The sequence below is a fragment of the Carya illinoinensis genome, chromosome 7 (genome assembly GCF_018687715.1).
Source record: "Carya illinoinensis cultivar Pawnee chromosome 7, C.illinoinensisPawnee_v1, whole genome shotgun sequence".
In the NCBI taxonomy this organism is placed as follows: domain Eukaryota; kingdom Viridiplantae; phylum Streptophyta; class Magnoliopsida; order Fagales; family Juglandaceae; genus Carya; species Carya illinoinensis.
The window spans coordinates 2,136,049-2,276,451 of NC_056758.1; the positions used below are offsets into that span (position 1 = coordinate 2,136,049).

A 140,403-nucleotide genomic window follows, 5' to 3' on the forward strand; every position below is an offset into this window, starting at 1 on the left:
GTGTTAATTTAAATTTTAAGTATGAATGAATCAGTATTGGTACACAGATTAGTACGCGATTGTGCTTGTATAAAACAAAACTCATAAAAGTATTCCCCATTGACCCACCCCGACTTCTATCATTTCGCTCCTCACCTTCTCTTTCCTCTCACTTCTTTTCTCTACTTTTTTTTTTGCCCTATCTCATAGGGTTTTGATGTCTTGGTAGTTTTGTTACTCTCATGAACTCCTGGCCTAAAGTTATGTACGAAGAGATTTTGGCCGTTGTCTTCTTTGGGTTTCTCTTTTTTGTTCTCTTTTGGAGGGTTTTCTGGTGGAAAACGGTGCAGATTCGAGCTCCTGGGGTTTTTTCAGCCGTACCCATGTCTAAGATCTTCGATTTTCAGTGGTAAACTCTCGATTGCTTTAGAAAAACATAAGCGATATACTTTAAATATTCTTGTAAATACCATAGTTAGTAGAGAATTCATCAAAATTAAGCCGTTAACCTCTCTCTCTCTCTCTCTCTCTGTTTTTTTAACAAAAGCGGTGACCCTCTGTTTTAGACCAGACAACTTTGATCCGTAGGATTTTTACAGGTCTTCTGTAGCTGTCAGGCGCTGCATAGCTATGACACTACATTGCTCTTCTGTAGTTGTCAGGCGCCACATCTATGATACTACATTGCTCTTCTGTAGCTGTCAGGCGCCACAGCTATGATACTACATCGCTCCTGTCTCTTGTAGAGAAATGCTTCACGAGAGATGATTCGTCATAATTTTCTCTATAAAAGAATTATTCAGTTCATCTTCTTTCGCATCTCATCTTCTTCACTTTTCTGAAATCAGTCTGCATTCTTACTCTAGAATCTCTTTCTGCTTTCTCATTTTGTAATGGCTCAGCAATCTTCTCATTACCAATATATGAGGTATTCTGCACCTCGTTCACCAGTTGTTTCAGCTTCTTCTGTAGGTGCTATAATGCAATCCAATAATGATCTGACTAATAAGTCAGATGATGAAATTATCTACTAGCTTGTGAGTCTCGGCACCCGATACTCATCAACCATTGTCGCATATTCTCAGCGACTACAATCCAGGACTAGTGGGGTTGACAAACTCTACGAGAATATTTCTATTCTTCAGCTGCTTCTTCTGGAGTCCAACATGAAGATAGAAGCACTAAAGCGAGATAATAGAGAGATTAAAATCTTTGCTTAAATCTTCTTTTCGAGTGACTACTCCTTTAGATAGGAAAGGCATGCAGATTTTTGAAGAGCAAGAGCGTTTAAAGATTGAGGCGAAAAGCCTCAAATTTCTGTAATTTTGCTTCGAGATAATAAAATAATGCTTTACAAATATTCATATTTGTATTTCTATCTTCTGGTAGATCTTCTATGTGTTCTATTTTATTTCTCCTTTAATAATGCACACTTCTTACAAAATCGTAATATGAATCTGAAATACTAATTGTATTTAACAGATGGTATTTCAAATCTAATAATTTCATTCATGTCCCCCTTGAATGTTCTCTAAATCCCAATTGAAGCTTCTCATTTTACAAATTTTTTAGTTACAGTTCACTTGTAAAATCTTTGCTTGTTATTTGGGAAAATTCCAGGGGATCAAGATATCAACAATCATGACAGTGCTGCTGCTCTCCTTCTAAACAGGTTGATTCACATGAATAACCTCAGTTACTTCAGTATACTTAATGAAATGTTCAAATACTTTTTGACTCTGCCTTTTGATTTGTTAGGTTCTATTTCCAATTCTTTGCACCGAGTTAGAGCATGTAGCAGCTCTCAGGATATACTGAAGATAAAAGTTTGTTTGTTTTTAGTTTGCACTTCCCTTATGGTAATAATCTTTAGTGTTCAAAATTAGGAAGACGCTAGAAACCATGCTCCTATGGCCTTCACTGAATGGGGATGAAACTTCATGCCTGATTACTCTTTTTTTTTTTTCCATATTTTTCTACTGGTTACTCTTATCTCTATGCAAGTAATGGCTGTAAGTATTTTCTCCCCTTAGTTTCCAAAGCACAACATGGATGCATTGATTGTCTAGCAATGATGATATGTGCTGAATTCAAAACTCTAGAATCATTTGCCTCCACCTTAGAGAAGATTACGATTCCTGAAAAGAAAGATTGTACCAGTTAGTTTCATATCCTTATTATGAACATAAATATTGATCCATATAAATATGCAATTAATCATGCATATCCAATCAATCTTAACTAAGCTTAACAATATAGTGGTCTTCAAAATATACCAGGAATCACATTTGCTCTATATGTTCTTGGGGCATCAGTGTCTGTCTCTCCAGAATACTGAATGAGATGTATTTATTTCTTCTGTTCTTTATTTGAGAGACTGGAAACCTATTTTACGTGTCTTGCTCTCCAAATATTTTGCACAACCAATGCTCGTTTCCAGCGTTGACGAATGCCGCGAAATTTCTGACCTTATTCTGGCAAAGCCAATTATTTTAGGAACACGGATCAAAGTTTCTTCTTATAATGGTACTTCCTGTTAATATTAACATTGTTGTTAATTGTACATCTTATACTTGTATATTTATTCATTCATGTTTATAATATAGGCCTATCGCTGTCATCAAAACCGACGAGTGTCTTTATTGTTGAATCTCTTCTTTCATCTTCTGTTGCATCACGTACATGGTAAATAACTTATTTAAATACACTATAAATTTAATGTTGTTTTTTTCATTGTAAATCTTTCTTTGTTTCTATTGATGTTTAACTTTATTTACTAATTCAAATTTTTAGGGCAGCACAAAATGATAAATTGCTGGAAGAGATCATTGGAAATAGTTTTGGATCAGCTTCAAGTAGTTCTACTGATCCAATCATAAAAGTATCTGAAATCGCAGAAAAACTGATATCTGCTCCAGCAATGGCGGTATATTTTTCTTTTTTTTTAAAAGCCAAATTTCTTATTTTAAAGAATACAATTCATTTTTTCACTCTTTGGAATCGTTTAATTTTATTCTAAGTTTTTGGGACATAGAGATTGGAGGTTGGTTGGAATGAAATGGAGATGGAGGATGAGAATTTGTGAATTGTGTGTTGTGGCTTCAGAACTGTGCATATGCTTCAATTTGAAATGTTGATTGTTTGTTGGATTTGATTTATGTAATAAGGGTGAATTTCGAATCCTTCTATACGGTATTATTTAGATGTTGATTAGTGCACATAGTTATTTTGTCTTAATGCAGAGGTCCACATATTTGGTTAGAGGCAAATTTAGAATGGTTGATTTTCACCAGTCATTCCACTACGCATCATGCGAGAATTGCAACAAAGCAACTGGTTATGACCTCGGTGAAAACTTCATATGTTATAGTTGCAAGAATGCAGTAAGTGCACGGGCAAGGTAAACATTTTCCTTATATTTTGAAATTAAAAATTTTTATATGGTAGTTAGAACATTTTATTTGCTGATATCAACGAAGGATAATTTATTTATTGCTGTCAAGTGTCGAGTTTACTTAGATGTGTATGATGATACCACATCGATACCCGTTGTTATTTTTGAAATCTATACAATATATTTATATGTTTACAAATTTATATATTTTTAAATTTATACAATATATTTATATGTTTACAAATTTATATATTTTTAAATTTATACATTTAAATACGTTTAAAAATTTTGATATATTATCTTTTTATATGTTTTTTCATTGTTACAGGAACATCTGCCTTATATTGAAAACATTGCAAACAACATTGAAAATAATGAGTGGATCGTAGTCTTGGGCACGCAGATGAATGAATCTGGGAGATTACGTCAAAACAAACTTACTGTATTATCTGTTAATAACGTCCCAGAAACAGCAGAATGAGTTTCCAGACTTTTCTTTTGAAACTTTTGACTATTGTAATATATAAGTACAAGGTACTCGTGTATAGTTGTAGTTATGTTTATTAGAGTGCTGTATTATAACAATGAATATTTTGCAAACAATATATATAATGTTTATTATGAAGAGAAAGAAAATTGTTAAAATATAGATGAAATTCTGCCTATTTATAGCTAAATTAAAAAATTTTTAAATTGTTACACTTAAAAAAAATATCGACTGGGCACACGTGCATCGCACGTGCTGCTTTACTAGTGTATATAAAGTAGGCAATAAAGTAGTCAAAAATGTAAAAAATTAAAAATTAAAAAATATTTATTTCTAAATAATATTTGAGAAGAAAATATCTTAAAATATTATAAAACAGTTGTGTTGTCGAATGAAAGTAAAATCCGTTAAAAATCAGATAGTGCTGAACCGGGTCAGGGTAGCGTGAACCCGTGTCCCAAACAGAAACAGGGCCATCTTTATTCTTATTCTTAGGCCCCGCTTGGTTACACAGATAAGATGAGATGAGATAAGATGTTTTAAATAGTAATAAATAAAATATTGTTATAATATAATTTTTGAATATTAATTTTGTATTGGGATTTAAAAAAGTTAGATTGTTTATTATATTTTGTATTGGGATTTGAAAAAGGGGTAATGATGAATTGAGATGAGATGAGATGAGATTTTTGGTTTTGGCTAAACAAACAAGGCCTTAGAGTTGAGTTTTCATAGCTAGGGTTTTGTCTCGTAGAGTGGTACAAGCCCTTGCTGGCTCCTGCTTTGTTCTACATTCCATTTCCGTAGTTGCACTCACACATTCGCAGAGAGGGGGAGAATGTTGGACATCAATATCTTCCGAGTAGAGAAGGGTGGCAACCCCGATCTCATCCGCGAATCTCAACGACGCCGTTTCGCCAACGTCCAGCTCGTCGACGAGGTCATCGAGCTCGACAAAGAATGGCGAAAACGTACCGTTCCTACCTCCTCCCTCTCTCGCGCCATATTTTGTAAATTTAGTAACGTTTCTTATGGATTTTTTTAACCTTTTGTATTTTAATATTTCGGTACTGATTTTTAGATCAATTCGATCTCGAGAACCTTCGAAAGGATCTTAACAAGATCAACAAGCGAATCGCTCAACTTCGAATTGTGAGTGCTTCATACTTTTCCTTTTCATTTGTTTATGATAATTTTTTCCCGTTTTGGTTGTTTTTGTTTCTGGTTATTGGAAATTAGAGCGTAAAAAAAAAAACCAGTAAAGAGTTACTAAATCATCTTGATGAAAAGCTTGAAACATGTTTTGGTTTATTATCCATACTGTTGGAAATTTGTATTATGCTGTGAATGAATCTTTTTTGTTAACAATTACGAAAAGAAAAGGTAAGTAAGAAAAGTATTTTTGAGATATATACCCTTTGATAATAGTAGTTCGGAGAAAAGATTTCTGTAGAATATGGCTGTCCTGTTCTAAACAGGACCGTTTTGGTGAGGACACATTTTGACATTGGGCAATGGAGTGCCGAAGGATGGGACCCTATGGACACATATTGGTACCACTGCACGTTGAAAGGCATGCCTTTCTGGTATAAACCAAATGATGGATAATATTTCTTGTATCAAAAAAAGAATTTTGAAAATAACAGAAACATTAAGTGATAATACCAATGGTTGTAATCGTATGAGGATGTGCTTTGTGGGATGGACATGGGGTTGGTCGTATTTTTTTTCTTGCTTTATATATAGAAAATGGAAAATTTTCAAGCGGGCATGCATAGGAATACGGCTTATGTATGCTTGCAATCCTATAAAAAAAAAAATGTATGCTTGCAAATAAGCCAATCTATATGGGATTGTAAAAAGAGTAAAGCTATACTAAAGCCGTTACACCACACACCCCGTATGGGCTTGCCAGTGTGGCTTTTATTTTTTATTTTTTAAATGCAAAACGTACGGTCTATGATTCCCCCCAGTCTCTCCCCGAGCTCCTCCCCTCCGTGCATCTCTCTCCCCCCCCCCCCCCCCCCCCCCCCCCCCCCCCCCCCCCCCCAAGTGGTCCTTCTTGCCTTCCCCGTCTGCATTTCAAAGCCCCCTAGTAATCTTCCATTGCTTTCTCGAGAGGCTGAAGATGAATTTAATTCTATTTTTCTCTCTATTGCTTCATAAGAGTGCTAAGCTCTAGATGTGACTGAGATTATGATTGTAATATACCAAAGGAGGTCCCACAGATTTCTATTCTTACGTAATGGAATTTATCGCCTGTGTTTTTTTTTCCTCAGTGCCTATTCAGGAAGAATATCCTAAAATGTCCAAAACAAACAGGCTCCACGCGGGGCCGGGGGGAGGGGACGAAGTTCAGACTGTGCGTTTATATGGGATTGTAAAAAATGTCATCCTCCATCCCATGGGGTTGCTCGTATTGTTTTTTTCTTGCTTTATATACAGAAAATGGAAAATTTTCAAGCAGGCATATATAGGCATATGGTTGATGTATGCTTGCTGTTAACGTCGTGTTTCATACGCCTTTGGGCCGGACTTCTTGGGGGCTCAGGCCTTCTCTTACCTGCACACACAAAATCACTCCCAGTTCTAGCAGCTCTGGAGGTCGCTGGATGGAGCCTCCGATGCTTAAGTCAGTTTTGTCTAGAGGAAAACTCTCGGGAGATGGGGTGTTCATTTTTTAGCTTACCTTTCTATGGTGCTTGAGGGGATACTTATACCTGTCTCAATGGTTGGGAGCTCCATGCCCTACCTCCCTCAGTGGCCCCTGCCAGAGCCCAATTAATGCAGCTTGGCTTGAGGAGGGTGTCAGATCGTGTTGTTCCTTCAAGGTGGCGTGCTGCTTTTTCCCTGGCGACAAGGGTGTTGAGTTCCCTCTGGATCACGGTCCACCCTGCCCGTCGGCTTGACCCGCGTCCTCTTGGGCTGGGATACCCGCTGTTATGTGACCTGGAGCCGGACGGCTTGGACCAGGTGCCATGCCCGCCTGGGTTGGGCTGAACTTCTGGGGGAGAATTTTCCCCCTAAAACTTGCAAATTAGCCAATTTATTTGGGATTGTAAAAAATTTCATCCTCCTGTTGAAGAGTTAAGGAATCCAGAATTTGAAATTTGAATTATATTAAATATGTATGACCATAAGCTGTTGGACTTAATATTTCTTGAATATTAGTAATTTGAGAATTTTTTTTTTCTTGGTTTTTTAAGTAAGTTCTTGGGTTCATTTGGTATGAAACTGAGTTGTGATTTTGTATGCAAAAAAGGCTGGTGAAGACACCACTGAGATGATCAAGGATACGGAGGAAAACAAGAAGTCAGCTGCGGAGGGAGAAGTTAAAGTTCGGGAAGTTTTAAAACAATTGAATTCAAAATTAGAAACCATTGGAAATCTCGTTCATGATTCTGTTCCAATCAGCGATGATGAGGTATATGACTTGGAACATTTTGTTTTATTTCATTTTACCTAGTGCTTATTCTGATATTTGAATTGGTTATTGTGATGTAGGCAAACAATGCGGTTATAAGATCATGGGGTGAGAAACGGTTGGAGCCAAAACTAAAGAATCATGTTGAGCTTGTTGAGCTCCTTGGGATTGCAGATTTAAAGAAAGGTACTATATTGTTGTCATCCAATATTAAGGCAAAATCTTCTGTTCTAAGCTTGAAAGCATTATATCTTTTCGTAGTAACATAATATGGTGTACATAGTGTATAACTCAATTTATGCATGGGTTTGACACCGGTTCTCTTGTACTTATTATTGGTTTTTTTTTTTTTTTTGTTTTATTCTGGCTGACTGACAATTAGTGTTACTGTGTTTCAGTGGTGTCACCTCAAATCTACATCGATTGAGGTCATTATTTTTTTAACACTTCCTTTGGGTGCTTCTTCTGGTTTGACATATTTACACTTTGTGATATGACTATTTAGAAAAAGAAAAAACGATTTTTTTGTACACTTTCTGTTGAAAAGATGTATGGTAAATGTAAAAGCATGTATATCTTGGGTCTGATTTTATTCATCCTAATCTGATCAGCTTTCAGATTTGAATGTCTAGATACTTCTAAGAAAATGTAAAACTGTCATTTACGACATTGGTGGTGGGTAAGTTGTTTTCTATTCAATGAGATTAGAATCTTATAGTGTGCAATAAGTTACCTTGCTAACTCAATTGCAATGTCACTGATCTAATTTGGTCAGCTTCGTGAGTTGGTAACAACTTGTATTTACTTCGTGGAAAAAGTTTTTTTATAAGTTATCTAAGAATTGAATAGAAAATACATAAATCATAGACCAAGTAAACAAAAAGCATATAAGAGGAAAACATAACCAGAAAGTGGAAAAAAGATAATGGCAGAGCTTGACAATTGTAAGTTTGCAGTCTCATACCGTGCGCTTTTGTCCCTTCACTTTTACTGCCTCGATGTATTTCTCCATAGTGTGATAGCTGGCCTTCATAGCGCTCAAACTGTCTTAACAAATTATATAGTCATGCTTGTTATACCTATCGGGGAAATAATTTGATTCCTAATCCCAATATGCTTTAAATTTGTAGGTACTGATGTGGCTGGAGGTAGAGGTTTCTACTTGAAAGGAGATGGAGTGCGTCTTAATCAAGCTCTGATCAACTTTGGTCTTGAATTTTTGGAGAAAAGAGGATATACACCATTGCAGACTCCATTTTTCATGAGAAAAGATATCATGGCAAAGTGTGCTCAATTAGCACAATTTGATGAAGAACTTTACAAGGTAACATTTGTACACTTCTGCAAATGTCTTTAATACAATGGCCCAGAATAATTATTTTAAATGTCTAAGCTTGCTTATTATGCATTTTAAATGTTTTGGTTCTATTTGGATGCAATGTTGTCTATTTTGAGTTTTTACTTGTTATAGTAAATGTGAAAGATCCATAAGTTTGAGAATCTTCACCTTTCATTCGCCATCTTGTCACAGCTGGCTAATTCTTCATAGATAAGAGTGTGTTGGTGGCTGAGGCTTACATCAGAAAAAAGATGAAGGCCTCATTTAAGTTCTTTTCCTGCAACATATCGTCAGGTGTATAAGCTAATTGCTTCAGTTGGCTGATTATAATAGGTAACTGGTGAGGGTGATGACAAATATCTGATTGCTACAGCTGAACAACCACTTTGTGCATATCATTTGGATGATTGGATCCATCCTTCTGAGCTACCCTTAAGGTTGTAATATCTTGTTGAAGCCTTTCATGTGTAGAAAAGCATGGTTGTTGACATTTGTTAAGAATATTCATTTTTTTTTTCTAGATATGCTGGTTATTCGTCCTGCTTTCGTAAAGAGGCTGGTTCACATGGTCGAGATACTCTGGGAATATTCAGAGTTCATCAATTTGAGAAGGTTGAGCAGTTTTGCATTACTGGCCCGGAGAACAATGAATCTTGGGCAATGCATGAGGAAATGATGAAAAACTCCGAGGATTTCTACAAGATGGTATTGTTGTTGTTGTTGTTATTATTATTATTATTATTATTAATGCAATCTACAAGACAGTATTATCTTCATAAATACATGTATGCATTTAATTTTCCATTTCTTTGAAAACTCTTGATTGGCAGACTAGTTTGGTTATTTGCATGTCATTTGACCTTGGAGACCCACGAACAAGTTTTGATGGTCCAATTTCTGTGTTTTTTCTCTGTTTAGAGACTGATGTGTTTGCGTTTCATGTGTGAAATTGCATGTATAAGTGAAGTACTGAAATATTTTTGTGACTTCTGGACTTGTGATATAAGTGAAACAGGTTGAATCCTTTTCTCTCCCCACTTTGTGTAGGAGAACATGGGGTCCTATATAGGAATTCCCCTTATTGACATGATGGTCATTCTCAATTTAGTAGTGCCTTGCTTTTTAAGTCCCGAATCTGATTAATTTCTCTACGTTGCAGCTAAACATTCCCTATCAAGTTGTTGCTATTGTTTCTGGTGCTCTCAATGATGCAGCTTCCAAGAAGTATGATTTGGAAGGATGGTTCCCTGCATCTCAGACTTACAGGGAGCTGGTGTCCTGCTCAAACTGTACAGACTATCAGTCAAGAAGATTAGAAATTCGATTTGGGCAGAAAAAGGTAGATCCTGTAAATTTTTTTATTATGTCTGAACCAAGCCATAGGGTAATCACAAATTTCTGATTGCCGATCAGGGTGCCCCTATCAACAGAAATATTGAGTATATCAGTGAAATAAAGTTAATGGGAACATACAATTGACAAGAAAATAGTTCTAATTGAAGAATAAAAACTTTGAGAAACTTCAATGCTGTAATATACTAATCTTAAGTCAAGTAATTTTAATTCATCTCCTATCATTTATAAGTGAATTTCCCTCTTTAATTTCGTGCTATCGTCCAAAGTTTTATTTTAGCCAACTAGGACAGTACTAATTGCTTTGGAATTTTGGGCTCAAAATGAGGATGGTCCAAAGAATGAGAAAAGATATTTCTCTTGGGTGCTATAGTCTCTAAACTATGTCAAATACAATAAACATCAGGTTCTGGATTGTATGCCTTGTTGATAAATTGTACCTGGGAAAATTATTTTTTCTTTTTTAATTTTTCATCAAATAAATCGTACTTGGGAAAGTGAATTCCAGTCTTAACAAACTTTGATTGTAAGGCTGATAAAAAAAATGGTATGCAAGAGTTATTGAAACCTTGATTGACCCTTTTCCTTTCTGAGATAATGATTCTCTTGCCCATTAATTTTTGTGCTGTTGCAGAGCAATGAGCAAGCAAAGAAATATGTTCACTTATTGAACTCAACACTCACAGCAACAGAGAGAACAATATGCTGTATACTTGAGAACCATCAGAGGGCCGATGGCGTTGAGGTACCAGAAGCCTTGCGGGAATTTATGGGTGGAAAGACCTTCCTACCTTTCAAGAACAAGCCAGCCGACGAAGCCAAAGGGAAGAAAAAGGCCTAATTTATTGTTTAACTAACCTTTGACTGAGACTAAAATTTCAATGTTATTATCCACCCCTACTCTATTTTTCCCAAAAATGAAGCAGCAAAAACAATGGGTGGAAACTGTTATAAAATCATTAAAAAGAGAGTTATAACGTGTTATAAAATTTTCAAAAGGAGAGAGAAAGAGATAGAGTTCAGAGATGTTATGAAACTTATGAATTATTTAAAGGATTCAACGATATATATAGGAGTACAAAGGGGACTATGCATTTGACGACTAGTACTATGCATTTGACGACTAGCTCATTATGCATTATGCATTTGATGGCTAGTTAAATATGGTCATACAATTCAAGATAGTTTATAACACTTCCCTTTTGGATGATCATATTTAAATAATATGTCTCGTTAAAACCTTGTCAAGAAAAAATCTTGTGGGAAAAAAATCAATGGCGAAGGAAAAAGAGTACAGTATTTATGTGTATCATTGAGTGCTTTAGGATTGCCTTATTAAAACCTTGCAAAGGAAAATCTAGTGGGATAAAATCTTAGCAAAGGAAAAAGAGTACAATCAGCACAAGTCTTCAAGACATTACTTCTTCTGAAAAGTGTATGATAACAGGTCTTCAAACCTCCGCATTCTAATGTTCTGTATAATCTTCTTAAATGTTGCAGTTGGTAATGTTTTAGTGAATAAATCTGCCAGATTTTTACTTGACCGTATCTTCTTGATATCAATTTCAACTTTCTTCTCATGAATTGCAGTGATCTTCTTGTGTGTATCTGAAAGATAACTCGCATCTGTACATCCAACTAACTGTAGACTTAATTCATGTTGATAAAATAATCACAACTGGATCTTTCTGCTCATCACTACTCTTCTGGAGTTGTACTCTTCTGGAGTGTTTGTAAATAACACAGTTAGTAGAAAATTCATCAACATTATACCGCTAACCTCATTTTTTAATAAAAACAATGGCCAGCCTTTTAAGATTAGACAAGTATCGCGGATTTTCAACTCCTCTGTAGGTGTCAGGCGTGCTGTCAGGTGCCGCAGAGCTATGAATCTATATTTTGTCTCTTTTTTCTTGCTTCACGAGAGATATTGTATCATAATTTTCTCTATAAAAGAGATATTCAGTTCATCTTCATTCGCATATCATCTTCTTCACTTTTCTGTAATCATACTGCATTTTTACTCTGCAATCGCTTTCTACATTCTTATCCTACAATGGCTCAACGATCTTCTCATGGCCAATATATGAGGTATTCTGCACCTCATTCATCAGCTGTTCCTGCTTCTACCACAGGTGCTATCATGCAATATAATGATCTGACTTATAGGTCAGATAATGAAGTTATCTATGAGCTTGTGAGTCTCGGTACCCGATACTCATCATCCATTGTCGCATTTTCTCAGCGACTGCAATCCAGAACTTGTGGAGTTGACAATCTCCACAAGAATATTGCTATACTTCAGCGACTTCTTCTGGAGTCCAACATGAAGATAGAATCAATAAAGTAAGAGAATAGGAATTTAAAATCCTTGCTGAAATCTTCTTTTCGATTGCCCACCCCTTTAGATATGGATGCCATGCAGATTCTTGAAAAACAAGAGCGTTTGAAGAATGAGGCAAAATGTCTCAAATTTCTGTAATTCTTGCTTCAAGATAATAAAATAATATTTCACAAATATTCATATTTGTGTTTCTATCTTTTGGTAGATGTTTTGTGTGTTCTCTTTTATTTCTTCTTTAATAATGCACACTTTTTATCAAATCCATAATATGAATCTGAAATACTAATTGTATTAAAAGATGGTATTTCATGACTAATAACATCATCCGTCTTCCCCTTGAAACCGCAAAGGTTTCAGATTTATATTTCAAATATGTGCAGTTTTCATGAGCTCTTCTGGAGCCTCAATGACATTTAAATTATATATATAAACTACAATAATAGCTTGTTTCTATTTGCGTTTGGATTGTTTTAGATCATATAAGGATCTTTGAAACTTGATAGAATACATATTTTCAGATGTATTCATATTAGAAGCTTCAGACATTTTCTATCCTTCAGGGATTTTCATATATATATTATGATCCAATAATCCATATAAATATGTAGTTAATCATGCATATCCAAACTCTCGGTAACTTTCAAGCTAATAAAAATCTCAATATGATTTCAACCACTTTAAAATCATATCAATATTGTTTCTTCGAGAAACTAACTTGTGATTTCTATATCACATTTTCATATTAAAAGTTTCAGGCTTTTTATATCATGTATATAAATATCCACTGATATTTAACAAAAATCACCTCTTTAGGTGTTTGGACTTCAAATCCATATTTATCACATTTTACTTAGTGATATCAATTAATCAGGAATTGAGAAACTGACTCGTGATTTATATATCACATTTTTATTTCCTTTCCATAAATACCCACTGACATTCAACAAGCATCACCTCTTTAGGTGTTTGGACTATAAGTCCCGATGCATCATATTTTACTAGTGAATCAATTCTGCAGGAATTTTTTCTTTCAAATTTGGCCAATATTTTACGTCGTATTCTTCGACGATTCTTGATTCACTTTCATCATTACTTCTTGTAATGTCAATTGCCATTTCATATGGAAATACGTTGTCGACAACGATTTTATTTCTATCCATAATTTCTCCATTATTCATGAAATGTAACGAGATCTCGTTATTTTCAGGTACCTGTCCCTCTTCAAGGGAAGAGATTTTCATGAAAAACCTTTTCAGGAGGCACTCTTCAAGAGTTTATATAGGAGAATTTTATACAGAGAATTTGGATGGACTTTATTGCTTGTTTTGTGGGTATGGCCTCTTCAGGAGCACCAAATTATTTGTGCCTTTCTCTTTTGAGATACTTTGTCTTTTGTATCGATAAGTCTCACATGCCTTTATAGATGTCTTTAGACTGTTGAATTTCTTAATTGTCCTACAGGGACTTCAATTCTCTCTAGAATTTTAGCAGATAGAATATGAGACATTTTTATCTTATTGTATCCAAAATTTAATTATCATCCGAACTTCTGATTCACATATGATAATCAAGATAACGTTGAATAATTTCATCTTATTTGCTTCAAGTAAATTTTTCTTTCCACTTCTGATGGTAAGACTTTATAGTAACAGAATCTTCTGGTTCTTTTATGGACGTCCATATGAAAATCATTCGATTTATCGTAATTGATTTTGGATGATCAAGATAACCATGAAAAGATACAAATATTTTGAATCATATCACCTTTTGATGCATCATAATATTTGATTCAATAATTTGTATAATATCATCTCAAAGAGAAAGTTTATTGTTTTTCCAATACGAGCTTCTAGCCCGAAAAGATATTCATTATCACGTCTAATCTCTTAGTTTCTTTGAATGAAACGCATCATTCTTTTCACTTCAGAGAATAGAATGATATAATTTCATTATCATTCACTTCAGGGAATGATGTAGATCTAGTAAGACGTGAATAATGATTCTTATCAAAAGCTCATTATTTTTGCTCAGTCATTGAAAGACCTGATACAAATTTAGAATTTATTGTGAACGTTTGCATTTCATATTGCTACTTCAGGAGCATACTCGATATTGCTATTTCAGGAGCACATTCGAGACGTTCATTCAAATATATATTTTTTCCACAATTTCAATTATGCAACTTAAGGTGCATAAATTATAATGAGCTTTTGGTACAAGTATCACTCATATGAGATACTCAATAAAATTATTGATTTAGGGCGATCCTTCAGGGATGCTCCATTTCCATTCTCAAATAAATCATATCATCAATAATTTATAACAAGTATAAAAAAATAAATAAAACTTTCATTACTACAAAATATTGCAGAATATAAAAATATTTTATAATAAGATAAAAGAAATACATTAATTAAAAAGGAACACTTCCATGATCAACTCTACCACTAGAATCCTTAAAAAAATCAGAAACATCAAGACTTGTAATATCTTCTCCATCTATAGAATCTAAAGCATATGATGGTTCAGCAAAATTTGTTTCAAATTTCTTTATTTTTTCTTTGATAGAAGATTGGTATAAGTCAACTAAGTGCTTATCTGTACGACAGACACGAGCCCAATGTCCAGTCATATCACATCTATGGCATCCATCTTCATCTTTCTTTAAAAATTTGTTTTGAGGACCTTTGTCATTCTCTGAGTTGAACCATTTCTGGTGGTACAGTGTATATCTATTATTGTCCCTTTTAGTGTGGTCACTTCTAGGACCTCCACTTCTATAGTTTTTCCTACCACGTCCACGCCCTCGTTTTCTTTGAAAAGATGCATCATTCGCTTCTGGGAATGATGTAAATCTAGTACCATTCACTTCAGGGAATGATATAGAACCAGTAGGACGTGACTGGTGATTTCTTAACAAAAGCTCATTCTTTTGCTCAGCTAATAGAAGACAAGATATAAGTTCAGAATATTTTTTAAACTTTCGCTCTCGATACTGCTGCTGCAGGAGCATATTCGAGGCATGAAAAGTAGTATATGTCTTCTCTAACAAGTCATCATCAGTGACTTTTTCACCACATAATTTCAATAGCGAGCTAATTTTAAAGAGTGCAGAGTTATACTCACTAACACTCTTGAAGTCTTACAACCTCAGGTGCATCCAATCATGACGAGCTTTTGTTTTTCTGGTGTTCATATCTCTCCTTTAAATCATTCCACAAAATAAGTGGATCTTTCACCGTTAGATACTCAGTTTTTAATTCTTCATGAAGATGGTGCCGAAGGAAAATCATTGCCTTAGCACGGTCCTGTAGGGACCCTTGATTTCCTTCTTTAATTGTATTTCCCAGGTTCATCGCATCCAGATGGATCTCAGCATCAAGGATCCAAGATAAATAATTTTTTCCAGAAATGTCAAGAGCAACGAATTCCAATTTTGTAAGATTTGACATTTTTTACATATATAAATCAGGAACATAAGTATAGAATTTTCATTAAGTAATGTAACATTTCATATTCATTTTGGAAACTACAAAAATATATTGAAAAACTTACTTGAAGTAGAGGACTGCTAGCTTCAAAATCGTCAGAACTTTCGTACTGATAACGTGTTATGAAATCATTGAAAAGAGAGTCATAATGTGTTATAAAACTTTCAAAAGGAGAGAGAAAGAGATAGAGCTCAGAGAGGTTATGAAACTTATGAATTCCTTAAAGGATTTAACGATATATATAGGAGTACAAAGGGGACTATGCTTTTGACGACTAGTACTATGCATTTGACGACTAGCTCACTATGCTAGCATTATGCACTATGCATTTGATGGCTAGCTAAATGTGGTCATACAATTCAAGATAGTTTATAACAGAAATAACATGAAATTAGATTGTTTTGAGGCATTGTTGTTCGGAAATTGGAAGACCAATTTTGTGGTCTTTGTCTAAAAGCTGATTTTGTGATGGGAATAGTTGTTACCTAAATATTATATTGGATCATATCGATTTTTGTACCATTTGAAAGCTTACATTTTGTAGCAAATATGGTTGTATATGTTCCAAAAATTTGCATGAGATCCATTTTCATAGTTTTGGAGATGAGTAATGCTGGCATTAGATAATTGGTGACTATTTATGAATATGCAATTTTCTCCCCTTTTACAGGACCCGAAAATCCATTCAATACGGTCAAGTTGGCCCACAATTCACTTCAATTATGAAACTGGTTGAAAAGAAGAACATGATTTGGAACATTGGATCTAAAATATTGGGCAGAATTTTGTAATGAGAAGTCGATCTTTTAAATCCCTCCTTTCTGAAGCATAATGTTCTTATAAATTCCTTGCCAGAAGTCAATCTAGCTAACTATTGAAAATTAGACTTTTTGAACTAGAGTCCATTAAGATCAGATGTATAGAAAAAGTGTCATATCCTTAATTTTCTTTGTTGTATTTTAGCTGAGGGTCAAAAAAGGATGCCATTTCAAGCATTTGCTCATTTAATTGTCAGTCTTGCATCAATGTATTAGGACAATATAAAGATATTTTTTTTTATGCCAATTATTTGCGTATTTGTCTTAATGCATTGCGTGTAATTCATTGCTTGTTTTTGTCCAAATGCAATCATATTCCTCCCTCGTTTTCCCTGCTGAATGAGCGATTTCCCTGCTTAGGATACCAATCTCCCACCCAATTATGGAGGCGTAGGGCCATTTCAAGAAGCTCTCGATGTGATCTATGGGAATCACATTTTGTTAAATTTCAAGTTAAAAAGGAAGTGATATGAATATAGATAACCTGTGGATTAGCTTAGAAAAGAGGGCAAAAAGTCTTTGTGGTATATGTGTGAACGGTACTACTGAAATTGAGAAAGCTATATATGATATATCTCTGAACAGCACAAAAGGAAGTTCTAACTTCAAGGAGGCAGCCTTAGTTCTGCAATGGCATTTGTAATTTATAACTCAATTCAAAACAATAAACATAGTGATCAAAACTAAGGTGTAGGCGGCAATCTGACGCTGTTATCTTGCACTAACATAACATACATGCATGCATATTTTCGAACCAAAATATAGTCTTTTGATTTCATAACAAACCTTTGTAAACCTACAGTATTATGTGGAAAAGCAAACATCTGTGCTACCATTCAATCTTGTTGTTTTATCATGCAGAAGCTCTGGATCAATCTTCCATGTGATCATGCTCAGCAGTTTGATTGTGTGTATATATATTATATACAGCTAGCTCTGATATTTTCACCTTTTACCTGTTGTGTAAAGGGTCGGGACAAGAGGGTACTTGTCTCTTGCTGGCTGCGAAAAAGCCCTGATCATTTGCCGCATTATTAGAGCTTTTCTTCAAAACTTGAGACTTGTCTGCATTCTCCACCTTCTCTTTTAGATTTCTAGCCCCCAAAACTTCACGGTGTAAAGCTGAAATACTTAAGAAAATAAGTAAGAGGCACCTTACTTGAAGCCTTGACATAAACATGGCTTCTCAAGATCTAGGAGAAGACTGTCTTCTTTCCTTGCTTTGTCCCTTCTAATTTAACTTTCTCTTCGAGCTTAAGACAGAAAAGGATGAAGATCAGTTAGAGAGAGAGAGAGAGAGATGCTGAACTTATGAGTTGTGAGAGAAGTTGTTGGTTTTGGAAGGGGGAGAGGAGTGAGGTGTATTCAAAAGGAAGTGAGAGAGGAAAAAGATTATGGTCAAATCACAAAGCATGGAAAACGAGGGATGGGAAGAAGCTGAAGTTGTAGTGCAAATTGGTTGGTTTTAAAGGGAGAGTGAGGGGTATATATATACGTTCAGAGTGGGTGTGTGAAAGGGAAAAAAATAATAATAATATTTTGGTCAAATTACCAAGCATTAGACAATTAGGTTTTGTTTGCTCATCTCCAAGACTAAGCAGGAATCTACAGAACTTCAGGAAAGTGCATGAAGGTCAATGAAATGTGTTTGAGTTACTCAACAACCCGTCCTCTGATCGATCACTCCGTCTATGCCAGCCAATAATACTCAACTTCCAATACAATGCCAATATATAATCTAAAACAAGTAATGCAGCTAAAATATTGTCTCCAAAAGTGCCTCATTTTCAGGATCTTAGATTTGACTTTTCCTTTAGTTGTTATTGCTTTCTTCATTTCTGTCTTCTACATGAGTCTTAAATGCTAACGTCCATGTTAATGCAGTTCTCTAGGAATGTCTGTACTTCTTATTAATTGTTCTATTTCTAATTTATGTTTTTTGTTTCACAAACTCCGGTGCTTGCCTTTTGAAGTAACAACATAAACCTGTTAAAAGGTTTCTTTAGCTCTGGCTTTGTTGGGGTTTAGGTTTCTTGTATATAATATATTTTTCCCTAGCTTGTTTTTTTAGACTTTGCTTATGGCAGCTGTTACATTGTCACGGTCTCCTTTCTTTACCATGTAATCTTTACTGTTGGGATTTGTCTAACCTAATCTCTCTCTCTCTCTCTACGTGTCTTTGTTACAATCTAACAAAGTCATGTTAGGTTATAAATTTATTTTTGTAGAATCTTTTTATGACTTAAAAGAGTTATGCCCTTGATTTATAAAGAACTTCAAACTGACTAAGAAAAGGAGCGGGTCTAGCGGAAGACTTGATATTCATACCCTTTCTCATGAACGTGACCATATGCCGATCTCCACCTGATCACCAAGATCAAAGTCGTACTAAATTGATAAATAATAATAACTTTTATGAATTAAATTGATAAACATTAATAATGATAGATTTCAGTTTGATGTCCTTAATATCTTGCACGTGAAGATTCAGATTCTTGATCTCGTGGAAGTAAACCTCTTTCCACAAACGTTCCAATATCTTTGATTTTTCTTTTCTTTCAATTTTATAAGAGAGAATGGAATACTTCACAGTGGACAGGAAGTCCAACTCCCTTTAATTTATTAACTCTGTCTCTCTGTCTCGAAGGAAGTCTTCCTTTTAAAAAAAAAAAGGTTCTTAGGAAATGTGTCAATGGCCGATTCCGGACTAAGCAACTGTCCTAAGTACGTATTTAAAAAATAAGTAGGGTGTGAACCGAACTGGTTCTATGTTGGAAATTTGGTGTCGAAAATTATGATCCATTTTATCAAACTATTTTTAATAAAGAGAATTGCTTTAGTTACAAAGATGTTATACAAAAATAAACATACAAATTGACATGATTATATGATATATTAAGTTTAACTTTATAATCTAACTTACAATATCCACGTGAAGTTTTGGATTTACTTTTATTGGATCTCTTTATGAATATGACACTTTTTTTTTTTAAAGAAAATATCAAAATTAGATTATGTTAAGCAAAATGCACGAATTGTGGCCATTGTATATAGACTAGTTGCATTTAATTAGATATCAGTGATATTATCGCTTTAAGATTGGGAGTTTTGACTCTAAAATTACTATATAGGCGGCTAGATTTGGATATAAAGATGATTTCAACTCATCTCATCTTATAATTACCACTTTATCAAATTTTCACACAAAATATAATAAATAATTCAATTTTTTCAAATTTTAAAACGTTAAAAAATAATATTCTAATAATATTTTATTCAACTTTTAACTTTCATTTAAAACCATCTCATCTCACCTCACTATTTAAACTCGCCATTGAACTTGTAATTAGATTAATCGACAGTGTGGATCACCATTGAAATTCAGTCCAAACTGCCCCAAACATGATAATCATCAAATTGTATTGACTTTTGAGGCACCAACTAAAGATTTTTAAGTTCAAATCTTGACTATTCATTACTTTTAAAGCAACCTAATCCGACACTTGGGACTTTCAACAGCCACTAAAAAGGATCTTTAATTGCCTAGTGCCTCCCCTTTTGACAACATGAACTTAAAGTTTTTATTATTGGGCCTTCCTTTCTTCAAATTCACTGTAAACAAAATGGATAAAACTCTCCCATTAATCATAATTTAATGATACATGACAGTAATTATAATTTAAATTCATAATCACAATAGGCACAATCACAATCAGTTTATGCAGAAAAATATTCCCACACAACATTATTTCTCTCAATTAAAATTTGCTCCATAAAGGATTGTCATATCTTTGATGTCTAGTGCATGCCTAGCAATTATTGCTATTTAACTTGAACGAACCATCCACTAACAAAAAGGGGAAAAAAAAAGAGGTTTCTACCTGGGATATTTAACCCACCTCTATAAAGGACATCTGTTCCAACAAAACTGAATAAAAACTCACAGTATTCACATTGTATTTTATGTAAATTCCCATCACTATATTAACCATCAAGCACTTTTTAATCTACCCCTTGTGAGCAATAGATACCTTCTGGTTGCAAGTATAAGAACCCAAGTAGTTGCAGATATTTTCTCCTTGATCATCAAAAGAAGTGCTGAGCTGAGAACAGTCTTCAAGATCTGAGCATCCAATCCCTTGAAATAGCCTGCTATTCCTTCACTTCTCCATATAGCATAGAGAACTCCTGGCACTGTTTTGTGGGATTTTCGCCGATCTTTCTTTGTTCCATCATCGTTTGAGTCCACAGCTTGAATCATGACCTTACACCTGTGTGCAGTTAAATCCAAAAAGGTTATAAATATGAAGGGTTAGCATGTAGCAGCATGAGAGCATGAAAGCAAAGTTTACATTCTTTAGAGAAGTATAAGAGTGATAGAACATTTCGCACCTAATTGCAGGATATGTCAGACATGTTGCAATACTCTTTGAAATTGCACCTAACAAAAAGGCTGAGAAGGCAGAAAGGGATTCTGAGGACAAACCGTTTCCGGCTTCATCCTGTTTTCTCTTCAAGAGTCTCTGTTTCAACTGATCGAAAACCGTATACTGCAATATTATATAATTTAAGTCTAAGTCGGTTTATTCTTCAAACCAAATGTCTGGTCAGGTAACTCAAGAATGGCACTACAACGTGAAGTGAAGGATTTGAGACGATACAAAATATACTTCTAAGCCAGTAGGCCAGGTCAAATACCTGAATTGCAGGGTTTGAGGTCAGCAGAAGAGAGATGCCAAGGCCATCAAATGCATCACTCCAAGTTCCCTCCGTAAGGGTCTTCCAAAGCCCTTTGGATTTACCAAATGCACTTGTCTGCATCCTAGAGGAAGCTGTATCCAGGGGCTACACAGTAATAAACAGATAGCCCAACATTAGCCTTCAATATCAGTACATATTTTAACCAAAGATGGTGGAAGAGGAAAAGGAGTGATATATATGTTAAAGCAATAAAATTATAAGATTCGTCATCCCCCACCAAAAAAAAAAAAAAAAAAAAAAAAAACCTATAATGTCTATCATCTAGCCTCCCCCCCACCCCACCCCCCCTCTCCCCAGTGACCAAGCTAAGTTCATCAAACTACATTCAAATAGCACATAATTAACTGGAAATGTAATACACGGTATGATAGAAGTTGAACTAGTGCTTTCACTTTCTTTTATAGGTAAAACTAATGCTTCCACTTCCTATTAACACGTAATCCCAGGCTGTACATTCCAAAACCAAAGCCCCAGGTTCCGTAATCATCTAGCAGAGAAACTCATTCATGTCTGTCTCATTTCTTTCCTTATTCAAATCATCACACTTTTTTTGCAATCTTTAAAGAAACCAAATGGAGCATTACATGAAAATATAATTCATATATATATACTTCTAAGAGAAATGTTTGGTTCACGTAGACATTTCTAAATATAATTAATTTTGGATCCAATACCATATTCTATTTTCCCAACATCATATTTGAAATATTCTGCAAACATGGATACTAACGTTACTTATAAAAAGAAAATTACAAATATAGTTGTCCAGAACAGTAGTTTTGGGACCTATTAGATTTTAGTTTTTACTTTGTGTAACAAGGGATGATTCTATAGCATAATGAAGGAGGTGTGGCCTTTCAATGGCTTACCTGTGTCACAATGGCAGTGCAAGCTCCAGCAGCAGCAGCTAGAACTAAGTTTGCTTTTGTTCCTATTCTTTTGGCACCGCTTCTTTCCAAATATAGCCTTTTGAAGTAGCTGTAGCCATAAAAGTAGACAAACTGCGCAATGAAGGATTGCAGGTTTTTTGTACCCAGGCCCTGGTATAGTGAAAGAACCTGATGGGTAGAAACTGCTTCTCTTAAGACATCGAATAGGTTCCTACAAAAACCATAAAAAGTGAAATCAAATAAACTATCACAGCCAAATCAAAGAGCTGACCTCTAACTTACGAATTCTGTGCTTACTCAGCTTTAAGCTACATTTTACCTAGGATGCTGAAACCATTGAATAATCCAGATTCAAAAAGAGTAATTGGGGACCACGCAACAGCCAATGTGTAGATGCATTGCTACGAGAAATTAGAATATATGAGGAGCATATTCCATGCCCATCTCCTATTCTACAAAGGATACAAAATTCTATAGGCTCTTCTAAGGAAAGAAGCATTAAAACTTTGTTTAGGTTGCCGTTACTAATATAACTGTATTCCGGCCAGTAGAAATTAAACAGTTTGGTAAGCAAAAGACAATTCAAAAAGCAACCTCTGTACAGCTAAATTATAGAAAGCAATGTTATATGCACTTGGGACAAGTGATTTATAACTATTTCATCAATGAAATTATTGTTTACCGATCCAAAGACAAAAAAGTGACTTATATAACTATTTATGTGTGTACATGAAGATACATGGTATAAAAAAAAATCTATAATCATTGGTGCCAAACAACTCTCCTACTAAATGAAAAGTTTTTGTACTATAGACATTCGACCTAACGCTAAACTTTTCCATCATAAAGCTCCCGACATGATATTATTAGAATGGCTAGATGGAAGAACCATGCAGTGTGCACCATGGATAATTCTAAAAACAAGACAAGATGATATCACGCTTGAAAATAACAAATTAAGAAAACTTCAGGATTACATTTACACAGTTTTAAAGGAGAAACCAGCGCCCACCAGATGTAATCGTAAAGCCAACCAGACAACATGATATCACTCTTGAAAATGAACAACTACGAAACAGCTTCAGAACTACATCGACATGGTTGTCTTTTAAGAGTGCCATATTTACGTAGTCTTTATGCTAAATGCTATCACATACCCATAAACAAACAATATAAAAATAAAAACAAAAACAAAAACAAAAAAGAGATAATTGGATTATGAGTTGCCTGACAACCGATAGACACAAAATATGAAACTTTTCATTGACGAAAGTAATAGACGACCAAACCAAAAAAAAAAAAAAGAAAGAAAGAAAGAAAAGAAAACTCAACAATTAAAGGTACCTTAAAGTCTAGACTGCCTTCTTATAAAAAAAAAAATGTCTAGACTGCCAATTGCATCATAAAATTCTTTCCTTTTTTTTTTTTTTTTTTTTTTCCCGAACAACTGCGCATTAATATAACTTCAAATTCGCTTAAATATAATTAATCCCAATCCAGCTTATTTGATCTGGGAGACCTTTTAAATCTTCATATATAACGTTGAGCTTTTCATTTGCCAACTAATCAAGAAAGGATGAATCTTTTTTTTAAGAACACCATAAGAGCTCAAATGTCTCTATACGACCGAATTACATTAAAACTTCCATAAAGAGGCTATATAAAACCAGTACAGTCATAAAACAAAAATAAGCTAATATCAGACTTTACCAGATAGATAAACACTGACCATGATGAAATAAAGAAAAATACAGGCCCAGATCATGAAACGACAAATTATGATGAAAGATTGGAAGAAAAAAATGATCATTTGAGAAAACGAAAAGATGGGTAACCTGTATTTTTGCTGGCCATGGGCTCGAACATCGGCTTGGTACTTCGTCTTACAAGTATCAAGCGGGTACAAGATGGTGGTGCTCAAGAGGGATCCTATGGCCCCTGAAGTTGCCTCCGACACAGATTCCAGATCAAGACCCATCTCCAATTTTCAGTATTCCTCAAAAACTCGAGAACAGGAATACACACAACTGTACATATATATATAGAGAGAGAGAGAGAGAGAGAGAGAGAGAGAGAGAGAGAGAGAGAGATAAACCAGTTAGGTGAAACCGCGGAAGAGAGAGAAGGCGATGGAAAGTAGAAACGTCCACGACGGTAGCTGGAAAAGGAAATGCAATTGTATGTGAATGTGTTGTGATGGAAACTTGGAAAGTGACGCCAAGACCAACGAAATGGCTTTTTCTTGGAATTGAAAAACGTGATTGGTCTCTCACCGTCCTCAAATTTATTTTCTTCTCTTTTTTTCTTAATTAATAACAATTTTTAAGTGAATTATTTGCAACTTTCTTTTGAGGAATTTACCTCTTTTATACTTTTTGTTCTTCCATTACTTGAATATTACACTATTTCATTAAATGGATTATGGTAAAAGTAGGAGTTTCTTTTAAAAAAATTAAAATTACGTCTTGCATTATAAAATTATGGCATGAAGACACTGACTAGATAGGTGAGAAAGAATGGTTAGTTGAATATTTTTTTTTAAAGTTTACATACAGAAAGATTTTATAAATATAATTTCATAAATTGATATAATTTTATGTAATTTGTTCGATTTATTTTTTAATAAAATTAGTTTTATAATCTGACATGCTACATTAAATCATGTCAGTTTGTGAATTTACTTTTTTATAATTCTTTTATAATTAAAATATTTCTTTTTTATTTTTTATAAAAATAAGACAATCCAAATAGATACATTAATTTCAGACTGTAAAAAAAAATAATCATTTATATATTTAAATTGGAGTTAAGTGATAATTTTATTGTACTTTAATCACCATTAGTAGGTTTTAATTTATAGGTGAAAAAATCATAATAATTACCTTGATATCATATAATATAATATGAAGTGTAAGTTTATTAATCTTTACACATTTGTTACCATCTATATTTAAAGTTAAAGGTACAACTTAACCTCACTGATTTCTTACCATGTATTATGTTATGGTCTTATTATTTTTAAATCATGGCTTTTTAACCCTAACAAACCATCCAATTCCGCAATAAATTATTATAAACAAGAAAAATAAAAACAAACAATATATACGCCAGTTGATCGATTCAACGATTTAACGATCATTTATTATTTTGAAGATAACTATCTTAATTGTCGCTTTTAACATAATTCATATAGTAGATTAAGATACGACATTCGGGATCGTAATGAACTATCATATCCTATAATCTGATTAACGGAAATATTCTATAGTTCGTTATTTTGATAAGATTGTTAAATAATATACCTTATATATAATATAAAATGCTTAAATTATAGTTATTATCGCAATAGTGGCAAAATTTTGATAATTTAAATCCAAATTTATTTTTTAAGGATTTTAAAATACTCATTGTCATTATAATTGTCATAAGTATAATGAATAAAATCAATAAAAAAAAGTCCCTAGTTTTGTTAATTTGTTGATATTGTGATATCAAATATATATATATATATATATTTAATTTATCATTAGACTCTTCCCTAAATCCCAGCCGTCCGATCACAAATTCAAACAGAGAGTGTTTTTCTCTTTTTGAAAACAAATTTAAAAGATATATATTGTTTCGGTCTGAAGGTTGAAGCTTCCTCTCCCACTTGAGGATTTGCCAAAGCCTCTCTCTTTAGCCGCCAAACACCTCTCTCTCTTCTTGCTAGGGTATTCCGGTTCTCTTCTTCGAGCTCTCCATTATAACTCACAAGGTATTGTTAATCTTCAACCCATTTTTCCAGGTTTATTAGCATCCGTGCCTTCATTTCCATCACAGTCTTCAATTTCCTTTGAACACAAGTTTTATTTTTTTTCATCATCTTCTCTACCCAGTTCTTGTCCTCGAAGGCTTAGTAATTAGGATATTTGTATTTATGCCATTGCTTTTGCGCGAGCTCCTATGATTGGCTTTTGTCTTTTTGGTGGGGTGGGGGGTTTGCATTCTTTGAAGATTTTTCAATGGCGAAAGCTTCAGCCGGGAAAACAAACCCGTACGGCAGGACTGGGGTTCGTATCGTGGTTGCAGGGGACCGAGGCAGCGGTAAATCGAGTTTGATTGTAACGGTTGCAGCCGAGAACTTTCCGGCGAACGTGCCGCCGGTGTTGCCTCCGACGAGGCTGCCTGAGGACTTCTTCCCTGACCGCGTGCCCATCACAATTATCGACACTTCGTCTCGGTATCATTTCTACTCTTCAATTTTTTATTTTTAAAGCTCTGTTTGGTTGGTGAGGAACTTCAGGAAATTAGACGAAAGCGAAGGTGTTATTTTGATGTTGGATTAGAATATTGCATTATATCATTGGACGAGATTCAGTTTATTTACTTAACCCAGACAAAGGTATTCAGTTTATTCTTGCTTTATTCATAGTCTCCGTATGGTTGATGAGGATGTGTATTGCTGTAGGGCTGATGAGGAAGAGTATGAAAAGAAAAGAGACTGGGATTCTAAATTGGGGTTAAGCTTTGGTTATTTAATGCTCGTGAAAATTGTCAGAACTGCACGAATTTGTGGTTCAGTCATACTGCGTCATTTGCAAAGCAAATATTATGTGTTCTCTCTTAGAATAGGAAAAATACTTTGTTTAATTTCTATTTTCAGTAGCGTGCGATTCAGTTGACAATGTGCAAATGCGTGTTTTTTTATCAGTAAAGAAGAATTTTATTAATGAGAAAAGTAGGCATAGCCCATGTTCACAGGGCAACGTGGAAATGTGTTAAAAGGGTAAAATATTATCGGTATTTTTCCTAATTTTATTTTTATACACCAAGAAAACAAGAATAGGGTCTAATACAACTTTTTGGGATAGTTTGGTTTAAAATTTAGAGTAGTGAAGACGCCTTTGAGGCCTTGCGTAAAGTTGATTTCTCATGGCCCTACTACTGTCTTGCATCGTTTTCTGGAACCAGGCAGCATTAAAATACTGGAGTTACAGGTTTAGGTTGACTGTTATGTCTTTTTTCTCAAGAGCAGTGTGGTTGCTGACCGTTATGTCTTTTTGTTCCTATATTTGAAATAAGAAAAGTAACGCCTCTATTTGACTTACTTTAGTGCAATTAGCTTCTTTCAAACCGGAAATTGCACAATTTTCAGTTTCTTGCCTTCTGGATGACGAGAAAAAGTTTCTATTAGTTTTTCTTTTTTAATGTGGGAAGCACACAAATATTTCTAGTTTGATATTGAATAATTGATTTTTCTGTTTTTCTCAATCAGTGTGGAGGATGATGGTAAAGTTGCTGAAGAATTGAAGCGGGCTGATGCAGTTGTGTTTACTTATGCATGTGATGAGCCTACTACTCTTGATCGATTGAGTACTTTCTGGCTGCCAAAACTTCGTAAATTAGAGGTCTCTATCCTTTGTTTTCATTTTCCTTCTCCAAATGTTGCTTTATTGAAAATATTTGGTGGAAGATACCTTTTTCAATGAAAGGAATACTCTGGTTGGAAACTCCAGCCGGACTGTATAATCATTGTATTAAATTTGGCATCTTGGGTTTCTTTCTTTTTTGGGATTTTGGAAATTGTTTCCATAAAAATATGTGGAGAATCCTCTTGAGTGCAAACAATTTATTGCGGCCATTGGATTGCGGGAACTTCTCCTTGAATTAACCAAGGTGCACTTGCAGGAAACTCATTGCTGAGAGCCTGTGCACCCCCGGGATTAGTCGGGACTAAGTTCTTGGACACCTGGTGCCAATAAAAAAATGTGGAGCCACCTTGATTTTAACTATTATTCTCTCATTTGGACATCTGAAATTCGATGAACAGGTGAAAGTCCCTGTTATAGTGGTGGGTTGTAAGCTGGACTTGAGAGATGAGAGCCAGCAGGTGAGCCTGGAACAAGTGATGTCACCAATAATGCAACAATTTCGGGAGATTGAAACTTGTATTGAATGTTCGGCAGTTAAACAAATTCAGGTATTACGCATTGATGGTCCTCTATGTATGCTTTTTAATTGATTGTATTATGTTTGGTGTTGCATTGCTTTGTGTTTCATGAACATGAAATATTTCGTGTGTTACTGATGGGCTCCTATAGTACCATATATTTGTTTTATTGTTTTTAATTTTTTTATTATTGTTAAATGCACAGAAGCATAGTCACATTCTGCTTGTATTTCATGCTTATCTCCTGGTTGTTTTAGGTATTGAGGAAGAGATGTTAAGAGATGATAAATGTTTTTGCTCACAAGGACACTGGTTTGTTTTGGGAAGGAAAATTTCCTGTTGAAACATCAGTCTTTTATTCTTTAGTCAGTAAACAAGAATTTATTGATGATATGGATAGGCAAAGCCCAAGTATACTGGACATGATAAAGAGCGGCACCTAAGCATGAGTGTCCAGTGATACAAGGAAATCATGGATATTCAACACATTAAAATCTATTACAATTGACCAATGAAATAAGTATTAACAAAAAGAGTTCTAAGCTTTTCCATTGGCCGCTCGCGATCCTTGAAGATTCTTTCTTTCTTGTGTTCTTGACAGAAAAATAAAGATTGAACTGGATTGATTTACTTAAAGCGTGGGTATTGATGATATAATGATATTTTTGAACTAGTCTAGTTAGTATAGTAAATCACAACCAAATTAATGAAATCTGGTTTGAGATCAGAGTGGAAGGAATTTTTATTGATTGAGTTTAATTTTAATAAACGTAGCAATATATATTTGCTGATATTCTGCAAAATTGCACTTGCCCTCAGGAATAATGTCCTGGCTTGGTCATGTTTGGTTCTGAATGCATGATATGCAGAAGTTGCACTGTCTACAATTATGCCTGTCATCTATTTGCCCATTTGGGTTGACTAGTTTTGTGGTGGATTCTGTATGGTAATAGATTGGTTTAATTAAAATTTTGTTTGTGCATCAAGAATTCTGTTCAAGCTAGTGACTACTTGGATTTGATTTCAATTTGCTTAATCTTACATTTAGGGCCCGTTTGGGAAGATAACTGTTATCAGATATTCTGTGACTATTTCACTACTATTCTTAAAACATTTCACTATTATTCACAAACTACTAATCATAGATATTCTGAGATATTCTTAGTATCCAAACGGTTACTCTTTCTGAAGCCATTTTTGGGATTCATGCATCATCATTCTAATCGCTTGAGTTTAATTCGATTTGCAGATCCCTGAGGTTTTCTACTATGCACAAAAAGCTGTGCTTCATCCAACAGGTCCACTATTTGACCAGGAAACGCAGACTTTGAAGCCCCGATGTGTGCGGGCCTTGAAGCGGATATTTATTCTTTGTGACCATGATAAGGATGGTGCCCTTAGTGATGCAGAGTTGAATGATTTTCAGGTTTCTTTTTCCCCCTTGTTTGTGACTCTTGTCGCATTTGAAGTTTTATTTGTATTTGTTTTATGTGTACTTAGAATTTGGGAATGATCTTGTAAGACTTTCAAAGGGGTTTCTCATCGATCATAGTTAATGGTATCTTTCGCTTAAGATTAATGAGAGGTCTAAGATTACTTGTAAACAGGTAAAATGTTTCAATGCTCCATTACAACCCTCTGAAATAGTAGGTGTTAAGAGGGTTGTGGCAGAAAAACTGGCTGAAGGAGTCAATGAACGTGGGCTTACTTTGACCGGGTTCCTTTTTCTTCATGCTCTATTCATAGAAAAAGGCCGACTTGAGACAACATGGACTGTCCTCAGAAAATTTGGTTACAATAATGATATCAGACTTTCCGAAGATCTAATCCCTTCATCTTTCAAGAGAGCCCCTGATCAGGTAATATCTTGTGGAGGCAAATTACAGTTTTTACAATAGCCACGGTTTTACTTGAAATGTTACAATGATTTTATATGTGCTTAGTTGATATACATATATGTACATATATTTTTCTGGAATTGAAGGGAACCTGGTTTGGTTTTTAATGATCCATTGCCAAGAATCAGTTTCTTGTTTTGTGACTTTTTATGATGATCATGCCTACTTAGCTCAAAGTTGAGCGTGAATAAAATTAGAAGTCATTTTATTAGCATGACATCTACAGTTCTGATTTCTTATAAGATTTTATATAATTGTATATGAACCATATTTTTCCCCCACCATGCCAAAAAGCCCCAAAACGGAACTGTTGATTACTCTTTGTGGCGCTTTGAAGCATACAATGTTTGTTTAAAATGCTTATTGCTGGTTTTCATTTGTGTAGAGTGTGGAGCTGACCAATGAAGCCATTGAGTATCTGAGAGGAATCTTTGAATTGTTCGACAGCGATCATGTATGTCTCTTTCTCTGCTCTAGAGTACTTGATTTCCCAAGTTTGTTGTAAATTATTATTTTTTTTGGCAGGAATCTTTTAATTGTATTACAACAAACTTGTGGTAAATAAGATAATTTACAAGTTTGTTGTAAATTATCTTATCACATAATTGTGTGTTGCCCAGATGACTAACACAAGAGGGGGGGTGAATTGAGTTGTATTAAAAAAATAATAATTATAAATCAAATATATAATATAAAATATAAACAAAATATGAAATAACAATAAATATAAAGAGCAAGGGTAAGAGAGAAGCAAATTTAGTATGTTAACGAGGTTCGGCCCCACTGCCTACGTCCTCGCCTCAAGTTACCCCTTGAGGATTCCCAAATTCACTATTCAATCTCTTTCAGGTGGAGATAGAAACCTATTACACTTTTGAACAATACCGCTACAAAGGATCCGTGTAGAACACTCTCTACACTTGCAATCACCTTACACGTGGTGATTCAACTATTCCCCGTGTAAAATACTTTCTACACGCACAAGGGTTATACACACCCTTTTTCTGATACAAAAGCTGATAGTGGGTAGGTTATTAGAAAACACTCCTCAATGAGTGAAATAAGAACAATACAGCGCAAACTATATCTCTCAAAATGAACAAGGATTAATGCTCAATGCTTAGAGAAGAGAGAATGAAAGTTTTGAATGAATGTTGTATGCTCTTGGTGTTGTGAATGTGAAGCTCTCAAATGATTTATTTATAGGCATATGAGATTTCATATTCAAATTTAAAAAGATTCACATGTCAAAGACAAAATCATTCACTTTTTTAAAAAATTCAAATAAAAGGTTCTTCTTTTTCAATTGTCAAAGACAACATCATTCACTTTTTTAAAAAAATCAAACCTAATCTTTTACTTTTGGCATATGACAAAATGAGCATATTTTCATTTTCAAAAAATTCAAACCTAATCTTTTACTTTTTGCATATGACAAAATGAGCACACTTTACTTTTCAAAATTTTCAAACAAAATCATCTACCTTTTGTATAAGTCTAAAAAAGTATCAATCACTTTTGTAAATATTCAAATAAAACATGCACATGTGAAAGATGACAATCAATCATCTTTAATATTTTCAAAGTTCAACCCTTTAATCAAGGCATGCACATGCAAAAGATGACAATCAATCATCTTTCAAAATTTTCAAATTTAATTTTCAAAAATATTCATGCACATGTGGAAAATGTATTTTAATACTTTATGATAAAATATTAATTTTGAGTATTAATCCTAATTTCGAATTTTAAGAGATTTACAACATTACTCTATGATTTTAATGTGAACTTGTTTCCTTCTTACTCATGCTTGGTTCTTTGATGTGCTTGATTCCATTGTGTGAACAACTTGAACTTGAAACTCCTTTATTCTTTGAATTCATTTGTTATCATCAAAATCCATGTGTAGATTTATAATCACATGAAACTTGAAACCTTGGGTTCAACATTGTGCAATCAGTATTTACTTTGATAGCCTCCAATTTATTCAAGTAGCTAATTGTCTTATACCAACTTAAAATCATGAATGCTATTTTTTTTCCCTATCAGGATGGGGTCCTGCGACCTCGTGAAATTGAAGATATATTTTCTACTGCTGCTGAGAGGTAGTTTTTTCCCTGTTATGTTCATAATTGTTAAGGGGCTTGCTTTACTTTGATATTAATATATTCCATGACCATGAAGCATCGTGTGCACCTTCATGTGAAGTTAACCAATCTGCATGGCTATCTGTTTTGAATTATGTTTGTTAAGTGGTTCAACATGACAATCCTCGTAGTCTTGCTATCAATGCATGGTCTTAATGGCTTCACAATGTTTACAACTATCAATTAGGTGTCTTGTAGATGTGCTAAATGCATTATTTAATTTCATGTACAGATAGAAATTGTGCCCATCTTTTTATTGGACACTTTAAATTGCAATTATTTTCTTGTTTCTTGAATTTTGCTTATATTGATTTAGTAATGTTTAATGTTCCCAGAATGTCAGATATATATTTTTTGTTTTATTTTTATTTTTGTTTAACCTTTGCATGTTTTATTTTCATTTGCTTGTAAATCTAATTAGGCAAAATCGTCTTGCCTATAGTTCCATCAATTGAGAAATTTTTCATCTCATAAACGAGCAATTACAAATTGGGAAATTGACTTTGATTGTAATTGTAGAACTTTTACTTTGATCTTTATTATTTTCTTTCATTCTCTTCTGGTTGCTTCTCTTCTTTTTAACCATAATCTGGGGACTGCTCAGTCTTTCTGCGAGGTTTCTAGAATTCTAACTTGAACATATGTACACATATTGTCTGCATCCCCACCCTCACCCCCTGTCATGGGTCCCATTCAAACCTCCTTTTTTTTTTTTTTTTTTTAAATAAATATTTAAGGAGTTTTTTGGTAAAAAATTGATTGATTCAAGTCATGTCAAGGAAAGGCTCCAAGTGTTTGATTTATTTCTTTCTCAGTAACCATATTGGTTAGCATCTGAAGGGTTTGAATGTTTGGCATATTTCTTTTGCCAGTTCTTGGGATAGAGCCCCTTATGTGGATGCTGCCAAGAGAAATGCACTTGGTGGGTTATCACTTGATGGTTTTTTGTCTGAGGTATGTCTTCCAGTCTATTGTTAATTTTTCATTTTCTTTTTGTTATTTTATAGTGGGGGTTGGGTGGATATGTTACATAATTTATTTTTTGGGTAATTAATGTTGCGCGAGTTTACAAGCCAACTACTGATTTAATATGACCTCAATGTTGCCATTTTGGCCGCTTATTGAAATGTGAAGTTTAGATTTATGCAATACAGATTTTCAGTGGTAATGTATGCACTTAGATTTCAATTAACAATAGCAATTCCTTTATTCTTTGTTAACATGTAAATTTCTGTGACATGTGGTTGCAGTGGGCTCTTATGACTCTTATAGACCCAGCTTGGTGCATGGAGAATCTGATATACATTGGTTATCCTGGTGATCCTTTGTCTGCTTTCCGTGTGACCAGAAAAAGGCGTGTGGATCGCAAGAAGCAACAGACAGACAGAAATGTTTTCCAGTGTTTTGTTTTTGGGCCCAAGAAGGCTGGAAAGTCTGCATTATTGAACTCTTTTCTTGGAAGGTCTTGAATAATCCGATAATCCTTTTAAATCCAATACTTCCCATTGGTTTAATTTGTGATAAAGTAATCTTACACTTTTTATTGATGAATTCTAAGTGCAGGAGTTTTTCTGATAATTATGCTTCAACCATCGATGAGCAGTATGCCGTGAATGTTGTTGATCAACCTGGGGTGAGTCACATTATGCACCACTGGCATAAGTATTGAACACGTGCATTGGTCAGTCCTTTGATGGGTTGAGAAGGTGGAGTTAACTTTCTTAGCTCCACCCATGCTCTAAGGCCCGTCCACTATTAAAAAAATAAAAAATAAATAAAAAAGGGCCTATTTGAGCAAGTAACTTTTTTGTGTAAAAGAATTGGTGCTGTCACCAAGGCTCTTCTTGCTGTGTTTCACGTATCAAGTTTGTATGTTTTAAAAAACAAAATTTAAAATGTAATTACACTAATTTGGTTGCCAAATCATGTTGAGCTGCGTGTAGATTTTGCATAAGCTTTTTAAAAAGCAGTTGGTAGCAAGAGTGAGAATTGCTTGGGCATTGATTGATGTACAATAGATGCCTGAATTAATTTCACAAGGAAACTTAATTTGTTTTTCTCTATTTCGGTGAAAGTTGTTTTGTGTTTTGGTTTTTATTTTTTATTTTTTTGGTTGGGGGGGGGGGGTTGTTATTGACCACAATTACTGAATTTCTAGTTTAGTTTATCTGTAAGTTTTTTTTTTATGAGAATTTATTGATGATTTCAAAGGCACTACGCAAGTACAAAAGGAGGATACAAAAAATTCCCCTAATCATAAATAGCTAAATACTAGTGTTTTTAAATGTCTTATGTTTATTATCTTGTTTAAATCAAAATACTGTTAGTTGGTATTTTTTCTATTGATCTTGTTCATATTGCATGGTTCCATCCCTTTGTCTGAGCATTTGTTTTTTTCCCCAGGGAACAACAAAGACCCTTGTGTTGAGAGAGATACCTGAAGATGGAGTTTCCAAACTACTATCTGATAAAGAATCTTTGGCTTCTTGTGACATAGCAGTGTTTGTTCATGACAGGTAAATCTTTGGTTTGATAACTTCTTCTTCTTTCTTTTTTTTTTTTCTTTTTTTTCTTTTTTTCTTTCCTTCTATTTCCTGAATTTCTTGGGAAATTTCCCTTATTGATGATGCTGCACATTTGCACATGGGGTAGGTTTAACCGATGGCATTTTAACTTGTCTGCATGATAGGCAAAGCATGCGTATGGTTTTTGACTATCTTTTCTTTTCTTTTTCTCTTTCTTACCTGAGGAGTTTTGACTATCTAGTATCTACTTTGCTAGCTACTAACTCTATTTAAAGGTGAACTTACTCTTGTTCTAGAATACTATATTTTTTTAATACATTCATTCTATATTTTACTAACAATTTGAATACTATATTATTTGACTTGGTATGACTTGTTGTGTGGAGATGAGGTTCTCAAGGTAGTTTATCGAAGAATTTTGGTGGCTGACCTTTTTACTTCTATTTGATGACACTTGTGGGATGTTGAGTTTATCTGTGAGACACCCATTGGGAGGTGGGAATTCTTTGTTTTTTTTTTTTATCAGTTCTATTCCATGTCTTTGAGTTGAGGCCCTTAAACAAGTGGAGTTTGAAGTAAGATCATTTTACGAAATTTTATATCCTCCTGGTAGTTTACCCTTTCTTTGGAAACATATATTGCAAAACAAGGCTCCCTTGAGAATGTTTTTTTTTTGGATTGACTATTCTTGGAAAAATTTTCACCTTCTACACTCTTAAGGAAGAGGGACATGACAGCGATTGATTGGTGCTGGTTGTATAAGAGGAGTGGAGAAACAATTGATCATCACTTGCTTCTCTGTGAGGTAGCCAATGCTTTATGGATATTTTTGGTGGATCTCTTGGCATGTTGGATCGGTAAGTTTGCTGGCCCTCGTAGGGAAACTTTATGGATAATGATCTCATGCATATGGAGAGAAAGAAATGATTGGGTTTTTGAGGATTGTGATAAGACAATGGCAGAAGTCAAGGATCTCTCCTTAGAACCCTATACCATCGAATGATTTTCCTGGGTACATGGTAGTTCCTTTTTTTTTTTTTCACTAATCGAGTTTAACTTATTTATAACAGAATATTTATGATCCATTTTACAGTTTTCACTTGCATTTGGTAGTTTCTGAGGATTGTTGCATTTTACTTCTATAGTTCTAATGCATTCTCATGGGAGAGAGCAACTGAGTTGCTGGTAGAAGTTGCTAGTCATGGTGAGGATACTGGCTTTGAAGTGCCCTGTCTCATTGTTGCAGCTAAAGATGATCAGGAGTCATTTCCTATGGCCATACAAGAATCTACCAGGGTATTTCTATTTCCTGCTACTACCATATCCTGCATATCTTAGCATGCAAGTTATCGGCTAAATTTTTTTTAGTGAGTTTAGTTGTTGCCTTGCTCTGAACACTGGTTTCTGTCTTTGGCGTATTGTGTTACAGAACTTATTCATGCAGTTTCTTTTTTCCTCGGTGATAATAATTGAAAATTTTTTAGAAGTATTCTTTAAGTCGATTAGTGGTATTGGTTGCAACTTGTAACTTGAAATGAAATAATGAATGGACAACTTTTTTTCTATTTTTAAACAGAAGTGTTTCAAAGTTACATGAAAATACAATTAGAATACACGAGCACCTAAAGTCAGGGGTCTAAATATGATAGAAATGATAAAACGAAAATGACACTCTACCAAGTCCAACCAGTGAACAGATGCTTTATCAATTCGACATTCCAAAATTGGTTTCCTGGTCAGAGATGTTAGAAGTTTGGTGAAGTTTCAAAACTTAGACAAGGTGGTCTGAATCCGACATTTTGAACCATTTATCCATGTTAATTAAAACTGGTTAAACGAAGCTCATGATTCTATTTGATTAGTAACAGTTTCAAGTTGTAATTTGAGGTAGACAACTTTTTCCCTTTTTCAGGCATTCTATAGGTTTGGTTGAACAATGTCCAACAATGTAGATATATTCATGTGCTTTTTTTCATAATTAGGAAGACATGCACTTTTGGCTTGTTATTCTGTTGCTAATCTTTTGCTTCAGGTTCAGTAATAGTAACTGACGATGTTGGTGATGATAGAATAGGATTGACATCAATTGGCCTTTAATTGTTCACATGACCGCTATTCTTTTAATTGTATAGTCTATAGATATACTATGAACAATACTATTTTTTCATATTTCGATCCCAACTTATCTAACATGTTTTTATATAAATATGCTCATCTAGGTTAGTCAGGACATGGGAATCGAGGCCCCTATTCCCATCAGTATGAAGTTGGGTGAAACCAATAATGTTTTCCGTAGGATTGTGAGTACTGCAGAACGCCCTCATTTGAGCATTCCTGAAACTGAAGCTGGGAGAAGCCGCAAACAGTACCATCGGCTCATAAACCGTTCACTTATGTTCTTTTCAGGTGCGTCGATGTTTGGAATTTGTGAATTTTGATTTTCTGATGTCTCAGGTCATCAACTTTGATCTCTTATTGAACTTCACAGGGTTTATAAAAGACTAAAGTTTGTGTTATCTCTGAAGTCACTCGTTTTTCTATACTGATAAAATTTGCTTTGTCCTTGAATCTGGTGGCCTCTTCCTCTTTTCTAGTGGATGATCATTTATCTGTGCCTTTGACAGTTGGAGCTGCGGTGGCCATTGTTGGGCTTGCATCTTACCGTGTCTATGCTGCAAGGAAGAATTCTAGCAACTGAGGGTTGAAAGTTTGAACATCAAACAGTTTAGTTTAGCTCATCCTTATTGATCTACATAAAGTTGGTTGTGCTACAATTTTTCGTCTTGAAACCCCTACCTTGTTGGGTTTCTTGATACAGTTGCATTTCTTGATACAGTATTTTATATTTATTCTGTTTTAGGGTTTTCGGGCTGTGAATCTTGCCCCCTCAATTATGGTATTCCTTATAGCATCTTTTTTTCTCCTCCTCCTTTGGGAGGCTTGCCAAAGTAGAATACTGAAAAATAATAGGGAATTTTACAAATATGAAAATTTTGCTAAGTTTGTTCAATTTGTATATGAAACTTCCTAAACCAATTTGGCTGAGGATTTCAATTTTTCGGCTTCAGTGTTCTGTTAATGCTAATCGCAATATGGTCAAAATTTATATAAAATAGAGATATATAATGTGCCTTTAGTTCTCTTCTTCTTGGTTCTCAGTTAAATCTTTATTTTATGGCTGGTCCAAAACAGAAAGACTTGGTAGGATTAAGGCTCTGTTTGGATGCTAAAAGTATGTCAGATCATGGTCTGTGATAATAGTGAAGTAATTTGTGAATGATAGTGAATAGTAGTGAAGTGATATGAGAATATTTGAGATGCGAGATGATACTTGATGATACTTCTATTCTGGTACTAGCTGGTGCATATTTAGGGTACGAGTTTTATTCAATTTTTCTTATGGGAAAGGCAAATGATGGGTTTGCTTCATGGTTTGCATTTAGCTCATGAACTTCGTATTAGATCTATTGAAATTGAGAAGGACTCGATGACTGTTGTTCAATGGGTGCAACGAAACCAATGTGGGATCTGGTACCTTGAGGATTTTTAGGAAGAAATTAAAAATGAGAATCTTTCCACTAGATACTCTTAAGAAATGTGATTATCGAAAACCAATGGGAGAGTGACACATAAGAGATACACGACCAAATATTCAAACTGCATCGCAGTGCATCACTTTCGGTTTTTTACACAATAAGAAATCTCTCTCTCTCTCTCTCTCTCTCTCTCTCTCTCTCTCTCTCTCTCTATATTGAGAATCCAACCGGCAAAAATCTCCCTGCTTCACCTCTCTCTCTCTATGTCGAACACCAATCCATCACCCTGCGTCACCTCTCTCTCTACGTCGACCCAACCGAAGGCCTTCTTTCTCTACTTCACCTCTTTCTCTGCTTCAAACCAATTTTTCTCCAAACCAGAAACTTACTTTTTTGTGCTTCGAACCCAACTGAGTTTTTCTGTGCTTTGAACCCATTTTTCTCTCCCATAAAATCAAAACCCATGAAACTCATAAAGGGAAAATAATGAAAAAATAATACGCACCAATGGAAAACCGAAAATGGGGGCTTGAAAATAATCTTTGATGTTGTTGATTTGTGATGCTTGCGTGCAGTATGAGAGAGAGAGTGGTCTTCAGTTCCAGAATACACCAACTGAGAGGGGTTTTCGGTGTGAGAGAGAGAGAGAGAGATAGGGGTGGGGGGCGCTGGACAAAAATGAGTAAATATTCCCTTGCAACACAGTCTATTTGGTTATTGAAGAGTCTCATACGTGTCATGAGTTGACTGGTTTCCATTTATCTCAAATTAACGGAGTCTCCTGCCCGAAGTGTTTCTCATTAAAAATACTTGTAGGCGCTTTTTCATATCATGGATCAACCACTCTTTTAGGAAGAGTAATGCGGTGGCGGATGGTTTAGCCAAAATGGGTTTGAAGGAATCTCAAAGACTTGGTTCATATGGCAGGAATTACCACAGGCAGTGAAGGGATGGATCAAGCTGGACAACATTGGGGCGCCTTATTTGAGACTTGGTTAATATTGAGTAGTCATTTGATTCTTTGTTTATTGGTTTTTGTAATGTTGGTGATCCATTATTGCTTCTAAGGTATTTCTCCGTTATAAGTGAAGTATTTTTGAATAGACGATGGGGTGCTGTCCTCTTTCTCTAACAAAAAAAAAAAGGAAGAAGAAGAAGAAATTTTTGGATCTAATATTCATCGAGTAGCAGCACTAGTCGAGTAGTGGTTTTGAATCTTCGAGGACATTGAAAACAAAAATGTAAAATGAAACATGTTCTTATCCTAAGCATAGGCATCAATTTATTCATTTTTGTTTCGGTGTCAATTATTTGATCTTCTTTATTTTTTCGAAATGCTTTATCACCTCATGTAGGAGCCAAATTTCTTGCTAATTTCTTCCTACATCAGCAAGGATATGTGTGTGTACACGCACACATACACAATACAGAAATATTTATAAAGATATGCCCTTTGGCAAACAGAACCTGCAAATCAGGGCGCACATTTGGTCTTATCCATAAATGTTAGGCCAGACTTCATTTCATCTTGGGGCGGTCAATTCGGTAGTCTCCAAGGCCTTCCTTTTGGAGCTGCAAAGAGTATTTCCGAAAGTCTTCTGTAGTTACATGGAGTCTGAAATCTATAGTGAACAAGAACTTCATCTCCAACCTGTTCATTTCTGCTGTGCTCACTCCTCCCACTTTGGCAAAGTAGGCATTGTCAAAACAGCTGCAATTCATTCATTCAACATTTCAGTATGGATAATACATAAAAGAAACTAAATCAGATCAGGAATGCAACCATGACCCTAGAAACTGAAAATTAGTGGGAACAAAATTGGGGGGGGGGGGGAGAGGGAACAATATAGAGAGTAGCTAAAATCATGGCTACAGGAGTTCTTACTCATGATCCATGAACTTTGCAGCAACCATGATTGTTGTGATCAGAAGCCGGTGAGCATTGAGGGTTGTAAGATAAGCGCCGGTGCGTTGAGTGAATCTTTCGAGGTATATGTAGGCAACAACAAAGCAAGAAGGGCTGCAGCTACTGTACTTGAAAATGCGTTCAATATACTGTCGAATGCTTAAGTTTGGTGCCCTCAAACTATGGAAGATGGTTACTGTATCCTTCTTTGCCTTCTTTGATACCTTCAATGATTTCTCGTTTTCATTAATGATTCTCTGCAGAATAGAAGAAAGAACTAAAATAACTCGGGGAATTCCTGAAGGACCCTTTTCATATTCATCCACCTCTAGTCCTAGAGATGCGTAAATCTCTTCATCTGATTGATCAACAGCCTTGCTTTTAAAGGCCATTGTTCCTTATAATTATCTAACTTGAACTGTACTCTATATATGTATATATATACACGATCTGATCATTGAGAATTTTCGGGAGAGAATGATATTGATCAGCTCGATTATAACTGTATTGTCGAAGGAGGGATAATATAATATTCTTGACAAATGTTTGCAACAAACCTAAGGTAGCTTTGGCAAAATGATTCTTATCTTGGAGGTCATAAAGTCAGTAGTAGTAGACACAAAAGAAATATATATATATATATATATATATACATGATGATTTAAGAGTTAAAAGAATTAATTCTATTCGTGTTAGGCCAATTGGACAGGACAACATTATTCGAGGTTTCAAGTTTTGATCTAGATCAGCATCAAATATGGCATGTACTTAGGTATATATGCAGCACAACAGGATATCTTCTATATATAAAAAGTGTGTATGAAACGGAAAATCTTGTTTTAACGGTTTTTCTTATTTTTCCGTTAAAGTTAACACCGTTTGTTTTAACGGTTTGGCACATAAAATGAAGACATAAATGTTGAGAGAGATAGCATTCAATGTTGTTATATGATTTATTAATTTCAATAATTATAATACTTAATAGTTTATATAATAATAAGTAATTAAAAATTAGTTATTATATTTTTCTCTTTCTCCTTAACATATACACGTGTATTAGGTGCATAAGACGTGAATCCCTAAGTATAATATACGTATATTATACGTTTCATTAACTCAGATTATTGAGTATTCCAAATTTTAAAATCTCATATAATATATAATACAAGTGTGTTTAATCAAAATGTTTTTTTTTTCCATGGTAGTAGGACGTAGCTTCCGCTAAGTCATATTTCATACGTGAGCTTGCTATGATAGGCACGTGACAAAGGCCGTGATCCTTGAACTAATCAAGAAATAGTAAATTCGGCCAACAATTTCAAAATATATTTTATAATTTATATATATGCTATATATAGAAAATATTATACCACAAATTTTATAAAAAGATTATGTTTTAACTTTATGTTGTCCCTGATCGACTCAACCAACAGCAAAATAAGAATTTCAATATTGTCTCTATTAATTGTCTACAGGATGACATAAATTGATGAATTATAATACAAACATCAAACGACACATATTTTGAACTACCGTTTGTGTTAGACTTTTATTAAATTTTTCGTATACATCTTTATTAAAATTATAGATGTTATAAACATGTATTGGATTATATGATATTTTGAACTAATTTTTTTATTTTCTCCAATATGCCTTAAATTATTAAGTGACATCAATAATTTTTATAAAATATATATTATTTTTTACAAATAATCATTTCATAAAATTAGACAAACGTGCTTTGCACGTTACTCCCACCTAGTATATATATATATATATTATATTTGTAGATTCTGATCATCAGTGATCAATGATATCGATCAGCACAACAATAAAGAAATCATAACTTAACCATACAGTCGTGGAATGCACAAGTACTGTATAGTTATTTTGAAAAAAAGTAAGGTTCATTATTAAAAAATTAATTTTTTCATGTAAGTCGTCTCGTCTTTATTTACTTTTTTTTAAAGTGATCACGCAATACTTAGACACTCAAAAATGCAACTATCATTTCTCAACCAATATGTGCAAATGAAGAAAGACAACTTCTAATTCTTAAACCAGCTCTAATTAATTTATTTTTGGATGCGTTTTATTTATTGATTTAATTATTTACTTTCATATCATCAAACAATAAACAATATGGATTGAATTATTACCTGGTGGCTGGCATGCATGCACTTATTCGACCCTGCACAGAGAAGTGAAGGATTTGAGGGCCAATTAATTGGAGGGAAAGAGTCATTAACCAATATATATACACAACATTACTCACAGTGAGAAATGATACTTGTAGTTACAGAGTGAACAAATATCGTACACTCATTTTAAAAAGAAGCGAATAAATATGGGATAAATATGAAAAAATTAATTTTTTAATAATAGACCACACTCTTTGTTAAAAGGAGTGTGCAATATGTGCATAACCCATGACTGTATATAACATTACTTTTATTTAAAATTTCTATACCACACACTATCTACATAACTTGCATGCTCGCCTAGCTAGCTAAATTAAATACTATACATGCCGTAATAATTTAAACCTTGTTGGATAAAAGAAATAGTTAATGCTACTTAAAATTTTTTGTTTTAGGCATCGGTTTGTTTGTATAGATGAGATGAGATGAGATAAAGTTGAATAAAATAGTGTAATTAGAATATGATTTTTGTTTTGATATTTGAAAAGTTGAATTATTTTTTATATTTTGTTTAAGAATTTGAAAATTTTATAATAATTAAAAGTGATGAGAAGATTTATGAAAACGATATGGTATTTATCATGTTGGACCTCATGACAATGGGCATGCGGAGCCGCATGCAGCATCATGCCTGGGAACCATATGCTCTCTCTCTCTCTCTCTCTCTCTCTCTCTCTCTCTCTCTCTCTCTCTCTCTCTCTCTCTCTCTATATCTTTATATATATAAAGAGGCTATGAAACGGAAATTGTTGTTTTAACAGAAGTTATAAACGGAAGTTTGTATTTTTAACAGAAATGGTAACACAGTTAAATTTAATTATGAACGTCGGTCCGTATTCAGTGAAAGAAAAAGTTGTCCATTAATTATGTACATCCGTTTATTAATGAAATCGTCGATCTCCATCTCCAATTACAAAAACCAAAACTTCCTCATCCCGTGAATAGCATGACCAATCTGTGGGCGTGTTGTGTGGACATTTCCAGAGAGAAACTAGCTGACGATGGAGGTATGTGGGGTCTTGCTTCCTTTGACCATGCTCTGTTTTGAGCAGCGAAAACAGAGGACATTTGTTTCTACGTGCAGATGGTTGCCGTGCGTGGAGCTGGACAGTGGCTATCACATGATGGCTGAGTAGAGGGGTGTTACGGTGGTGCACTGGTGTAGTGACGCTACGGGACAACAGAGGGTTGGACTATGGCCGAGTTGTGGCTTCAGTTTTAAGTGGAAGGAGGACTCACGGTGTGGAGGTTGGCTTCACGGCAACTAGGACTTCCGACCACTTTGGGTGGTTCTTGAATTTCGTTCTCCTCCACTGAGGTTATTGTGTAGTGAACCCAAGCTAAGAAGGTGATGTGGCTTGGAGTGGCATTGCCGGGCTTGAAGGAATTCACGTGCAGTAGGCGAGGGAGCCTCGGATTCGAAGGCTTTGACTGAGGAATCGGAGGAGATTGCCTTTCAAGTACTCCCTCAAACTTTTGATCTGTTGGGCCATAGGACTAATTACTTGCTAGCTGTTTGCTAAGTGACACGACGATGAGAAAGCAAAACTCAGTTCCCATGAAAAGATAAAGACAAATCAGAATAGGCCGAACGGGTTAACATCTATTTGCTTGAGTGTCCTTAAAAGTATATTTTTAATATACCAGTGGCCGTTGCAGGTGAGAGATGATGATAACGTACGTGAAAAATTAACATATATACTTACATAGTAACTTTACGCAAATTAATTAAAAAGAGGACATAGAAATAATTCTACATAATTTACGTATGAGCTTTGATTGGTCGGATTGCTTGGGATTTAAGTTCAAATTCTAACTGCTATTCTCAATATATTAAAGTTAAATCATCTAATATTCTTCTCGCGGTGGAAGTTTTCAAATAAAAGAAAAAAATGAAAGAGGAAAATATATATATATATATATATATATCATGTTTTGATCATGTATAACCTATAACTGGAATCTGATTTTTTGGTTTGTTTTTTGCAGGAAATCTGCACTTTTTAGTATGGAATATGCACTTTTTGATTTGGAGTTGATGGTGCTTTCAAGTTTGTATGTCTTTCATATTTATTTTTTTTGATTTGGATTTGTATATTTTTTTTATTGATTCTGTTTTTTGGATTTGTATATATATATTTTTAATATATTTAGCTGAGTTTGTATATTGTTGGGTTTTCCTTTCAGATTTTTTTAAAAAAATAGATAGTTTTAATTCTTTTTTATTTTTAAATGTTTATGATTGTCATTTTTATTTATTTTGGTTTTCCTTTTAATTTATTTTAAGCTGCCCATGTTTTAAATTTACATGTAATGTCATATTTTGTTTGAGTATATAATAAAAAAAATAAAGTCTATTTCATCACTACTTTGTTATCACTTTTTCAGTAAGAAATGTTATTTTTATCTACAACATACATAAAAGATACTCGACATAGAAAATAACTCTTATTCTCAAAAGTAAAAATCTCAATAAACTAATTGTGTTGCATAATAAAACTAATATTGATTAACAGTATTTTAATTTTTTGCATATTAATTTTTTACATCTTTATTAATCATGTGATGTTATTAAATATTTATTATGCAGGAGCATTTACCATATATTAAGAATATTGCAGCATAAGATTCACAAAAATATTAGATAATTTAACTTATTGCAAACCCAGACAAGTTCAACCAACAATATAAAAACTTCAACGTAGTCTCGATTGTTCCCCTATAACATGGCCCAGAGCTATAATGATGATAAACAAAAACACATTTTGAACTGATATTTTTATTAAACTTGAATTAAGTTTGTCCTAAACTTTATGTTGAATTCTGAACTAATGTTTTTATATTTTGATATGTGTAATGTTTTTATATTTTGATATGTGCAAACATGTAATTACTATACTCTACTTAACTATTGTTATAAAAAAAAAATGGTAGAATTAAGATTTTCTTTCTTATATGTTAAAATTTTTATCAGGATTGATTTTTTATGAAAAATATTTTTTTTCTCTAAAATAACCAATTAACCCAACTAGACAAACGTGCATTGCACGTTGCTCCTCTACTAGTATATATATATACATGACATCATCATCAAGAAATATTAATGCCAAACAGAAAAAAATTTAAAAAATTACCTTATATAGTTGACTAATTTGTATATAATATTAAAGTTCTTTTCATGTAACGTACGTAAGTACATTTATATGCCTAATTAAGTTCTTAATTTCCATATTAATCCAACGTACGTCTGATCATCCATCTCATACGTTATTTTCAAATAATTAATGGTTGAAGATCATCATCTTTCGGCCACTAGCTTTTTAGTGATATTATATAGTCTCTTTAATTTATTTTATATATATATATATATATATATATATATATATATAAATATATATAGTGTCAAATATGATCATATATAAATTATTAAATTTGAAATAACGACAAGGATAAATGAAATATATATAGAAATATTCGATGCATGCAATCGTAAGTCATATATATATATATATATATATAAATTATTCGAATTAATATTGATTATTCCTCATCTTATATGTATGAAACAAGAGGTGTCATTTTCGATCGTAATGTCGTTCTAATAATACCCGTATTTAATATTTATGTTAATAATTTCATTCTTCTGATCGTGCCGAAGAATATTCCGTGAAAATTCTACACACACGGAGGGAATTAATTATTATATATCTATACTTATAATATTATCACGCACCATATATGAGAGCGCTGATCGAGCATATAACGTGCAGCCATGTACACCTTCTATTAACATGCATGATCATGTACACCAAGCCACACAGAGAGAGAGAGAGAGAGAGAGAGAGAGAGAGAGAGAGAGAGAGAGAGAGAGAGAGAGAGAGAGAGAGAGAGAGAGAGAGAGAGAGAGAGATGACAGAATCAACGTGCAGCCATGCAAACCTTCTATTAAACCCTTGAATTCGAGAACTATAAATTCAAAGCTCCCCACTAACAAAATACCCAGACACAACTCAAGACGTCGGGAGCTGATCAATCAATGGCTTCCAAACCCTTCTCTTCTTCTAAATTACCAAAACCTTTCCTCTTGATCTATCTCCTCTTTCTCTGCCTTGCCATCTTGTTCCTCGTGCCATCTTCCAGGCCCAAGCCAAACCCATCCACCAGTCACCGGCTGCTTCAAAACAAGCTGGTCCAAGCTGTCCCCGTCAATGGGTTCGATGATCATATTGTTGCAGAAGAAACTAAATTCAAGGTGGGTTTGGTTAATGTAGATCGTCATGATCATAGGATAGAGACTGCATATGAACTGCTAGGGTTGAAAGAGTGACAGACGGAGGCTGTCCACGTAGGTTTCGATCGTGTGGCTGAGAACTTGAAGTGGGAGGACTTCTTCCCTGAGTGGATTGATGAAAACGAGAAGTGGGGTCCACCGAAGTGCCCGGAGATACCGATGCCTAGGCTGGAGGACTACGACGAGCTCGACGTGGTTATAGCTAGGGTTCCTTGTGGGATGGTCAAGGAGATCAAGATAGCTGGGATTAGGGATGTGTTTAGGTTGCAAGTTAATTTGATTGTGGCTAATCTGGTGGTGGGGAGTGGCCGTTGTGGCCGGTGGGGGAGGCATGATGTTAATCGGACGGTGCAGGTGATGTTTATAGGAACTTGAAGGCCAAGTTGGAGGGAAAGAGTCATTCACCAATATATATATATATACGACATTACTCTCGGTAAGAAATGATACTTATAGTTACATGCGCCACTTATTTTAAATAGAAGTACATAAATATATGATATGTATGAAAAAATTAATTTTTTAATAATAAATTCTATTTTTTTTAAAAATGAGTATATAATACTTGCACAATCTATAACTATATTTAACATTACTTTTATTTAAAATTTCTATACCACGCACTATCTACATAAATTGCATGCTCGCCTAGCTAGCTAAATTAAATACTATATATGCCGTAATAATTTACACCTTGTTAATTGGATAAAAGAAATAGTTAATGCTACTTAAAATTTTTTGTTTTAGGCTTCGGTTTGTTTATACAAATAAGATGAGATGAGATAAATTTGAATAAAATATTGTAATTAGAATATAATTTTTATTTTAAGATTTGAAAAGTTGAATTATTTTTTTTTATATTTTATTTAAGAATTTGAAATTTTTATAATAATTAAAAGTGACCAGATGATTTATGAAAACGAACCATATGATATTTATCATGTTGGACCTCATGACAATGGGCATGCGGGGCCGCATGCATCATGCCTGGGAACCATATACTCTCTCTCTCTCTCTCTCTCTCTCTCTCTCTCTCTCTCTCTCTCTCTCTCTCCCTCTATATATATATATATGCATGACATCATCATCAAGAAATATTAATGCCAAACAGAAAAAATTAAAAAATTACCTTATATAATTGACTAATTTTGTATATAATATTAAAGTTCTTTTCATGTAACGTACGTAACTACATTTATGTGCCTAATTAAGTTCTTAATTTCCATATTAATCCAACGTACGACGTCTGATCATCCATCTCATACGTTATTTTCAAATAATTAATGGTTGAAGATCATCTTTCCGCTAGCTTTTTAGTGATATTATATAGTCTCTTTAATTTATTTTATATATAAATATATATATATATATATTGTGTTAAATATGATCATATATAAATTATTAAATTTGAAACGGCGCTTAGGATAAATAAAATATATATAGAAATATTCGATGCATGCAATCGTACGTCATATATATATATATATAAATTATTCGAATTAATTTAATTAATATTGATTATTACTAATCTTATATGTATGAAACAAGAGGTGTGTTTTTCGATCGTCGTGTCATTCTAATAATACCCGTATTTAATATTTATATTAATAATTTCATTCTTCTGATCGTGCCAAACAATACTCCCTTGAATATTCTACACGGAGGGAATTAATTATTATATATCTATACTTAGAATACAATCACGCACCATATATGAAGCGCTTGAGCATAACATGCATCAAGTACACCAAACCAGAGAGAGAGAGAGAGAGAGAGAGAGAGAGAGAGAGAGAGAGAGATGACAGAATAACGTGCAGCCATGCAAAACTTCTATTCAACCCTTGAATTCGAGTACTATAAATTCAAAGCTCCCCACTAACAAAATACCCAGACACAACTCAAGACGTCGGGAGCTGATCAATCAATGGCTTCCAAACCCTTCTCGTCTTCTAAATTACCAAAACCTTTCCTCTTGATCTATTTCCTCTTTCTCTGCCTTGCCATCTTGTTCCTCGTGCTATCTTCCAGGCCCAAGCCAAACCCATCCACCAGTCACGGGCTGCTTCAAAACAAGCTGGTCCAAGCTGTCCCTGTCAATGGGTTCGATGATCATATTGTTGCAGAAGAAACTAAATTCAAGGTGGGTTTGGTTAATGTAGATCGTCATGATGATAGGATAGCGACTGCATATGAACTGCTAGGGTTGAAAGAGTCACAGACGGAGGCTGTCAACGTAGGTTTCGATCGTGTGGCTGAGAACTTGAAATGGGAGGACTTCTTCCCTGAGTGGATTGATGAAGACGAGAAGTGGGTTCCACCGAAGTGCCCGGAGATACCGATGCCTAGGCTGGAGGACTACGACGAGCTCGACGTGGTTATAGCTAGGGTTCCTTGTGTGATGGTCAAGAAGATCAAGAAAGCTGGGATTAGGGATGTGTTTAGGTTGCAAGTTAATTTGGTTGTGGCTAATCTGGTGGTGGGGAGTGGCCGTCGTGGCCGGTGGGGGAGGCATGATGTTGATCGGACGGTGCAGGTGATGTTTATAGGAACTTGTGGGCCAATGGTGGAGATTTTCAGATGTGATGATGTTGTGAGGCAGGTAGGGGATTATTGGGTGTATAAGCCTGAGATGAGGAGGCTGAAGCAGAAGGTACTCATGCCGTTTGGGTCATGCGAGCTTGCTTCTGCTCCTTCCATGACACAGACAGGTGCGTTTTAGTTCATTCATGAGACTTTTCTTTGTCCAAATTGATCTACTATTATTATTGGTTTGAACTTAGTTAGAGAAGAATTTTCCTTTTTTTTTTTTTTTGGGGTTCCTTTTAATATTCTTAAATATTTCTGGTTGGTATTCGGTAGAGGCCAGATTTGATAGTTTATTTACGAACTCTGACAAACTTAACATGCCATTATCTGGATGTTTATCAAATAAGTGATATTAGATACAGTCTTAATATATAATATGTGTGAAAGAAAAGAGAACTACCAGCTAATTATAGAACTGAATGAATATATTCTAAGTATTTTAATGAATTGATTGAATAAAGGAGATTTTAATGAATGAAGGATATATAATTGGATAGACTCGTTCATGACATGCATAATGTTTCAAACTTCAAAGGATAGACCAATTATATGAATGCACGTTGGGAAAGAGTTTTGGGTGGAGGAAAATTCAGGGTTGGTGGCTGGTTTTAGTCACCATAAATATTTCTAGCATTATTTCAACATGTTGAAATGAAATTGAGCATGTACGTGTTGATTTTTGAAAACTTCTTTAATACAAGTTCTAAATCGATCGATCGAAAAAGAGACGTGCAAGTTATGCTTTTAAATGTCTCATATATATATATATATATATATCTTAATAATTAGCACACCACAAACTCTAAAATTCAATCATCATGATGAATACCAAGAATGCGTCAAGACATTAATTTCATATATTCAAAACCATATATAAAAATATCTATTTTACATTTAAGCTTATTTTTGAATGACTGATAAATTTTTATGAGAAGTGCTATAGTCGCATAAAGATGTTCAGATCTTACAAAAGTAAATCTATAAATTAACATGATTTCATATAATACGTTAAATCTATTTTATAATCTAATGTACGACATCTAATTTGTTAGTTTATTTTTATAAAATATCTAATTTGTTGCTAAAACACTTCTTATTATTGAAGTAAGGCCCCCAATTATAATGAAAATGAATTGAGAAGGTGACAAATTAACTCATGTAATGCTTTTGATTTTTAGGTAAAGATGGAGGGATGAGGCACTCTATTAATTCACAGTACTCAACACAATGGGAATTACACGACTCCAACGCGTACCACCAAAGGGAGGCCTATGTGACGATCCTCCATTCTTCAGAAGCATATGTTTGTGGTGCAATTGCCTTAGCCCAAAGTATCATTCAGAGCAACTCCACCAAAGACCTCGTCCTCCTCGCCGACAACTCCATCTCCTCCAACTCGATTAGAGGCCTCAGAGCTGCCGGATGGAAGATCAAACGCATTCAACGCATCCGCAGCCCTTTTGCCGAAAAGGATTCTTACAATGAGTGGAACTACAGCAAGCTTCGAGTGTGGCAACTCATTGAGTACAACAAAGTTATATTCATCGATGCTGATCTCTTAGTCCTAAAGAACATAGACAAATTTTTTGCACACCCGCAACTATCCGCTGCGCCGAACGACAAGGTGATATTCAACTCCGGGGTGGCCGTAATCGAACCGTCGATGTGCATGTTCGAGGACTTGATGCAGAAAAGATTCAAGTTGGGTTCCTATAATGGTGGAGATCAAGGGTTTCTGAATGAAGTTTTTACGTGGTGGCACCGGTTGCCGAAAAAGCTGAATCATCTCAAAATTTATGGAGGGAAGAAGGCCGGAGACGAAGATGATCATGATCAGCATGAGGTGCCAAAGGGTGTTTATGCAGTGCATTATTTGGGGTTGAAGCCATGGATGTGTTACAAGGACTATGACTGTAACTGGGACATGTTGGATCATCATCCATTTGCGAGTGACTCGGCTCACCGGCAGTGGTGGAAGGTGTACGAGGCCATGCCGAAGAGGCTGCAACCTTACTGCGGGCTCACGGCGAAGATGGATGCAAGAATAAGGAAGTGGAGAGGGAGAGCCAGGGAAGCTGGATTCCCTGATGGGCATTGGAGAATCAAGGTTAAGGATCGGAGACGATTCCATTATGTGCAATAAGCAAGCAGGGGATGACCCATAATGATGTTGGTGATCACCCATAAATGTGGTGCCCGGCTGCTAGCTAATTCTCGTTTTGGTAAAGGAATTTATAAACCTTTTTTCACAACTATTTTATAAATTTATTTTAAATTGGAAATAATCATGTATATGTTTATGAGCGATGAAATGAGTTGTAAAATAATCGTAAATAAATTGTAAATGTATGATTATCGTACTTTGGTAAGGTTGTTATTTGTATTTTATTTTTATTTTTTATATAATTTTTTTTCTAGACAACTTTAGACAACTTGTGGAGTTAGTAGTGATTGCAAGTGTCGTAATTTTTTTATAATTATATAAAATGTAATATTAAGATTTTGAGTAATGTTATATATAATTGTAGAGTGTGCAAATGAGGTGCAATTGTTTTAAAAAAGAGTGAAATTTACTATTAAAAAATTAATTAATTTTTTATATAAGTTTCGTATTTATTTGCCAAGAGCACGTGGCTTAGATGACATGAGACTCAACCTCTATAAGAGAGGTCCTGGATTCGATTGCAAGTGTGGTAATTTTTTTGTAATTATATAAAATGTAATATTAAGATTTTGAGTAATGCTATATATAGTTGTAGAATACGCAAACGACGTACAATCGTTTTAAAAAAGAGTGAGATTCACTATTAAAAAATTAATTAATTTTTTATATAAGTCTCGTATTTATTTGCCAAGAGCATGTGGCTTAGATGATATGAGACTCAGCCTCTATAAGAGAGGTCCTGGATTCGATTGCAAGTGTGGTAATTTTTTTGTAATTATATAAAATGTAATATTAAGATTTTGAGTAATGCTATATATAGTTGTAGCAAACGACATACAATCGTTTTAAAAAAGAGTGAGATTCACTATTAAAAAATTAATTAATTTTTTATATAAGTCTCGTATTTATTTGTTAAGAGCATGTGGCTTAGATGACATGAAGCCTCTATAAGAAAGGTCCTAGATTCGATCCCCCTTTCCAAATCCTCCAATATTAAAAAAAAAAAAGTCTCGTATTTATTTATTTTTTAAAAAATAATTACACAGCACTTGCATATTCATAACTGTAAATATCATTTCTCTAATATTTTATTATCTACAAGTCAAGCGTCCCGAGTTTTAAAAAACATGACATTATTTATTTTCTGTTCAAATATTATTCCATTGGAATAAAAATTATAATTTGTGATTGAAGTTGCATGCTTGTAAATTATTTTTAATTGTAGAGAGAGAAGAAAAGATTATTCCATTCATTACTATATTTCATATATTTTTTTTTTCTTTTTACATTTTTTTGAAAAATAAACTCCTCTACCTTTTTCCCTCCTCTGCTTCTTTCTTCCTTCTCGCTTTCTCACTCTTCCCCACTGACTGAAACCACAGGAATCCAAGAATCTCTCCCTCTCTCTTCCCCTCTCAAATGCAAGACATATTTGGATCAGTCCGCCGATCACTGGTATTCCGGATAGCCCCACCGGAAAATGATGAATCCCCGTCACCGTCGCCATCACCGTTTGCTCCAACCACCCTTGTCGACAAGATCAATTCTTGCATTCGCAAATCCAGAGTCTTTTCCAAACCCTCTCCGCCACCGCCACCGATCCGATGGCGAAAGGGCGAGTTGATCGGCTGCGGCGCGTTCGGTCACGTCTATATGGGCATGAATCTTGATTCTGGAGAGCTACTAGCAGTGAAGCAGGTCATCTTTCTTTTTCTCTTTTGTGTTTTTGGGATGTTAATTTTCTTCAAAGAGTGTGATTCATGGTTTCTTTGTCGATATTGGATTTTGCCTCATTTTTGTTTTGGTGGGTGGTTTTGGGTTTTTTCCCAGTTATTTTATCTGGCTTTTGGTTGATTTTAGATTTGGGAGTTCGATTCTGAGTTCTATTTCTTCGTGGCTCTGTATTGGTTTATAATTAATTTTCAGTTTTGGAGCCTGGTTGGGTTTTCTTCTAGTTTGTCGACATGGGTTTTGGTCTATTTTAATTTTAGATTTCGATTTCGAGTTTTTTTCATCTTCGATTTTAATGGATTTTATCAATTTGGCTTTTCCCCATGTCGATTCTAATCTTTGGTTAATTTTGCTTTGAATTTAGGAGTATAAAATGGTTATTGGTGGTGTTTCTGGGTTTTAAATACTTTTGGGTTTAGGATCCTGATATAGCTGTGGTGTTTGTTCTTTTCCAGGTTCTGATTCCAGCAAATAGTACTTCAAAGGAGAAAGCCCAGGTTTGGATTTTAAGAATTCTATGTTTATCTTGCTGAATATAATATCGAGTGCTTAGATTATGACTATGATATCAATTTTGTCGTGCTTGTGACTTATTTCTTTTTGCCCTTTGTTTCAAATAAAACAGTTTTTGAAACTTTATGCCTCATATTTTTTTCTTCCAAAATATGAGAGTTCAATCAACTAAGGAGTTGTTGACTTTATATTGCATAACCCTTTTGTTTTCAAAATTTGAATTGAAGATAAGAGTTCAGCATAGGATTATTTTCTTTTATCCTTATAAATGTTAGTGATGCTATGTACCTCTTAACTCTTTTAATATCTGAGAGAAGCAGAAAAATATAGGAGTGAAAATATGAGATACAAATTACATCTGAAAATAAAATATTGACATTGAGTAATACCTTATGTCGTCTTCTGTGATATATATATAGATATTCATCGATTGAGAAACCTTCATTTTTCTTGGTCCAGCATGTTGAGAAGTATAGATTTCTCATTTCTTTAATAGGTAAAAGTTGGACTATTTCTCAATTTGTGCATGTCATCCTTGCATAGGGCCCATGCTAATCTTCTCTATATCGTTCAAATTTTATTGGAGTCCCCAAAGGGACCAGATTTCTCATTTCTAGTTTCTTTTTATCAATTAAATATTTCAGCAGCCAAATGGAGTTCGAGATATAAGGTCTTTTATGTTGTGAATATGTTGAAACTTGTGATGAGTGATCTTCTTATTTGGTTATCCAATATTGATTTATGAATACCAGTTTTAATGTTACGAATAGGCCCACATCAGGGAGCTTGAGGAAGAAGTGAAGCTTCTCAAAAATCTCTCTCATCAAAACATTGTTGTGAGTATGATATGTTGTTATTCATTAAATATATGATGCCTGTCACTCTCTGACACTGTACTTGTTCATTAGAGATATTTGGGTACGGTGAGGGAGGAAGAGACTTTGAATATTCTGTTGGAATTTGTGCCTGGTGGTTCTATCTCTTCGCTTCTGGGGAAATTTGGGCCTTTCCCTGAGGCTGTAAGTTCTTTCTGACTCAGATTATACAATTAGGTGTTTAAAATGCAAACCTTAGGGTCAAATTTGTGAGCAGGTTATAAGAACATACACAAAGCAGTTGTTATTAGGACTGGAGTATTTGCACAAAAATGGAATCATGCACAGGGACATTAAGGTGCCTTTCTTACCCTGCTAGGGAAATATGTGTTAAAAAGCATCCATTTTCCTCAACTCATTATTTCCTTTATTCCAGGGTGCAAATATTCTTGTAGATAATAAAGGATGCATTAAACTTGCAGATTTTGGTGCATCCAAACAGGTTGTTGAGCTGGTACTAATGCTGTCTTTCCTTTCACTCTCCATTTAGATATACTCTTGTTATTTGTGGAAACACTCATACTTTGTATATACCATCTAAGCGAGAGATGTACCCTAGTGTAGGCTACTGTATCAGGTGCCAAGTCTATGAAGGGTACACCATATTGGATGGCTCCTGAAGTCATTCTCCAGACTGGGCATAGCTTGTAAGGACAACTGGAACCTTCTTGATGTCTAAATGATTAGCAGCATGCTACTTTATTTTCAATATGCTTAGGAAAATGGTGTTTCCTGAAGTTGGTCATGAGAACTTTTATTGCTAAATTACACATGCACCCGGTGTGTCTTGAACCTGCGATTACATCCTTCACCCTGTTAGAACAGGTGAGGAGGTACCATTTTAGCTAAAGCTCATTTGCTGGTCATGTGAATATGATCATGGCAGCCTTCTTTGTTTTGTTTTTTCATTGTCATTTTTAGTTTTTAGCATGAGGGTTTATTGATGTAGAATAATGCATGAGCGTTACGAGGAAAGGTCCCCCAAGAAAGAAATTTTTTGGATATACCGTGATAAAACTTGTGCCTTCTTGAAAACCCCTTGAGTTTAAAGGCATTGATTTACCTGAATACTCCTAAGTCAATGACTTTTGTTAAAGTGTCTGCATTTAGAATGGCATATCTAAGAGCATACATGAAAGAGCACCCGAAGTGCTATATTGGGAAGACTTGTTTAACACCAAGTGTATCATTATCACTTCAAATATAACCTTTTATTGACACTACAACTATATTCCCACATAAGAATACTTTTATTATAAGTAATTTAATAATCTCACCACAAGAGAGCTATGAGGGTGCTTCTCAAGTACACAGGAGGTACACCTAAACAACAAAGGAGAAAAGAGCAAGAAGGTCCTGCTAGAAATAGTACACAAGAACTTATAAAAAAAAGAAATAGTACACAAGAAGTCCGTTTTTATTAACGGTTTATCTATCTCTCACTTTTTTCTTTTTCACGCAAAGGAGATTGCAAAAGTTTTACATGATTCATAAAGAGTGGTATAGCAAGGTTAGTAAATGTTCTGTATATTGTCTCCCGTAGACTTGATAAACCAATGTTTCGGAAAACCACTTTACTGGTTTAACTGTAAGTGGAACTGAAAGTTCATTGTGTAATGCACGCTAATCAGGGGAGTTGAGGTTGTTGAGTTAGCCTCCCATTCCAAAGAGTTGTTTTATTTGAGTAGTATCCTGTTAGCTTATGCATGCACACTGCCCTGATTTTTGGTCATGCTTACTGCATCTGTAATTCTGTTTTCACTTTAGATGGTCCAATTTATGGGTATTATATTGGGTATTATATTCTTTATTATGGATGTTTTACTGATATTGTATGAGAACACTCTCTAGCACTGCTGATATATGGAGTGTTGGATGCACTGTAATTGAGATGGCCACCGGAAAGCCTCCTTGGAGCCAACAGTACCAAGAGGTATCCATTCTGTTTGATTGTATAATTTTTGCTAGGTGTTCTCCCATACATGTAGTAACAACATGTTTGTTCAGGTTGCTGCTCTCTTCTATCATATAGGAACTGCCAAGTCTAATCCACCAACCCCTGAACATCTCTCTGTTGAAGCGAAAGACTTCCTACTTAAATGTTTGCAAAAGTATGTAATTTTGATTGTGTTCAACTTCCTCTTTCGCTCAAATAGTTTTGGTCTGAATCAGGGTTTCCTAAATCTGTGTTGTACTCGAACACTTTCTTTTACGTAGTCAAAGTAATTGAGAGGGATAGAATTACGATTGCTGTTTGGATTCAGAAACCATCTCATTTCATCATTACAACTTTTTCAAATTCCGACACAAAATATAATAACAATTCAACTTTTTCAAATCCCAATTCAACCTTTTCAAATCCCAAAATAATAATAATATTTTAACAATATTTTATTCAGCATTTAACTTTCATCTAAAACTATCTCATCTCATCTCACTATCCAAACAACCCTTCTTCTTTTTCTTAATAAATATCTTTGATGTCAATGGCAGGGAACCAAATTTTAGGCCTTCTGCATCTGAGTTGCTGCAGGTAATTTTCACTTTTATCATTTCTTGGTAATTAATTGCCAAACTGTAGGCTGCAGTATCTCTTGCAAAATTTCCGTTTTACTGCAAACTTGTGCTTCTGGTGATTGCCAAAATTTTGACCATTGAATGGTTATATATCACTGAGGTTTATACTTTGTTATGCAGCATCCTTTTATAACTGGAAAACAAGTTGAATCTCTTCCTCTTCTTTGTACTTCTGTCGTGGTTAGTACTGCTCAACGATAACATGTTATTTATACTCACCTATCAAATAAATATGTTATCCATGCATTTTTTTGAACAATTTTCTTAATAACCCTTTTTGCCACCATCAGGAAGGCTCTGAAACCCCTTTGCTGTCATGTGCCACAAATTTTGAAGCCTCGTACGTTTTGAAATTTAGTTTTTTCCTGAATTTAAAAGTTTGGATAGCACCTTTTATTGGGCTTATTATCTCTGTAACACAACAGCATTAACTTTGTTGCCAGTAAAATGCCAGCCTGCCCTGGTCGAACAGATCTTTGTAATTTGGATGGTCTGCACTGCAGAGCTGAATATCCTGAGAGGTCCCAAGAAAATAAACGTATTTGGGAAATGAACAACAGTGATGACGACATGTGTCAGATTGACAAAGATGATTTTATAGTGGCAGAAGTCCAGCCCAGTTCTTCTTTGATGGCTGTGAACTTTAAGGTAACTGCTTTTATGTCTTTATTGTTGGACTTTGTTAAGAGCACTTCAGAAATTAGGAATTATTTGTTTACATTTATCTGGTTGTCATTAGAGTTTCAACCCCATATGTGAGCCATCTGATGAATGGGGGTGCAAATTGGATGGAAGGCCAGAATCTGAAAAGAGAGGTACAAGTTTTGACACTGATGAACGAGTTCCTGAGCCTGCTGGCCACCCTGGAGTTTCTGGTGATGGGGACAAAGATTTTTCCTTTCCTTGTGGACATTCACTTTCCGTGGATGACGATGAACTTACTGAGTCAAAAATTAGAGCCTTTTTGGATGAGAAGGTACTGTTATTAGTTAAAGGTAAAAAACAGCTGTCACGTTTTTATTTTGTACTGAATTGTTGGGTGTTGAACTGGAAATCAATTATTAGGCTCTTGAACTGAAGATTCTCCAAACGCCACTGTATGAAGAGTTTAATAACAGTTTGTTAGCTTGCTCTCCAAGTTTTGTGGAGACAACACGTGGTGAGACTACCCCAAAGTACTTGAAATTGCCCCCAAAAAGCAGGTCACCAAGTCAAGGCTCAACTGGTGCTCCATCTCCACCAGTTGATGCTCTTAACACAGGAAGCCCAGGAAATAATAGCAGGTGTGTGTCAAATATTGGCAATAAAAGTGATTGCAGTTCACAGGACGTCCCATCACCTCCGCTTAGTGATTGGAAAGGGCGTTTAGCTGATGCTCAGCAAGAGCCAAGTAGCCCAAGGTTTGTTCACCAGTTAGTGGTTTCTTTAGATTGCCTCAGTATGATTCTCAGTTTTGGCCTAATCTGATATTCTATATTGTGTGCTACTCACAGTATGAGCTTTTCGGAGATACAGAGGAAGTGGAAAGAAGAGCTTGACCAGGAGCTTGAGAGAAAACGAGGTAACTATTTCTTACCTTGGCTTGTATAGTTTCAAATGTGAGTTAAATATTGTTCCTATAGCAGCCAATCTTTTTGTGGACTCGTGATTCTTTGATTTACTGTAATTTTTTAGTAACCTTATTTTCTTCACTAGTACTCGGTGTACCATCTTCACTTTCTGAGACACCATTGCCGAGTTTTATTTTATTTTATTTTTTAGTATTTAAATAGAACCTTTGGGGTAACGTCTTGACCACCGATGAGTTTTGTTGTATCTTTTTTTTTTTTTTGGCTGAATGACTCCAAAAGTCATGGGATTTTTGGCCTGGTGTTGTGTTTCAATAGATGCACCCTAGTCTGGCTGAAGTTAACCTTTTGGATAAATCCATGTGCACAATGCATAACATTTCTTTTACATAATTAATGCGTGATTGCAAAACTTTGCAGAGATTATACGCCAAGCGGGTGTGGGAGGGAAAACATCGTCACCAAAGGATCGAGCTTTAAATCGGCCGAGAGAGCGGACAAGGTTTGCATCTCCAGGAAAATAAGTTTGTATCATTGTTTGTGTTAACTTTCTCATCAGGAGTTCAACACAAGACCTGCAGTTTTGAGGCTGAGTGGTAAACTAATACTTGGTGTTGCCAGTTTGCAAGCTTTTATGAACACAGCAATGATGCATCTCTCATACTATTCAATTACTCTTCATACTATGAACGCGTCCTTGCAGTATCGGTGGCCAGCCTAGTGTCTGTTATTGTTATATGTAAAGAGCATTGTTGAAGGTGAGGTTTGGGGGATAAATTTTGTCCTTTGCATTGTTGGTTGGTTGCTGTGGGGATGAGAGAATGGATTCTCTTTTCTGAAGTTCGTCTCAAGTGAATAGAAATTGTAATTGTAATGTAGAATCTTCAAGTTTATACACAGAATACCTTATATAAAAGCATTGAACAATGTTATTCTTTGTTTTAGACTTCATCATCCTAAGCACGTTGGTTGTTGATGTGTCACATTTAGTATTGTTTCATAAGTCAACTACTTTAATAAGTCACTTAAATTTTGACACATTTGTGTGATTGGTGATGATAAAATCCAAGCTAAAAAGAACAATATTCCTTGTACTACTTTCTTTTGTGATAACGCATGCTCGGCTATGACAAGTGAAATAGGTTGTCCCTAACGTTTCTTAAAAACAATGCAATTCTTGGCATAGGTGACATTTTCTTTTGAATGGCTGGGAACTGCGGGTACAAGTTTGTAAACTGCTTGAAAAATGTTTTCACTGTTCATATCACAGAAGAGTTCGACCAATTTGTCTTCTTAGTTTTTTCTTTTTTCTCCACTTTTAACAAATATAATGACTATTTTATTAAAAAAAAAAAAACTACTTTCAAGTTGAGAATGAGAGAGAATCCACGACTTACTGAGATCTTGGTAACTCTTTTTGCGAACTTGTACAAGAACATCAAACTGGACTGGACAAACTCACACCACACGAAGGAGGAAAAAGAATACTGGAACTATGGACAGCAAGAAGTGTATCAGTATCACAAACCAAACACCTCAAAAGAAATCAATAGCTTTCAAACAAGTTCCCCCCTTATATACCACTTGAGTTCAGAATCGCATTGATGACAAAGTTGGACGGTTTCTCAATCCACTTGTTAGCCCATCACTCTTCTGTACAACTTTTTGGCTCCTCAGCGGAGACACCAATCTGGCCGCCAGTCTTGAAGGAGAGAAAGACCGACGCAATTTGGAAGCAGTTGACATCTTTGGTGATCTCTGGCTCAAGCTTTTATGCCTTGTGGGAGAAAGAGACACCACTGTCGGATTCTTGATCTTGACTTGAAACTTTGAAGAAGCCGATGGAGGGGACTTGATTAAGAACTTATGTGGTGTCTGTTTGTTTCTTGATATAATGGGAGACCTTGTCTTGCAAAACTTCTGTTGCTGTGCAGAAGCTGTAGATAGGAATAAAGGGTTGGGGAATAGAACAGTCTTTTTAACCCATGGCCTATTCTTGGGGGATACCCTATTTGCTAAGTAATGGTTATTTTCTTTTCCCAGTTCTCTAACCTTTGGAGGTGAAACCTTAAAGTTGATTCGGGATCGAGCCCTTTGAAGTGATGGTGAATCAGACTCCAACCGAATCAATTGCAGTTTGTTCTGCTTCTCCCTCTTTCTTCTAGTTCTTAATTCTGTGTTTTCGAGTTGTGGCTTCTGGTTTCTCCGATGACTTACTGGAGTTTTTGGATCGTCATGGGTGGTTCTCTTGGTTTTGTTAGCAACTACTGCTGCTATTTCTCTAGCAAATTGACTTGCTTGTAGAATCTCTCCTACTGTTTCTCCTACAAGCATTGCTGGCAATGACATTCTCTGCCACTCACCTGTTAAGAAAACATTAAGTTTTTCAAATCGAATTAGTCCTCGCCTGTTGTAAAAGACAAAGGGACTCCACAAGTTACAATTTTGGGAAAATCCGTGAAAAAAAAAAGAAAACTAACTGTTACGCAGAGAGAGAGAGAGACCTCCTGAATGAGCTGGAAACTTCCCCGCCGGAGATTTCTTAGAAGCAGCGTTCTTGATCCTTAAATCATAGAAAAAAAAAGAAACACAGAAGATTCATTTGTGTATTGCGTAAGAAAATAGTGAGAACAACAAAGAAAGCCGAAAGTCATCATATAAACAAACAAAACCGACGCAGCTCCGAGTGTACCTTACAGACTCTTGCTTGCATCTGAGACTAGTCCTCAGATAAACTCTGGTACTTCGAGGGCTGAGACTCACTCCTGAGATCACCTTTGTCCCACCTGCCACCGTGTACTGTAGCTCCTGCAATCTAACCATACACCTCTCTACCTTCACAAATCAATCAAAACACAGAAACCCGTCAGTTTGAAGATGATTGGAAGATGAGAAAATGAAGGAAATATAACTTTCAAACTTATATAGTTTAATGGAGATGAACTTTCCATTGATCCGAATCCCAGCGATTACTAAATTTGATAACCAAGATTGAATTTTCTGCTCTTTCCCCCAGGTTCTTCAAGGAACCAAGAAACCACAACGATTTTGTTTTATGATTTATCAGAGAGCACGGTGGAATACCTTCTTTACAGTTTCTCTGAGTAGAACCGGATTGAGAGGGGCTGCCATTTTCTTCTGTTTTGGTGGGGTTCTAGCAACCATTTTGTAGTACTGAAGAAAACCCGAAGTGGGTCTCAAAGATCTCTCTCTCTGTCTCTCTAAATACCCATACCCAGAGATTGGAAATCAATTACTTTCAGTTACACACGCACTCTTTCTCTCTCTTCTCATAAACTCCTTTTCTTTTTCTCTCAGTTTGTTTCCCGGTGAAGGGGGGGGAGGGGGGCATTGAACAAGAACTTTGGGTAACGGATCTATTTTGTTCCAACGGTCGACTGTATCATGGATGATGGGAAAACGTATGCCCAACAACGGCTACTAGTTTTAAACTCCGACATTACTTTTTTTTTTTTTGTCTCTTTTTAATTTTATTTTGTAGGGATATAAGATTTTGACAAACAAGGCTACTTTTATTTTAAATTTCTTCTTCATCTTCTGAGTTACGTGTGAGTGGTAACTGTGAACTTTTTCATGGCTTGTTAATGGCTTGGTGTCGCAAATTTTAAAGAACTTTTTCATCATGTTCTGCCGCCTATATCGCTCTTTTCTCCTAGTGTGTAAGTTATATCTGTGCCACAATTTTCTTTCAACTGAGAAACTCCTGCAGAATTTTGATTAGGTACACAAACACTTAACACGCTAATAGAGAAATAGGAGATACATGAAGTTTTTAAAAAAATGCTTGGAATCTCATTGAGACCGTGAATGATAAAGTAAGCAAGAAGCATACATCCCAAAAGAAAATGAAAAAAGATTATGGGAAAGGGAAAGGGCTCATGATTTCAGGGTGTTTTCAGTATGTAATGTGTGGAGGATTACATTGAATATCGGTGGAGGATTGAGAAGGCAACAAAGAGGGCTTCCTGTTATTCTTCAACTGAGAAACTCCTGCAGAATTTTGATTAGGTACACAAACACTTAACACGCTAATAGAGAAATAGGAGATACATGAAGTTTTTAAAAAAATGCTTGGAATCTCATTGAGACCGTGAATGATAAAGTAAGCAAGAAGCATACATCCCAAAAGAAAATGAAAAAAGATTATGGGAAAGGGAAAGGGCTCATGATTTCAGGGTGTTTTCAGTATGTAATGTGTGGAGGATTACATTGAATATCGGTGGAGGATTGAGAAGGCAACAAAGAGGGCTTCCTGTTATTCTTCAAGCTTCTCAACTTGAGCGGACTCCACACTAATGCCTTCCGTTGTAGTGCAACAACTGTTGCATGTCTCAATTTGGATGAACCGGCCTGTGTTGGGGGACTTCCCATGAACTTGCTGCTGCTCCTCATGGCGGTTGGTGTTGTCTCTGCTGCCCTACTCCTCGACTCTGGCAATGGAGAAAACAACCTTGAATACCTTGCCTTCCGTGGGTCCCTCACAAATGACTGCCGGCCCATTCCGCTACCATTTTTGAATCGCGAGGTGGAGGTGTGGAGTGGCGTTGACATCTGAGAGCTGGGTTCTGGGCGGAGGGTGGCAATGGAGACTCGTCTCCTAGGCTGAAGAACCTGAGTTGCTGTTGTTGTTGATGAAAGAGGAGGAGGTGGTCTCACAGCAACAGAGAACCGTCTCGGTTTCATAAGGCCTTTAGCGTTCGTTGCTGCCATTGTTGTTGTGGTAATGTTTTCTTTGCCAACTCCTGACGCTGGGATGATAGAAGTGGTTTTGCTGGTCTTTTTAGGCGGTATGGGAGATGGCGGCGGCAGGAAATTGGTAATTCTTCGAAGTGGCAACCTCAGCTTTGAAGGCCCTAAGGGTGGCTTTTTCTGTGTTATAGACTTCTGTGCTGCTTGTTTTAAAGATGGCAATGCTGAGGGCTGAGAAGAAGCGGCAGAAAAAGCTCTAGCTTCCTGCTTTAGTCTGGTTTTCCTCTCCTCTGCCAGTTGGTTCTCAAGGTCTCGAACCTATTGAAAACTCAGTGTTAAACCAGTCAAGAATCAATAGGAAGCATTGTCTTGTGCTTTAGTAAAATCAGAGGTTACAACATTGATACCTTCTCTTGAAGATTCCTGCAGATATGTTCTCTAGCAGAAAGCCTCAACTGCAAAGACTGCAAGTTATCCTGCAATTTCTTTGTCTCCTTCTCATCGTGCTTGAGCTTTTCTGCCTGTTGGTTGAAAATCTTAGTTGCACAAATTGAAACCACAATAGAAAATCTTAGTTTCAAAACGTGACTTACTAATTCATACCATTTGCTTGTACTTGAAGAGCTCGTTAAAGTCCACCTGTTTGCGAGCAGGTCCACTCTCAATTCCTCGGACTCGACTGGCAAAATTCAGGGAACAAAGAGTTTCTCCCAGATCAGCTACATCAGGGCTGATCTGGACAAACATCAAGGTCTTGCAATCTCCCCCTACAATTCAAGCTTTAGTTGGCATGGGGTTGAAATAGAAAGAACGTAGAAATGAAGTCGCAATTAACTAATATGCTATGACAACTGACAAAATACCTAGAGAGCTCTGCAGAATATGAGTAAGCTTGGAGTTCCTATTTTGAACAAAAATACGAGATATCATAAGTACATAAAAGATTGATAAATGTGCGCATGTGTGTGTGTGGAGAGAGAGAGAGAGAGAGAGAGAGAGAGAGAGAGAGACCTGTAAGGAATGTGAGCCGTTTTAGATGCAAGGGCAGAAATAACATCACCAAGCGCCGAGAGCGATTTGTTAATGAACTGAGATTCCTTCAATCTTTCACCTTCAACTTCAGTTTTCCCCACACGCTCACTACCAGCCAAGTCTACCAGCCAAAGATGACTTTTTGTGCAGTGTCCATTTATTAAATTTTCCCCTTTAACCGTCACTCTTAACAAGCTACAGTAAAGACAGTTTTGGCATTACCACACTATACAATACAAGGAGTTGAAGGTCCATAGCAGTAGCCGAATCCATAGTTGCCTTATTAAGAACTAGGAAATCTCATAATATATACCATTGTATAGCACAGATTTTCCCTCTTTTTTTTTGTTTTAAATTGTTTGGAAACAGGAAATGAAGTAACAATGAGTACACGACTCACCAATGAGAACGACTGCTGAGCTCATTAGCATTGGTGGAGCCAACCGATCTAACTCGGCTTCCAGACTTCAGCAGCTCCCAAACATCCTCAGTCCCATAAACACGAGCTTCAACTAGTCCTGGGACTTCTTGTGTTCCCTCTGCTGCTTGCTTTATCTCCAACCTTAATCCATGTACGGAAAATAATTAACACCATGCAACTTTTGAATTATTTCTTGCATTAATTTCTGAGAAACAATATAAACAGGGGCCTTAGGGGGTTTTACTTAAAGGAAGCTTATTCTGCACTAAAAGCGAATAGAAACATATTATATACTAGGTAGATCGCTAGGAAAATATGGCTGCGCCAATTAAGCGTTGGACGTAACTCTCACATCCATTCTTCCGTTCCAATTGCTTGAAGCATGGTAATCGTCTCCCAATTTCTAATCCATAATTTTTTCATCTAGCACTGAAATATATTATTTGGTAGCACCAGAGCTTATAAAAATCAAATTGGCAGTGTGATTCGAATGAACATTGCAAGGCATAGTCAGTAACAAATAAAGCTGAGAGGAACTCACTTCTTTGCTGGTTGATTGGAGTTTTCAACCAGTAGGTCCCGTATCTTCTCATTGTAAACTTCTAACATGCTCACAAACAATCCATATCTAATAATTCCACCTCTCTCTTCAGAAATCCGAAACAACTCCTCTAGAGTTCTGTAGTTAACTCCTCTATTTTCAGGTGTTCCCTCCATCGTAAATGTCTTCCCAGTTCCGGTTTGTCCGTAGGCAAATATGCAGACATTATACCCATCCAACACCGAAGTTGCGATAGGCTTTGTTTGAGCAAAAACAGCTTCTGCATATTGTAAAAACCCAAAATTAAATACTCTAAACCATTAAAATCAATCAACAGATCTTCCAGTAACACTATCTGCCTAGCTTTCGCAGGTACCTTGGTTGTCTTCAGGCCTAAAGATATGGTCAAACTTAAATTGTTTTTTTGAAGAATCAGAGCAAACGACCTGAAGCTCATTATCTTGAGTTGAGTCAAATTCAACAACAGGAGCACACCCATTTGTAATTTCAGTTTGGTTTAAAGGTCTACATCTGCAAAAGACCCTGATATTGCCCTTAAGCTCAATTACTTCATTGTAGAGCCTCTTGCGTTCAGATGACTCTTCAACATACTTTTTCTTTAAAAGTTCATATTCAGTACCTAATATACCACCAAAAATAGCAGGATAGCCAGTCACAATTGGATCGAGAAAAAGGAATGGGACAAAGATTTCAAGAATCAGTATTGGAGGCTCACTGAGAAGCCCAAGAGTGTTGAGAACTTCAGGGCCAGGGAATGAATCTGTAGTAAGCTTCACTTGATCAGATAGGACACTGTACTCTTTCTTCAGTTCCTGAAACGTGAAGAACAGAAGCCATTGATAAAGCAACCAACGCAAATCCTTAATACAAAAATAACGGCTCAAGTTTGGTAGCGAATAAAACTTACCCCCACTTTGCTGCTCAAATCAATTATTTTCTTCAATATGGGAAGGGTCTGCCCCTGATCTGGAGAAGTTTCTTGCATTCCATTTGACAAGCTATTCTCATCCGTAAAATTTGAACTTCTCTCAACTTTTTCTAACGCAAAATTGCAAAACCCACATAAGTATACCAATTGCTACAACTAATTGGTCAAAAGATACTAAAAATGATTTAAAGAAATTCAATTAATCCCCACTCAACTTTCATCTAGCACAATAAATTGGAGAAATTCTAAATTTCTGGGACATATAACATATAATATAAAATTTTGTTTCCCATTCTTTCAGCATCTGTACAGACGAGTTAAATGTCAAAGCAGGCTTTTGGAATTTGAAACCCCAATTTAAGCACTATCAAATAATAGAAAAGGAGAGAGAGAGAGAGAGAGAGAGAGAGAGAGAGAGAGAGAGAGAGAGAGAGAGAGAGAGAGAGAGAGAGAGAGAGAGAGAGAGAGAGAGAGAGAGAGAGAGAGAGATAAACCTTTATCTATGCCTGATTCGCTAGTTTCAGTCTCTGTAATTTGGCTGGTTTCAGCCTCTTGAGTATGCTCTGAAGAAAATAAAATCTAAACACGTTAATTCTACATTTTCTTGGATTTTCTTGCTGATTAAGCCATTTTCTTGAATAAAAAAATCTGAATCAGATTACGAGAAAAACCCTAACCTTTTTCATAGGTTGGAGTTTCTTGGGTTTGATCTGAATTGAAGTGGATCTTGAAGTTAACATATTATTGAAAAAATAAAAAAATAAAAAAATAACCAGAGAAGAACGAACCTGAGCGAGAAGTTGAATCCTCTAGGGGGGTTTTAACTGAAACCAAAATTAGATAAACCTCAAATAAAAAATATTGAATTTCAATAGAATAAACAACCCGCCGCCCCCGCGCCGGGGGGGGGGGGGGGCGGTGGCGGAGAGAAGAGGGAGGGAGAGAGAGAGGAGGTATTAATAAAATGACGAAAGAATCAAAGAAGGCAGACACTTGTTTCGCACAACGCATCTGCAGGGGCTTTATTTAAAAATCAACAATTATCTCAGTTCCTTTCCTTCGCTAATTTCAAGGAGAAGACAAACGAAAGTGAAAGAAGTAGGATAATTGAACCTGAAGCAGATGACAACGAAGGCTTCAAATCACAACTAGAAGCCAAGAAATTACAGCTTTCGGAAGGAGTTTCCACGGTTCGATCTGAGTAGAAAACACCGATTTTTGGGAAATAAAAAAATTGGATCAAGAAAAAAGATATGAAGTAATAAACCACACTAACAAAGTACACATACACGTTTATATGTATATACACGAGAGAGAGAGAGAGAGAGAGAGAGAGAGAGAGAGTACCATCCATGGCTTAGAAATCAGGGCAAAATTTAATTTTGAAGAGAGAGACTGGATAAGAGCGACGATCTGCGAGAGCTAGAGAGAGCGAGGAATACAGAGGTGGCGTTTTAAGCGCTTGACGAAGACGGAAGGTTACGATTGAATTCAAGTTTGAATTGTGAGGAGCGTGGGCCGTTGGATTGAAATCTAGAGGAGCTATTTCTAACGGCTATAAAACTTTCTGGAGCGTTACCATGATTGATATTTGATCGTTTGGAGAGAGTGGGCAACCCGAGTAGTCAACCAGAGCCCCGACCCGCTCAAATGGTCCATCTCATCGTTTACCTTGGTTGCACTATTACTATATATCAATCTAAGGAAAATAATAGTGCATCCCATAAATTTGTTCTCTCATTTTGATCGTTTATAAATTTTTATTTTTTTAATTTTTTAATTTTTATTTAATAGTTAAGAAAGTAAATATTAGCGTAATGGTGTATTATTTTATTTTTTAAAAATATTTAAAGATGCTTAAAAAATATGAAAAAGGAAAAAAAAATTTAAAAAGTCGCATTTAGCCTATGGGGCATGTGACCGCTGGGCGGCAAACTAGCATTACCCATCAATCTAAAGCTTACTTTTTTCTTTTTAGAAAAGATCATATCTAAAGGTTACCAATGTCATATAATACATTATTATCTCTATATGTGTCACTTTATATCACCATTAAAACATCTCTTTTTTTCTTAAGAAAACCAAAAAATCTTAGATATCATAAACATGAGTAATTTGCAAAAAAAATTTTATGCAACCACTAGGTAGTCGTCAGGTCATTCAAATGAAACAGTGTGTTTCATTTTAACATTGTAGCAAGAGGGGAAATGAAAATTGCTATACAGCGGGAGGGATTTCATCTTTAATTAAATGGTGTGTTTCATTTAAAGTCAAAATACACCATTTCATTTCTTCTCCTCTTTGCCACTTTCTTCTTCTGTGCGTCTCCTGTCTTCCTTCTTCTTCGAAGCATTTTCCTTCCCTAAGTCATGCATCCCCTTCTCCTTAATCCATATACCATCGACTTCCCTTCTCCTTTCCAACATATGCGACCTCGATTAATCTTAACCCTAAGATCTATCTTAATCTCACACATCAAAATGAAACCCTAACCCTAAGACTTGAGCGATTTCCATTGCTAAAAAATTACTCATTATTCATTTCTATAACCTTAGTTTTTTTGTAGATGATGGTCAATGCATGCATACAGCCTTTGGGCTAAAAGGCAAGACAACCCGTGATGCAAGGACCTTGAAAATTTTTTGTTTAGTATGTTTATAGATTTTATTTATAGGTTTTTATGTATGCCTGTAGATTTGGACAAATTTTAATATTTGTGGCCTATTTAGATCAAGTGTTCTGCGTACTATTGGAATTGGTTTTTGCAATTGCATAATAGATTATTCCCTATTGGATGTTTCTATTATGTAATCTCTAAGGTTGTTTGTGGGTTGGAGCTTACCAATTCTTTCCTTGTAATTTTGTTTGGTTCGGTGTTTTTGTTTTGTACTCTATCAATTACTTGCTTATAAAGCTAGGTCCTCTAAAGTTGTTTTTGGGTGGGAGGTTCATCAGTTCTTTGGTTGCTGAGAAATTTGATAAATAATTTTAAGCCCAAATCCAAAACACCCCGCGGTAACATATAAGTTGATAGTTTAGTGGATGCGTGCTTTTGTTTGCTTGTTTAAATATATGCTTTGTAAATTTAGAAATAAACACAACCTTAATTGTCTTCTTTCTTGAACCCACTTTTTTTTGTGTGGTTTCATGTGTGTGGGCCCGTCGCTGTGGAGGGGGAGGGGGGTGTGGGATCTATGAAATTTGGTGTGGCCTTTTTACTTTCTTCAACAACTCTTGAGCTTGAAGCAAAGGTTGTAGTGTTGAGTGCAATCAAATGGCTAATTGCATATTAAAATGGATATGTAATATTTGGTTGTAATGAAGAGCACAAAAAGAATCAAATAATCAAATATCTTCATTGAAAATAAAGCACAATGACACACTTGCCGTCGAATGCATCACCTAACTACTCCATAAACATAGGGTTCTTATCTGGACAATGAACAATAGGTGATAAAGAAGACCTAGGCTGTGATTGAATGTGTACCAGATTTGTAGTAGTGACCATCATTGTAGGGCTAGGGCTAGGTCCACCGTTGAATGGTTGGTTTTGTTGCAATTTAGAAAAAGAAACATTAAGAGATCTCATAACTGGTCGCAAAATTAAGACACAAATATATGCAAATTTACGTCGCACCAGATTATCTGTTGAATATAGGTTTGCATTTAAACGAGGTAGAAAATGTGATAACCATGCATGTAGTCTGGGAAGTTTGAATAAACAAGTCTTGATATGTCATAATGCCAAAAAATAATAATAACATACACAATGGTGTTGTACTTAAAAAAAATGACAAACTCGACATGCATATATATTGAATATTTGTAACAACATTGTCATACCTCAATTGATGGATTTAAGACATGAGGTGTTAGGGGACATACGTGTTATTTCCTTTCTCATTCTACGCGATCCCAATAACAACTAGATCACAATGGAGTACATCACATACTGCCAACAATTAATGTTATTATGATATAATAATCAATAGTTTTATTATATAAAACTATTCTGTTTGCACTGAAGATAAACACTCTGTTTTATAACCAAACAAAAACGTAGTAATCATAATAACCACAGTTTGATGTTAATCAAAACCCTAGAAACAACAGTATACCAATAGATGACCAGATTTCTAATATACACCACGATATTAAACAGTGTGATATACAGATCAACAGAATGATGAATATTTATCAAGAATATCGCAAGAAAGCCACAAGAATCAGATATGAACAATAAAGAACAATAAAGAATATGAAAGCAAGGAAAGAACACACCAATATATGTGATTTGACCCTAATGGTTTACGTCCACGACAGGAATGGGCCTCAGAGCTTTTTATTGATGAACAATACTTCACAGAGAAGCCTCAGTACACTTAGAGTCACAAATCCCTCACAGAAACCACAAGAAATCACTCTGATTTCTTCTCTCTACAAGGAAACCCTCGAAACCCTAATTCCCCTCTCTGTTCTCTCTCTCATACGCTCTGCCTCTCAAACAGCTGATATGTACAGAATGAAGCAATTAGGGTTTACACCGTATAGCTTATATATATATATATATAAATATATATGTTACAAGAGATGCCAACACGTGTAACCAATCCAGCGGCTCAACTCATAAACCTCCTGAAGTAAGCACGGGCTTCTCACGTGATTTAATCAGCTCAGTATTAATCAACTTCAACGATCCAGATTTAGCCATTTGTTCATCATCCTTTAATCAACCGCTTCAAGAGAGCATATTAGTAGATTAAATAAAAAACGTAACAGATAAATGTATTGACATACATATTACAACTATCACATATTACAACAATTAAATCTTCTTCTTCTCTTTCTTCTAACTTGAACGAGGACCAAGAAAATGAGATATTTTTCTAGTTTTTCTTTAATTCAAAGCATAACAATGAGATTTTTTATAATATGATATTTCTTTCCTATATATTCTAGACCTTAAAGTTTGGGCAGAAACTTTAGGGATCCAAATCCTTGGCCAACAATGGGTTTGGGACCTCGCATTTCTCTCTTCTTTTTTTTTTTTTTTTCACAGTTGAAATGCTCTATGGAAATGGTTTTGAGTGTTTTTCTTCTCAGGGCTTCTTCCTTTCCGTCGAAATGCTTTGCAGTCTAAATGGGTTTGGGTGTTTTTCTTCTCAGATGATCGAAATGCTTTCAGTTGAAATGCTTTTGATCAAAATGCAAAAAACTTTCAGTTGAAATACCACCTTTACTTCTCAAATGTCTTCTTCTTGAGTTTCAGTCCAATGGCTTCTCAAATTTTTTTTTTTTTAAATCTTTGTCAGATGCTCATGTATTTCCACATCAATCAGTTGCACAGGCCAGTTATATGTAGCATAATTGAGTAATTTTATTTGTTAGCTGTAATGGTGTATTATGTAATATGTAGTATGTAGAATTTTCCTATAGGCAAGGTCACATAAACACGAGTAATTTTATATAATATGCTCTTATTTCATCCTCATTCCACTTTATAATGTTGCACTTTCTATCAATCTTGGATCATCGATTAAGTATTTTAAAAAATAATTCAAAAGTTAATGACCAATGCCACTTCATCTATAATGAAATAAAATGGTATAATAGTGCAATACATCGAATTTTCTTATCAACACAATATAATAAAAGTAAGATGAAAATATAACATATAATAATTTCATTATGCTTAAATATATTATATTAGTAATGACACTCATAAAACCCATGTAATATGAATGAAAATATATGGTTATCATGATAAAACTTAAAAATCCAACCCTAATCGCATAATCAGGCTTGCATGTTAAGAATATTTCACAAGTAGGATTTTATGAAATATCTTACTTGATATTGATTATAGAGGAGTGCTACAAGTATAAATGGATTACACAAAAATAATTATATAAATTAACATAGTTTAATGTAATTTTTCAGATCTGGTTTACGATAAAAATAATTTTATAATTTGACAAACCATATCAAGCTTTTTCAATTTATGAAATTATTTTTGTGTATTTCAATATGTAGATAGAATATTTCTCTTGGTTCTGTTATAAAATAGAACTGCTACAAATATAAAGAGATTACACAAAAATAAATCGAGAAACTAATATGACTTTACGTGATCTGTTAAATTTACTTTATAATAAAAATAACTTTACAATTTGACATATTACATTAAGTTATATAAATTTATAAATTTATGTATAAATCTCTTCGTTAAAGAATTTCTTATTATAAAATCCTACTTGATATTTCACAAGCGGGGTATTATATGTGTATATATATATATATTATATTGTTTCTATTATAAAATAGGATACTGATGATTATGCGTACCTTTTGTTGACGTGGCAGATAGTCATTGGACATCATACACTTGGGTTAGAATCATGGAATCTGTCGGCAATGGCGATGAACGATTAATGAAAAAACAGCTACCAAATTTGATAAAACCGGTGGGATAACTCTATGGCCTGGGCCTTGGAGTAGCTCTAGCAACTTCATGGCTTCTTCATATTCAAGTTGCTGCTTCTTGAATTCATGCTCCTCTGCATCAGTACTCAACCCATCCTCAGCCACACGCTTTTCCTTATCTTTTTCTCACTCGATCTTTAATGGCCACAATGGAGTTTCACTGAACAGAGCTGGCTCTAGCTCAAGTATACGTGCCAAGTTTGATAAGTTCCAAGGTGAGGATAGTCCTAATACCATCACACCTTCTACTTTACCAGCACAGCCAGAAATTATTCAAGAAGATGTAGAAGAGGAAGATGATGACAGGTTCTGTTTCGTATAAACACGAGTTACCTCGCTTATCTGGGTTCACTTGTTTAGTTTATCTGGGAATTTCCATTCTGGGTTTCAAGTTGCTAAATATCAGAATATGTGGAGGATATATGATGGATGGCTATAGTGAAATTGAAGGGAATTTGGTGATATCCATTGATGAGAATCAATTTGGGGTCTTTGGACGGATTGAGTCATTTTGTTGTTGTTTTTAATGCGTTTGAATCTTTTGATTATGTAAATCTTGCCAAATATCTCATTCTATGTGTATAATTTGCACTATGCCTTTGAGTTGAAAAAAATAGTAACTTATGTAATGTGTTTGGGAGTTTGAAGGGATTAGGAAGGAGAACGGCGACCTTAAGACGGAATGGAATAGAGTTTTAAGTGCTTTTGGGAGATTATGTTAAAGAGCAAATGAAAAAGAAATAAACTTGCACCTATGCCCCTTATAATTTAGTTCTGATTCGATTGAAAAGTAAAATGGACACAATTCCATCTTAAGGAGTGGTACTTAACAGGTTAAGCATCTTGATCTTCTAGCTCAAGTGCCTTATGATAAGCCTTCTTATATAAAAAAAGTGCCTTATGATAAGTCTAACAAGCTTGTATAGTAGCCTAGGATTTTGTCTAGTCTTATAATAATTTTATGGGTTTAGCTACTGACTGATTACGTGATAATTAAAAATTTTGGTATTTTGCATTTAGGAAGCATGCTAGTAATATCGATATGTATAGGCCTTGAACTCGAAACATAGCAAAAGACGCAAACTTCTAGTTCATCTCATAACAATTGTTTTTTGGTTGAGTTGATAAACTGTCATTTAGATTACTTGTTTCTTAGCCTTGAATCTGATAAGTGAAAGGAAAGCCACTTGTGATTTATTTATCTTTCAGCTGCTTGCCTTCTGACTTGGAGGGGGCCGTCCGGCAATCAAGTCAAGCAACTGCCTCGTTTTTGTCTTCTGGAGGAATGAGAGCAATAGTACGTGCAAAAAGAAAAATGTAATCTTATTGATTGAAAATGGAAGCTCCTCATTTTTTTGGTTTTTTTCTCCTTTGTTCTATTAGTTTGAAGCTGAAATGAATCTAATAAAGGAAACAAAAGAAGTTTTTGAATTTTTCAAAGCAATCCTATCCCAGGAAAATTTGATGTTTTTTCTTTTCTATTGAAAGCAAAGCAAAGTATCGGAAAGAAAAGGTATAATATCCAAAACTGAAAAAAAAAAAAGAAAAATTAAAATAAGAGGTATTAGTGTAATAAAGTCCTCAAAAGGTAAATAAAATAAAAGAGGTATATTAGGTAATGAGCTATTCTATATTTTAATTTTCTTAGCAAATTATGCTGAGTTCTACTACTGCCTTATCAATATTTCAGCCTATTAAACCTTTTGCAGTATAATACTTGCAACAATTGAGCTCAAACCTGTCTCGGGATGGTTTAAAGAGTTGTATATTTTGAAATAGAAGATACTATTAAAATTTTGGGCAGTTTGTGTGTGTGTGTGTGTTTGTGCGTGTGGAGAGTATTTCATGGTGAGATGCCACCTCTAATGTTCAGTTCTGTAAATCGACTTCACTACTTCAGTCGGTTCTCTGCTCTTTTCTACTGTTTAAAGTCATGCTATCTTTTTACAGGTTGAGCTCCTAATTCCCCAGTTGCAGTTTCTAGATGATGAAGGTGCACAAGCTGAGCTCTGGGAACTGTCAAGAACTTTCTTGGATACACTAATCAAAGAAACAGGATCTCAGGTTATTTGGACATATTTCTTGAAGTTACAGAAGTAAAGTGTTTGGGATTGACTTAACTATACAGTCTGAGAGAATGAATTAACATGTGAAGGAGGTTCTCTATTAATGTTACCTAACCTTTGCTTTGAAGTTGGCAATTTTAGCCCACATCCATTACAAAGTAAAACAGTTACCAATCCTTGAGCAATCAGTCTTAAGGAATTGATGACAATTCGAACTACTGTATCTTATAGTGGTTAATGATGTATGCTTTTTTCCCTTTTTATGATAAGTAAATCTAGGGTTACTATTTAGCATACATCATCTCCGTTGCTAAGTTCTGTAATTTGAATTTTTAGAGAGTTAAAGCCATATTTCCTGATGCTGGTGCCGCTGCACTTCTAAAGTACCGATGGAAAGATGCTGCTTTTGGATTTTCTAGGTAATGTTCACCATGTTGATGGACGTCCTATAAGCATGTACTTTGTTAGCTTGGCTAACCATCCTTTCTCATATGAATCTGGCACTTTTTTCATTTTTTTTTCTGCATATTTATTTTCTGGTACGGGGTCATTGTCTTATGAAGCTCTACCGCATAAACTTGAATAATAGTTAATTGAACTTAATTAGCCATATATGTGATATTTAAAATTTTGTCTTATTTCATACAGCTTAAGTGACAGGAAGCCTGTAGAGAGTGAAGACGAGATCGTGGTTATGGTTGTTCCTGATTATCAGATGTTGGGATATGTAGAGAGAATTGCATCTGATCTCTCAAATGAACCGGTACCATTCTGATCTCCTCAGTCCTTTATTAGAAGCGATGGTCTCTATATGCACATTTCTGTTTATTATCATGATTCTCATGATCAGAAGTCTAGACACTATTGTGATGATGACTCACATTTACTTCTTAATGTATACCAAATGATAGAATTTCTTTATAAGGTACATTGCATGCATTCATGCATTATATCCTATTTTAACAACCCCACGGTAAGTTTGGAAAAGTTTCTTTTTTCAGTAAATTCTAACATGAAACTAATATTTATCTTCTCGCTGCATCATTGTCTATTGGTAATATCAAGTTAACATTTGCTTACACATATGCGCATAGAAAACACATTTTTGTATCATGGCTGCTGAACAACTGACTGACTAAAATACCTATCTATGTGTATTAGTTGCTGTCTGATGATGTATGTCAAATAAAGTTGGATTGTTTATATTCAAGCTGTAGAAATTACAGTTTGCTAAATATTTTGTTTTGACTCTTTCATAACATTCTGGTGACATTGGAGCTTGGATACCACTCCCCTTGGCTAAGTTGTTGATGGTTTCCAGTGGTCAAACTGACATATGTCAGCCATTGTGACAACTCTTTGAACTGACCAAAACATCCAGACTCCTGAACTGCAATGACACGGGTAGCTGTCAACCTCATACCCTGTCACTAGGTCGGGTCATTGGCGTGAAATATTGCCCACTTCACCACCATATATGCCATGTGCTAGTTGGGTTGGGAGTGGTTGCTTTTTAAACACCCATCACCTGACAGCCAACTCTATTCCCATTGGAAATCCGTTTTTCTTTCCCAGCCCCATCTGACCAACACCAAAAAGTGACTGTTTTTAGTTGGATTGGTTCGTTTGGGTCAAAAGGGTAGGCATTTTGTCCGCCCTTGCAGATATTCTGTCAAGGTTTCCATTTGTTTTGTACTATGGCCTAGGGTGTATCTAACCTAAAATTCTTTCATTACTTTTTTAGTTCTTTTGATATAGGAGTGTTAATGCGTATGCTCTATAATAGAGGGCTTGGTTTAGAACTATTGTCCTCACTGCATCTCATATATTGGCAGCCGAGGCCTCTCATAATGTGGAACCCGCGTCTAATCAGTGAGGATGTAGGAGTTGGGGTTAATGTTCGAAGGTTAAGGCGGTATTTTCTACGGTATGCTTATTATCATTCTCTCTACATTTTGAACTAGCCTGTTTCTTGTTATTTTAAGCTCATTCAATTGGTTAGCCTTTCCACTTGCTCTAGTTCATTAGGAAAAAAAGTACTTTTATATTATCAAGCTGAACTCAAATCACCTTAATTTTGCACTCTGTACCTTAGTTAAATGATTGGCTATCGTATCTCATATCATACTCAATAACTGCGTTAAGAATATGATCATGCCATGTAAAACCTTCCTCACTGATTGTATTGTCTTGGCTCACCATTGACCCTTTTAAACTTCCTTCAGTTAATTGTATTTAACTAACATGTCAGATTTTTTAGACCACCAGTAACATCTTCTGAACTCTTCTCGTTCATGTGTATAATATTATACATGTTTAGGATCATTACAAACAACCAACTCTTATGTTTTTATTTTTGCAGCACTTTTTCAACAGTTTACTCAATGAGACCTCTGCCATCTGGTGCCGTGTTTAGGTGTTATCCAGGGTAAGGTCCAGTTTGCATCTTACCGAGTTCCTAACCTCTCATGGGCACCTGTTGTCTAGTTTTATATCTATAACCAAATGCATCATTATCCATGTATTGATGATATCTGTGTTGTGATCACATGCATGATACCGTTAACATGGGCTAGGGCTTGTGCTAGGTGAAACAATCAGGGGCCCTTTTAAGATTTTCATTTTTGGTTCTCATGTCAATCATTGCTTCTGATAGTCTACCTCTGAATCTGTTTTCTGATCTTTCACAAGATCGTGGAAGGTGTTCTATGATGATAAGGATAGACCAAACAGATACCTCCTTGCCAAAGAACTCATTAGCCGTCCTGATGCGGAGGATCTTGAGGTAAGTTGCTGGTAACTTTTTATAATGTCTCCTCGGAAGAGGTGTGATGTGTTATGCAAAGAAATCTGAATTTACACTAAAAATGTATTGTGATGGATTCATAAATGTTAGAAATCTTTTATACATATATTTATTTATTAGAAATCGTTAAATCTTGCATGTTAAGCCTGACCACACCCACAAACAGAAACAAAATGTCAGCTGTAAGAACTAGACGAATTGAAAAGTTATGTGCTGTTATTTGCAGATAATATTTGGAAATGTAGCGGAGGGATCAGAGCAGGGTCCATCTCTGTTTAACAGAGCAGCCAGCGTCTTCTCTTCACTAAATCGGTTTATGAAGGCGATTTCAAAATAATCCTTTTATTTTTATCTGTTCCCAAAAATGTTGAAGATCAATCTATTTCTATCCTGCATCATTTCTTTGTAAATTTTGTAGCTTGAACCCGACTATATAACGCATACTACATATAGTTGCATTACACAATCTGAGCAAGTACCTGTTCTTCTCATTGTAATACCAGGAAATGGTGCAACGAGATGCACCAAAATATAGCATACTTGGTGTCTTCTCTCTCTCTCTCTCTCTCTCTCCGTTACTTTCCATCTCTAAGCCTAAGGTGACAAGGTCCTATGTTTGAATTAAAATATTACTTCTATTCATTTTCCTCGACATTGGTTGAAGTCTCCAATGAGTAATGGCAGATATGTGGGCGGCTCGGGACTATTTTTCTGTAGTTATTGGGCTTTGCGGCAATCGAACCACTGCACATGGTCTCAGAAAATAATTTATCAGAAGGTTTTGCTTCATGCCTTTTAGGCATAATGTAAGAGATTCGACAATTCTCCTGGCTTCCACACAGTCAAAAGCACGAGAACCACGCTTCACTGAAAGCAGGGAATGCGGAGAAGCATAGGATCTTGCTCGTCTGCTTTTCATAGGATCTTTCTTCTCCATGGCCCGGATGCATATGTGGAAAGAACCTCACGCATTAGGGTCGTTAAGGTTTTCCGCTACAGATTGGCTAGAGCTTGAGCATTGTTATCTTTTATCAAGAGAAAGGAGGCAGATTGGTAAGAAAGGCAGACCAAATACGGGAGGGGACCAAAATGCTCATCAGCAAGTAAAGAACTGTTTCTTGGAGCATAAACGTGAGCCTCCGAGTCACAAAAAAACAGAAACTTACAATATTTACAAACATTTCCTTCAAAAATATGGTGTTACGACTTCATTACACAAAAAAAATATATATATTTTGTCCCTTGGCTTTTCCTATGTACATGCAGTTGACAAGAAGGCTCCTAATAACATCTGTAAGCAGTATCGGTTTCCCTTTTCTTCAATAAGCAGAGTGCTGTTTGGTGAATTTGGCAATAAAAATCAAAGCCACATACAAACCAGCAGTCCAAATGTCAAAACCAATCAACATGTTTGGTTGAAGTTTTGGGTTGCTTCTTTGGCTTTTGGTATCGATTGTTCTCAAACTTGGCTCTAGCCATAAGAGAATAAAGCAATTCTGCCTCGGCTGATGTATCATAAGGCTTGTTCAAGATACTGCAATACCAAAATAAACCAGAAAGAGAACACTAGTGAACAACCATAAGATATAGCCCAAATTGTAAGCTTGTATATTTGCGAGTGAGATGTGACAAAATCAAGGCTATTTATAATACCAATCCGTGTGTAAATATTCTAAGCTTTTGGCAGAAAAAGAGATGGAGCATGAGAATGCAATTAAAACACTAATCAAGCTGAATTAAGAACACAAGCCTGCTCCATTTCTTTCACAGTTGTGGATACAGGGTAGTAGTTCTATTAGTTCTCTGGATCAATTTTAGCATCTACGACTATGAACAATGATTTCCGGGGAGTTATGAGATATACCTGTCCAGTAGCTCCTCTAAGATAATTCTCTGCGAAGGTGTAACGTAATAAATACAACTTCTTGGGCACTGACCCACCGCCATCTGAACTTGGTAATCGTCACCATGTCCTAATCAAATGCACAGAGGTTTTAAAGTTGAAATAATAAAGAATATCATTGGGCTGATTTTCAGTTCATAGTAGTTATAGTGTGTTAAAACCACCAAACTAAACTGTTGAGTGGTAATTGTGAATTTGTTCTCATTCTCCTGTCCCCTTCTTTTAAAATATCCTTAACCCCGTCAAATAAAAATGACTATACTACTATAATAAAAACAACTTGCCTGCACCCCATCTTACTTTCATCTGTTCTTTCTACACACAACGTACAAGCAAATTAACCAACCTTGCGAAGATACCCTAGCAGTTCCAGTGGAAGCATACGTGAAGGCATGAGGGGCCCCTTTTACACAAGAATATGGACAGCCTGCTGATGATTTAGAAATAGCAACAGTGAGAGAAAGACCAAAGTATCACACTTTGACTAAAATCATTTGCTTGACCTCTTGCCAAGATGCTGAGAAGTAATTTTCACAAATATAGCTGTACCAAGGCAAATCAACTTTGATGCCGTAATTATCTAATTGCATAAGGTTTTAGTATAATAAGATGATTGTACAAGAATTTCTAGAGTTTTTCAAGATGACATACTATCACAAAAGTAAGAAACAGAAAAAAGAGAGTCAAATATCTCTAAAACTTGAGATTTTCAACCATTAGTGCAGAGTATCAATGGAACTCAGCATGAACAGGTTTTCCACACAGGGATTAGTCCATGACAACGAGACGATTTCCCAAGAGCACTTCATATATATGATGTAACCAAGAGTACTTTTTTTTATGGGAATCTACGTGCATGCAACAGGGGAAGAATAGACCCAGCAATTGTAACATCCAATATAATGAATGCATCAGTACCTTTGCCAAGACAGAGAACCTCATTAACAAAGAGATCAAATGCTTCACATTCTGGATTTTCAAAGGGATCCAAACATTCCCTACAAATGCAACTTCAATGGTGAGAGTGATAGAAGTTGTACAACGAAAGAAACAGACAACAGATAAAACAAATAAATCAAATCATTTAGATCTCAGGGAAAAGATTATGATTCATGGAAAGTCAAGCAAAAGATGTGGGAAATGTTTGTTTCATATTTATTATATGTACATCCTGTTAGAAAAACACCATTAACATGCACCAGTAAGTACTTCACACAATGTAGCCAGATACACCATCAAGAGAGCAGGACGTTAATTACTACTGTCATTTTCATAAAGTTGGCAATTTCACTTGGTGCCGGCGTACACGACCAAACAACTAACGGTCCAAATCAACAATTGGAAGCGTAATTTCAATGTGAGTGATAGGGAAAAAAAAACTTAAAAAAAAAAAAACCGAAATTACAAGCACGCCCTCCTATAAAATTCTTGACAGACAAATAGGAAAGGCTTACCTCTCGATGATCTCTGATCGACTGTAGTTTGATAACATCTGCACATATTATCTAACAACAGTTACTAGTTGTAATTATTAGAAGTCTAGAACTAAAAAACAACTCGTTTCTGCATATAGCTATAATGTTTTTTAAGCTTGATTATATAAATCAGCATATTTAGACAACGATACCGGATGTATTAAAAAATAGGCAACAAGAATCCGTAAGAGACGCAAAATGAAACAAAACAAAAACTTAAGATTAGTGACATGAATAACAACCTCCAGATTAATTCTACATAATGTGAGAATTTCCCTACACTGTAAATTCAACACTTAGCATCAAACCCATATTTGCCTTTCCCTTTGTAGCCGCATGTAAATATTTATAAATAGCAGTACCTCATATGCCTGGATGACTCGGCGAATCATTGTATCAGAATCTGGCCCATCTCTATTCACGTCAGGATGGAATTGCTTCACCTTTGTTTAAATCATAGGAAAGAAATTAGGTCTACAACCACCAAACAATAACTAATTATGAATTGTGGAAATCAAATACACTTTATTTGTGTTTTTACATATCCATGGCCTTGTCTATAATTACAATTCCAGTTCTGTATCTTTTCCAATACCCACCCAATAAATACTCCACCAAGCTGAGCCTAAATCACCTCCCAGTTCTTAATCAGCCCCTCAAAAAATAGTTCTTTATTAGCCGCCAAATCCACACCCCGCGGCAAAAAAAAAAAAAACCATAATGCAAAACTCAAATTTCTCGTATTTTCCTCCATTATCTTCGCAACTAAAAAAAAAAAAAAAACAGAGCATACGCTGATTCGAATAGGGTAAATATATGTACTTTAGCTCGGAAAGCGGCTTTGAGCTCGGCGGCAGTACAGTCAGGCTCAACGCCGAGGACGACGTAAGCCGAAGTACTGGAAAGAGGAGCGTCTACTCCGATTCTCTCTCTGCAATTTGTATAATTCAGACTTGAAAGAGAAGAGGAAAGCAATTCTGGGTTTCTGAAATTGGAGGGAAAATGGTGACCGTTGGGAAATGTTACGGCTTTTCGAAACGGAAGAATTGAAGTGGTCGAGCTGCAGAGAAGCAAACATTCCATCTCTGTGTCTCTGTCTCTCTCTCGGGGGCAAGCAAGCAGGGCTCTGTAGACTAGTTCACATTAAAGTGCCAGTGGTTCAAACTGCAACCGTCTAGACGATGAGGTGAGTTGAGTCTTATAAATGGTAGTCACTTGAGATGCTAGGATGACTTTTATGAATTCTATTTAATATGAATTTAAATATATTTATAAAAAATTAAAAAAATTATGAATTATATGGGTAGAGGATGTCGAGTTGAAAAAAATTATCGAGATAAATTACCTTTCTTCGAAAGAAGAAATCAATTAGACGTTTTTAACTTCTTTCTTTTTTTTAAATTTTTTTTTCAAATTCTAAAGTTTAAAGTAAGAAAAAAAATAGACATAAAATAAGTTATAATATTAATAACGGCATAAGATCGGGATTTTAAGGAAAGCATTAATGCTTAATAAATGTTGTAGAAGTTGATTTATATGTCTATCCTTCTTATTTTAGATCTTATATGTAATTCAGATAAGAATTCAAGGTATCTTAATTCTATTTGCTCTTCTTTCAATAGAAAGAAGAATACATAAGGGAAAAAGAAACTATGGAAGCAATTGTAACGGCTTAAAGGGTTGACTGCCGTTATCCTCGGTACCAAGATTTCCAATACTTCTGCGCTTTCATGCTTAATTTCAGCAACTCCATCCATGCTTCCTCCAAACACACTATTCTTTATGACCTCTCAAGGGCATTGGCTTGCTTCCTCCTGTCATAAATCCCGAGGCACTCTGTTCTCTTTCTTTGTATCGTGAACTTTTGCTCTGTTTTACAACTCTGGTCATCAAAAGCCTCGGTCCAGACAGTATTTATAGCTTTATTTTACAAACATCAAAGATGAAATGATTACAACTCTCTGAAACTCTTTAAGGCCATGTGAGTGACCGTCTTCCTTACGTAAGGCTGAAAACCATTTCTATATCTGATTTGAGGGAATGCTTCCTTCTCTAAGATTGGAAACGCCACACTGAGCAGTATGCATGTGCCTGGAAAGTGGATATGTGTGTGCTTGTGAACTTGCCTAGGTGCACGGGGACGGAGCGATAGAAAAGAAATTGCATGTAATACGCAGCAGGATCGTGAACTTCTTATTAACTTCTATCAGGTGTGATGTAACTTAATCATTTCTGAGACTTAAAAGATCATGATCTACACGTTTCCTGCTAATTTCTTCCCTCTCATTTTCCTACCAAGTATGCTAAGTGGGCAAAAGCACTTAAACTATGAACCAGCTACCAATTCAAAAATTCAATGAAAAATGTTTAGTCTACACAGAATCTTACACAAAAAAAGTCTACATGCTTACATGGTTTAATCTAATTCATTAGAGTATAAAACAATTTTTATTGTAAAGTAGATCTGATGTATTACATTTCATGTCAGTGTGTAAATTTCTTTGTGTAAGATTTGTATGTAGACCCAACACTTCTCAAAATCAATTATATATGAGAGAGAGAGAGAGATTATCAGTATAAGGACTGAATACTAGGAAGTGTACATTGGAGTGTATAACAGATTAGGCCAATGCTTATCACTCATCCTGATCCATGTAAAAGAGAATGAACCTCTTATCTGGAACATATCCTTCGTCTGTCAAGTGTCTAAACAACTCTGCCAAAAGCCCGTATATGTTCTCAACTTGAGGATGCATTCTGCCCCCGACAACAAAGCTGTGGATTTTATTTTCAATCTCGATCCAACTTATACCTGTTTCTTTTGCAACCCCCATATCCTTCATTCTCTTAATAGTCCTGGCTCTCTCCTTCCACCTGCCTTCAGAAGAATATATATTGGCCAATAAAATGTATGGTGCTGAGCTTTCAGGTGCGGCCAAAAGCAACTGATCAGCAGCATATTTTCCCATCTCTGAATCTCCTTGAATGCTACAAGCACCAAGTAATGCTTGCCAAATATCTAAACCAGGATTCTCAGGTAATCCCTCGATAAACTTTCTAGCTTCATTCAGAAGTCCTGCTCGACCCAACATGTCAACAACACAAGCATAGTGTTCTGATCTTGGACTCAACCCATGATCTTTAGCCATGGATTCCAACAACTGCATGCCCCTTTGAACTAAGCCAACATGGCTGCAAGCATGGAGCAGAGACAGAAATGTCACGTCTGTTGGCTGTATGCCTTCCAACGTCATACGTTCATACATTTGTAGGGCTTTGGAGCAATCCCCATGACGGGCAAAAGCTGCGATTAAGGAGTTCCATGAGACAGAGTTCCTTTTAGGCATTTGAGTGAAGACCTTAACCGAATCCTCCAGATCTCCGCACTTAGAATACATGTTTATAAGCCCATTACTGACAAAAATATTACAACAGAAGTTCTTTTTGATAGCTAAAGAGTGAATTTGCGTACCAAATCCTAATGAAGTATCAACTCCAAATGCCCCAAGAACAGCTGAAACCATGTCAGGGTCAACCTCAATTCCTGCCTTCACAATTTTAGTGAAAATTTGTATAGCCTCTTCCTCAAATCCATTTTGGGCAAAACCCACAAGGATAACAGTCAAGGCAACCTCATCAAATTCTGTTGTAGACTCAAATATCTTCCATGCATCTTTTACATTACCACACTTTGAATACATGTCCATTAGAGCACTCTCAATGCAAAACTCTGATTGAATTCCCAATTTCCAAAGGAGCCCGTGAATTTGAAGCCCTTCCTTTAGGGCCTGCAAACCTGAACATGCCATAAGGGAGCTCAAGTATGTCAAAGAATTCAGATCAACTGTACCACAACGCATCTGTACGAAAAGATTCAAACTGTCTTCATGGAAACCATTCTGTGCAAGGCCAGAGATTACAGCCGTCCAAGTAATAACATTCCTTTCAAGCATTTCATCAAAAACCTGCCTTCCGGAGCTAAAACAGCCACATTTATAATATGCCGTTATCAAAGCATTCCCCACTGCAATTTCCTGCAAGTAGCCACTTGAAATTACTAGACCATGCATCATTTTACTTGCATAACAAAACTCAGGTCCATCACAAGCTGATAAAATTGTAGTCAAAGTAGCTTTATCAAATTGATAAAAACCAGATTCGCACATTCTTTTGAATAACCCAAACCCAGCATCAAACTCCCCATTTCTTAAAAACCCAGAAATAATAGTATTCCACGAAACGGTATCTTTCATAGGCATATAACTAAACAGTTTAACTGCATTTGACAATTCTCCGGATTTCGAGTACATAGACAGGAGGGAATTCCAAACAACTAGGGCGCTCCGGATATTAACCCGGTTCTCGTGGTCGAAAAATTCAAAGTTCTTGATGATCGAGGCATGGATGGAAGAACCCAAATGCAGGAGACATTCTTTTCCACAAATGTATAAGAGTAGGCTTATGTCTGAGTGGTTGAGGACAAATATTGAGATTTCTGAAACTGGGTTCTGGTGGGTTTGAGTTCTGAAGGGAGAGAGATAACGCGAAGCCCAAGCGGGACAGTGGGATCTGAGTTTGTGGAAGATCCATTTGGATTTCATCCATGAAACTGCTTCAGTAACACCTGCTGTTTTTGTCTATGAGAAGGTTGCTTCTCTTAGTTCGGTCTCAGTGTAGTGCACGTGCGCGGGAAAGAGAGAGGGCGGTGTCTCCGGTGAAAAGTGATGAAAAGTAATAACAAAATATTAAATATTAGTAAATAGTAATAAAAAAATAAAAAAATAATAATAAAAATAAAATATTAAATAACAATATAACGATGAGATGAATCTACCCAAACGTGGCTAAACTAGGGATACTGCATGCTGGGTTCTGATGTTCTGTTCGGCCTAGTAATCCATTAACGGTAATAATCATATAATAATAGTAATAATAATAATAATAATAATAATAATAATATATTTGGGGTAGATTTTGATGGAAAAGGACTCGAAATGGATAGTATTCTTTGTGCTTGTTCGTTTAAACAACACAACTCCAACCAATTCATCGATCGAACACAAATGTTTGGGTGAATGAAATTGCTTGATTTTTGTTTGTAATTAGTTGAGTTGTGAATCTTGCATGGCTAATCCACAAATATACCTTAATTGTTTTGTTTTTTTGGTTTTGGTTTTGTTTTAATCAGGCTTACATTCACCTTCATGTTTCGTTTAACCAAATATCTTCAAGTCGTGTATGAATTGAGGTTGCACCAAAGCCTTCCATCATGTTAGATGTGGCTAATACTCATCAACAGGATACACGGTTCTAGTTGGGAAAACACTCGGCCTCATTGTTTCTCTCTTTCGTGTGTGTCATTCCCTTAATCATACCCTTGATCAAAATCCCACCATGTCTACTGGATTTCCACAGCCGCAAGGATCCTCCTCACTTTGTAATTAATCACTGTTAAGTAGACTAGCTGTTTATGTGTTCTTTTGTAATTTGTATTAAGACCTTGGTTATCAATAAAGTTTATTTCTCTTGAGAAAAACAAAAAATCATTCCCTTAATCAAGATTGGTAGAATTAACAAAGAAATTATAAAACAAAACTCACAAGAGACAGATTATATAAATAAAGTTCATCTCTGCAAGTTGTTTACAATTGGAGTTGAGATCATAACATTATATATATAAGGCTTATGGAGGTATTCCTCAACGAGGTAACTGTGGAAGAAAGATTTGAAGCTCTCTCTCCCAGTTGATTTACGCTTTATTCCAGGTATTACTGCTGGAACTTTTAGTAACAAATGTCTCTCACAGCAAACAATCAAGCGTGTAACTGTGGGTAGTTGGTGATTACAATCTACCCATGGGGTTGATGCTTCCACAACATAGCAATCAACAAGAAATCATTATTCTTTACCCAAGCTCAAAGGATGGTATGCTGATTATGGTAGTTCCAGCCACGAAGTGTGACTCGAGGGGTGATACCTGGAGGGACCTCAAAAGTGATCTTGATTGGCATAGCCTCACCGGGTACCAACGAGAAATAGTTGTCTGAGTAATGAACAGGAAGAATTCTTGTGTCATCACCTTTCTTGGGATCCTTCTTCACAGCATGAACAGAAAAATGAAGGAAGAATGCAACTCCTACATCAGTCCCATTCACTTCAGCAACCCTCAAGCCATTGTTTTCCTTTGCCAAACATCTGTAAATCCTCTGTAAAAAGCTGATCTCATGCTTTTCATCAGCACCACTGTGTATAGGTTCCACTGAGGCCATATCAAAATCACCATTGCCTTGCCTAGCCATGAACTTGTTCAAATAGGTTAAAGTTCTACAGTCAGCTTTCTTTGATGTGTTTTGAACATGCATTTCAATTTCATAAGTGGAGCCCTCGATGAAAACCTTAGATGTAATCTTGAGGGGTATTTTTTTACTTTTGTATAGCTCCAGCAGCTTGTAATCTCCACCAGACAGATGCAGCCAGTAAAAGTTTCTAGATAAAATGCCATAGTCTGACATGTGGTAGAGTTTGAGAAGAAGGAAGTAGACTGGCTTTGGGTTTTTAGACTTTGGATACTTCATTTCAACAATGGGCAATGTTTTTTTGGGTGGAGCGGAGAGTTTTTCAAAAACTTTGTAGTATGGACATGTACCGTCAAGATCCCAGACTGACACTTCAATAGCCATGTTAGATAGTTCTTCTGATGTAGTATTGACAACCTGCTCATGTATGGATGAGAAAAAAACTTGAAATTATACACCATCTTTTGATGAGGTAGAAAGAATGTATTCCCGCAATATCCATTTTCCCCTTAACATCTCATCTGCTGAAAGAAAATGTTGATTTTTATCAACTGAGCTAGAGAGTTCTTTTTTCTTTCTGGCTAATATATCATCTATGGAAACAGCTCATCAGATACTAAATATGCCTTTCATTTTTCTTAAAATAAAAAGGAAAAACAAATTATCTGCCTTGCATTTTAAATTCAATCCGGTCCAGACACAAAAATCATAAATTTTTATGAATGTAGAGGATACCTCTATAAAATACGAAGCCAGATTCAGCTGAACATGGACTGGTTCTGCAGCAGCGCGACAGCCATAGAAACCTGCTGTTTGGTCAAGAAGATGATCATAAAACTGGCCTCTAAGACCAGTCCATGGATTCTGTGTCTTCCAAATCAGGACGCCAGTGAATTTACTCCACATATGAGAAGTCCAGCCCTCCAGCAGTGCTCTATACTGAATGTAGTTTGCCAGTTGAGCCTGAGATGATGATTTCAACTTTGGTCACTACAAGAACAGAGATAAGAGAATCCAGGAAGTCAACTGTAATAGTCAGAGAAAGATTTCGATTTACCTTCAAACAAAAATCATCAAGATCCTCTGGGGTACCATAGAGTTGAATCTGATCAGGAACATCTGGCTTTGAATAAGGTATATATTTATGGTATTCCCATATAGGGTTTGGAACCTCTTCTGTATACCCTCCAGAAACCTTCCTAAACAGCGGAATCTTCCAGCCTTCTGGAGGCATTGTTGCTCTGATGGTATCTGCCACAGGCATCCCAACAGAACCAACCTCCGGATTGAATCCGTATTTGTAAAAATCATTTTTGAAGAAGTTTTCAGGATTTTGGATTTCATAAGGGCCATCCGTGAAGTCCCCCTTTCCATTTGCAAACCCATCCCACATAGATCCTTGGATGTAGGCACGCGTGCCATCAAGATATTGGCTAGGATCCTTGAACGCTGGTAATAGATCTTCAGATGGTTTGCTCATTTCATTGGGATTTTCGAAATCGGGATGGAGTCTTAGATCCTTTTTCAAAGCTGCATTGATGTCATCTGGTGGAACTTGTTCATTTCCACCTACCCAGAGAGCAAGACTAGGATGGTTCCTTAGCAGCTTGACAGTGTCTCTTGCACATAGCAAGAATAGATCATGATCGAGAGGACCGTTTGGATTTGATATAGGCTTACCCCGTCCATCAACGTCTCCTGTAATCCAAAACTCTTGCCACACCTACAAAAATCAGATCAGCTATATGGATCAAGTTATACTATCAGTAATTTAATAGCGTATGAACTTAAAATATCAAATCCAAAGTAGCACATTGAATCCAGAGTTGGCAAAGCTCTACATTAGCTTCAGCCCAAAGCAAAGCAGATTTTACTCTTCCTTTTTTTTTTTTTTTTTTTTTTTTTTCCCACTTTATGAGTATGCAGAATTCCCTCTGGTTTCAAAGTTCCATTTACTAAATAAGCAAGACTACCTACGAATCCCACCGCAAAACGCCAACAGCGGAAATTATCAAATAGCTTTTCTTAGAAAAAGGATGCTAAGATAGGTTAATACTGACATTATAAAAATGCATCTGCACTCAACAAAGCAATTATCGTAAGTAATTCAGTTGGCCACAAAAATCCATAATTACCATTTAGCACACTATCTAGAGACCATGTACCCTGTTTAAATCATTGGTAGTAGCAATAAGAGATAAAATACAAAATGAGTGCATACACTAAGGCTAACTCCAATTGGCTAGAAGACAAAACAAAATATGGTTTGGTTACGCAAACAAAGACCACTGACCTCACTTATAATGAGCTTCTAAAGTTGGAGAGCATTACAAGATCAAGAGGGTAGCTAGAAACATATCAGGCAGAGATAATCCATGTAGCTGGCACGAGAATTTAGAAATATAATTACTGATGAATTATAGCAATGAAAACAACGAATTTGCTCGCAAGCCTGTGGTTGTTCATGCATTTAATTCTTCGAAAGCGTTTGTAATGCAATTTTTTTTTTTTTTTTTTTAAATCAGTAAACAAAATTCTATTGATCATAAGAATAGGCAAAAGCCCAGGTATATGGGGCATACATTTGTTATGCAGTTCAAAACAAGCTTTTCAACAACTGCAAATGGCAAGAACTTTTATAGACAATTTAGATAAACAAAAGACCAAAACCCCAGTGGTTTTGAAAAGCATTACCAAAAATCAACAATGCCAACTTTTTTTATGGTAACTCCCATGGTCATGCCATGCAGTGAGAGAGGCAGAACTTACCAGAAGACCATAAATATCACAATAATGATAAAATTCGGGCCTCTCGGCCAATCCGCCACCCCAACAACGAATCATGTTTAGATTCATATCAGCATGAAACTTGATGTCTGTTTTGTACCGCTTCTTTGAAAGACGTAGTAACCCATCTGACAATATCCAATTACCACCACGGATAAAAATAGGCTGCCCATTGACCTTGAACAACCTTTAGAGAAAAAAGTGTATAGAATACAGCTCATAGTATCAAAATCGAGGCACTCCTGATGCAGGGACCAAGAAAGCTAGGACATTAATAAAATGTATGGGAAACAATACCTTCCACCAGTGGCACTATCAACATGGCTCTCAATTTTCCGGAATCCAAACAGATGGCTCCACGCATCAGACTCTCCGTATCCCTTTACATCAACAGTAATTTGAACATTGTACAGGTATTGCTTTCCCATACCATTTGGCCACCATAAGTTGGGCTTGTAGAAAAAAAGCTGTGAATTCATACAATTAGCACTTTAACAGGAGTAATGAAAGCCATAAACTAGGGTACGAGACCCATAGGAGTCCATAGTAACCGGATGCTCCAAATGCTTGGTTCATCCCAAATTACAAATATCCAGATTCAACTTAGGAGAGTTCAAGGCATTGATTAGTAAGAACGGCTACTTACCTTCCCTTCCTAGGGCCCAATATGTAAAGTTTTACTTCTCTCTCTTACTTTGTTTTTTTTTTTTTTTTAACATTCAGAGGTATCTTACCCTTTCATCTCCCTTTATGTACAATATCAATGTAATGAACTAAGAAGGAAGTTCATTACCTAAGTGATCAATATTGCATTAAGATAATAAGAAATTGACATAGAAATCTAAGTAACTTTACCAAATAAGTAGAAGATATGGAGGTCAAAAACAGTCTATACAGATACCAGCAAGGATAATTGCAAAAACCAAAGAAAATCATATTTTAGGGCATGACATCTAGGGAAAAGATAAACCTGATATCAAGAATTAGAATAGAAAAGGAGGGTTAGAGTCCACAGAGATAGAAATGTGAGGAAGATTCTCATAGCATGAAAAGAGTTAGGATGCATGAAAATAAAGACTTCTGTGATGAGTACATTAATGGTTTTCAAAGATGCTAGAATAAATAAAGAAATCTTCTTCCCCTCAATTAGGAAGACGGCACTAGCTCATATGGCCTAGTTCCATAAATCAACTCCAAGCCTATCTAAACTCCAATCCTGCCTGATCTCAGAACTCCTCCATTACAATACCTGCAGCACGGTCAATCCAATGGTGCATGGACTTCAAATTTTGCTTAAGGTACTAAAAATAAAAGAAGTTTGCCCTGACTGGTCAGTAACTTTCGTGGAAAGAAGAGCAACTTAAATATTGATAACCAAAGGGGATAAGAGTTCCCTCTCTAATTTGCCTACCTACTTCCTTTCCTTGTTTACCCTTCCCACTAGAACAGCCAATCGAATAGAGAAGTTACAGCAAGACTTTTCATGAAGCAAGCTAGTTGAAGAGTTCAAATTTCCTGGTAAATTGAGCCAAGGTGCTATCCGATTTCTGAGTCTTTGGAGTTCAAAACTTGCTTTGGTTCAATTGTGCCCTTCTAGGAAAGTGGCTTTGGCATTACCAACAGGACAGGGAGCCTTATGAAAAATTATCGTAAATTCTAAACTCAGTTGAGCTTGGTGTGGGACTGGGCTGTGTTTAGTGAGGTATATAGGCCTCATAGGGTGGATTCATGGAAAAAAACAACAGAAGAGGATGGGGTTTTTTCAAGACATCTTAGACTTGACAGGAAGTTCACTGTTCAATCTTTCTACAAAATACATATGCTTAAAGACAGTAACCCGATCCTTTGAAGGGTATTTGATGAACCAAGGCACCTCTAGCTTCTTTTTTTTTTTTTTTTTTTTTTTTTTTTTTTTTTTTTTTTCTCTCTTTGGACAATATCCTCAAGGAAATCCTCACCATTGATTACCTAAGGAAAATTCATATCAGTGAAATATGTTTTTTTATAGGTATCATATCAGTGAAATATCAATGTTGTATGTGCAGAAAGAGTGAGGAATCTCAAAACCACCTCTTATTCCATTGAGAGATTGTCAGTGACTTGTGGAATGAATTTTGTAGTTAAGTTGGGTTGGTTACTTATCAAAAACAAAAAAAAAACAAGTTAAGTTGGGCTGGTTTGGGCTTATGCCTAGAAGAATATTATAATTTTTTGCCAATTTTTTTTATAAGCACTTTTTTGCCAAATAAAGAGGGTTATATGAAAAAAGCCTACAAATTCCAGCAGTGTGGACAATAATTCCTATCTGCTTACCTTAGTGTATTTGGAGGAAAATGAATAATAGTGATTTTGAGGATCATGAGCAGACAATGGAGCTTAAAACCCTCCATTTTAATACCTTATTCCTTTTGGCAGCATGTACAGTTACTCGGCCAAATTTCATGAGTTTATTGTATCTTCTTTTTTTTTTTTTAAATAAAAAAAAAATCCTGCTTAGTTGTTCCTCTTGTACACCCCCCTGTGTGTACTCAGAACAACATCATTTGAGTTCATTAATAAAATTTTGGATTACTATGGCCTAAATGTACACGAGTTTCTAATGACTTCTATAGCCACTTAGATAGGTCTTGCCTCTTGTATACCTTCTTGTGTACTTGGGCTATGCCTTTTATTATTAATACTACCGTTTACTTATCAAAAAAAAATAAAATTTTGGATTACTTACTAAAAAAATCTTAAATATTAAATGCTTTAAAAAAAGCAGACTGAAAGAAGACTATTTTCGCCAAGACTAATAAAAATGCGTAGTCTCACTTATAAAAAAAAAAAAAAAAAAAAAACAGAATGCACGGTCTCACTGACCTGAGGAAAAGTATACTGCACTCGTGATCCAGCAGGGATTGATACATGTTGAGTCACAAGATGCTCTACCAAACAAATATTTCCCTCTAGTTCTATTGTCACTTGGATATTCAAAGAACACTGAGCCACCCAGCCACTTTTATTTTCCAACTCAGTTGTAGCATGCAAATATACCCGCTTGTAATTGTCAAAAAACGATGAAACCAAGTGGGGGTCAACTACTTTCACTGGCTGCACCAATTAGTAACGTATCAGCATCTGAAACTTAATCTGAATAGAAGAATCAGGGAATAATTCTGATGCAGGAATTGCATGGCCAAGAATAAATGTTATTAGAAACTAAATTAAAGAGAACAGAATATACAACACAATCTTTATAAGCATGCATATCTACAGCTCTCGACGGCACTGCTTTAGATTGCACCAGTTCATTGATTAGCTTGTGACGATGAAATCCTAATGCCACTAACATGATGGCTAATCACATAACTAATTGTTACAAAAGTTGAGCATTTGCAATACAACTCACCCCGGTTATAGAAATAGATACCTCATCCCATATGCCAGTGTTCCTATCCCTATAATAGCACCAAGGTTAACTTTATTAGTAACATAAATACTTGCTGTGATGATCTATAAATATAGAGTTGCATTCAATTGAAAAGTGAACAAACCAATGCTGATAATAGGATCACAAAAGGCATGATGCAACAGAAAATGTACATGGATCTTCCTTTATCACCAGATGATGCACATACACTTTCCAGCATTTTGTATTCCTTTTAAAGTCCTATTTATACTTAATAAATCATCTTCAGCAAGCATTCCATGCCTACCATTAATGTCTAATAATGTTATCCAATAATCCCTGCAATCACCTCTCATAATCCAACGAGGGACTTGAGGAAAAAATATCATCAGGTTAAAAGATAACAATCATAATAGCCACTTCCATGATCAAAAGTTACAACATAATCACCTTATAGGAGCAATCCAATCCCATCCCTCAACATACTGTGTGGCAACATCTTTTCCAATCTACCATAAAAACAAATTAATGTTAGACTACATGTTCTGCAAGCATCGCAGATTCTCTGCTCCATTCCATTTGCATGAGATCCCAAAATACTAATTTAATTCTGATATATCTGTGCTCCAGACATAAGGATATAAGTAAATTGAATAGGTTGTTGATTTAGCTATAAACCTCATGATCACCACCTTGCCCCCCCTTAGGTGGAATTCTCCCAGGATGATCGGGAGGGTGAACAAGAACAGCAAGCAAGTTTTGGCCATCAGGATGCAGAATATCAGTAACATCAAGAGAATGCCTCCGAAACATCCCTTTTGGCAAGACTCTTTCATGCCCATTTAAATATACTTCAGCAGAATAATTGATTCCACGAAAATTTAGATCCAGGTGCTGATTTCCTGACTGCAAAAGGCCAAGCAATTAGACACATATATATACTGGGGAAAGATGATCAGATTTGAGATTAAGGAGCACAAAATTTTAGGAATGCCAGGTTCTAGACGAGTTTGATGAATTCCAACTCAATTTGAAATGTAGAAATCAAATAGCAGTTCCAAAGAAAAATAAATTTGACCGAATGGCAGTGGCCAACTATCCAAGTACCGACCTAGTTTTAGAAAATAATGTAGCCAAAACATTAGCAAGAAAATGCATGGTTAAGTTAAATCTGTAGGGAATGGAAACCAAAAGTAAGTTTTAACCTCAAAGATTATATTGCAAGTAGATGAATTGCATACCAGCTTACTCTGAAAAGTTGTAAAAAACCAGAATGTGTAGCTCTCTCTTCCAGAATCAGCAATATCTATAATTGTCTCGTTTTGAAGGCCGTAGAAAGGATCAGGAACAACTTTGTTCTTCACCAAGGTTGCCAAAACGCTGTCATCCAAATCAGTGTCAGCCATGGCCCCTTGAAAAATGCAACCATGTTGCCTTTTTTTTTCCCTTCTATAAGTCTCCCTAAAGCTTTAATATAACAATTGGTATATACAGATGCAGCACTTCTTTCCCAGTTTTGCTTTCTAGGAATCATAATGTATGCTAAATTCTACCGGTATGAACACAAATAAGCATTAAACCACCATGGAGCCTTATTAAGATATGAACTCAAAACAAATGCTAAGATATAACTAGGACAACTCTATATACTCATCAATACCTCAAAGGCAATAAGCTTATAAAGTGGGGAAAAATATTGTTAGGAAAAAAAAAGATTCCTACAGAAAGTCCATCTATACATATTTCGAGTAATAATAAAAAATTAAGTTGATGTTCACAGCTTCACATTTCCAAATTTCAACGCATTTTGGTTCCTACACAATGCAAAACATTCAGAAGTTCCCACAATACATTTTGGTTCCTAAACAATCCTGGACATTTTTTATAAGACCAATAAGTCGAGCCAGTCCAACTGACTTGCTTTTTGGCTTCAATTGGCAAGTTTTACACTATAGAGTGTGCTTTCACCGAAATATATAAAATATCAGAACCTTTTTTTCATTTTTATCCCATTCGTATTATGGTTATTATATTTTCTTCCTTTAACCAATTACAACCACCAGTTGGATCGATGCTATTTAAATTGATCTCAAATAAAGTAAATCAGAACCCAAAAAAATAATAAATTAAAGTCAAATAAAAAAAACTAACACCTAAATCGATGTGCCTGTTTATCCAATGGATTGCACATTTTCCAGTTAAGTTTCTAGCTAGAGCAGTCTCACAATTAAACAAGCAGCGAATCGAGGAAGAGAGCAAAATGTGAGATTAGAGGCGTTTACGTTCCCGGGACGACGGCGTCCATCCAAGGGGAGGTGGGTCCGGAGGGAGGATGAGTGGTGGTGAGCTGGGTTCCACTAAGTTGAACATCCGTGGACCTCGCAGCAAGCCAACCGGAGTCAAGCCGAGTCTTCCCTATCTCTGCCATTGCTAAGAACCCTAGACCGAGTTGAACTCCCTCTCAGAACTGAGAGCTAAGGTCGGTCAGCCCTTCGCAGATGTCGGTGACAGAGAAAGGGATAGAGTGTAGGGGTATATTTGGTAGGAAAAGTCTATATGCAACCGGCTTATATCCCCGTTGCGGCCCCGGGGCCTACGTGGCATTAAATGATAAACGACGCCGTTTTATTGCTGCTAAAATCCCTCTCTTTTCCCTCATTCAATTTTCCTCTTCCCCGCATCCCTCTGCTTTCTCTTATCTCTATCTTCTCTCATCCCTCTATTCTCCACGTAACCCTAAGCCCAGATCTAGATTTCCTCTTCCCCTGCATCCCTTTGTTTTCTCTCATCTCTATCTTCTCCCATCCCTCTCTTCTCCACGACCCCGTGAACCCACACGAACCCATGAACTGGCAAACCGTTCTTAGTTTAGCTTTTTATGGGGGATCCACTGCAAGAAAAGAACACTGCTGGTAATGACAGAGTGCTTAGCTTCTTATAACTTTTTTGTTTTTTTTTTTTTTTTGTGAAAGATCATGCTTGTAGTCTGATCAATTTTTTATTCTTGAAAAGAATGCTGCTTGAAATTGTTGTAATGAAGTTTTTTTTATTTGTCTCTATGTCTTAGGTAGGATGTTTCACTGTTATTTTTTTTATGAAATCTGAGATTTAAAACTTTTATTCCTTCGTGCTAGTTTTTGCTGTCGTCTTTAAGGACTTATCTCAACTTGAATGGATACTTCTTATGCAAACCAGGGGTCATTGACGCAAGAATTCTTCATCACAAGTTTACTGTGTTGGGCCATATTTGTTGCTCTTCCCAACATTTTTTGCTTTTCCAGTTGCCAAGTCTTTCCTTTTGAGCATGTAGTTAAATAACCTAAATCATACCTTTTCCCTAATTTGATGTAAGTCATCTATATCATGCTGCCTCTTGTAAGTTTGTCTGTATTCCACATGGTTGATGTGGCAGTTCACTTTCCACTAGCTCTAGGATGCTTGGCATGACCAGGTTTAGTTTGTTTGAAATGTTGTTGGTTAAGTACTAAAACAGTCCTTGGGTCTTACATGTTTATTTTTTTCACTCTTTGATTCAATTTTATTAAATTGCTCCTTGGGTTTGTCCATTTTCTCAAATTATGACCTCCATCATATTATTTTTTTCATTTTGTTTCATTCAAAAAATGAACAAAACAGAATTTGTTGTTACAAGTGAACTTGTTGTTAGTAGTTTGGTTAGAGTAACTAATGCCCCTTGGTGCATATCATTAACTAAGGGTTTTGAAGCTTCAAACTTAAGTTTTAGAGGCAGTCTTTCGCTTTCATCTTATATTATGCTGATCTGCATTTATATCTTTTTTAATATGCACAAACTAGTACTAGAAGAAATTACCTTAGCCTAACATGCATATGTTTGCAGAGACTCTGCCAGATGTGACACCTTTAAGGACCACAGAAGAAAAGGAAGAAAGTAAGTTAACCGAGTTTCAAAGTGAGATACTTCAACTAGCAGCTGTTCTTAATGGCGACCACTTCTTGAGTAGTTTCCCAGATGAAATGAGCAGCAAAATGAATGTGAAAGAAGCACATGAGTATGTGGAGGGTGTTGTTGCAAGGTTTAAAAGAGCTAGCAAAGAAGCCATCATGTTAGGGGTGGATGAATCTACCATTGTAGATATGAGATCATCTCTCACCAACAGATCCTCCATTCATAATTAATAAATAAAAAAAATCCTCTAAAGTCATCTTCCCTTTTTACTCAATTATATATGTTAGTGTCCTTTCTTTGGTTATAAATATATCTCAGAAAGTGACCACCATTTTTTTTGGTTTTTGTCAGAAGTGGAATAAATTCCGCCTTGAAAAATCAAGGGGAAGTAGTACTTTCTATTGTGATTTTGGCTATAATCGTTGTCTCATTTGCTTCAAGTGGTTATAGATGCTATCAAAACCCCCTGTAAAGGAAATTGATTGCTAATCTAAAGAGATTAGCCAATCACAGCCCTGGAAAATGATGATAATAAAACAGATTCATCAACTCTTGCGTGTATTTAGTTAATATAGACATCCACATTAAAAAAATAAATTGAAAATAAAAATAGATGTAGCAATTTCTGTTGGAATGTTTATGGTGCCAAAAACTGGATGGGACTTGAATGCAAGGGGAAGGAATGCAGAGGGGTTCTAAGTTTCTAACAAGCTAAAGCAAGTTAAAAGCTGAAATACTCAAACTTTTTATGCATAATGATTAAGCCATGGGATTTTTGCATGGAATGAAAGGCACGGTAAAATTACCCAGGATTCTGCAGTGCATCACAGGCACGGTAAAGTATAAAGTCAGCTGTGAAATATTGCATTTTTCAACAATTGCTTCCTGATGATATGCATATGAAATTAGTAATGCCTGATTCACTTCCTGAGCTGAAACAAACAAGTCACTTCCAAAGGCACAAAATTATGATGTCATGTCATTAGCTTGCAGATGAAAATCCATTAAATCCACAAATCCACCAAAAATCCATTAAATCCACAAATAAATTCCTTAAATCCATAAAAAAATCTCTGGATTACATACAAGCAACATAAATAACATTAAATTCCAAAAAAATACATTAAAGTCTTAAAAAATACATTAAAAGTAGACAAAAACCCATTCAAGCCACAAAAATCATTCATGCAGTTGTGATCCATCCATCCCATTCTTGTGGATTTGGTCTATGCTCATTAATTTCTTCAACTGCAGAGGATGTACATGGCACTTCAATTGGAGTTTCCGTGTTATGTGGAAATGGGTAACCAGCATTTGGCATAAATCCCGGTGACCACGCAGGCACTTCTCCATAGTAAGGGTGCATGTAATTTGGGCTTTCTGGACAGGTTGATGGTATGTCCTACATCATATTGGATAAAGTTATTGAATAATTTTGGAAATATATATCAACTCAACACATCTTAATGTTAATGATAAATTAAACTATAGAACATACCGCGGATAGGGGATTTGAGTTACATGGTGTTAATGTAGATGCGTGTTCTTTCCCATTTCCCATGCTGAGAGGGAGCCAAATGCAAATACTGGATCTAAAGAGTAAAAATGCAAATAAGGGAGCAAAGAAATACAGCAGATATAGATATTCCTTCAAATAAATATAGGAGTATTATAACCACAATAATAAATTAGAAGCAATGTGAGAAGCAATGTTGATTGATAATTTTTAATTAACTCGTAAAATTTCTCAAATTTGAACAGTACATAGGTTTAATGCAAATTTTCATTCAAGTTAATTTTTTTGAGTGTTGAATTTTTGGAATCTAATATCTACCCCATCCCATAAATTCCTAATCACCATTTACAACTTACAAATGTGCTTTAAGTAACTTTTAGGCTGCAATCAGTTGGAGTGTCACTTCCAAGCAAAACAGGATATTTAGAAATGCCACACGAAATGAAATGTTTTAATGAACCAAGCTCTCTAATTTTGGGTTTGCCTTCAGATATTATGTAAAACCAAATAAATCATTTCAAGCAACCCTATTCTTTTATAAAAATTTGATTTTAATGCCCAAGGGTGTGTACCCTGCATACATAAAATTGTATGTGAAATTATCAATCCCTATCAACTTTGGTCCAAACAATCATGGAGTTCAAAGCTGCAGTTTGCAGACACTCAACATGAGACAAATAAATTCAACAAATGTTAGTCCAGATCTAGAATGTAAAAAGCACTCTTGTTGATATTTTAGACATTGACAAACTTGGGTTAGTTGGTAATATATTTGATGTGAACATGAGCCCCCGTGGTGCACTAGATGCAGAAAGAGATCCATAAACAGAAAGTACTTCAATATGCAAAGGATTTTCGAAAGGGTCAGTACGTACGGGGCTCAGTAGCACTTCTCTACTAGCAAGACATACGGTACACCAAAATTACCATATCTAAAAGACAAAGACCTTACAAAGGAGTTCTATTGCACAAATGTCTCGGAGCGCCAAAGTTTCAAAGTGCAGACAGTGAGGTACCTCGTGAAGAACAAGGACATAACATATGGACAAAGTAATTTTGTGCAAGCTAACACATAAATATATCAAAAATTCCTGTTCAGGCACGAAAATGGAAACCCAAACAAAAATAATTAGCAGATCTAGCTACTGGATCTAAGGATAATATACCTTATCGCTCTCTCCCCTGCAACAACGACTCCACCCAATAGCTCTCTCACCCACGACGACGACTGTGACTCAAAGATGTGGACTGTCCCACGACGGCGTGTTACGGACAAGGAGAAGAACAAACTCGGCAGTGGTTTAGGCACAAAAATGAAACCCACGCGAAATTCAAAATGGAAACCCATTTCATTTTAATTCCCGCTTCGTCCGTTGTTTTTTTTTTTTTTTTTTTTTTTTTTTTTTTTTTTTTTTAATATATAAATAAGTTAACTGACGTGGCAGTAACCACGTCAGCCGAGGACGCACCGGGGGCGCAACCCCGGTGGTATATAGAAGAACTGTATTTGGTATCATGTTCTTCGAAGATGGGGTCCACTTCCAGCTCCCGCTTACTTATACGTGTTATCTGTCTGTGTGTTTTTGTCGTCGGCGCTTTCTATGCTGGTCAACTGCCTTGCCTTCACCGACACGAAAAGTGTTTTAACTTTTTATCGTATTTATCTACCCTCTTTCTATCGTTTTAATTTTTTTTAAAATTTTTTATATAAAATATAACAAAAAAAATTTAACTTTTTAAAATTACAATTCATTTTACTATTTAAATTGGAGTAATACTATATACAATCATAAAATATACAAATATTACACAATCGCTTTAAAAAAAAGTAGAGTCTACGATTAAAAAGTTAATTTTTTTCATGTAGATTCCGTATTAATTCATTTTCTTTAAAAAAACTGGACGACGTTTGTACAATCACGATTGCAAATATCATTTCTCTTTAAACTGTACCTAAATCTATCTTCTTTTTTAATTAAAATAAACTTAAACATTGACATAATTTTATATAATACTTCATACAATCACTTTTGTATACTCTTTGAACACTCTACTAATATCATTGGTTAAAATAATTTTATCTTAAAAAAATAATACAGTCAATCATATTAGTTAAATGTATAATAAATACGTAAAAATAACTATATATAGAAATTGTTATTTATATAATAAGTTAAATTTATTTTATAATAAAAATAATTTTATAACCTAACCTATAATATATTAATTAAAAAAATATCGTTTTCTTTACTGTTTTACAACATGATATAAGAAAACATCATAACAATTGTTCAGATTTTAGCATAAAACTAAGTTAAATAATCAATAATCCAAATTAATAATAAAGTTTGGTTAGATTCAATTGTAAAATGCTTTGAGAAGATACAAATTTTAAAGATCGAAATAGGATTCTTATCCTGATCCTAAACCTGATACCATAAAAAAAGAATGATAATAATTACAAGGATCCCGTAACTAAATAAATAAAAATGAAGAATATTCGATTTCTAATAAGAGGATAGCGAATAAAATTGTGTAAAAATGAATTCTAATTTTATATAATTTAAATTTATTTTTAATGCAGTGACATTGAACCATTTGCTTGATTGTAAGATTACGAAAAATTCTATTCATCATTCCACACATCACATATCATAATTTTTTATTTTTTTCTTTTACCAAATAAAATTGAATTATTTTAAGAAGAATAAAACTAAAAACTTGTTTTTTAAGAAAATGTGTGGTTTATGGTATGTAAAGATGATGAGTTGCAATGCTCTAAAATAATTGTCAACCAAAATTCAAACCTATTAGTATCATTTTTTTTATCTATCGTTTGTTTTCAGACATGAGATGAGTTGAATAAAATATTATTAGAAATATATTATTTTTGTATTGAGATTAGAAAAAGTTGAATTGTTTATTTTATTTTATATGAGAATTTAAAAAAAAATTGTAATAATAAAGATGAGATGAGATGAAAATTTTGTGAAAGTAAACAAAATCTTTTAACTATCACGACATTAAAATACAAAGGCTACCTCTTTCACTTCTGTTGTAGTCTTTCGAATATAAAGTTTAAACCTTACAATTAGTTTTATAACTCTATATGAAATCGATAGTATTTTTGTAATATTAAAATTTATTTTTAATGGAATGACATGATTTCATTAGTTGTTTGAAGATTAGTTGTAAAAGTTAAAAGAGTTGTAAGTGTATCATTACTCAAATTTAAAATTAAAAGTAGCGAAAAAGGGTAAAGATAAATAAATAAATAAATAATCAACCCAACAACTCATATGTGGAGACAGTGTTTTTTATATTTTTTTGAAAAAATCTAATTTATTCCTATGAAATCACAACAATGTGTCGCCTCCATGCCACCTCTAATGCCATGGAGGTGACACATATATTAACTATGAAATATATATATATTTATATCAATAAGTGTGACTAAAGATGACTTGTTTTAGGATGAATAATCATATTTCTCTTGATTGAAATAAAATGAAACATGGGATCAATGTTTAAATTAAGGACCTCTAGTACTCTAGTTAATAACTTAATATCACGTTATAAGATCACAACTCTCAAAATAACCTAAACAATGTATTTATTATCACCATTGAAGATTTTTATAAATATTAATTTGAAGTGATTCCTTTTAATAAATGTGAAGATCCATCCTAATTAATAAGGCATCGCGGATCCTTTGAAAGAAAAAAAAAAAAAAAACATTTGAGAGAGATTTTACATATATATATCGAGAGAGATTGCTTTTATTTTTTTCAATATTTTTGCAAAATTAATTGCGTATAAATACGATCTTGTTGCATAAATTGCATGAATGAAACATTATTTTATAAATTTAGAGATAAAATGATTTCAAAATATGAGAATTGAACACAAAAAATGGTATCATATCAATTTGAGAAATTATAGTTACAGTCATGAGTGTCAAGTGTCGTGCAATCACTTTTAAAAAAGTGAATAAATATAGAATCTATATGAAAAGAAATTAATTTTTTTATAACATACTCTACTCTTTTTTTAAAACGACTGTAAGGCACTTGCATATTCTACAACTATATATAACATTACTCGTTTATATTCGGAATTGTTTGCAGCCTGAAACTTAATCCTAGCTCATCCAATGATGTCACTTCATCCGTTCATACGCTAAACATTCCTAAATTTAAACGTTTATATTTTTTGAGACTTTATATTAATGTTTGAAACAATTTGTTTTTTATTTTAAATTCATCTTCTTTCTTCTATATTCAACTTTATAAGAATTATTTTATTTTTAAAGAATTATTAGTTTTCACTTGCAAATAGAATTATTCTTTTAAGTGTTTTCGAAGTTTTTGTTTTTAAGTAATAATTTCCCTTTTTTTAATTAATCTTCTATTTTGAAAATATTTAATATTATATTTTAATTTTGTTGTTGACATGGTATTTTGATGTTGCCACGTGGCAACTGCCTTGTCAAGTTTTAATCAGAATTGAACAATAATCATAAGAAAAATTTTACTCATCATCTTTATACAGTACACACTATATATATCACACTTATTTTTATTTTTTTAATTCTTTTCTCTTATCAAATGTGTGATATATTGATTACGAGTAGAAAAATTAATTAGTTTAAGAAGAATAAAATAAAAAAAAATTAAAAAATAAATAAATAAAAATAAGTGTGGTGTGCCGGGACGATGAGTAGCAAAACTCTAATAATAAATTCTTGACAACTCAAGTAGTAAAGTAAACAACAAAATAAATAAATAAATAAATTAAGATATCGGAAATTTTTATTTTCCAACCAACTGAAAACCTAAGAAGAGATTTTGTACGTAACCGAAGGACGAAGCAAACGTCTATTTCTCTTTTTTTGTGTCACTATGTTTCTTTTTATCTGATTGCATGTCTCTTCTGTTCATATAAAATTAACACAACTTAAATCCAATAACATTTCATTTTCATTTGGAAAAAGGAAAAATTAATCTCTAAATAATTACATAACAAGGAAACTAGCTTATAAGAACATAATTTCTATTAAAAAAGAAAGTCGATACAAAAATCTTAAAAACTGAAATTACACTTTGGCAAACTCATAAGCCTAAGTACTTTTTAAAATAATAGGACCAAAGCAAGGGATGTTGGTCATGTGGATACCTGAAGTAACATTAAGGAATTCAAACTTGGAGAATTTAGGAACTTCCCGAGAATGCAATCTGGATGAGCAGGATAAATGCAGTCTGCACAATAGTAGTACCAACGCTTCGAATCTCGTTCTTCTTCACAAATATCACAGTAATATTCACCGGATTCATCTTCTGGACTATAACAGAGTGTGAAGGGATGTTCATGTTGTTCGTACTTTATCGTTTGCGGTAGTGTTAAACATTCGAAGTCCAAAGTGAATTCGCAATCAGCACAACAGAATTTGAATCCTTTGTCCGAATCACAACAACTGCACTTTTTAGCATCCGATGATCTAGAAAGAATAAGTTGATGTTCGTGACTAGCATGTGTAATGGTGTCTGGGATTAAACTACATTGGACATCAATGCCAAACTCGCATTTTTTACAATTATAAGTGAAGCCACTACAAAGACGAAAACAGGTTTTACATATAAACAAACCTATAGTAGCTGTTTTTGGGTAGAGGATGAGAGGGTGTTGGTGAAGTGGGTGTCGAATTTTTCTTGGTAATTCAACACAAGCTTTGTGAAGAAAGAATCCACACTGAGCACAAGTATAAAATGGAGGAAAGATAGACCGCATACATGCATTACAGTTTTTGTTGATCCCAAGCCTGTCAGTGAGCTTTAAGTCATGCTCATGACTGAAATGTTTGATTTCTTCTGCTATTTCACTTCCCACTACTCCCACTTTATTCTTTTTGACAACAAATGCTAACGAGTCCATGGGTTCATCAAGCCCAAGATCTTCACGTTCCATAATACCTGATGATGACTCAATAGATTCTTCATATATAGACTTTGGAACAAATGTTTCATCTCTATCTTCCTTGCTTGTAGCACAGTGAAGATGGGCAACAAAATCACAACTCGAGCAATAATAGACCCCATGGTCCAAGTCATCTTTGCTAACACATAGCTTGCAAACTTTACGGCCGGATCGATTAGTAGAAAGAGAGTAGGTGAGGTCGAGAGGGTGGTTGTGACGTATAACTTTGACAATGGAAGGTAAAAAAGCACAATCTAGGTGGGAAATAAAAAAACAAGTGGCACAAAAGTAAAACCTGCCCCCACCTTCCTTCCCACAAGCATCACAAATGAAAGAGGTAGATTTCGGAACCAGAGTTAATGGATGGTTGTGAATTTCAGCTTCTATAATAAGCTGTGGTCGAATCAATGGTAAGGAAATACAATGTAGGTGAACTAAGAATGAACATTGGGCACAAAAATAAAACATGCCCTTCCCTTCCTTCCCGCAATCATCACAAATGAATGAGGTCGTCAACTTGTGTGCAAGGGTCAATGGGTGGTCGTGAAGGTGAGTGTTTTGGGTGAGTGGTAGAGAAATACATTTAACACAAAGATTAAGCTCACAATCAGGACAATTGTATTTGGAGGTGATTTTTTTTTCTCTGCAACCATCACATTCATTCGGCGGTATTTGAAGCAGGATAAGATGTAGAGGATGTTTGGGGTGAGAAGGGTGCTGCAACTCTTGGGGTAATTCGGCACATGATTTATGCATGTATGAAACGCACTCTTCGCAACCGTAACCGGGACCAAATGCTGTTTCGTCGCACAATAGACACCATTCTCCACCCAATTCATTGATGAACAACCAGGGATCATCATGTGTTCGACAGGAATATTGAAGCTCCATGGCTCCCTAGATCTGTAATTTAACAAGTGATCATGACTAGAGAACCATATGCATGATGTACAAGATGTGGGTATATTATTATCTGCATGATCATGTTTTCGACATATATATAAGCTGGTATATGTATAGCCTACATGATCTATTTCACAGGAAAAAAAAAAAAAAAAATCATATACAAATACGATATAAAGGGGCGATTAATTAAACTCACCTCAATGAAGAAGAAATTTTTTTTTCTGATTTCGGCTTCAAAAGTAAACAACGCTAGCTTCCAAGTTTAATTTGCCCCAGATTTGCTTGGGAGAAGGCTAGGTAATATGGGCACGAGACTCACCTAGCTAGCTGTTACTATGCTATATGAAAGGAAAGAGCAAGACTGTGAGAGGTATATCATGTATGGACGAGTTGATCATGATGGAGAGAGTTGAGAGGCTGTGGGGTTCACTTTCAACAATTATTCTACACGTCTTGTCCTTTTATCTACCTATTAGATCAAGAATTTGCTTTTTATGAATTTTTTTTGGACGTGGTTTTTTATGATTTATACTTTTTTTTCCTTTTGAATTGATTCCCTCACCTACGTCTGAAAATATGGTTTTGATTCTTATCAAAACCAATAGGAAGTTGAAAAAATACCTAATAATTTTCCTGCTCATGAGGTCTTGTTTATTTACACAGATGAGATGAGATGAATGTTGAATAAAATATTATTAAATATAATTTTATGATATTATTTTTATTTTGAGATTTCAAAAAATTGAATTCTTTATTATATTTTATGTGAGAGTTTAGAAAAATTATAATGATTAAATGAGATAAGATGAGATGAGATAATTTATATGACCAAACGAGGAGGTTATGTAGTACTGTTATTGCAATTGAGGATACTAAACTCACAAAAATATTTTACTGAAGTAGTAAACTAACCAAAACTGGCTTGACTTGGTATGGTATTCAGATGGTAAAATTTTTTATATTATAAAATAGATATAATGCATCACGTTAGAACGCATCAGTTTATAAATTCATTATTATAAAATTCTTTTATAGATTAAGCAATTCTCAATACAATTTATTTGAAGAGTCCTCCTCCATTGCTTTTTTCTATGTTTTTAACTTGCCGGTCCAAAAGCGATTCCAAAAGGAAAAACGATTCCAAAGTCCAACTTGCTGATAGAGCTTAAAGCCTGAAACGAAACCCATTGACCCAAATTAACGGTGATTGAATTGCTAGAAAGGAATATTGTTTCTTCTAAGAATGAACTTTTCTTAGTGTCTTTAAACCTTTTTCTTTTTCTTTTGTTCTTCTTTTTCTTTTTTCTTTTTTTGGGTGGGGAGAAAGTGGTTGGGATTTAAATCGTCATAAATAAAAGATGAGAATTCTACTATCTGGGCCTGGTGGAAAATGTTCAAGAAATTTCTGCTGTACAGACTTATAACATGTGAAATCTTCAGTCCTGATATATAATATATATATGATATATATATATATATATATATATTATATATGGGTCAATTAATTAAAAGTCATCAAAACTTTCAGGATGATATACAGTAAGTTTGAGTAGGCCTTCGTCTTCTAAATCAAAGTAAGCAAGGGGATGTTGGTGAATAACAGATGTGCAAGTTATATTAAACCTGAGAATCTCTTGAGAATGCCTTCGAGATGAGCAAGGTACGTACAATCTGCATAATAGCATAATCAACACTTCGAGTTTAATTCGTTCTTCTTCACAAATATTACAGTAGTAATATTCACCCAAATTATCTTCTGGAGAATATTAAAGTGTGAATGAATGTTCATGTTGTTCATACCGTACTATATGTGGTAGTGTTAAAACACTTGAAGTCTATTGCAAATCCACAATCAGCACATCAAAATTGAAAGTTTTCATTTGAATCATAATTATTACATTTTTTGCCTTCTGGTGATGTAGAAAGAATAAGTTGGTATTGTTAGAAAACGAAAAACAAACCTGTACGTTGGTGCTTTTGCAAAATGGTGACAATCCCATTAGGATGTTTGTCCCATGGATTGGCGATTAATGGATGAATAGCAAGCATCCAAATTTTGCACAAATGGTTTCTATTTATAGACCATAAGGCACTCGTTGGTCAAAGGCCGGTACTGCAACTATTGATAAGGGATACAATCGTTGGTAAGGTACGTACTGCACGACCTTTTGACTCAATCAAATAATTATCTCTTGACATTTCCTCATAGGAACTATCACCATGAAAGGGTGTAAATCCAAATGGTACACTGCTTGGTGTGCGATCACAACCCTCAAATCTACATATTTAAAAATTTTATTTCTAACTTTCCAAGATGCAAAATTACTTATAATCATTTTTCTTGTCAAGATTTTGTAAATATTTCTCGATAAATAAACATGTTTGACTAGTTGACTTGAACTAGCAAGACATTCAACTAAATAAAAGATAATAGATTTGGTGTAAATATTTTGAATACAGTACTCGCCATTTTCTATCAATAATGTAATTTCCCATATGATAATTTTTGGATATAATTTTCAACATTTTAATTACCATGGTACCGAATGATTAAAAGATTGTAAAGGATAATAAATAATTTGTCAGTTAGTCGAAACTAAATTAAATTAGAATAGATAAAAATGATAAATAATTCTTTTCTTTATAGACTCAAAGGTACGTTACACCTCTTTGGATCATTCGACCTTCACATCAATACGTCTCAATGCTTTTCAACCTTCCAACCATTTTTCTTCTTGTTCTCAATGCCGTTTCCTTTTTCTTTTCTGCCCTCGCAGCTCGTCTCTTTGTGTATAAAATCAGGTATCTCTTTTATCTTTTTGCGTGCCACATTTTTTTTTTTCCAAGAGCCAAAATCAATGAAAGCCACTTGTAATTTTGGACGTGGGCCTTAGGCAATCACCTATCCCTTGTGTCGCCATGATTGCATGTTTCTCAAAACTTTACTCATATAACTTGAAAAAGTTAAGATAATAAAGAGATTTTACATGATAAAATTTATAAATTTATGTAGTTAGTTATAATATGTTAATTTTATTTTATGATATCTCGTTGTGAACCAGACATTTATCGACTTTGAAAATTCTTTGATTTTATGAAATTCTTGGGGTGATCATAAACTTAGCTTATATATACACCATGTAGCCCAACTTGAGCTTGAGTGAGTATTCTCGGTGAAGGAAGGATTCGAAATCCACAATCATGAGCGCATGGGCTATGAGGACAAGGGGACCATATGCCAAAGATGCCATTGCCTGCCTTATTCAAATTGCCTACCAAAGGAGAAGTCTTCTTTTGACATATCAAATCACCATTGAATTAATTTTAGTGACTAAATAACGTGTGTTGGGTGCCATCAAATGATCTCAAGTACTTTTGTGGCATTATTTATGGTGAGAGGAGGATAAGATATATATATATATATATATACCTCCGAAATTAAAGAGCTAGGCTAGCTTTCGCTTTTTAGGAGCTACTTATACATATTTCAAATTCTACCTACCAATAATTGATTTATAATATGTTATAAATTTATTTGTATGACCATTTAGCCATCAATTAAGACTAATTTTTAACAATTAATTAAGACCATTGAGCCATCAATTAAGACCTATCTTTAGCTATCAATTAAGACTTAAGCTATACCTACTCATTTGTACTCCTATATATATGGATATCATTCACTTGTATTTAATCAAGTTTTGCATTGAAGAACAACTATTTTCTCTTGCAATATTCTCTTTCTCTTGTAATATTATTTTTCTTTTAGTTTCATAACACGTTATCAGTACGAAGGTTCTGACGATTTTGAAGCTAGTAGTCTTCTATTTCAAAAAATGTCAAATCTTACAAAATTGAAATTCGTTGCTCTTGACATTTCTGGAAAAAATTATTTATCTTGGATCTGTGATGCTGAGATCCATCTAGGTGCGATTGGAGCGGAGAATCTGGTGGGCCTGCAAGAGCCAGTAGACGGCACTGTTGGTTCTTCGTACTTACGCTTGTTGGTGGCAGTGTCACTACCGGACAAGTACTGCACTTCGTCTGCCATTGTAAGCGAGAGAGAGATGAGAGAAACCCTAAGCCAAGGAGAGATAGCAGTAGATTGTAGGATGTGTAGCTGTAAGCTTGCGGGCACGCGCTCGAGACAATTAGACTATCCATATCCTTCCCTACCGACAAGAACATCTCACTTCTTTGACGCCTAGTTGTTCTGAGAAAGAAATGGCGGACTAGGCTCCCGTAGTGATCGGCGTCGTACTATTTGTGTTGCTCACGCCTGGGCTTCTCTTTCAGCTACCGGGACACAACCGACAGCTGGAGTTCGGTAGCTTGAAGATCAATGACAAGGCCATAGCTATCCATACTTTTATCTTCTTTGCTATCTACGATGTCCTCATCTTGGTCTTTGACGCCAACAACGGCACCATCAACAACAGCTTGAATATCATCATTAAGAGGAAGATAGCCATGGTTGATGGTGATCTACAGAAACCCATGATTTTTCTTCCTCTCTTTTGGGATTAGAGTTGAATGGGTATTAGGATTTTTCGTTGTAATCAAAGGTTTTGGGTGGACTTCGTTTTCGACTTCGTCGCCGCGGTAGCCAATTTTTAAAGAGAGAAATGGGAGCTATATGTGGGCCTATTCAACCATCAAGTGCACCGTTCAGATATTTTATGGTTTTAATTGATGTATCAAGTCGATGGTCACATGTTTGCCTACTTTCTACTAGAAATATTGCATTTGCTAAACTTCTTGCCCAAATAATTAAACTACGAGCACAATTCATTGACTATCCAATTAAAACTATTCGATTGGATAATGCAGGTGAATTTACATCTCAATCTCTTGATAAATATTGCATGTCAATAGGAATAGATGTTGAATATCCAGTTGCCCATACACACACTCAAAATGGTTTAGCTGAATCATTAATTAAAATGATTCAGCTAATCGCTAGACCTTTACTTATGAAATCAAAACTTCCTATTTCTGCCTGGGGACGTGCTATACTTTATGCAGCATCGTTGATTCAAGTTAGGCCATTAGCATATCACAAATATTCTCCATTACAGCTTGCATTTGGTCAACAACCAAATATTTCTCATCTTTGTATTTTTGGATGTACGGTATATGTTCCAATTGTATCTCCACAACGTATAAAGAAGGGTCCTCAACGTAGACTTGGGATATATGTTGGGTTTGATTCTCCATTTATTATTAGATACCTTGAACCTCTTACAAGCGATATGTTTAAGGCAAGTTTTAAAGATTGCCATTTTAACGAATCCATTTTTCTTACATTGGGTAATGAGAAGTCGGTGCCTGAAGCACTACAGGAAATTACTTAGAAAAATAAAGCCCTTTCCCAATTTGATCCTTGTACAAATGAGTGTAAACTAGAGATTCAAAAGATTATTCATTTGCAAAGTATTGCAAATCAATTACTGGATGTATTTACTAACACTAAAGGTGTGGTAAAATCATATATTCCTGCTGTTAATGTTCCAGCAAGGAATGCAGTCCCTGGAGGACAAGTTGCCAAAATAGCAATAGGTGAGTCTAAGATACGCTTGAAGCGTGGACGGCCTATTGGTGCAAATGACAAAATTCCTCGGAAAAGAAAAATACAAAATGAATTTGGTACTCCTGAAGAGTCCATACCCATAACACAGGCAATAAGAATAATTGATGCTCCTGAAGAGACTAAATCTCCTGAAAAAGAACCTCCTGAAGAGGTATTTGATGAAATGTCTTCCCTTGAAGAGAGACAGGTACCTTAAAATAATGAGATCTCGATACATTTCATGAGTAATGAAGAAATTTTAGATAGAAATAAAATTGTTGTCGACAACATATTTACATATAAAATGGCCCTTGACATTACTAGAAGTAATGAAGAAATTGAGTCAAGAACTGTCGAAGAATGTCGACGTAGAAATGACTGGCCAAAATGGAAATAAGCTATTGAAGCTGAATTAAATTCGCTAGCAAAGTTAGAGGTCTTTGGACTAATTGTACAAACACCAAAGGGTGTAATGCCTATTGGATATAAATGAGTATTTATACGTAAGCATAATAAGAGCAATGAAATTGTGCGATATAAAACACGACTTGTTGCACAAGGTTTCCTGCAGAAACCAGTGATTGATTATAAGGAAACATACTCTCCTGTTATGGATGCAATCTAATTCAGATTTTTGATTAGTTTAGTAGTTACAAAAAGATTGGATATGCAGTTGATAGATGTGGTCACTGCATATTTATATGGATCATTGGATCATGACATATATATGAAAATCCCTGAAGGATATAAAATGTCTGAAACTTCTAATCTGAGTACATCCAGAAATATGTATTCTATTAAACTTAAAAAATCTTTATATGGGTTAAAGCAATCTGGATGCATGTGGTATAAACGCCTCAGCGAATATCTATTGAAAGAAGGATTTGAGAATAATCCAATATATCCATGTGTTTTTATTAAGAAATCAGACTCCGGATTTGTTATTATTGCGGTTTATGTTGATGATCTAAATCTTGTTGAAACTCCTGAAGTGATTAGAAGAACCGCTACATATTTAAAGAATGAATTTGAAATGAAAGACCTGGCAAAACACAATTTTGTCTCGGCCTGCAGCTCAAGCATTTGCAAAATAGAATTCTCATTCATCAGTCAAATTATACAGAGAAAGTCTTGAAGTACTTTTACATGGACAAATCTCATCCCCTAAGTACTTCAATGGTTGTTCAATCACTTGATGTGCAGAAAGATCCATTTCATCCTTGTGAAGACGATGAAGAAATTCTAGGTCTTGAAATACCTTATCTCAGTGCAATTGGAGCCCTGATATATCTTGCAAATTGCACTCAGCCTGATATTGCATTTTCAGTTAATTTACTTGCAAGATATAGTTCCGCACCAACTCGAAGACATTGGAATGACATTAAACATGTCATTCGATACCTCTGAGGTACGGTTGATATGAGATTATTTTATCAATATGGATCAAGTTCACAATTAGTTGGATATGCAGATGCAGGTTATCTTTCAGATCCACACAGAGGTAGATCGCAAACTGGATATGTATTTACCTATGAAAATTTTGCTATATCATGGAGATCTTTCAAGCAAACTCTATCTGCTACCTCTTCAAATCACTCAGAGATCATTACAATTCATGAGGCAAGTCGAGAATGTATTTGGCTAAGATCAGTGATTCAACATATTCAAGAAAAGGGTGGTCTTCCAGTGATTAATGTTAGTCCAACAATTTTATACGAAAATAATACTGCTTGTATTACTCAAATTAGAGGAGGATATATCAAAGGTGATAGAATCAAACATATTTCACCTAAATTCTTTTATACCCATAAACTTCAGGAGAAAGGTGAAGCAATCCGGAGTTTCAACAAAAAATCTTTATATGGGTTAAAGCAATCCGGAAACTGAAGGATATAAAATGCCTGAAACTTCTAATCTGAGTACATCCAGAAAAATGTATTCTATTAAACTTAAAAAATCTTTATATGGGTTAAAGCAATCCGGATGCATGTAGTATAAACGCCTCAGCAAATATCTATTGAAAGAAGGATTTGAGAATAATCCAATATGTCCATGTGTTTTTATTAAGAAATCAGACTCCAGATTTGTTATTATTGCGGTTTATGTTGATGATCTAAATCTTGTTGAAACTCTTGAAGTAATTAGAAGAACCGCTACATATTTAAAGAATGAATTTGAAATGAAAGACCTTGGCAAAACACAATTTTGTCTTGGCCTGCAGCTCAAGCATTTGAAAAATAGAATTCTCATTCATCAGTCAAATTATACAGAGAAAGTCTTGAAGCACTTTTACATGGACAAAGCTCATCCCCTGAGTACTTCAATGGTTGTTCAATCACTTGATGTGCAGAAAGATCCATTTCATCCTTGTGAAGACGATGAAGAAATTCTTGGTCCTGAAATACCTTATCTCAGTGCAATTGGAGCCCTGATATATCTTGTAAATTGCACTCAGTCTGATATTGCATTTTCAGTTAATTTACTTGTAAGATATAGTTCCGCACCAACTCGAAGACATTGGAATGACATTAAACATGTCATTCGATACCTCTGAGGTACGGTTGATATGAGATTATTTTATAAATATGAATCAAGTCCACAATTAGTTGGATATGCAGATGCAGGTTATCTTTCAGATCCATATAGAGGTAGATCGCAAACTGGATATGTATTTACCTATGAAAATTTTGCTATATCATGGAGATCTTTCAAGCAAATACTATCTGCTACCTTTTCAAATCACTCAGAAATCATTACAATTCATGAGGCAAGTCGAGAATGTATTTGGCTAAGATCAGTGATTCAACATATTCAAGAAAAGGGTGGTCTTCCAGTGATTACTGATAGTCCAACAATTTTATAGGAAAATAATGCTGCTTGTATTACTCAAATTAGAGGAGGATATATCAAAGGTGATAGAACCAAACATATTTCACCTAAATTCTTTTATACCCATAAACTTCAGGAGAAAGGTGAAGCAATACGAAGTTTCAACAAAAAATCTTTTTATGGGTTAAAGCAATCCGGAAACTGAAGGATATAAAATACCTGAAACTTCTAATCTGAGTACATCCAGAAATATGTATTCTATTAAACTTAAAAAATCTTTATATGGGTTAAAGCAATAGGGATGCATGTGATATAAACGCCTCAGCAAATATCTATTGAAAGAAGGATTTGAGAATAATTCAATATGTCCATGTGTTTTTATTAAGAAATCAGACTCCGGATTTGTTATTATTGCGGTTTATGTTGATGATCTAAATCTTGTTGAAACTCTTGAAGTGATCAGAAGAACCGTTACATATTTAAAGAATGAAATTGAAATGAAAGACCTTGGCAAAACACAATTTTGTCTCGGCCTGCAGCTCAAGCATTTGAAAAATAGAATTCTCATTCATCAGTCAAATTATACAGAGAAAGTCTTGAAGCACTTTTACATGGACAAAGCTCATCCCCTGAGTACTTCAATTGTTGTTCAATCACTTGATGTGCAGAAAGATCCATTTCATCCTTGTGAAGACGATGAAAAAATTCTTGGTCCTAAAATACCTTATCTTAGTGCAATTGAAGCCCTGATATATCTTGCAAATTGCAGTCAGTCTGATATTGCATTTTCAGTCAATTTACTTGCAAGATATAGTTCCGCACCAACTCGAAGACATTGGAATGACATTAAACATGTCATTCGATACCTCTGATGTGACGCCCCCAAATTCCGTTTGGGATCGGACAGACATTTGAAGCGTCGAGACATGCAACATAAGGTTACCTGCCCCCGTTCATGACATATAAGATGCAATAATCCTAACATGCATCTAACATTATGCAATATTCGCAGCGGATAATTTTTTTCTTTAGCAATACTATGCACCAAACTGAAAATATCTTAATACTTAAAACATACTTCATACATAAAGATCCATTGAGTAACTAAGATCACAACACTATTCCAAAATAGTTATGATCCAAAAGTTTTGGAGATGCAACTCCATCGTACAAGTAGTAATTTAACTACTATATTAACATTAACGACGCACCGTCGTTCAGTCGACTGTGTCTAGTTGGTCAGCTCCTGATCCTCCTTCAGGTCCTGTAACAAGATCTACCATTCGGGGGGAATGGTAGTTGGGACTACCACAGTGAGATTTGATTACAAATCTCAGCAAGTTAACAAAAAACTTCCATACAGACTAATGATGCATGTATGACAGTAAAAGCATAAATGCATAATCAAATTTATAAGTAATTAAAGTATAACTTAGCGTACAACATAGCATAATTGACATAGCTTAAATTGAATCATGAACTGAACTTGACTTGACATGAACTTGATCTGAAACTTGACTTAGCATGAACTTGCTCTGAAACTTGAATTAACATGAAAAATACATACTCCACAGTTGTTGTGGCCCCATGTATTCTACGTGTAAATACATACTCCACAGTTGTTGTGGCCCCATGTATTCTACACAAACTTGACTTAACATTAAAAATACATACTCCACAGTTGTTGTGGCCCCATGTATTCTATACATCACTATGCAGTTAAATACATACTCCACAGTTGTTGTGGCCCCATGTATTCTACATAAACTGAATATATTCAAGATGAAACGTGACTAGAATATGAAAGGACTGAAACCCTGACGTAACATAACGTGACTTGAACATAATTTGAAATACATAACCAACTTGAGATAGTAACATTTCGTAACATGGCATAACATATAACAAACAACATATTTAGCATGACATATTTGTATGTATAGTAATACATGACAGAATATATTGTGTAACAGATAAAAATTGATGACAGAATAAATTCTGTATAATAGACAATTACATGATAACTTGGCATGGCATGACATATATGATAACATACATACATACACTGTAATTCTTTTACTTAGCACACATACACAGTAGACTGCTAGTAAGTTAAAAGCTAACTTACCTCGATCTCCGCGTTTCTTATAAAACTTCAAGTGCGATCACGAGGAACTGTAATTAGTGATTCTAAAAGTTAGAACTAAATCACTAATAATTTAAAATATGAAAAATACTAACTTAAAGAGTAAAATTTTTGGTTTACTCTCTACATGTGGGAAAATGACCGTTTTACCCATAACTTAAAGATTTTGCATACTATCTCCAAAAGTTTCCAAAATTTACATTCCTCATGTAAATTTTGTCCTAAACTTAAATATCAATTCAGAAAAATTTAAAACAAAACACAACTATGAATAACACACTATGGTCGAAACATCCATAGGCCATTTCCCTTTATTTTTGTTGCAATTCCTTCCAACTTCAAAACTCATGCTTAAACCAAAATTTTGCAACAAACATCTTCCAATCCTAAGTTCAAAACCATACTTAAAACATCCATTTAGAAAAAGCTAATAATCAACACCAAACTTTTTTTGTAAAAAAGATCCAAGCACTTGAATCACAAGTTTTGACCTTAAATCAAAACATCTCCAAAAATTTCAAAAATCAAATCTTACTTCTAACATATTCATAATATCATCCTAACATCAACCATGCTTTAAATCATCAAACTAAAGTCACCAAAATCACAAAATAACATTTGGAGTTTTTGGTTTTACACTTAGTCCAAAAACAGGAACTTTTTCCTCAACTAGTTTTGATAAATCTCTTGATCTATGACTTATAAATATATGATCTTCAAACCAAACCATTACATGGTTTAAAAAGATGTCCTAAAACATATACAAGCTTCTAATTCAAGATCACATGGTTAGAAATTAACCAAAACATAAATTTAGCCAAGAATATCCACACTTTGGCTTATCTGAATATCTCTTTGCATAAAATTTTATATCTTTGAAACTAACATCAAATATCTTCAAAATAATAATATAACATGTATATAAGATGTTTAGGATCCTCCAATAAAATTATCAAAGTCATTAGAATAGGTTTAGACCACCAAAGAGTTAAACTTTCTCAAAACAGAAACTGTTTTTCCTCTTCTAGTTTCTAAGTTTCTAAATCTAAGAAAATATTTCATCAAAACCTTTAATCATGCAAAAATCCTCAACCAATAGTCATATATACATGTTAACAATACTCCATAAAAATTTCGGACCAATATCTATCCATTAGCTTGGTCAAAAACTCCAAACTATAACATACTCTCCAGATTCACGCCCAGAATGACCTTTCTATGGTTAAAAATACTTTTGACTGACCAAATGACCATGTAATGATACAAAAAATACATCTACGGAAACTAGACTCAAATAGGAACAACTTATATGAAGGAGACTTTATGATAAAACACTTACAAAAGCTTCGAAATGGGTGTGCAAAAGAACTCCTAAAAGCTGTCCGAGAGAGAGTGTTTGGTATTCTTTCAATGGAAAGCATAAATGAAGATAATTTCGTGGGGAGGGATGGCTGGAGATATCTGTGGATAAGATATGGAAGAGATGAGGCTGGAGTGAGAGTTAAGTGTAGGACTCTCTTACCCGAAGTGAGAGTTAAGTGTAGAACTCTCTTACCGGAGTGAGAGTGGAGTGTAGGACTCTCTTACCTAATAATATCTACAAAAATCAACTCAAGATATTTTTACCCAATAATATCCACGAAATTAGTTCAAAATATTTTCTAAATGTGGAGTAGACTTGGAAGAGTAAGGTGGTTAAAATCTTTCCATGTGTATTTTAAATCTATGTTCTTAAGATATTTTCCAAATGTGTATTTTGCTTAGGTGTCATGATCTCACACCTTGATTTCCTTCACAATTCCATCTAATGGTTTCTCTTTGTGCTAAGTATCTAATACTATTCATTATGTGTGGTTAAGATCTTGCCAAGTATCCAAATAAAATTTCGCTAACCTAATTTGGACATTTCACACTGTGATTTTGAAAACACTGCATTTAGTACATTTACTGAGATTACTATTCACTCCAAAAATAAACGTAATAAACTTAGTACTAAAAAATCCTAAATATTCAATTAAGCCTAGTGGTGTAGACTATAATGTATTCTGACACTTCTAACTATCTCAAATAATTAAAATCGCATTTCTGGCACTATAGTGAGTGATAACACTAACTATGTTGACAGGCTAAAACCTATGCGATTAGTCGATTTGTGTAAACTTACGGAATTTTCACGAGGTTCTTAAGGTCAAAAGAAATTCCACAATTGAATTTCTAGCAGGCTGTTACAATCTCCCCTCCTAAAAAAAAGATTTCGTCCTCGAAATCGAAGTAAGTAAGAAATAGCAATTTAATGAGGAGATGTTGCTTACCAACCTACTGTCTATCCCGTTTATATTTGCCTTTTAGATTATGTCATTCCTTAACTCTCTTACTTTAATCAACAATTAGATTATACTTCTTTGCACAAGGTTGGCCAAGTCGTAGCGACATACTCTCCAAACCTAAAACTTTAAGTAAATAATCTTCCGAAACTCTTCTTTAGAAAAGCATAGGTGATATACTTTAAATGTTCTTGTAAATACCATAGTTAGTAGAGAATTCATCAAAATTAAGCCGTTAACCTCTCTCTCTCTCTCTCTCTCTCTCTTTTTAACAAAATCGGTGGCACTCTGTTTTAGACCAGACAACTCTGATCCGCATGATTTTTATAGGTCTTCTGTAGTTGTCAGGCGCCGCATAGCTATGACACTACTTTGTTCTTGTCTCTTGTACAGAAATGCTTCACGAGAGATGATTCATCATAATTTTCTCTATAAAAGAATTATTCAGTTCATCTTCTTTCGCATCTCATCTTCTACACTTTTCTGAAATTAGTCTGCATTCTTACTCTGCAATCTCTTTCTGCTTTCTCATTTTGCAATGGCTCAGCAATCTTCTCATTACCAATACATGAGGTATTCTACACCTCGTTCACCAGTTGTTTCTGCTTCTTCCGTAGGTGCTATTATGCAATCAAATAATGATCTGATTAATAAGTCAAAAAATGAACTTATCTATGAGCTTATGAGTCTCGGTACTCGATACTCATCAGCCATTGTCGTATATTCTCAGCGACTGCAATCCAGGACTGGTGGGGTTGACCAACTCCACGAGAAAATTTCTATCCTTCAGAGGCTTCTTATGGAATCCAACATGAAGATAGAAGCAGTAAAGCGAGAGAACAGAGATTTAAAATCTTTGCTTAACTCTTCTTTTCGAGTGGCTACTCCTTTAGATAGGAGAGGCATGCAGATTTTTGAAGAGCAATAACGTTTAAAGATTGAGGCAAAGAGCCTCAAATTTCTGTAATTTTGCTTTATGATAATAAAATAATACTTCACAAATATTTATGGGTTAAAGCAATCGAGATGCATGTGGTATAAACGCCTCAGCAAATATCTATTGAAAGAAGGATTTGAGAATAATTCAATATGTCCATGTGTTTTTATTAAGAAATCAGACTCCGGATTTGTTATTATTGCGATTTATGTTGATGATCTAAATCTTGTTGAAACTCCTGAAGTGATCAGAAGAACCGCAACATATTTAAAGAATGAATTTGAAATGAAAGACCTTAGCAAAACACAATTTTGTCTCGGCTTGCAGCTCAAGCATTCGAAAAATAGAATTCTCATTCATCAGTCAAATTATACAGAGAAAGTTTTGAAGCACTTTTACATGGACAAAGCTCATCCCCTGAGTACTTCAATGGTTGTTCAATCACTTGATGTGCAGAAAGATCCATTTCATCCTTGTAAAGACGATGAAGAAATTCTTGGTCCTGAAATACCTTATCTCAGTGCAATTGGAGCCCTGATATATCTTGCAAATTGCATTCAGCCTGATATTGCATTTTCAGTTAATTTACTTGCAAGATATAGTTCCGCACCAACTCGAAGACATTGGAATGACATTAAACATGTCATTCGATACCTCTGAGGTACGGTTGATATGAGATTATTTTATCAATATGGATCAAGTCCACAATTAGTTGGATATGCAGATGCTGGTTATCTTTCAAATCCACACAGAGGTAGATCGCAAACTGGATATGTATTTACCTATGAAAATTTTGCTATATCATGAAGATCTTTCAAGCAAACACTATCTGTTATCTCTTCAAATCACTCAGAGATCATTACAATTAATGAGGCAAGTCGAGAATGTATATGGATAAGATCAGTGATTCAACATATTCAAGAAAAGGGTAGTCTTCCAGTGATTAATGATAGTCCAACAATTTTATGCGAAAATAATGCTGCTTGTATTACTCAAATTAGAGGAGGATATATCAAAGGTGATAAAACCAAACATATTTCACCTAAATTCTTTTATACCCATAAACTTCAGGAGAAAGGTGAAGCAATCCGGAGTTTCAACAAAAAATCTTTATATGGGTTAAAGCAATCCGGAAACTGAAGGATATAAAATGCTTGAAACTTCTAATCTGAGTACATCCAGAAATATGTATTCTATTAAACTTAAAAAATCTTTATATGGGTTAAAGCAATCCGGATGCATGTGGTATAAACGCCTCAGCGAATATCTATTGAAAGAAGGATTTGAGAATAATCCAATATATCCATGTGTTTTTATTAAGAAATCAGACTCCAGATTTGTTATTATTGCGGTTTATGTTAATGATCTAAATCTTGTTGAAACTCCTGAAGTGATTAGAAGAACCGCTACATATTTAAAGAATGAATTTGAAATGAAAGACCTTGGCAAAGCATAATTTTGTCTCGGCCTACAGCTCAAGCATTTGAAAAATAGAATTCTCATTCATCAGTCAAATTATACAGAGAAAGTCTTGAAGCACTTTTACATGGACAAAGCTCATCCCCTGAGTACTTCAATGGTTGTTCAATCACTTGATGTGCAGAAAGATCCATTTCATCCTTGTGAAGACGATGAAAAAATTCATGGTCCTGAAATACCTTATCTCAGTGCAATTGGTGCCCTGATATATCTTGCAAATTGCACTCAGTTTGATATTGCATTTTCAGTTAATTTACTTGTAAGATATAGTTCCGCACCAACTCGAAGACATTGGAATGACATTAAACATGTCATTCGATACCTCTGAGGTACGGTTGATATGAGATTATTTTATAAATATGGATCAAGTCCACAATTAGTTGGATATGCAGATACAGGTTATCTTTCAGATCCACACAGAGGTGGATCGCAAACTGGATATGTATTTACCTATGAAAATTTTGCTATATCATGGAGATCTTTCAAGCAAACACTATCTGCTACCTTTTCAAATCACTCAGAGATTATTACAATTCATGAGGCAAATCGAGAATGTATTTGGCTAAGATCAGTGATTCAACATATTCAAGAAAATGGTGGTCTTCCAGTGATTAATGATAGTCCAACAATTTTATGCGAAAGTAATGCTGCTTGTATTACTCAAATTAGAGGAGGATATATCAAAGGTGATGATGAGTGTGCGAAAGTGCACTCTATATACCCTATTATTGGACTAAAATACTAAAATGTGAATAGAAATCATAGGAATTAATGTGTATTCTTAAATTGAACTTCTATTTACGTTGGGAGACTCCTAAACAGTTTTTTTATGTCTAATTTCAGAGTTTATAAAAGAGCAAGTCAAGCCCAGCCAAATTCAAAGGAGGACATTCATGGGGTTTTAGAGCAATTTGGAAGAAAAGAAAAAGAAAAAAATCACAAAATGAAACCACAAGAAGTCCAAGTCCGAAATTCGCTAGGAGATAGTCTGGACATACTTTAGTCTTTTGACTGTATCTTTTTACTCATATATCGGATTGATGCGATTCTTGATGCATTGGAAAGCTATCTTAAAGGTCTATAACTTTGTATATGATAAGAATTTCCAAATTCGAACTCCTGAAGGCTGTACGTGGCTGCCAAGATAAGTCCTAAAATTTAGGCAATTTTTTTATGCGGAAATCAAGAGGACATTAGGGTTTCTTTCTTACCCTATATAAGTATATCATTAGCACGAAATGGATAGGAGGAAGAGGCACAAGAGGCAGATCTGAAGAGAGGAGAAAATCACTTCCATGGCCACCGTTCGCTTCAGTTTTCTCTGGAGATTTTTGTTGTCCATTATATTTATGGGTAACTAAATTCTCAAGTAGGGTTAGGGATGAACTTGCACATTAGATGGTATTTCTAATTTATTCTTAATTCATGTATTTGATTTTCAATTGCTAAAACTCTTTTGTTTTATCATTCTCAATTCATCGTTGATTTTTTCTTCTCCGAATAATCATAGAATTTATTCTGTTTATGGATTCAGTCATGCTTTTTCTATTGAATGGATTAGTTCTTTGATTATGTTTGGATCAATTATTTATCTATATTGATTTAGTTTTTTGCTGCAATATCGCTCCTTGAATATATTGTCGTAATTGGATTTTCTCAATAGGGGTAGTAATTTACGTTTTTTTTAAAAGTGGTGAATGCTTTTTCAAAGGGTTACATTTGATTTAAGTCTGGTTTATAAATCTATACCTTCCGATTGGGAATTTCGAGAATTGAGTTCCTAATTGAGTTATTCAATGAATTAAGAATAATTAAAATACCAGATTTGTGCAAGGGATTCCCGACGCTCTACTGTTTGTTAAATTTGAGTACTTTTTCTGTTAATCACTTTGCTTCACTTGAATTTACATTTAAAATTAATCTTTGTTCTCTATTACTTATTTAATATTTTTTCTTTAGTTTCTTTGTTCCTCTTGCTATTCTTTTAATTTGTCTCCCTGTGGAATCGACACCCCAAAGCTGTGCTACAACTACCGCGTTATTCTTTGGGCGTAATCAAATTTTGGCGCCGTTGCCGGGGAGACGGTAGAAGAATTGTGAGATAGTTTTTCTTTTCAACAGTTTGTAAAGGCGGTAACTTCGTTCCCTATTTTAGCTTGCTGCATCTTTTTTTATTTTTTTTTCTTTTTGTAGTTTTTTTTTTTAGTGTTGGGTTTTTCTCTACCTTGCATGCACAGGTATAGAGACGCCTTGGGTCGGTTTGCTTGTAGACCTGTGTTAGAGTTAGAGTTTAATTTTTCTGATCGTTTGTTTGATAATTCTTCTAATTTTGAGAAAATGAGTGAACATGAAGATCAACCCACTAGGACCCTTCAGGATTATCTCCACCCTACACGCACAGCCACACCATCATGCATCATGTTTCCAGCTAATATTCGCCAATTGGATTTTAAAACAGGGATGATACAGTTACTCCCTACATTTCATGGCTTGGAAAATGAAAATCCATATGTGCACATTAGGGAGTTTGAGGAAGTAGTTGCGACTTTTCATAGTCAAAATGAAACTGATGACATTGTGAGACTTAAGTTCTTTCCTTTCTCTTTAAAAGATAGAGCTAAGAGTTGGCTATACTCTTTGAGACCACGATCTATTGGGTCATGGAATGAGATGATTCAGGTCTTTTTTAATAAATACTTTTCCCAACATAAGACCAATGCTTTAAAAAGGCAAATCTCCACCTTTGTACAAAAGGACAGTGAGACTTTGTATCAGTCTTGGGAGAGATTTAAGGAGCTATTGAGTATGTGTCCTCACCATGGGTATGAGAATTGGCGCTTAGTGAGTTATTTTTATGAGGGACTTACACTTAGAGAGCGTCAATTTGTGGAGATGATGTGTAATGGTGAGTTCTTACAGAAAGATCCTGATGAGGCCATAGAATACCTCAATGAGCTTGCTGAAAAAGTTCACACTTGGACTGGACCTAGTGCTACTGAGAGCACAAATAGGTCACGACCTGCAGGAAACCTAAATGGTGGTGGAATTTACCATCTCAGGGAAGAAGATAACCTAAAAGCTAAGGTTGAGATGCTCACTAGAGAGTTAGAGGCGTTAAAGACTAAGGACTTAAAGCCAACACACGTGGCTAATCATGCAGAGTCTTTTGGACCATGTTTTGTGTGTGGTGGGGTAGATGACCTTGCCCAAGAGTGTCCCACATTGGCTGAGATGAGAGGAATATATGAGGAACAATGTAATGCCTTAGGTATGTACAAGAAGCCTTTTACACATTTCTCTGATACCTACAATCCTGGGTGGCGTAATCACCCCAATTTTAGCTGGAAGTCTGAAAACCCTCTAGATCATATCCTGCACCATATCATGCACCTTCATCTTCTAGGAGTCCTTTAGAAGACACTTTGCATGCTTTTATTGAGGCACAGAGTAAAACTAATCAAAAGTTTGAATATTTGATTATGCAGGTTGTTGAAGAAAACAAAGAGATAAAGAGTCATATATCCAAGATAATGAGCTCCTTGAGTGTGAATGAGCGTGACAAGTTTCCTTCTCAAGGTCAATCCGCACCCCAAGGTCAGCATATGGCACAAAAAAATTTAAAAGAAGTGAATGCCATTATGACAAGAAGTGGTAAGTCCTTACACATCCCAACAATTGATAAGCAAGAGGATGTTGAAGAGGAACAAAGCAATGATAGCACCGAGTTCCCCAAGGATGCCGAGGTAATCAAGAATCCAGTTAAGGTACCATTTCCTCAAACTTTAAAATCTGGTATGCGAATTTTGGATCCTAGTAATGAAATCTTGGAGAACCTCAGGCAGGTAAAGATTAACCTTCCTCTTTTGCATGTTATTAAACAAGTTCCCACTTATGCAAAAGTTCTTAAAGATTTGTGTACAGTTAAGAGGAAGCACCATGTTAAGAAGACAACATTTCTGACAGAGTAAGTTAGTGCTCTAATTGAGCAGCGGATTCCTCCCAAGTACAAGGATCCTGGTTGCCCAACCATTGCATGCAGCATTGAAAATCATGAGTTTGGGCAAGCCTTGCTAGATCTAGGAGCTAGTGTTAATTTGATGCCTTATTCCATTTATTTACAGCTTGGTTTGGGTGAAATTAAGCCTACTTCTGTCGTGCTTCAGTTGGCTGATCGTTCAATTAAGAAACCGAGGGGGATAGTTGAGGATGTTTTGATCCAAATTGACAAGTTTTATTATCCTGTTGATTTCTTAATTTTGGACACTCAATCAGTTGTTGAGTCTAACTCTAAAGTTCCTCTCATATTAGGTAGACCTTTCCTTGCTACGGCTAATGCACTTATAAATTGCAGGAATGGGTTGATAAAGTTATCTTTTAGAAACATGACCATGGAGGTCAACATTTTCCATATTGAGAAGCAGCCAACAGATGACGAGTGCCACCAAACGTATATGATTGATGCACTCATAGACAAGGGAGTTCACACAACTTATGATTTTGATCCCCTTGAATATTCCCTTGTGAATTCTGAGTTTAATACATCTATTAGTGATTCATCTGATGTTATTGATATTTGTGCTGTTTTTGATGAAACTCAGGATTATGGCACACAGGTTTGGCAACAGAAATTTGAGGAGTTGTCTAAGAAATGTGGAAAACAAATTCCTGTAAGTATGAAAGTACCAAGAGTTAAATTGAAATCTTTGCCTAAGTCTAAAGTCTATAAGGTTAAAATGAAAACGTTTCATGATAAAAATATTCTTAGGAAGAGGTTTAAACCTAATGATCGAATATGCTTATATGATTTTGGATCTCACAAGCACAAAGGAAAACTTCGGTTTAGGTGCACTGACACATTTCTAGTGAAAAATATTTTTGTAAATGGGGCGGTAGAAATAGAAGATCTTAAGGATGGTCGGATCTTTAAAGTAAATGGTCAACGCCTTAAAATATTAATTGATAGGCAAGTTCCGGAAGTGGAAGACATTCCACTTGTGGATCCAGTCTATCAACCTTGACCACACCACCAAGGTATGTGTTTCTTTATTTATTTTGTTTTGCTTTGTTTTTTTTTTTTTGTTTTTTCTTATTTTCTTTCTTTTCCTTTTTGTTTGCTGTTGTTTTCTTTGTTTTTGATTGCAGGATAGTTTCATTTCGTCATTTCAGATTACCATCTTTGGTGTTTAGGGAGCTACCCACATCACTCATCAGGTGTATTCTACCATTTTCAGTTACTCCCCATTCAATTTTGATTCTTAAACATTGAGGACAATGTTTCATTTAAGTTGGGGGGTGGTGGTGCAAATTCAGTTTTTAAAATGCTTGTTGGAACTCTGTGGCATATTTTCATGTGTCAATTTTTTTTAATTTGCATCACATGTGCATCATTTTTACATGTGTACTCATTCTCATTCATAGCCATCTTCGTGAATTCATCAAACCCACCAGATCATTTTTTGCTGAAACATTCACAGAATCCTTAATGCACTTATCCAAGCTTTGTGGTAAGATGGTGGTTTGACACATGTAGCTAGAGAACTCTTTTGCTTAAGTTTTCATGTGAGTTTGGAGAAGATTGAGAGCATACAAATGCAGTAAATTGTGATAAGCGTTCATTGATCTGTTGAATTGGGCACTTCTTTTGAGAATATCATTACATGGTTTGCAGTACAATGGTGGATATACTTGGGATATGACGAAGGTCAACTTAGGATTAACGTTTGAGCCTTTCAAGCTATCCTTTCCATCATAGACCCCTAGTAGCCAACTTTGAGCCAATAAAACACTTGTAGCGTTTTCTTTTCATATGCCCATATCATCCATGCCTCTCCACATTGGAGTATAACCTATACACAGATTTTCTTACCCTTTTTACTTCCAAGTGTATACTAGGTGTGGAATTTATATTTTCTTTCTTTAATTTTATCATTTTCAATTAAAAAAAAAGAGAAGAAGAAGACGACGGAAAAAAAGAGAAGAGTATAAGTTGCAAAGTGTTCAATTGAGTGAGCTCCAAAAAAAAAAAAAAAGAAGAAGTTGGTAGAGATGGAAAGAATACAAAAGTGGCATGTGTTTGTCCATCAAATTGTTGAAAAAAAAAAAGAGGAAGAAGAAGGAAAAGCATTATTATTTGATGATATGAAAAGTTGAAGAGTATATCAAGTGAGAAGTGTGGTCTATTGAGATATTTAATAAAATTCCCTTTGTATGTACTTGAAAGTTTTTGAATCCCTTTCATCCTTTTTTTTTTTTTTTTATATATAACCCCAAAACCAAGCCACATTACAACCTTTTGTGTTGACCATTCTGATCCTAAGTAAGCTGTTGAAAAGATTGATGGAAGACTCATTTGTTAGTGTTCCTATCATAAGATCAATGTTTGCTTGTTGCTTGTACATAATTGCCTAATTTTCCATGAGAGTGTATATACACCCATTATCAACTCCATAGAGAGAGCTCTTACATGAAACACTATTATACCCGTGAGTTATGGAGTTGAACCTTTTGCTTAAGATGTTCTTGATGTTGCATGTGTCAAGGTTAGTGGTACAATGGTTATGGTTTGGAGAACACACACACACTCTGTGGATTGCTATAGGTGGATTGATCTTGATGGGTTATTGGATTCCTTAGATTGTTTTGATATGTGAATCTGGAAAGTGTGACTTGATGGCCTTTATGTGTGATTTTCTTTGGTCTCTTTCGTTGTTTTGACATGAAAATTGCTAGGGACTAGCAAGGAGTAAGTTAGGGGGTGTGATGAGTGTGTGAAAGTGCACTCTATATACCCTATTATTGGACTAAAATACTAAAATGTGAATAGAAATCATAGGAATTAATGTGTATTCTTAAATTGAATTTTTATTTACGTTGGGAGACTCCTAAACAGTTTTTTTATGTCTAATTTCAGAGTTTATAAAAGAGCAAGTCAAGCCCAGCCAAATTCAAAGGAGGACATTCATGGGGTTTGAGAGCAATTTGGAAGAAAAGAAAAAGAAAAAAATCACAAAATGAAACCACAAGAAGTCCAAGTCCGAAATTCGCTAGGAGACAGTCTGGACATACTTTAGTCTTTTGACTGTATCTTTTTACTCATATATCGGATTGATGCGATTCTTGATGCATTGGAAAGCTATCTTAAAGGTCTATAACTTTGTATATAATAAGAATTTCCAAATTTGAACTCCTGAAGGCTGTACGTGGCTGCCAAGATAAGTCCTAAAATTTAGGCAATTTTTTTATGCGGAAATCAAGAGGACATTAGGGTTTCTTTCTTACCCTATATAAGTATATCATTAGCACGAAATGGAGAGGAGGAAGAGGCACAAGAGGCAGATCTGAAGAGAGGAGAAAATCACTTCGATGGCCACCGTTCGCTTCAGTTTTCTCTGAAGATTTTTGTTGTCCATTATATTTATGGGTAACTAAATTCTCAAGTAGGGTTAGGGATGAACTTGCACATTAGATGGTATTTCTAATTTATTCTTAATTCATGTATTTGATTTTCAATTGCTAAAACTCTTTTGTTTTATCATTCTCAATTCATCGTTGATGTTTTCTTCTCCGAATAATCATAGAATTTATTCTGTTTATGGATTCAGTCATGCTTTTTCTATTGAATGGATTAGTTCTTTGATTATGTTTGGATCAATTATTTATCTATATTGATTTAGTTTTTTGCTGCAATATCGCTCCTTGAGTATATTGTCGTCATTGGATTTTCTCAATAGGGGTAGTAATTTACGTTTTTTTTAAAAGTGGTGAATGCTTTTTCAAAGGGTTACATTTGATTTAAGTCTGGTTTATAAATCTATACCTTCCGATTGGGAATTTCGAGAATTGAGTTCCTAATTGAGTTATCCAATGAATTAAGAATAATTAAAATATCAGATTTGTGCAAGGGATTTCCGACGCTCTACTGTTTGTTAAATTTGAGTACTTTTTCTGTTAATCACTTTGCTTCACTTGAATTTACATTTAAAATTAATCTTTGTTCTCTATTACTAAAGCATTACCAACTACAACATTTAAGAAGATTGTGCAGAACATTGGAATGCGAAAACTTGAAGACATATTATCATGCACTTTTCAGGGGGTGTAAATGTCTTGAAAACTTGTGCTGATTGTACTATTTTTCCTTTGTTATGATTTTATCCCACTGGATTTTTCTTTGCAAGGTTTTAATGAGGCAATCTTAAAGCACTTGGTAGTACACATAAATGTTGTACTCTTTTTCTTTTGCCATTGATTTTTTTCCTACTGGGTTTTTCCTTAGCAAGGTTTTAACGAGGCATATTCTTTATGTATGGTCATCCAAAGGGAGTGTGTTATAAACTTATTTATATGACCATTTAGCCATTAATTAAGACCAATATTTAGCCATTAATTAAGACCATTGAGTCATCAATTAAGACCTATCTTTAGCCATCAATTAAGACTTAAGCTATATCTACTCCTTTGTACTCCTATATATATGAGTATCATTCACTTGTATTTAATCAAGTTTTACATTGAAGAACAACTCTTTTCTCTTGCAAAATTATTTCTCTTTTAGTTTCATAACAATGTCTATATATATACAAATTATATGTAGCTAGATGGATGGTGTTCATTAGGAACATATATAAGATTATTGACGTACGTACTTACAAGAGTATATATGGCATGATCAATCGTGTTAATTGTATATACATAATTACCTCTTCACTCATCATAAATATATATTTAACTTAAATTCAACCACATACACTTCTTTTCTTCTTTTAATAACAACTAAATATTTATTAAACAAAACAAGTAATTAAATATTAAAATTAAGTTTAATTTTTGTCCAACAAGAAAGTAAGGAGATACACATGAAGTGATCTTTATTAAAATTCTTAATGTAATTTCTATTACATGTCAATGACAACCATGTCTCTCTCAATTTCCTTCTATGCACCCTAGCTCAATAATGAAATTAGACTTGGCACATTCATAAGATAAATCTATGAAACCATCATCACCACAATTCGACCATCGAGCAAAAGTCTTCTAAACAAAAGCAAGATGATGCTGGTGAATATCATATTTGAGAAATTTTCCAAACTTGATATTTGGGAATTTCTTGAGAATACATTTAGGATGAGCAGGATAACTGCAATGAGCACATTAATAGAACCAACACTTTGGATCTCACTTTTCTTCACAAATATCACACTAATATTCACCAGAGTCATTTTCCAAATTATAATAAAGTGTGAATGGATGATCATCTTTCTTGCAATTCATTGTATGCGGTTGTGTCAAACACTCGAAGTCTAGAATGAATTCACAATCAACACAACTAAATTTGCATCTTCCATATGATCCACAACAACTACAATTTTTGTGTTTTCATGAGCTAGCAAGAATTAGTTGGTGCTTGTGACAAGGATGTGTAAGGATATCAGGGATTAAACTGCATTGGACATCAAGGTTAAAGTAACATGCCGCAACGATAACAGAAGCCATTAGATAGAAGCGCACAACCATCCACTCAAAAAGCTCTTTTACTCCCAAGAGGAGCTTGAGGGGGTGTCGATGAAGTGAGTGTCGCAATTTTCTTGATAGTTCATCACAAGAATTTTGAAAAAAGAATCCACAATGAGCACATGCATAAAATGGAGAAAAGATAGACCTCATGCACCCGTCGCACTTTTTGTTGATCCCAAGCCCATCAGTGAGTTTTAAGTCATGCTTGTTACTGAAATGTTTGATTTCTGTATGTATTTCAGTTCCGTCTCCTTCTGGTTTGGTTTTTTTGACAATATATGGTAATAATTCAATAGATTTATCATGGTGATCTTCTTTAGAGTTCGGCAGAAATATGGTGAGATAAAAAATTATGGTGCAAGGATCAATAATTCCAGCTTGTATGATGGATTGCCATATAATCAATTGTAAAGATGCACATAATCAATATAAAGAATAAGAACTAATCATTTTCAAACAATGCGATATTTCAAACACCACATATACTGGTTCAAAATGAGTTATCACAATCTTTTGTCCTTAAATTACTAACTTCTACGTCGGGCCATTCTATCATAGGTGACATCATGGCTCAAGTCCTATAATACTTATGGTCTAGATAGTCTCTAATACCATTTGTAGTGCCTTAAAGGAAGGCTTAAATAAGATTTTTATAGGTCATACTCTAAAAGCAGTAGTATGTGTTTCAATTGGAGTCCATTTTTCAATTGGAGTCCATTGTAAGTATTATAAAGAGTAAGAGCTTTTTACTCTTATACAAACAGATTATAATCATGTCTTCCACAAATATGCCAAATATGGCGAGATATATTGTCATCTATGATCCCCTTGGAGAACAATCTTGTCGCATCCAAGGAAAGATATTAGAGTATATTGATATATTTCACTTCCATAATAAGATCATCATATTGTCTTAATATTTTACATCTGATAATATTATGGTAGTATTATAAGCCGAATATATTGTAATGGTACCTTGATTATATCTTGAATATTTACCTTTTAATTAATAATTTTTACAAGCATTATACCATATGATTTTTGTCACTGTATATATTTTCATAATTTTATTGGTTAGACAAAATGGTGTTGTGGTAAACACCAGAGCAATCACACCCACACACACAACAATATTAAGATAGACAATGAAACAGTAATGTGGAAACACAATAATCAAGCACACACACATGCCACAATATTTTACATGGTTTAGCAACATACCTACGTCAATAGAACTATAGGGAATTTTATTCCAAATGGAGATTATTACACTCAATGAGTTACAAGAACTTCACTCTTCTCACACTATCTCAATTCTCTCTCCAGGGCTTTTTTCACTCTCAAATATGCTCTACACACCTCTTGCCTCTTTCAGTTCAATTTGCTCCCTCATATACAAAACCTAAGAAATAACATTCATATTTATAGATAGGTGTTAGAAACCCTAAGGCGGCAAAAATATGGTTCTTCACTTTAGCAGAGTGTCAAGTGCACTGAGAGCAAACAATTTGTACAACATTTACTCAAGAGGAGTATCAAGCAAGCATCGAGCGAACACTAGGGTTTTCCTTTCCTTGAGCCCATTATTGCGTGAATCACTAGCGAACTCTCTACCTGAGTTTTGCTCGAGTGCCTGGTCGAGCGAACAATCTATCTAGGATTGGCTCAAGCCAACTGTCAAGCGAGAGTCAAGTGAACTCACTACCTTATATTTTCTAGATAGTGTTGAAAATAAAAACCGTTAAATCGGCTTGAACTGAACCGAACTAATGTATTCGGTCCAGTGCAAAAACAGTTCGATCCGGTACCGGTTTTATTTACTCAAAACTGGTTCGAAATAGGTTCATTCTAGTTTTGGTTTTTTTTTTTTTTTTAAATACACTAGACCAAACCTGTTTATATATATAAATAAATTCTTATATGATTTATTTATATTATATATATTATATGTTAAAGTTCTAATTAATATAACAAGAAATTATAAAATCTTATAATAACATAAAATTAATATAACATAAAATATTTTAATTTTAATTTTATGTAACCATCATATTATCACTAACATATATGATAATATGATTATTATAAATAATATATGTATACTATAATAGTTTTATTATAATTCTTATTTTTTGTTGCATATCTTTTTTTATATTTAGCCAATTTTTTTTTAATTTATTAGTTTGTTATTCAAAGCTCGACTTTCTAAGTAGGGGTAGGCGGCGGGGGCCCACCCCCCGCTACCTTGCCCCCATCTGCCTCGCCACCGCATGGAACAACCCTAGCGAGGGTGGGGGGTCTTCCATACTGGGCGGGGGGTGGGTTGACCCCAGCGGGGCCCCACCTCACACCCATCCCCTATCTAATACAAAAAATTATAATTTTACTATATTATAAATGTATTGTATATAGATATATACAATTTATTAAAAACATGAAGTTGAATTCAAGTTGATTGATTGCCTTGCCTCCTAGGCGAGCCCCACAATGTTTAAGTATGACTATTGTATTGCCTTGGTCTCCTATATAAAGATTGGCCTAGGAAGTCAAAGCAATCCAAACTCATTAGAGTTTATATTCTTTTTGGATGTATAAATTTTAATTTATAATTTAAATTATGTTATAATTTGGGTCTAAAAGAATTTTAGACCAAAAAAAAAAATTTATAGACCCAAAAAAAATTTATAAACCCATAGGATCATTGCGTTGAGTGGGGGGCGGGGCGGGGTGCGGTTTCAACCCCACCCCCTGCTACTGGGGCTAGGGTGTCAGAACCCCATACTTTGTGGGCCACGGCCAAGCCACCAACCATGCCAAGACAAGCCTTGATGGGCTCGTGGTTGATGCCCTGAAACTACCATAGCCATGCCTTGACACGAACCAGGCGCCCAGCAAGGTTAGTGACCATGTGCAGCCCAGCGCACTCCCATGCGCATGCCCCTGCACCACACGCCAGGCCAATGCCCAGGCCCTTGCCTGGGCCATGCAGCATTAGCGCACGACACCATGCCGTACCCACCAGCAGGCCAAAGCATGGCACCGTGCCATGCCTATCAGCAGGTCATGCACGGCATTATGCCGAACCCACTAGCAGCCATGAGCCAGACCAGCCCAACCGTGGGCCATGATTCACACTAGGTCATCCATAGGCCATTGCATGTCATGGGCCACCATGGGCCATGCAAGTCTATTTTATTGCTTTAATTTATTTTTAATTATTTTCCAATGGACCTTTTGGGGGTTTCTATTTTGTAATCTCTATAAATAGGACCCTTAGTCATTTCATTTGCATCTTTTGACATTTTTTGTTTTGTTTTATGGAACGGTTTGGTTTGTTTTTGTGAACACTTTCGATACTTGTGCACTTGGGCTCTTTTGGGTGCAATTCGTAAATCCCAAGGAGAAGATCAACACCTTGCAATTCATGAATAGGTGTTGTCTATTTATCTATCTTTGTTTCATCACCTTGTAATTCGTGAATAGGTCTTGATTCATTTTATCAATCTCTTGTTTATTTTCCGTTCAATCTTCACATCATTCATTTATCAATCTTTTTATATTTCCACTCTCTATTCAAAAAATCCAAAAATACTTTTATGTTCTTATATTTTCTAGTTTGTTCATATTCTTTCTTGCATTTTCTCACATATCAAACATATCCTAAGCCTTCATTTTTCCAAGGCCAAATTCCTATCTCCCAATCATAAACATGTCCAACACATTTCCACATTCATAGATTTATAATTCTCACATGCCATAGCTTAGATCTATAATTTCATATCTATTCCATACATATTCCATACACTTTCTCACTTACCAAACACATATTTAGCCTCCATAAGATCCAAGTCCATATCATATCACTTCCATAAAGCCATAGAACCCTAGATCTAGCCTAGATCTAGTTTTCCAACAAGCCTTCCTCCATCCAAGTTAACCCTAGCTGAAATTCCCATTGCCTCCATCATTCCATACAAATCTCTTGCCTTAGTTGGCAACCCTAGCCACCCTTCATCCATTCCCACAAAGCCTAGCCAAAACCACTTAGACTTCCACAAGGTAATTTCTACATTTTAGGAATCCTCATCTCATCTTCCAAATTCAATCCCTAAAATCACTCAATTCCTAGAATTATTCAAGTCAACCAAGACCCTCTCCACTTGCCAAAACTGAAAACTTATATTTCCTTGATAGATTCCTACAACTTAGAAATTTTTCCTTAATCATCTCCATCTTTCCAAATCCTACCAAAGATCCTCATCCTCTTGCCATATTCAAATCCTATAATCTCCAAATCCCTAAACTCTAGGAACAACCCTAGACTCTTTCAAACACCATCCAAACCAACCCATCCTAGACTCCAACCATAGTCCATCACTTCCCAATTTCGTAATCCCCTTTAGCCACCCCCAAAACCCTATCTACACTTCACCATACCCACCCTAAGTATCATCCAAATGGCGCCAACATCAAGGGCAACCATCAAGTCATTCCACATTGAATCAAATACACCAAATCATCATTTAGATTACCCTACTACATCATCACTTCCATCACTCAAACACTAAACCTTCATCAACCTAGGGACCCTCCATTGCCAAGCAAATCCAAGTCCAAACAAGTTGGCTAGGCACAATCGGTCATCACCACAACAAGGCGAACTCGTGGACCTTAATGTTTAGGGACTAGACCTTAATGTAGGGATGGGGATGAAAATCCCTCCCCCGCATGGTGTGGGGTGGGGTGCGGGGAAAGGTCCCCCCCCCCCCCGCCTCGTACCATGCGAGCAGCACCCATATTCTTAAGTGACCAACCTTATTAGTTCATCAGGAAAATCGGTAGAATTAGACTGAACCGGACCAGAACAAGTAAAATCGGAAGTACCAATTTCAGGGGTGAATCAGTTCGGTATGGGTTCTTCATTTCTCAAAACCAGTGTATACCTGTTTGTTTCTAAAACATGCCAGAAATCGGATCGGTTACACCTTTGAGACTCACAACTCTTGCAATAGGAAAAACTAACAGCTCAGGAGGGGAAGGCCTAGTTTATCTAATTTCAAAATTCTTTTAAGAAGGTGAGGAAGTTCACAAAACTACAACCACTTTCTGGGACTCAACCCAGTAGGCATACGGGCTAGAAAATCTGCTCTTGCGTTGCACTCCCTAAAAACATGCCTTACCACAACCTACATGCTAAAGAACAGACCTTGAATCTCTTCCCAATAATCCTCCAAATTCCAAATCCCACACTGTTTTCTCTCAAGCCAGTGCACCACTAACAACGCATCTAACTCCACTTCCACTTGCACTAGGCTCCAACCCAGGCAATTACAGCCTTGATTTGACTGCCAGAGAGACTTCATCGAAACCGCGTGTCCTTCCATTGGCACTCTGCATCTCCAAAGCCAAAGAGACCAAGTTAAAATAGAAGGCATGAGACCAATTAACATCCTTTTGGGGATGACCGAGCTGCATGCCTGTACCATAATTCCACTTTTTCCTTCCATGGTCTATGCAGATCAAATGACATGCCCACTTGTATTGAAGATCTGCACCATATTTCCTCTGCAATTTTGCCTATAGCCAACACATGATCCTGGTCCTCCAAACACCACTCTCCACGGCATTCGCACTTTGATACCGTGGGAATGCCGATCTTACATACTCTATCATCAACGCTAAGACAACCATTTATCGCCTTCCACATGGTTACCAATTTTGTTTTTTGGAAGAGCCACATTCCAAACCCAGTTTGACTAGTTCATTTTTGTGCTTTAACTGTAACACACTCCCATGCGCTTTTAGAGGAAAAACCACCATTCAAAATTGGAGTCCACACTAGCAGGTCTGCACCTTCCTTTTGCTGTCCAAGGCAGCCTTTCTTCTAGTTTGCTATCCCCCACTAGGCTTCTTAGCAAGTCCATATCCCATCCATTTTCAATCCTTCACTCCCACACTTTTAGAGAAGGCCACGCAGTAATGGTTAGTTCATCCACAAGAGGGCCATTTTCTAGCCAGTTATCATGCCAGAAAAAATATTCATTTCCTGAATTCACCATCTCGCATTGCTAAGAATATTCGTAATACTCAGCATATTACCTTTCCAAAAAGGAGCTCCTTTATGAGGCTCCTCCAATGAAATGTGCTTAGTTTTTACATACTTAGCTTTGAAAATTTGCACCCACACTGAATTTTCAGTTAAGAGTTTCCAAGCAAACTTCATGAGGAGCGAGCTTTGGACTTCCTGTAAATTACATAACCCCACACCTCCCTCTCGAGTAGGCCTACACAAAGAGGTTCAAGCTAACCATTTCCTTTTCGGTTTGCCCTTTGAGGACCCAAAAAAAAAAAATTGCTCATTAGTTGGTTCAGTTTACTCAGAATTGCTTTAGGCGCTTGCACTAAAGAAAATAAGTGAGTCGGCATACTAGCAACCAGTTGCCTCAACAGAAGAATCCAACCACCATTTGACAGAATTCTATGCTGCCAACCTCCCAGTTTGTCTCTAATACGTGCCACCAGCTCATCAAAATGACTCACTTTAAGATGGCTAGAAACTAGCGGAGCCCCTAGGTATTTAACAGGAAATGACCCTTCCGAGAAGCCTATCAAACATGGCATACTCCTCCATCTGCCTGTAGGAATAGTTTAAAAAACAAAAACGTAGCTAATTTCTCCTTGCTTATTTCTTATCCCGACCATTCCTCATATTTTTGGAACATATCCCTGATCTTTTTAATAGACTCACCACCTCCATTAGCAAATACCATAATGTCATCAGCATAGAACAAGTGGGAGATAAGCATAGCTTCTTGAGAATGACTGAACGACTCTAGTTTTCCAACAGCAAAATTATTTTTCAGCAGCCTGAACAGTACTTCTTCAACCAAAATAAATAAATATGACAATAAAGGATCCCCCTGACGTAGCCCATGACCACTAGGAAAAAAGCCTTTCGTAGTCCCATTCATAGCCATTGAGAACCAAGGGGATGATATGCATTGGCTAATAAGCCCACAGACTTCTTGAGAGAAATCAAAAGGCCTCATCCCATGTAGCAAAAAGTCCCAATCTATGCTATTATATGCTTTTACCATATCCACTTTAATAAGCACATTTCCTCCATGAACGTGCTTGTTAATTTGATTAACCATTTCTTGGGTCAATGAGATGTTCTTAAAAATACTACGACCTAACAGGAAGGCACCTTGTTTTGGAGATACCAGTCTACAAAGTATAGGGAACAACCGCTTCACTATAATTTTTTAGCAAACCTTATAAACCACCAAGCACAAACTGATGGGTCTAAATTTTTCAAAACCAGTAGGATTTTTAACTTTCGGGATTAGGATGATATGAGAAGCTGAATAAAACCTCGGCAAAGGGGTGCTACTAAAAAACTCTCTAACAGCATCCACCACGTTCGCCTCCACCAAATCCTAGCATGATCGATAAAATCCCCGATCCAAACCCATCTGGACCCAGACTGCTGTCTATCAAAATAGAGAACATAGCCTTATTGACTTCTTGGATTAAGGAGGCTATGTAAGCATATGGTTCTCCTGCTAAAAAAACCTCAACACTCACGTAGGCTAACAAATTTAGTGGTACCCTTTGTGGCCTAGCTTGAAGAAAATTACTAAAAAACTCCATTGCACCTAGATGGATGGCCTTCGGTGTCTTCAGAAAATTGCCATCCCTTAGTCTCATTTCATGCACCATTGTTTTCGACATAGAAGTAAAGGATCTAAAAAACCAGGCCGACGCTTTCCCTTTCTCTAGCCAATTAAGCTTTATCTATTGAGCTAACCTTATTTCTTCCCATTGGTTCCACACAACCAACTCTTCCCATGTAACCAACAGGTCCATCTAGATGTCCTCCGAGAACTGATGTTGCAGCTGGTGTTCCAGGCTCTCAATCCTCCTCTCCAAGCTCTCTATATGGTGCTCTATCTTACTAGACCTCCTTGACCAAATTCCTAAACCCTCATGTGAAACCTACATTTGTTAAAATTTAAAGGATGATCAACCATACAGAGAGACAACAGGCATTAGCTTAATGGCCATAGGAGCATGGTTTGATGATGTCCTTAGTAAATAGCTCAACATAGCATCCGAGAGCAAAGCGATTACCCCCGAGTTCATCAAGCACCGATCTAATCTCAACCAACTTCGAGCCATACCCATCTGTCCATTACACCAAGAAAACAAGCTACCAGTTGACTTCATATCTTGTAGGCCGCATTGTTCAATGAAGTCGTTAAACTCCTCCATTGCCACCCTCAACCGAGGTCTACCCCTACGCCTTTCATCATCCCCACAAATAACATTAAAGTCCCCGAGGCCTATCCAAACTATGTCATGATGAATATCTTGCTGTAAAAACTGCCACAACTAGGCCTGTGCAAGAAGACCGATGGCCCGTTCAACCCGAATGGGCCCACTTGACAAAAGTTAGTTTCATTGGTTCAACATTAAATTGTGGGTTCAAATATCAGCTTTGAATATTTTTCAATTGAAACCTTGGAACCGATGAACCCACTACATTAGGCCTTTTCCTCTAGCCCTTGCCTCGAGTCTCTTTTCCCCACTACTATGGAAACCCTAGCCACAAAATCATATTCGGTCGAAACCAATCACTAAAAGCTCTCTTCTCCTCAAATCGAGTATCCTTCCTCTCCGTTCCAGACTATCTCCATTAGCCGTTGAACTTCAGTTGTTGCTCCCTCTGTTGCTTCTCCACTACATGGCACCAGATCTGCACACTCTCAAAGTCTTACGGTGATTAACTTCTCCATCTACCTAGATCTGCTTTGTGATCTAAAGCTTATGGTCGCTTGCTTCCAGATCTGCACACTGAGCTCATGAAAATACTTCTCCAGATCTGAGTTGTTGGGTATAACGTTTTGCCACATAGATCTAGCTTTTGATCTGGATTAGTTGATACCATACACACATATGGGTAGTTGGTTGTAAGGGAATCTGTAAAGGGGTTTGTCTGTCGTGTTACCTCATTCAAAAATTTTCCTATCACCACAATGGAAGGCTTCGGTAGTTTTTTCAACATCACTAGTATTAATCTCCGCTTCTTTGTCTTTGGTTTTCCTAATCTTAGCTTGATCTCTCTATCTCTCTCTCTTTTTTCAAAACAGTTAGATTTCATATCTGGATATTTTTATTTTTCATTTCTTTCATTAATGTATTGGGTCTGCTGATTTATTTGACTTTTTTTTTTTTGGTTTTTGAAAGAATGTTTGACTGATCTAATAGTTCTGCATGATTTTTTTCAGTTGTTCAACCTTGGAGTCTGGTTGGATTATTGGAGACGACGTCTCATGGTTTGTGCATTGAACTGAAGTAGCGATTCTTTGTGGACAGATAGAGACAAGTGGTATTGATTAGAGGTTGTGACTATTGCTTCTTAGAAGGGATACCCAAAATTAATTCTTCAGTTTAATCTTATTTGGGTTGCTGTAAATTGGGTGGGTGGCTAGGAGAATTTTGAATGAGATTTGAAGTTCCTGAATTGGATCATTGTTGGAAGCTTTGATTTATTCACGAATCCATTCTTGTTTACATATATATAAACGCAACCCAAACGATTCGGTTAGAGTCGGGTCGAGTTCACACATTTTTGTAGCCGGTTCGGGTTGGATCGGGTCTGGATCTGACTTTTGTTGATTGGGTTGCAGG

At 35.3% G+C, this 140,403-nt stretch overlaps 15 protein-coding genes and 2 non-coding genes across 23 annotated transcripts; 6 read left to right on the forward strand and 11 right to left on the reverse strand.

Annotated features, from left to right (window-relative positions):
- Nucleotides 1–4,587: 4,587 nt before the first annotated feature.
- LOC122317124 (serine--tRNA ligase) lies at nucleotides 4,588–16,333 on the forward strand. Of its 2 annotated transcripts, XR_006244380.1 has the most exons (10): nucleotides 4,588–4,831; nucleotides 4,942–5,012; nucleotides 7,123–7,284; nucleotides 7,365–7,470; nucleotides 8,415–8,608; nucleotides 8,957–9,060; nucleotides 9,145–9,328; nucleotides 9,783–9,962; nucleotides 10,611–10,922; nucleotides 16,194–16,333. XR_006244380.1 is itself a non-coding variant. In XM_043134054.1 (9 exons), the coding sequence occupies exons 1-9, from the start codon at nucleotides 4,699–4,701 to the stop codon at nucleotides 10,815–10,817; spliced, it is 1,341 nt and encodes a 446-aa protein (XP_042989988.1). In that variant the 5' UTR covers nucleotides 4,588–4,698; the 3' UTR covers nucleotides 10,818–11,042. The 2 variants fall into 2 exon arrangements, 1 of the variants encoding a protein (XP_042989988.1); XM_043134054.1 differs by lacking the exon at nucleotides 16,194–16,333 and having other exon boundaries at nucleotides 10,611–11,042.
- A 4,026-nt stretch (nucleotides 16,334–20,359) lies between these two features.
- Nucleotides 20,360–24,463, reverse strand: LOC122317480 (peroxisomal adenine nucleotide carrier 1). Its single transcript, XM_043134598.1, has 5 exons — nucleotides 24,116–24,463; nucleotides 22,260–22,491; nucleotides 21,328–21,474; nucleotides 21,022–21,179; nucleotides 20,360–20,900 (listed from the first exon to the last, which is right to left on the reverse strand). The coding sequence occupies exons 1-5, from the start codon at nucleotides 24,256–24,258 to the stop codon at nucleotides 20,621–20,623; spliced, it is 960 nt and encodes a 319-aa protein (XP_042990532.1). The 5' UTR covers nucleotides 24,259–24,463; the 3' UTR covers nucleotides 20,360–20,620.
- A 1,413-nt stretch (nucleotides 24,464–25,876) lies between these two features.
- Nucleotides 25,877–37,792, forward strand: LOC122316095 (mitochondrial Rho GTPase 1). 3 transcript variants are annotated; one of them, XR_006244252.1, is made up of 15 exons: nucleotides 25,877–26,037; nucleotides 26,277–26,502; nucleotides 27,538–27,670; nucleotides 28,093–28,242; nucleotides 29,462–29,638; nucleotides 29,820–30,071; nucleotides 30,496–30,564; nucleotides 32,160–32,215; nucleotides 33,130–33,211; nucleotides 33,508–33,719; nucleotides 33,821–33,890; nucleotides 34,661–34,773; nucleotides 35,503–35,639; nucleotides 35,928–36,078; nucleotides 37,002–37,141. XR_006244252.1 is itself a non-coding variant. In XM_043132630.1 (15 exons), the coding sequence occupies exons 2-15, from the start codon at nucleotides 26,285–26,287 to the stop codon at nucleotides 37,478–37,480; spliced, it is 1,944 nt and encodes a 647-aa protein (XP_042988564.1). In that variant the 5' UTR covers nucleotides 25,878–26,037; nucleotides 26,277–26,284; the 3' UTR covers nucleotides 37,481–37,792. The 3 variants fall into 3 exon arrangements, 2 of the variants coding, with proteins under 2 accessions (XP_042988564.1, XP_042988565.1); XM_043132630.1 differs by lacking the exon at nucleotides 35,503–35,639 and adding an exon at nucleotides 37,407–37,792 and having other exon boundaries at nucleotides 25,878–26,037; nucleotides 37,002–37,188; XM_043132631.1 differs by lacking the exon at nucleotides 35,503–35,639 and adding an exon at nucleotides 37,407–37,792 and having other exon boundaries at nucleotides 25,905–26,037; nucleotides 26,159–26,502; nucleotides 37,002–37,188.
- Nucleotides 37,793–38,727: 935 nt separating this feature from the next.
- On the reverse strand, nucleotides 38,728–40,755 carry LOC122316096 (cyclin-P3-1-like). The gene is made up of 2 exons (XM_043132632.1): nucleotides 40,204–40,755; nucleotides 38,728–40,029 (listed from the first exon to the last, which is right to left on the reverse strand). The coding sequence occupies exons 1-2, from the start codon at nucleotides 40,614–40,616 to the stop codon at nucleotides 39,837–39,839; spliced, it is 606 nt and encodes a 201-aa protein (XP_042988566.1). The 5' UTR covers nucleotides 40,617–40,755; the 3' UTR covers nucleotides 38,728–39,836.
- Nucleotides 40,756–48,441: 7,686 nt separating this feature from the next.
- Nucleotides 48,442–51,724, forward strand: LOC122315115 (putative UDP-glucuronate:xylan alpha-glucuronosyltransferase 5). The gene is made up of 2 exons (XM_043130884.1): nucleotides 48,442–49,424; nucleotides 50,481–51,724. Exons 1-2 carry the CDS (start codon nucleotides 48,641–48,643, stop codon nucleotides 51,443–51,445), a joined length of 1,749 nt encoding a protein of 582 aa, XP_042986818.1. The 5' UTR covers nucleotides 48,442–48,640; the 3' UTR covers nucleotides 51,446–51,724.
- Nucleotides 51,725–52,758: 1,034 nt separating this feature from the next.
- LOC122315781 (mitogen-activated protein kinase kinase kinase 2-like) lies at nucleotides 52,759–59,667 on the forward strand. Of its 3 annotated transcripts, none has more exons than XM_043131936.1 (17): nucleotides 52,759–53,164; nucleotides 53,653–53,694; nucleotides 54,481–54,546; nucleotides 54,619–54,729; nucleotides 54,803–54,883; nucleotides 54,962–55,027; nucleotides 55,150–55,232; nucleotides 56,437–56,518; nucleotides 56,593–56,696; nucleotides 57,079–57,118; nucleotides 57,283–57,342; nucleotides 57,453–57,502; nucleotides 57,588–57,810; nucleotides 57,902–58,138; nucleotides 58,228–58,562; nucleotides 58,656–58,723; nucleotides 59,151–59,667. In XM_043131936.1, exons 1-17 carry the CDS (start codon nucleotides 52,886–52,888, stop codon nucleotides 59,252–59,254), a joined length of 2,031 nt encoding a protein of 676 aa, XP_042987870.1. In that variant the 5' UTR covers nucleotides 52,759–52,885; the 3' UTR covers nucleotides 59,255–59,667. The 3 variants fall into 3 exon arrangements, with proteins under 3 accessions (XP_042987870.1, XP_042987869.1, XP_042987871.1); XM_043131935.1 differs by having other exon boundaries at nucleotides 52,760–53,164; nucleotides 54,962–55,039; XM_043131937.1 differs by having other exon boundaries at nucleotides 52,761–53,164; nucleotides 54,962–55,039; nucleotides 57,606–57,810.
- Nucleotides 54,208–54,309, reverse strand: LOC122317676. The gene has a single exon (XR_006244594.1). It is a non-coding gene; the product is annotated as a U6 spliceosomal RNA (small nuclear RNA).
- A 439-nt stretch (nucleotides 59,668–60,106) lies between the features above and the next one.
- LOC122315782 (probable microtubule-binding protein TANGLED) lies at nucleotides 60,107–62,092 on the reverse strand. Its single transcript, XM_043131938.1, has 4 exons — nucleotides 61,815–62,092; nucleotides 61,423–61,565; nucleotides 61,235–61,293; nucleotides 60,107–61,093 (listed from the first exon to the last, which is right to left on the reverse strand). Exons 1-4 carry the CDS (start codon nucleotides 61,893–61,895, stop codon nucleotides 60,321–60,323), a joined length of 1,056 nt encoding a protein of 351 aa, XP_042987872.1. The 5' UTR covers nucleotides 61,896–62,092; the 3' UTR covers nucleotides 60,107–60,320.
- Nucleotides 62,093–62,520: 428 nt separating this feature from the next.
- LOC122315780 (kinesin-like protein KIN-14S) lies at nucleotides 62,521–67,888 on the reverse strand. Of its 2 annotated transcripts, XM_043131932.1 has the most exons (16): nucleotides 67,731–67,888; nucleotides 67,497–67,580; nucleotides 67,172–67,207; nucleotides 67,061–67,093; nucleotides 66,878–66,946; nucleotides 66,363–66,493; nucleotides 66,171–66,267; nucleotides 65,811–66,074; nucleotides 65,435–65,714; nucleotides 64,873–65,034; nucleotides 64,452–64,667; nucleotides 64,304–64,341; nucleotides 64,044–64,207; nucleotides 63,848–63,961; nucleotides 63,004–63,758; nucleotides 62,521–62,716 (listed from the first exon to the last, which is right to left on the reverse strand). In XM_043131932.1, exons 1-16 carry the CDS (start codon nucleotides 67,735–67,737, stop codon nucleotides 62,647–62,649), a joined length of 2,520 nt encoding a protein of 839 aa, XP_042987866.1. In that variant the 5' UTR covers nucleotides 67,738–67,888; the 3' UTR covers nucleotides 62,521–62,646. The 2 variants fall into 2 exon arrangements, with proteins under 2 accessions (XP_042987866.1, XP_042987868.1); XM_043131934.1 differs by lacking the exon at nucleotides 62,521–62,716 and having other exon boundaries at nucleotides 62,808–63,758; nucleotides 66,363–66,487.
- Nucleotides 67,889–72,800: 4,912 nt separating this feature from the next.
- LOC122317304 lies at nucleotides 72,801–78,275 on the forward strand. Its single transcript, XM_043134304.1, has 9 exons — nucleotides 72,801–73,172; nucleotides 74,076–74,163; nucleotides 74,817–74,930; nucleotides 75,269–75,351; nucleotides 75,581–75,695; nucleotides 76,768–76,859; nucleotides 77,295–77,360; nucleotides 77,624–77,717; nucleotides 77,965–78,275. Exons 1-9 carry the CDS (start codon nucleotides 72,895–72,897, stop codon nucleotides 78,073–78,075), a joined length of 1,041 nt encoding a protein of 346 aa, XP_042990238.1. The 5' UTR covers nucleotides 72,801–72,894; the 3' UTR covers nucleotides 78,076–78,275.
- Nucleotides 78,276–78,814: 539 nt separating this feature from the next.
- Nucleotides 78,815–85,824, reverse strand: LOC122317305 (pentatricopeptide repeat-containing protein At3g05340-like). The gene is made up of 8 exons (XM_043134305.1): nucleotides 83,758–85,824; nucleotides 81,939–82,150; nucleotides 81,479–81,559; nucleotides 81,096–81,133; nucleotides 80,560–80,639; nucleotides 79,988–80,068; nucleotides 79,603–79,711; nucleotides 78,815–79,272 (listed from the first exon to the last, which is right to left on the reverse strand). Exons 1-8 carry the CDS (start codon nucleotides 85,715–85,717, stop codon nucleotides 79,131–79,133), a joined length of 2,703 nt encoding a protein of 900 aa, XP_042990239.1. The 5' UTR covers nucleotides 85,718–85,824; the 3' UTR covers nucleotides 78,815–79,130.
- An 874-nt stretch (nucleotides 85,825–86,698) lies between these two features.
- Nucleotides 86,699–96,123, reverse strand: LOC122317306 (mannosylglycoprotein endo-beta-mannosidase). The gene is made up of 11 exons (XM_043134306.1): nucleotides 95,873–96,123; nucleotides 94,832–94,970; nucleotides 94,269–94,496; nucleotides 94,041–94,099; nucleotides 93,591–93,639; nucleotides 93,062–93,292; nucleotides 90,497–90,666; nucleotides 90,182–90,386; nucleotides 88,470–89,135; nucleotides 88,148–88,375; nucleotides 86,699–87,829 (listed from the first exon to the last, which is right to left on the reverse strand). The coding sequence occupies exons 1-11, from the start codon at nucleotides 96,016–96,018 to the stop codon at nucleotides 87,032–87,034; spliced, it is 2,919 nt and encodes a 972-aa protein (XP_042990240.1). The 5' UTR covers nucleotides 96,019–96,123; the 3' UTR covers nucleotides 86,699–87,031.
- Nucleotides 96,124–96,244: 121 nt separating this feature from the next.
- Nucleotides 96,245–97,958, forward strand: LOC122317312 (non-specific phospholipase C6-like). The gene is made up of 2 exons (XM_043134321.1): nucleotides 96,245–96,502; nucleotides 97,450–97,958. The coding sequence occupies exons 1-2, from the start codon at nucleotides 96,469–96,471 to the stop codon at nucleotides 97,746–97,748; spliced, it is 333 nt and encodes a 110-aa protein (XP_042990255.1). The 5' UTR covers nucleotides 96,245–96,468; the 3' UTR covers nucleotides 97,749–97,958.
- A 542-nt stretch (nucleotides 97,959–98,500) lies between these two features.
- Nucleotides 98,501–100,397, reverse strand: LOC122317311. Its single transcript, XM_043134320.1, has 3 exons — nucleotides 100,201–100,397; nucleotides 99,017–99,110; nucleotides 98,501–98,920 (listed from the first exon to the last, which is right to left on the reverse strand). Exons 1-3 carry the CDS (start codon nucleotides 100,380–100,382, stop codon nucleotides 98,702–98,704), a joined length of 495 nt encoding a protein of 164 aa, XP_042990254.1. The 5' UTR covers nucleotides 100,383–100,397; the 3' UTR covers nucleotides 98,501–98,701.
- Nucleotides 100,398–103,987: 3,590 nt separating this feature from the next.
- LOC122317309 lies at nucleotides 103,988–106,341 on the reverse strand. Its single transcript, XM_043134315.1, has 2 exons — nucleotides 106,110–106,341; nucleotides 103,988–105,910 (listed from the first exon to the last, which is right to left on the reverse strand). Exon 2 carries the CDS (start codon nucleotides 105,896–105,898, stop codon nucleotides 104,198–104,200), a length of 1,701 nt encoding a protein of 566 aa, XP_042990249.1. The 5' UTR covers nucleotides 105,899–105,910; nucleotides 106,110–106,341; the 3' UTR covers nucleotides 103,988–104,197.
- Nucleotides 106,342–123,914: 17,573 nt separating this feature from the next.
- On the reverse strand, nucleotides 123,915–124,022 carry LOC122317627. The gene has a single exon (XR_006244553.1). It is a non-coding gene; the product is annotated as a small nucleolar RNA R71 (small nucleolar RNA).
- An 11,874-nt stretch (nucleotides 124,023–135,896) lies between these two features.
- On the reverse strand, nucleotides 135,897–137,864 carry LOC122315452. The gene is made up of 3 exons (XM_043131352.1): nucleotides 137,459–137,864; nucleotides 137,153–137,345; nucleotides 135,897–136,101 (listed from the first exon to the last, which is right to left on the reverse strand). The coding sequence occupies exons 1-3, from the start codon at nucleotides 137,862–137,864 to the stop codon at nucleotides 135,897–135,899; spliced, it is 804 nt and encodes a 267-aa protein (XP_042987286.1).
- Between the last annotated feature and the right edge of the window lie 2,539 nt (nucleotides 137,865–140,403).

Bases quoted from the DNA above. Each gene is read 5' to 3' on its own strand.
- LOC122317124 (XM_043134054.1), top strand. From the start codon at position 4,699: ATGTTGGACATCAATATCTTCCGAGTAGAGAAGGGTGGCAACCCCGAT. The intron at 9,061-9,144 runs GTTGTAATATCT...TTTTTTTTCTAG, and splicing joins CCTTCTGAGCTACCCTTAAG to ATATGCTGGTTATTCGTCCT. The intron at 9,963-10,610 runs GTAGATCCTGTA...GTGCTGTTGCAG, and splicing joins TTCGATTTGGGCAGAAAAAG to AGCAATGAGCAAGCAAAGAA.
- LOC122317480 (XM_043134598.1), bottom strand. From the start codon at position 24,258: ATGGGTCTTGATCTGGAATCTGTGTCGGAGGCAACTTCAGGGGCCATA. The intron at 22,492-24,115 runs GTTACCCATCTT...TGGTTTTTGTAG, and splicing joins CATGGCCAGCAAAAATACAG to GAACCTATTCGATGTCTTAA. The intron at 21,180-21,327 runs GTATTTGACCTG...ATAATATTGCAG, and splicing joins CCTCAAACCCTGCAATTCAG to TATACGGTTTTCGATCAGTT.
- LOC122316095 (XM_043132630.1), top strand. From the start codon at position 26,285: ATGGCGAAAGCTTCAGCCGGGAAAACAAACCCGTACGGCAGGACTGGG. The intron at 36,079-37,001 runs GTATTTCTATTT...ATGCTCATCTAG, and splicing joins CCATACAAGAATCTACCAGG to GTTAGTCAGGACATGGGAAT. The intron at 37,189-37,406 runs GTGCGTCGATGT...TGCCTTTGACAG, and splicing joins TTCACTTATGTTCTTTTCAG to TTGGAGCTGCGGTGGCCATT.
- LOC122316096 (XM_043132632.1), bottom strand. From the start codon at position 40,616: ATGGCCTTTAAAAGCAAGGCTGTTGATCAATCAGATGAAGAGATTTAC. The intron at 40,030-40,203 runs GTAAGAACTCCT...AATGAATTGCAG, and splicing joins GCAAAGTTCATGGATCATGA to CTGTTTTGACAATGCCTACT.
- LOC122315115 (XM_043130884.1), top strand. From the start codon at position 48,641: ATGGCTTCCAAACCCTTCTCGTCTTCTAAATTACCAAAACCTTTCCTC. The intron at 49,425-50,480 runs GTGCGTTTTAGT...TTTGATTTTTAG, and splicing joins TCCTTCCATGACACAGACAG to GTAAAGATGGAGGGATGAGG.
- LOC122315781 (XM_043131935.1), top strand. From the start codon at position 52,886: ATGCAAGACATATTTGGATCAGTCCGCCGATCACTGGTATTCCGGATA. The intron at 53,695-54,480 runs GTTTGGATTTTA...TGTTACGAATAG, and splicing joins CTTCAAAGGAGAAAGCCCAG to GCCCACATCAGGGAGCTTGA. The intron at 54,547-54,618 runs GTGAGTATGATA...CTTGTTCATTAG, and splicing joins TCTCTCATCAAAACATTGTT to AGATATTTGGGTACGGTGAG.
- LOC122315782 (XM_043131938.1), bottom strand. From the start codon at position 61,895: ATGGTTGCTAGAACCCCACCAAAACAGAAGAAAATGGCAGCCCCTCTC. The intron at 61,294-61,422 runs GTACACTCGGAG...CTATGATTTAAG, and splicing joins TGCAAGCAAGAGTCTGTAAG to GATCAAGAACGCTGCTTCTA. The intron at 61,094-61,234 runs GTCTCTCTCTCT...TTTTCTTAACAG, and splicing joins GTTTCCAGCTCATTCAGGAG to GTGAGTGGCAGAGAATGTCA.
- LOC122315780 (XM_043131932.1), bottom strand. The intron at 66,494-66,877 runs GTTTATCTCTCT...ATTTTGCGTTAG, and splicing joins CGAATCAGGCATAGATAAAG to AAAAAGTTGAGAGAAGTTCA. The intron at 63,962-64,043 runs GTATGAATTAGT...TTCAACCAACAG, and splicing joins TCTTCAAGTACAAGCAAATG to GCAGAAAAGCTCAAGCACGA.
- LOC122317304 (XM_043134304.1), top strand. From the start codon at position 72,895: ATGGCTTCTTCATATTCAAGTTGCTGCTTCTTGAATTCATGCTCCTCT. The intron at 76,860-77,294 runs GTATGCTTATTA...TTATTTTTGCAG, and splicing joins TTAAGGCGGTATTTTCTACG to CACTTTTTCAACAGTTTACT. The intron at 77,361-77,623 runs GTAAGGTCCAGT...ATCTTTCACAAG, and splicing joins GTGTTTAGGTGTTATCCAGG to ATCGTGGAAGGTGTTCTATG.
- LOC122317305 (XM_043134305.1), bottom strand. From the start codon at position 85,717: ATGAAATCCAAATGGATCTTCCACAAACTCAGATCCCACTGTCCCGCT. The intron at 80,640-81,095 runs GTAAGCCTTTCC...TTGCATTTGTAG, and splicing joins CGATCAGAGATCATCGAGAG to GGAATGTTTGGATCCCTTTG. The intron at 80,069-80,559 runs GTACTGATGCAT...AATCATCAGCAG, and splicing joins GGTTCTCTGTCTTGGCAAAG to GCTGTCCATATTCTTGTGTA.
- LOC122317306 (XM_043134306.1), bottom strand. From the start codon at position 96,018: ATGGCAGAGATAGGGAAGACTCGGCTTGACTCCGGTTGGCTTGCTGCG. The intron at 94,971-95,872 runs GTAAACGCCTCT...TTTGGATGACAG, and splicing joins GACGCCGTCGTCCCGGGAAC to CGTTTTGGCAACCTTGGTGA. The intron at 94,100-94,268 runs GTTTATAGCTAA...TTTTTATGGTAG, and splicing joins GGCAAGGTGGTGATCATGAG to ATTGGAAAAGATGTTGCCAC.
- LOC122317312 (XM_043134321.1), top strand. From the start codon at position 96,469: ATGGGGGATCCACTGCAAGAAAAGAACACTGCTG. The intron at 96,503-97,449 runs GTAATGACAGAG...ATATGTTTGCAG, and splicing joins GCAAGAAAAGAACACTGCTG to AGACTCTGCCAGATGTGACA.
- LOC122317311 (XM_043134320.1), bottom strand. From the start codon at position 100,382: ATGGGTTTCCATTTTGAATTTCGCGTGGGTTTCATTTTTGTGCCTAAA. The intron at 99,111-100,200 runs GTATATTATCCT...TTTACTCTTTAG, and splicing joins GCAGGGGAGAGAGCGATAAG to ATCCAGTATTTGCATTTGGC. The intron at 98,921-99,016 runs GTATGTTCTATA...AATATGATGTAG, and splicing joins ACTCAAATCCCCTATCCGCG to GACATACCATCAACCTGTCC.
- LOC122317309 (XM_043134315.1), bottom strand. From the start codon at position 105,898: ATGGAGCTTCAATATTCCTGTCGAACACATGATGATCCCTGGTTGTTC.
- LOC122315452 (XM_043131352.1), bottom strand. From the start codon at position 137,864: ATGGTTAATCAAATTAACAAGCACGTTCATGGAGGAAATGTGCTTATT. The intron at 137,346-137,458 runs GTGAGTCTATTA...CTATTCCTACAG, and splicing joins GGTATTTGCTAATGGAGGTG to GCAGATGGAGGAGTATGCCA. The intron at 136,102-137,152 runs GCAACTGGTTGC...TTGGAGATGCAG, and splicing joins GGTTGGATTCTTCTGTTGAG to AGTGCCAATGGAAGGACACG.